The sequence below is a fragment of the Taurulus bubalis genome (assembly GCF_910589615.1).
Source record: "Taurulus bubalis genome assembly, chromosome: 11".
Taxonomy (NCBI): Eukaryota; Metazoa; Chordata; class Actinopteri; order Perciformes; family Cottidae; genus Taurulus; species Taurulus bubalis.
In genome coordinates, this window is record NC_136599.1 from 15,504,728 (window position 1) to 15,628,620 (window position 123,893).

At 40.7% G+C, this 123,893-nt stretch overlaps 13 protein-coding genes across 15 annotated transcripts; 9 read left to right on the plus strand and 4 right to left on the minus strand.

Moving 5' to 3' along the window:
- Nucleotides 1–427: 427 nt before the first annotated feature.
- On the plus strand, nt 428–10,173 carry LOC306743444 (differentially expressed in FDCP 6 homolog; the record flags this gene model as incomplete). The annotated part of the gene is made up of 11 exons (XM_079225952.1): nt 428–523; nt 2,020–2,160; nt 2,274–2,459; nt 3,439–3,666; nt 3,768–3,914; nt 5,881–5,989; nt 6,296–6,594; nt 6,688–6,854; nt 7,315–7,513; nt 8,134–8,224; nt 9,379–10,173. The coding sequence occupies 11 exons, from the start codon at nt 428–430 to the stop codon at nt 9,573–9,575; spliced, it is 1,860 nt and encodes a 619-aa protein (XP_079082078.1). The 3' UTR covers nt 9,576–10,173.
- Nucleotides 10,174–13,443: 3,270 nt separating this feature from the next.
- Nucleotides 13,444–17,931, plus strand: ppardb (peroxisome proliferator-activated receptor delta b; the record flags this gene model as incomplete). Its single annotated transcript, XM_079225813.1, has 7 exons — nt 13,444–13,765; nt 14,334–14,485; nt 14,600–14,738; nt 15,300–15,502; nt 15,744–15,950; nt 16,046–16,289; nt 16,931–17,931. 7 exons carry the CDS (start codon nt 13,444–13,446, stop codon nt 17,176–17,178), a joined length of 1,515 nt encoding a protein of 504 aa, XP_079081939.1. The 3' UTR covers nt 17,179–17,931.
- Nucleotides 17,932–20,248: 2,317 nt separating this feature from the next.
- On the plus strand, nt 20,249–22,168 carry mkrn4 (makorin, ring finger protein, 4; the record flags this gene model as incomplete). Its single annotated transcript, XM_079225814.1, has 6 exons — nt 20,249–20,327; nt 20,454–20,602; nt 20,910–21,160; nt 21,254–21,361; nt 21,853–21,952; nt 22,037–22,168. The coding sequence occupies 6 exons, from the start codon at nt 20,249–20,251 to the stop codon at nt 22,166–22,168; spliced, it is 819 nt and encodes a 272-aa protein (XP_079081940.1).
- Nucleotides 22,169–23,838: 1,670 nt separating this feature from the next.
- fance (FA complementation group E) lies at nt 23,839–26,101 on the plus strand. Its single transcript, XM_079226662.1, has 9 exons — nt 23,839–24,393; nt 24,580–24,624; nt 24,698–24,754; nt 24,850–24,993; nt 25,069–25,192; nt 25,398–25,473; nt 25,580–25,646; nt 25,744–25,869; nt 25,960–26,101. Exons 1-9 carry the CDS (start codon nt 23,968–23,970, stop codon nt 26,062–26,064), a joined length of 1,170 nt encoding a protein of 389 aa, XP_079082788.1. The 5' UTR covers nt 23,839–23,967; the 3' UTR covers nt 26,065–26,101.
- Nucleotides 26,102–28,162: 2,061 nt separating this feature from the next.
- Nucleotides 28,163–30,625, plus strand: rpl10a (ribosomal protein L10a). The gene is made up of 6 exons (XM_079226268.1): nt 28,163–28,199; nt 28,613–28,684; nt 28,777–28,857; nt 29,537–29,685; nt 29,774–29,946; nt 30,407–30,625. The coding sequence occupies exons 1-6, from the start codon at nt 28,195–28,197 to the stop codon at nt 30,575–30,577; spliced, it is 651 nt and encodes a 216-aa protein (XP_079082394.1). The 5' UTR covers nt 28,163–28,194; the 3' UTR covers nt 30,578–30,625.
- Nucleotides 30,626–35,906: 5,281 nt separating this feature from the next.
- inavaa (innate immunity activator a) lies at nt 35,907–39,273 on the minus strand (the record flags this gene model as incomplete). The annotated part of the gene is made up of 9 exons (XM_079226004.1): nt 35,907–35,999; nt 36,416–37,079; nt 37,175–37,321; nt 37,480–37,705; nt 37,877–37,930; nt 38,026–38,260; nt 38,351–38,473; nt 38,629–38,762; nt 39,210–39,273. 9 exons carry the CDS (start codon nt 39,271–39,273, stop codon nt 35,907–35,909), a joined length of 1,740 nt encoding a protein of 579 aa, XP_079082130.1.
- A 6,022-nt stretch (nt 39,274–45,295) lies between these two features.
- Nucleotides 45,296–48,074, minus strand: LOC306744196 (protein FAM107B; the record flags this gene model as incomplete). The annotated part of the gene is made up of 5 exons (XM_079226783.1): nt 45,296–45,397; nt 46,481–46,625; nt 46,727–46,877; nt 47,286–47,313; nt 48,051–48,074. The coding sequence occupies 5 exons, from the start codon at nt 48,072–48,074 to the stop codon at nt 45,296–45,298; spliced, it is 450 nt and encodes a 149-aa protein (XP_079082909.1).
- A 7,102-nt stretch (nt 48,075–55,176) lies between these two features.
- On the plus strand, nt 55,177–65,986 carry smc5 (structural maintenance of chromosomes 5; the record flags this gene model as incomplete). Its single annotated transcript, XM_079225904.1, has 24 exons — nt 55,177–55,337; nt 55,446–55,587; nt 56,076–56,128; nt 56,228–56,390; nt 56,702–56,836; nt 57,098–57,238; nt 57,364–57,525; nt 58,975–59,046; nt 59,684–59,939; nt 60,079–60,233; nt 60,809–60,922; nt 61,053–61,147; nt 61,280–61,412; nt 61,898–62,071; nt 62,223–62,392; nt 62,500–62,623; nt 62,997–63,119; nt 63,209–63,334; nt 63,520–63,615; nt 63,819–63,923; nt 64,022–64,141; nt 64,387–64,566; nt 64,864–64,959; nt 65,397–65,986. The coding sequence occupies 24 exons, from the start codon at nt 55,177–55,179 to the stop codon at nt 65,529–65,531; spliced, it is 3,231 nt and encodes a 1,076-aa protein (XP_079082030.1). The 3' UTR covers nt 65,532–65,986.
- A 149-nt stretch (nt 65,987–66,135) lies between these two features.
- On the minus strand, nt 66,136–67,118 carry cfap276 (cilia and flagella associated protein 276; the record flags this gene model as incomplete). The annotated part of the gene is made up of 4 exons (XM_079226496.1): nt 66,136–66,449; nt 66,539–66,654; nt 66,755–66,886; nt 67,044–67,118. The coding sequence occupies 4 exons, from the start codon at nt 67,116–67,118 to the stop codon at nt 66,347–66,349; spliced, it is 426 nt and encodes a 141-aa protein (XP_079082622.1). The 3' UTR covers nt 66,136–66,346.
- Nucleotides 67,119–67,617: 499 nt separating this feature from the next.
- elapor1 (endosome-lysosome associated apoptosis and autophagy regulator 1) lies at nt 67,618–77,845 on the plus strand (the record flags this gene model as incomplete). The annotated part of the gene is made up of 22 exons (XM_079225564.1): nt 67,618–67,704; nt 69,385–69,505; nt 69,692–69,872; nt 69,975–70,122; nt 70,218–70,298; nt 70,402–70,507; nt 70,601–70,750; nt 71,014–71,102; nt 71,303–71,480; nt 71,778–71,906; nt 72,326–72,416; nt 72,504–72,609; nt 72,697–72,834; nt 73,496–73,759; nt 74,189–74,365; nt 74,446–74,596; nt 74,915–75,008; nt 75,195–75,296; nt 75,492–75,618; nt 76,129–76,307; nt 76,476–76,641; nt 76,725–77,845. The coding sequence occupies 22 exons, from the start codon at nt 67,618–67,620 to the stop codon at nt 76,809–76,811; spliced, it is 2,952 nt and encodes a 983-aa protein (XP_079081690.1). The 3' UTR covers nt 76,812–77,845.
- Nucleotides 77,846–79,578: 1,733 nt separating this feature from the next.
- On the plus strand, nt 79,579–90,291 carry mapk14a (mitogen-activated protein kinase 14a). Of its 3 annotated transcripts, XM_079225752.1 has the most exons (13): nt 79,579–79,926; nt 82,798–82,927; nt 83,119–83,177; nt 85,163–85,274; nt 85,484–85,513; nt 85,767–85,814; nt 85,920–86,034; nt 86,125–86,196; nt 86,924–87,026; nt 87,429–87,516; nt 88,657–88,735; nt 88,940–89,113; nt 89,234–90,291. In XM_079225752.1, exons 1-13 carry the CDS (start codon nt 79,808–79,810, stop codon nt 89,296–89,298), a joined length of 1,194 nt encoding a protein of 397 aa, XP_079081878.1. In that variant the 5' UTR covers nt 79,579–79,807; the 3' UTR covers nt 89,299–90,291. The 3 variants fall into 3 exon arrangements, with proteins under 3 accessions (XP_079081878.1, XP_079081879.1, XP_079081880.1); XM_079225753.1 differs by lacking the exon at nt 87,429–87,516 and having other exon boundaries at nt 86,924–87,003; XM_079225754.1 differs by lacking the exon at nt 86,924–87,026 and having other exon boundaries at nt 87,437–87,516.
- An 863-nt stretch (nt 90,292–91,154) lies between these two features.
- srpk1a (SRSF protein kinase 1a) lies at nt 91,155–104,041 on the plus strand. Its single transcript, XM_079226671.1, has 16 exons — nt 91,155–91,201; nt 91,845–91,899; nt 94,548–94,675; nt 94,870–94,978; nt 95,109–95,196; nt 95,492–95,579; nt 96,029–96,135; nt 96,577–96,742; nt 96,825–96,850; nt 96,972–97,197; nt 97,288–97,650; nt 97,837–97,937; nt 98,198–98,305; nt 98,450–98,519; nt 99,563–99,655; nt 102,939–104,041. The coding sequence occupies exons 1-16, from the start codon at nt 91,189–91,191 to the stop codon at nt 103,121–103,123; spliced, it is 1,926 nt and encodes a 641-aa protein (XP_079082797.1). The 5' UTR covers nt 91,155–91,188; the 3' UTR covers nt 103,124–104,041.
- Nucleotides 104,042–105,163: 1,122 nt separating this feature from the next.
- lhfpl5b (LHFPL tetraspan subfamily member 5b) lies at nt 105,164–107,756 on the minus strand (the record flags this gene model as incomplete). The annotated part of the gene is made up of 2 exons (XM_079225815.1): nt 105,164–105,420; nt 107,348–107,756. 2 exons carry the CDS (start codon nt 107,754–107,756, stop codon nt 105,164–105,166), a joined length of 666 nt encoding a protein of 221 aa, XP_079081941.1.
- Nucleotides 107,757–123,893: the final 16,137 nt, after the last annotated feature.

Sequence of the window (123,893 nt, forward strand, 5' to 3'; positions counted from 1 at the left end):
AGACCAAAACGTAAAAGAGATAAACGTATAGCTCGTTGCCCTTGAAGGCAGCAGAGGCAATACAACAATTATAGCACATAATATATTAACATAAAGCTATAATATAAGTATCGTTTAGTTGCCTACTAAATAAACTCTTTGCCAAGGACTTTTACTTGTTTTGAAGTATTTTCATATTGCAGCATTTCTTCAGCATTACTTTCATCACTGCAGGATCAGATGATGGTGAAAACAATCAAGACCCTCCCTCTCCATCAGTGACTGTAAACGGCCTGCAGGGGTCGCTGCCAGCACCCTGGTAAAGCCCCATGCGTGCTGACAGGAGCAACACAGTGTGGGTGTTTGCCTGTCACCCAGGGGCCCTGTCAAGCAGAGGGAAGAAGAAGAGACATAGAGGAGGAAACCAGAAAGTTACTGTGCTGCCGACATGGACCTGCGGTCTGAGCTGCTCAAGTCCATTTGGTACGGTTTCACTGCCCTGGATCTGGAGAAGAGCGGTAAGGTGTCCAAGTCTCAGCTGAAGGTGAGTGGGGTGTCCTCCATCAAGAAAATAAGACCGTTTTGTCTGAAAATTCACTTACTTCTTTATTCTGCCGCCTCATTTCCTATCACAATTCATATTCCATCACGTGGGCTCGCTCTGAGAAGTAAAGATATTTGAAAAGCTCAGCAAACTAAATGTCACAAATGCATTTGTTATTTGGTCTTTGTTACATTTGATATTATGCTTCAGGAACTAAAAGTGTGTGTGCAATCTGATCATCTTCAATATTTCCTGTGCTTTTAAACGGCATGCTGTCCAACAAGGGACAAATTTGTTCTCTACATTTTGCGTAAAATGCTTTCACTCCTGAAAGAGGGCACAATATGCACCTCTGTCTGGCAAGAGCACGAGAGCAACAGTTTGCTCTCAGTCTGTATATGAATGGGAGCCCTCATCTCCAAGCTGTGCTTGCACTGGGCCTCCATGTACCAGCTTATAGTGCAAAGGACCCTCTGGCACTGGACCTGACCAGAGAATAGCAAATTGAATAGACATGACGTGTACGTCAAAAGAACATTGTTGCAGTGAGAGCGAGGAGAAAGTGGAAACATGTTTGTGATTGTTGTCTCTCGCCACAGAGCGTCAATGAAGCCACTGTATTTTTTATGATCTCATTCTTATGTCACTTCTTGGTCTTGCTTTGGATCAGACTCCATTCCCAGCCACCTCCATGCTCTCTCCTGCTGCTGCTGGCTCACAGAGTCAGCCTCATGACTAGGCTTATCCCTTCTCATGCATGCAGCCTGTGTACAGGCACCACGCTCTTTAGTTGCACAGCAGTTTGCATGCCTCGGCCTCAAAACTGACAGATGTTGTAGTGCACTGGAGACGAGAGACAGGATGCGGTTATGGCTCAACACACGGAGACCGGTTTTCTGATACCATGCAAAAGATATCTCAAGATGTTGCACACTCTCATTTGGAGAAATGTATTGCAGTAAAAAGCTAAAGTAATACTTGTAGTAGTAGTAGTACGTACACTGATTGCATTAGTTTATGTTAATTGGGACGTATTATTATTGTGCCTTTTTATTATATTTTTCTCATATTGTTTCATTTCAATCATTTTTATTCACATTTTTCAATCTTATGACTCTGAAGTTTTTAACACAAGTTTCCCATTGTTTTACTTGTAATTTTATTTTGTCAGTCAGCTCCAAAGCACTTTGAGCTGCACTAAATGTATGAAAACTGCTGCATAAAGATTTGATTTGATTGATTTTGAACTGGATAAAATCTTAAAATGTTTACCATGAAGTATGTCCTTGAAAATCACTGACTCCAGAGACATACTCTTTTTTTATTCCGGTTTCACACAAATGTATGTGCAAACAAAATTATTTTTAGATATATACGATGCGGCAGAAATTCTAAATTTTCAGTTCCCTAAAGATCAAAATAAACATTTACTCGGAATTTATTGCCCTATATTTTCCATGGGTGTCTACTAGATATACGGTATCTTGATTTTCCAGGTGCTGTCCCACAACCTGTGCACAGTCTTGAGTATCCCACATGATCCAGTTGCTTTGGAGGAGCACTTCAGAGATGACGACGATGGTCCAGTTTCTAGTCAGGGTTACATGCCTTACCTCAACAAATACATCCTGGACAAGGTGATAAAAACACAACTATATGCTCTTTTTGTTTTGTCAAAATATAATGCTGTGTAATCAAGGATGCTGTTTCAGGTTGTTTAATTATCAATCTCTGCATTTTGTTATTTAAGGTTATTGAGGGCTCTTTTATTAAGGAAAACGTAGATGAGCTCTGTTGGACACTGACGGCAAAGAAAAACTACCAAACGGACAAAACCAGTAGCACGGTTCTGCCAGAGAGGGATGCTTTTCGGCTATGGTGCCTTTTTAATTTTCTCTCTGAAGACAAGTACCCATTGGTTATGGTCCCTGACGAGGTAGGTTCAATTAGAGTACATTTAGATTTAAATGAATTTCTTCACATTCACTCATTACATGTTCTGTCATAAAACATTACTTTAAAAATATATAGATATTTTCTTGATATTCAAAACATGATTGGACTGCAAAAAGCATTTTGTATTGTTAGGTTATATAAGCAAACAAATAGATAGATAGATAGATAGATAGATAGATAGATAGATAGATAGATAGATAGATAGATAGATAGATAGATAGATAGATAGATAGATAGATAGATAATTCAACCATTCAAGTTATTGTGCTCTGTTGTTGAGGACAATTCAGAGACTGTAGTCATCTGTGACCTAAAAGTGGTGTTGGATCTGTTACAACCATTGCCTCAAACCCTGTTTCTTGCCATCATGGAACGCAGTGCACTTTTCATGCAACGGTGTGGGCTTGTTTCTCACTTGCCGACTTTGGTTTCCTGTTGTGTGTTTTTCACAGCAGCTGCCAAGAGAAAACCCTACATTTCAAGGGCAGAGTAGTTTATATCATGCTGAGTTTAAGTAAACATTATCTAGTTGTATTTAAATACTTGCTTCACATACCAAAGAAATCGGTGGTGTTATGAAAACTACAGCAAAGTAAATATTATTACTAAAGCACGTTTAATTAATAATCAACACAGCTAAAGGTTGCTCTTGAGAAAGAACATTGTGGGATGTGATCTTTATTGTGGTGTTTTATGTTGAAAAGTGGAAAGTAAAGTGCACAAATAAATAAATAAAAAGGCTATTAAATATTAATGTGAATAGCACTGCAACTCTAATGAAGTCAAAACAACCTTTAGAGTGAAATCCTTAAGATGCAACCAAAATTAAGCACAAAACACACAAAAAAAACATAACAAAAAAGTAACTTCCTCGATTGAGCATGATGCAGCAAAGACGAATAATTCAAACTAACCATACGTTTTCACTCTTAAAACCATTGGTTTCTTTTCCTCTTCAGGTGGAGTACCTCCTCAAGAAGATATGTATGGCTACGAGTATTGAGTTCAACTGTGTTGAATTAGAGGACTTCTTCTCCCAAGATTCAGTGCAGCAGAGCGGCATTACTGTTTGGGTTTTTCTGGAGATGATGAACTCGGGAAAGATGACCAGAGGAATTGATAAGAGCATAATCAGCATGGCTATAGAGGAAGTATACAGAGAGATAGTGGGTGATGTCCTCAAAGAGGTAGGAGGCCCACCTGCAACCAGAAGTCTGTGTTTTGCTTCTTGGCATGCTCTGAATTGTTTTGGTGACAGTATGCATTTGTGTCTGCCGGGTGCATGCAGGGTTATCTGTGGAAGAAAGGCCAGCTGAGGAGAAACTGGAAGGAACGCTGGTTCACCTTAAGGCCGAGCAACTTGTCCTATTACACTGGGGAGGACCGCAAAGACTGTCAGGGCAACATAGTTCTGGATGGGAACTGCTGTGTGGAGGTAAGCAGCTGGAGCTGATCATCTTTCAAAGCTCAACACTGTTAACACCGGAGAACTGTGGATTGTATTCTTTGTCAATTTATCCCAAAAGGAAATACATGGTTCTTGTTTGCTTTCTTTTGTACATTTGAGTCAGTGTTAGTGTGAGTGTTATTATTTAATCCAGTGGTTCCCTATGATGTTGCAAGATGAGGGGGAAAGTGGTCACAAGATGATTAAGAGGTGTTTTTTGACTTTCCTAATCTTTGTTATTTTTCTTGTGAATTACTTCTAAATTGTCCCACTTAATTGTTCACAACCCATAGACATGTGCAACAAGATGCAAGGCATCACAGGGGACTGTGCAAAAATGATTTGGGTGGGAGGAGAGCAGAAAATGATGTCTCACTTTTCAAAAAAGAAAAAAAAGCAAGGCCCTCCCCTGTGTAATTATGATTTGACCATTTCCTTGACTAAGGGACCTTTCACACCTTTCTTGTTTGGTCCGAACTTTAATCCAAAACAAAAATACAGATTTGATATCCCCCCCGAACCACGGTCCGCACAAAACAGCTGAACTTTGGTCCAACGAAAGGAGTTTGTCTCAGTCCAGATTAAACTTTTGGTTCGGTTCTAGTGTTCTTTGGTTGGGTCCTACTCTCGGACCAAATACAGGACGTTCTGGCTGGCTGTTGTCAGAACTAGAAAAAGGAAAAACCACAAAATGAGCTGTGGTAGCTCATGGGGAGAGGAAGAGACCAAATGTTTCACTGACATTTGGTCCAATGGAGAGTCAGTTGGAAAAAACCCACAAAAAGTCAGACACTTTTCGTTCTTACAAACCAATCAATGTTGAGTAAAGGGAGAAGCAGCTCATAATGACGACAGGACGTGTGTCATGTAAAGTTATTTAGTCTGCTCGCATAATTGCAACGTGAAACCAAAAATAGATCAAATGTATACAATGTTACCATAAAACGGATATGAACTCTTTTACGTGTCAAAATGGACAAATACATATTTTTGTTAGTTGTTGTGCTGGCAACACACGTCAGTCAAATGCGGTTGCAGCTCGATGGGAAGAGAACGAACGCGGCATGCCGGGGAGTGAGGCGGAGGGACCGTTCTTTGTGTAACCGGTCTAGCAGTAAAGCAAGGTGGAATTAGCTAGTTAGCTAGCAAGCTAGTTAGCTAGGAAGCTAACTAGTGTTCAGCTGGATTTCTTGCGAAACAAAGTTGTCACTCATCTGGCGATAACAATGTGCTTTTCTACCTTGTGACAAAAGTGAAGTTACTAATCCCTTAAGACCCTCCCTCTCCCTCCAAAAAAATTGCAGTCTCCCTTCAGCAAGGAGAAAAGTATCGAACCCTCCCCCTTTTCTGAACCTCCCTACCCCAGTAATTTTCATACAGTCCCAAAGTAGCTTCATATTCAAGTGTCATAATCCCAAAGGGTTTGACACCATCAAGTTTATAAGATAACCGTGGGTGTAAACGGAATGTTCAAATTTCCTCACAAATCTCACAGATTTCAAATGAACTGAACTCAAGATTAGTCTTTAGAGTCTAAAGACTAATCTTGAGTTCAGTTCAAGAATAATGATTGTTACCTGGGCTGTTCTGGTGGCTGTTGACATGGACACTGGCTCAATTATTAGTGTATCAATGCCACACAGTACCACACTTAGTAATGACAAACACAAATATGGTCATGTTCTGTTATTTCTTCAGCAAGGCCCCTTCACACTGCACCATGTTACTCCAAAGTAAATAAAGCAATCATTCTAAAACCATGCTTTATTATAGGACGTAGACGATCAAATATTGTTTGGTCATTCAAAATGGATCAAAAACCTCTTTAACCCTGTGAGTTCACCTTTTTTTCCCTCCTTACTAATGTTTATTTAAGACACGATCACAACAAATGTATAAGACATGTGAAGAAGGAATATTTATCCATTCAAAATAATGTGTTCCTTGTTGAAAGGTGCTACCAGACCGAGACGGGAAAAGGTGCATGTTTTGTCTGAAAACCCTCTCCAAGACTTATGAGATGAGCGCCTCAGACACCAAACAGAGACAGGAGTGGACTACAGGTCAGAGGAGCAGGATTGTCCTTGATTAGAGAAATTCTTAGTCGACTAACAATCGCACAGTTTTGTTGACAAAACAAATCATGCATAGGTTTACCAGGGATGTGCTCAATAGTTTCTTGGAAATAAGTCATTCAGCATAAACAAATCTTAAAAAACAACTAATCAACAATAGAAATGTTAGTCTACTAAGACCAATGACCAGTTGGTTGTCTAAAATCAGGCAGCCCTATAGAGGAGACTAAGTCATTGATCAATCTTAAAAGCTTCATTTTCATATCAAGACATTACATATGATCTTCTACACAGCCATTCAAACAGCTATCAGGCTACATGTGGAGGGGAAAACATCCCTCCACAAAGATCTGAAGCTGAAGCGGCGTGAACAGCGGGAGCAGCGGGAGAAGAGACAGCAGTCCAAGGAGGAGGAGCTGCAGAGGTTGCGGGCCCTGCAGGAGGAACGGGAGCGTAAGCTGGCGGAGCTGGATCTCCTGAAAGAGGCGCAAAAGCAGGCTCAGGTCCTCCTGGAGCAGGACGAGCAGAGGAGGCGGCAGCAGCACGAACAGCTCCAGCGGGCCCTGGAGGTCCAGCTGCAAGAGGCTGAGGAGGTGAGTGTGGAGGCACAGAAGGAAGAAAATATGCTGAACTCAGTAGCAACAAGTAGGGTATTAATTTGTTTGCTTCTTGCTGTACCGCTCAAGGCTCGGGTTAGTATGCAGGCAGAGATGGTTCTGAAAGAGGAGGAGGCAGAGAGGCAGAGGAAGAGGATCAAGGAGTTGGAGGAGATGCAGAAACGTTTGGAAGAGGCGCTGCAGCTGGAGATCAAAGCAAGGCTGGATGAGGAGGCCTTCCGCTATGCTCAAGCAGGGTAAAGTGTTATATGTACCCAACCATCTCGAAGACATGAATAAAGATATTTATACACCTTCAGAGCACAACAAGAAGTCATTTGTTTCGTTTGAGAGCCTCCAAACAATAATCTGTTCACTGTAAGAAGGGAGGCGCTCTCTGCAGACTGCAGATATTACGCTCAGTTGCTGAAAGGAGTTCATGTTGCGTTATGTTCCTCAGGAAGTTGAACCGCCAACAGAGGAAGTTGTTAAATGCTGCCATCAGTCAGATCTATTGTGTCACTGTTTCTCTGCTCGTTCAACCTTTTCAAGTAAAAGTTTCTGATTATTGATCATATTAATCTGCCAACAGCGTGCATTAGGTTCTGTACATCACTGCTCACTCATTATGTCAATATTTGATCCTCTCAAACAGATAATTCAGTCATACTTTTTATTAAATAAAATATTATTGTTTGTGTTCTCTGTTTTGTCCAGGTTACTGGCCGAGGAGGAGGAGAAGATGAAGGCCCTGATGTCCCTGCAGGAGGAACAGGAGGAGTACATCCTGAAGACACAGAGGGAGAAGCAGGAGCTCAAACAGGAAATGGAGGTCAAGTCACGATCCCTGGACGAGGCCCAGAGGCAGCTGGAGGAGGTCCGCGCCAATAGGCACAGGGTTGACCAGGATGTAGTGGTAAGAACTACAAAATAGAAGCCTCACATGTAAATAAGAAAATAATCAAATTCAACGTAACAGGTGTGCTAGAATACATTTAAGCCAATCGCAGCTGCTGCTTTGGCATAAATGTATTCTTGCACACCTGTTACGTTGAATTTCAAGCCAATAATGACTGGTAAGAGCCTGTTGAGATTTAGAAATGTAATTTAAAAGGATTACAGAGGCAAGAACAAGGCATCTGCATGTACCAGTTTGCAGTATAACAGACATAAATGAAACAAAATAGATATTCTTTATGGCTTTTCCTTCAAAAGAGTTAAATAAATTCAAAATCCAACCAGAATCACAGTTTTAAGGTGCAGCTTACTCTGTCCTTTGGAGACTTTGACTCATTTAATACATGTTATACCACATAATACATATATTCTTTGCTAATCTTCCTTAAGAGAGTCAGTATTTTACATTCCTCTACGTTGTAATTATCATTTTTATCCCTTAGTGACAGGACTTTGTAACTTTGCTGTGAAAAGATACTTGTTACAGATATGTATATTAGTTAGAGGGTTGTAATGTGAACAGTTGTTTATTTCTTAATGGCTCAGGTGTTTTAATGAGCTGCTCTTTTTCTTTGACAGGCTGCCCAGCGGAAACTTCGCCTGGCGAGCACCAATGTCAAACACTGGAACGTCCAGATGAACCGACTGATGCGGCCAATCGGACCAGGCGGTATGTGTCACATCTGCACGACGATCACTTGACATGACAAAACATACAGCATTTAAAGCTTGATTTTTCAGCTTTCACACAAGCAGAGGAAAGGCTTTGACATCATGCATGTTTCACAGACAACATTTTGACATGTCAAAGTAGGAAAAGCACAGCTATAAATGATAGTGAATGTATATTGGCTGTCTTCTATCTAGCTGCCTCAGTTTCAGGGTCCTGGTATTGTACGTAATGGCTCATTGTCACGCTGTCATGGCTTACTGGGACACATGAGAAAATTAAAATAGCATTCAAATACTAACTATACTAAAACCCTTTCTAACTTAGTTCTGCTTCTTTTTATCAAAGTCAACCTTTGCAGAGAGAATCACATATTCACATATTGTGCTATGGTTTGTGAGAGGTTTATACTTTACTGCTGCATCATTTCAAAGAAATAATCAACCTGAAAGTGCTTTTTTTCTAGGCGGACCTGAAACCTTTACATTTTTGCTGTGTGTCATCTTCATTTACTCTTAACCAGTAACATATAGACTGATATTTACACATCTGAACACAATCTCCCATGTGTAGTAGCCTTTTATTAAAACATCAAAATTATTAAAATAGCCCTATAGTGGTTCCAGAGATACACCCTTTTTAGTTTGTGTATGCAATTTTCGAGCAGAGGCCTAAAAATAGGTTGGTTTTTAAAAGGTTAAATTCAGCAAAAGAAAATGTTTTATTTAATAGCATTTTCTTTTACTGATTTTCTGGAAATTAAATAAAATGTCCATTGACTACCTAAATATTAGAAGTTTAGCACATCGAGAAAAACTGCTTACAGCAGCATTTTAATTTTAATTTTTTCACAGAGTGTATTGCAGGTTTCTAAATGCGCTGTGGTTGGATCGACATTCAACTTTGCTTCATGTCAAGACCGGCGTGACACAGTTTTCTTAAATCAGAGATTGTATGTGAATAAATGAATGGCTGTTATATTTCATAACCTGTTCTGTAAATATACTGACTGAAATTTCTGGGTGGGCAGGTTTGACCAGTAAATCCCGTCTCTATTTCAACATCCTCATCTTCAAACCACTTGGTGTGATTTTACTGGCCTGCTCTAAACATTCACTTTATTTTCTGAAGTATTTTCTCTGTGCTGTTTTTAGAGAAGAGACCGTCGCTAGGAAGCTCCTACTCAAGCTTCCAGATCCCGACACAGAGGGATCCTGGGCTGCGTCTCAGAAGGAGATCAGGATCAGAGGATCAGAACGAGGAGAGCAAAGAAAATGTTGACAACAGTGCTGGATGTGATTTAGAAAAACGCCACTCCCATGCCTCAAACGGAGACATGGACATCCCCTAAAAACAAGAGTCACTTTCTGACTGAAAGGGCAAAGAGATGAGAACAGTGAAACATCTACATTTAAAACTGAATTTACTACCAATAGTACTACCATTTCTATTAAATGTTGAATTACTGACCTCACTCCACAAACAGAAAGAGTTTAAAACATTTTAATGAGAAGAAGCATTTGCAGAATCAACTAATGCTTTAACTGCAGCCTGTGTGAGGCCTGTTCTGGACATCAACGATACCTCAGTGCAGAGAAGATGAGCTGTAGCAAGATCCTGAAAGTGAGATGTGTTAAAGGCTATTACTTTCATACAATGCAAGGAAGCTCATTTGTTTATCTCTGTACTATAGACACATAACAATGTTTAGTTTTTACATGTGTATTTTTTTGGGTGGCTTGACCTTTTCCCCCCTAAAAAGTTGGTTCAGTATTAGAGTTTACAGCAGTTTCATTTTAAGAGTATCTTTCCTGATAAACAGGAAAGAGAGAGAGAAACTCTCATTGGACATCCTGTTTCTATTGTCAGTTAACATAATTGTAAATAAAAAAGTGAATTGATGCCTTAACCTGATTTCTGCCTGTATCTTTCCTGTGTTAAATTATGTGCTGCATGCAATTCAAAGAAATTGTTATCCTAACTGTCAATAAAATCTCAATTTATTCTGTACACAATGAGTATCTGAAATAAATACTATTTGAATAAGTACATTTAATAAGTTATCAAAGAGGTGACATTTTAATTACAAAAAACACATAGTGGAGAAAATTCAAACCCACAGAATTTTCAAACTGCACATCTGCTTGATTATAAGAATTGAGTGCACGTCATTTGTTCAGTGTTGAAATGTGTCATCACTGACTAATTTGACAGATCTTACTCACTAAAAAGTCGGCACATATGAATTAACAGAGACATCCGCTGACACACAGAGCAAACTACATGTCTTCTGGATGGATTTTCATAATCCTTAAGTGTTTTTTTAAACTCTTGGTGTCCAAATCCTAGTTTTACCGACAATTATTCAGCGTTTTCCCCCCTTTTTAAGGGACTATTATAATACAGATTTCAGAGAGTTGCAGTAAAACCACAAAATACATAAATACAAATAATCAATATAACTTCCAGATATTTATTTTCTAAAAAGATGTGGGATTTTACCTGCCAAAACCTGTGATATTCTATTTTAAGCTATAACATGGTAACAATTACAAAACACAGCAAAGGGATTCAGACACATTTCTTGTTCTTGAGAAAGGATTTGTTCGATTTTGTAGCTCTTCTAAATCCATATAATTGTGAATACAGATTTGGAATATATATATATATATACCATGGGCCAATTTAACCTGCCAGTGGTTAAAAAACAAAAAAAATAGGCCCCCCATTTTAATACATTGTGTTTCTCATATGTGTTTTGTCATACACTCCAATTTTATTTAATGAAGTAAATGTTATTCAAACCAAAGCCCCAACTCGCCCTAAAGGGCTAGAAGGTTTCATTTCTGCAGATGATCACGGCTTTTCATGATCCGTGCAGATCCAAAATAAATGTCCATGTTACAGAAACAACACCGCATAAATATAAGAGGGACCTTGACTCCTCAGAAAGCTGTTGGCTAGATCCAGCCTGATGTGATGTGTGGGTTTACGTGCGTGCGCGCGCGGGGGGGCTCTGTGTTGTCCTGGCATGTGACGATGGAGGAGGAGGAGGAGGAGGAGGAGAGAGGGGGTGAAGCAAAGCAAAGCTAGGAACAACAAGAAGAGAGTCGGGAAGGGATTATTAGTTCACTATGCTTATCTGCATGTGATATGAGAGCGAACTAAAGTGTTCAAAGTGTTTTCCTTCCTTCTCTCTCTCGAGCTCAGCGGTTTGTCAGCGACACGAAGGCCCGAGTCTTAAGTTAACCCTCCTAGTCTGACGTTAGCTCCCGCTGCTAGCTCACTCCTGCTGCTGGGACTTCACACAACTTGTCAACAGCCGATCGATGCCGGACGGGACTGTGCTCGCTACATGTTTATTTTAGGCCCTTTCTCCTAAACGCGTCCTGAACCAGCGGCAGTATTGGGAGAGGTAAGCCAACTCGTTCAGTGTGCTCGCGTTATTTAAAGGCAACCCCGGGAATGTGGGTCAGCTAGCAGCTAACGCGAGTAGTCAAGGTTAGTAGCTAACCTAACTAGCTGCGGTCGAGACCAGTCTCCTCGACGGCCGACCGACAGGCTGCGGACACGTTTTTACACGTTTAAAATTGTGTTCACACGAGTTGAAAAGTTTGACAGTGGCCATGTTGATGACTTTGCCGACTTTTCTTGTTTCAAACGCCTGTATCCAGTTACAGTCCTGTCATTATCAGCAGCGTTGGAAGATATTTCGGAGAACTAGTGTGACAGGTTGTCTGCTGGACGACAAGCCCAAACAGCCCCAATCTGAGGGGTTTGATCCCTAAACCTCATGAAAGCAAAGTGTATACTTTCTGACGCTTTGGGCCATCATTTAATAACGATATTAATAATCAACAATGGTTAATTTGTTATAAGTACACACCGTGGATTTGTCCGGGCGCAGCTAACGTTACATTCATGCTCAGATTAATCCACTAGGGGGCCGCAGGGCAAATATTTAACCCTCACCATCAAAGCCCTCTCCCCTACTGCCCTCGACTAGCGATCAACACTGCTCAATGTGTACATAGTGCATGCACCCTGTCCCCTTAGCACCCAAGTACACTGTGCACCCTACCAGGGAAATGAGGCAAACAATAATACAGATGTCTCCTGGCGGCAATAGAGACAAAGTTTACTTTTTAAGATAGCGGAAAACAGACTGCATGTTTAGGACACACACTTGTCAGTCCAAACGTTGTGGCTAGCTGAGTACTATTGGGTGGTGGGCCGTCTATTGTCGTGGAGATGGGTACTTTTTGTAATTTTGATTTGATCCTAGAAAAATTAGTAAGAAAGGGTGGAAGACCATTGTGTGTGCATGTTTCTAACCAATGAGCCGGCCTGCTTCGTGGCTATAATAGATTTTCATGTGATCTTTAAAGTGCCTTCATCTGTTAACTATTAGATTTGCTGCATTAGCACTAAATAAACATTATTGATTGGCTATAATGATTATTTTTGCGGTTCTCAATTAATTTGACAGACAATGTATTATATCGTATTGATATATCAATAACATGTACCATACTAGAGGATTTAATAGATATCCCTCCATGCTAAGGTATTCACATTAATTTTCATTCAAAATGTGAACTTTTAGTGCATGTATGAGTCCCCTTCTTGGCTATTCATATTGCCTAGTTAGTAGGTAATCCATGCGTGCCTACACAGTGTGTGTATGACAGTGTGTGTATGTCATGTCATAAGCCTATTACCGTACTATCAAGCACACATCAGGCTGCTCAAAAACACAACCAGTAGTAATGGACGGAAAGGGAACCTCAATAAACACACTGTCAAAGAGTCACACTTATTTCAGTTATAAATGTCTAACTAACCTAAAGCTAAATAGCCAAACTAAATATGCATTTTTATTAATGTGCTTGTATGAAAAACTGACTTTAAGGGGAGCATTTCTGCACCACAACTTGTTTTGATGAGTAATGCTCAGTTTGGCTGTGAGTGGTCACTGGTCTTGGACTGTTAACCACTCACATGCTGGATGTAATAGCTAGGTAGATGACGTGGACTTGTAAGGCCAGTTTACACTGATGTGGTCATTCTTGTTTCGTATGATATCCACATATTACATTTACATTATTCATTTGATTATAATATTGCTTATTTAAAACAAAGTATTCTATTCTTCAATAGTGGAACTATGATGGCAACGTGACAGGAGGGGAGCCGCTGAGACAGCTTAAACGGCAACCATGGAAGCAGAGGGTGAAGACCAGCACGACAGGGTGAACGGCCACAGCAAGCCCAAATCCCCCCAGGACTCAGCTGATGTCAGGTGGACGCTACCCAAGGGAGAGTTTGGAGGTTCAGACAGCTGTGGGGCGACAAGTGTGTCAGAACTGACAGACCTGCAAGAGTTGAAGGCCAAGGGAAGTGAGGATGAAGAGGAGAAGGAGGTAGTTCCTCCCTCTAAAGGCCTGAAAGGGGACCAGAAGAAAAAAGAGAAAGAGAGTCTGGATAAGGAGGAAAACAATCACAGCAAGCGAAACAGCAGTGCAGGTTCCACCTACACAGGTAAAACTTGTATTTCATGACTTGCTTTGTGAAAAGTCATTGGAAATGGTGCAAGACATAATTGAATGACAGAGCAATCCTTAAAGTAGCAATCCTTAAAATAATTTAGTCCTGGTTGATTGAGAATTTCAATTTGAGTGAAAACAATGGGCTATAAGTTAATTCTTTAGGTCCCATTTTGCTAATTTAGAAAAACTAAGGATACATTTAGGTGTCTTAAAGCTTGAGGAAAGAAGCTGCTCTAAAGTCTGCTGGCATAGCAGTGGATACTTCAGTAACGCTTGCCAGATGGCAGCAGGGTGAACAGGCTGTTCAAATTCAAATTATATGCATAGTTCCATTTTTGGTGTGTTCACAATGGAGAAAAAATGTTTTACAGCGGGGGATTTTTTTCAGGAATGTCACCACAGATACCCAGTTTATGATATATATACATCTTGCAATATTTTCAACAGTGGCCAAGAGGCTCAATCACCATTGTGCTACCTCGAATGACTTCACAGTCATTTCTTCCACTGAAAATCTTCGAGATTGCCACGTCAATATTCATGCTTTTTCTTTTTTTCAGACCTGTCTCATACCTCGTCACCCTCGCTGTCAGAACAGCTGCGTCTTGGCCAGGGAGACAGCACAGGGTCTGGGATCAGCGTGGAGTGTAAGGTCTGCGGGGACAAGGCCTCTGGCTTTCACTATGGGGTGCATGCCTGTGAGGGTTGCAAGGTAATACAGTGTGCATCACAACAGAATAGCCAAGTAAGATTACAAAGCTCGATAAGAGCAGTTTTGTACCATCTCATATGAGTTGCTGAACCAGTTGCTTTGTTTCTCACTCAGGGCTTTTTCCGTCGAACCGTGCGAATGAAACTGGAATATGATCGCTGTGAGCGTTCCTGCAAGATTCAGAAGAAGAATCGTAACAAGTGCCAATATTGTCGCTTTCAGAAGTGCCTGTCTTTGGGAATGTCGCATGATGGTGAGAGCAAAAATAACCCTATCCATAATTTAAATGTTATTTAAAATGATTAAAATAACTTTACAATTCCATGACTTGAATGTCAATGTAAGTTACTGAGAATAGTTTACTTTTTAAGAATTGGATTCAATCTATAGCTGATAAGAAACCTGCTCAATTATTTCAATTCATTGCTAATCTCCTTTGGCATTTTTTCACATATTGTTTTGTTAGTTCTGTTTGGGGGGAGGTGACAGGGAACCTCAAGCTCCAGTGGATGTTAACTTGTTATTGATTGGCATTGATAAATGCTTGAAGAGTAAAATGTGTTTGTGCAAGAGAAAACAATAACCATTTTTTTCTGTAGTCTCATGCACTTTTAAAACATGTTTCTCTGGTATTATTGAGGTGATGGCGAATTAAGAATAAGGACTCAATGTTGTATTTACAAAAGTGTTTTGCTAACTAGGAACCGGTTCCAAAAAGAAAAAAGCCTTCAGAATCCATGCTTAGGGATTTACTCCTGAAATATTCGCTCAAAATAAGACCAGCATGTGTGTGTGTGTGTGTGTGTTTGCTCAGCGATCCGATATGGACGTATGCCTGAGGCGGAGAGGAAGAAGCTGGTGGCAGGCCTGCTTGCTGAAGAAATTAACCTGAGCAAACCAGGTGGCTCAGACCTGAAGACCTTGGCCAAACAAGTCAACGCAGCCTACCTGAAAAACCTCGTTATGACCAAGAAGAGGGCCCGCAGCATCCTGTCGGGAAAAACCAGCAGCACCTCGGTACGTTATATTCTTAGAACAGCTTAGTACTGGTTTTACAGATATATTAATATATGGAAATAGGGAACTGGGACTCTGACCCTTAACTCCATACTCTATTGTTTTAATCAGTCAGACGTTTTCTGGTTTTAAGCCTAGTCTGAAAATATGTAAGATAACTACAAACTAGCCGTTGATATATATAATGCATTCTTGTGTTTTATGCTAATCCGCTAGACATTGATTCTTGTCTTCTGTTTAGCCGTTTGTGATCTATGACATGGACACACTCTGGAAGGCAGAAGGTGGTTTGGTCTGGAGCCAGCTGATTCAAGGTGCGCCCCTTACCAAGGAGATTGGGGTTCATGTGTTCTACCGCTGCCAATGCACCACCGTTGAGACGGTGCGAGAGCTCACTGAGTTTGCCAAGAGCATTCCAGGGTTTGTGGACCTCTACCTTAATGACCAGGTGAATGGCCGTCTACTGTGCTCCACAGTAAGCTTATGTAGATGTGGCTGTTTATTGTAGGCACTAATGTACAATTGTCTGTGTGTTCTCTCCAGGTGACTTTGCTGAAGTATGGTGTGCATGAGGCTATTTTTGCCATGCTGCCCTCTCTCATGAACAAAGATGGACTGTTGGTGGCCAATGGTAAAGGCTTTGTGACCAGGGAGTTCCTGCGCAGCTTAAGAAAGCCCTTCAGTGAGATCATGGAGCCCAAGTTTGAGTTTGCTGTCAAGTTTAATGCTCTGGAGCTGGATGACAGTGACCTGGCCCTGTTTGTTGCTGCCATTATTCTCTGTGGAGGTGAGATTTAATTTTTCTGGTGAAGTATGAAGAATGTCATATTTGCTTTTTGTTATGTTCAAGGTATCTGCTGGTCTTGAGAAGTCTTCAAACGTATTACATTAATAGTGTCCTCAAAAAATGTCTGAAAAGGGTCTAAAACCACCTGACACTTTATTTAAAAACATCTTAAATATTTTCTCAGTCTTAACATTTTTATTTTTCCTTTGCGGGCTGTTGGAAGAAAGCACCATAAGACCTGAAGCAGACACTGTCGTTGCTAAGGCGCTGTTCGACTCAATCAATGTTAACTTTCAAGTCAAATACATCAATTTAAAGGAATTAATTTTTTTTTAATTGGTTAATCCAACAATGCATGCTGGGTCCAGGTTGCATTATTCTATGAATGATATCTTCTGAAATTATTTCTATATACTTCTACAAAAATATATGTTCTCACCCATTTTGTCCCTTTTGGTTTTCCTTCATACTTTGGTCTGTAGGGTTTTGAAACAGTTGTTAAATTGCTTTGTACGTGTCATTAGAAAGGAATAATTTTTTTTTTATGTAACTTGGTGAACCCCGCAGAAACCGTATATATGTTTGCTTTGCGTAAATTATGACTCATCATAAGGTGTCCGTCATTTCTTGTTCTTCTTCAGATCGTCCCGGCCTAATGAACGTAAGACAGGTGGAGCAGAGTCAGGACAACATCCTCCAGGCCCTGGACCTCCACCTACAAGCAAACCACTCTGACTCAGCCTACCTCTTCCCCAAGCTGCTCCAGAAGATGGCCGACCTTCGTCAGCTAGTTACTGAGAACGTTCAGCTTGTCCAAAAGATCAAAAAGACAGAGGCGGAGACTTCGCTCCACCCTCTACTACAGGAGATCTACAAAGACATGTATTAGTATTCCCCAGCACAGACTGCTTTTAGCAATACTGTTACAGACTGAATTTACATTCATGATACTACACTGCATTCAGTACAAGCACTGTTCCACGTACTGGCATGGATTTTAACGTGCAGATGAGGCAAAGTGACGTGGCAGAGCTAACACAATCAGGAAAGTCTTCTTAATGTCAGCAATACCCTCAGCACAGTTATGTGTGTGTGTGTGTGTGTGTGTGTGAGTGTGAGTGTGAGTGTGTGAGAGAGAGATGAGCATCTGGAATCATTTGCTGAAAGTCCTAGTTTCCCACAACGGTCACTTAACAGAGAGAATGATTTGTTTTCTCACCGAGGCTGCTCCTGTTACATTCTAATAGCAAAGCTGACCCCAGAGCAGATTTTAGAGAGTTGCTCCTCACTCCCCTCGGCTCTGTGTTTGTGAAGGGAAAGAATTTCAGGTTCTTACACCAATGGCATAGTTGAAATATAAAAGAGCCGTAAGGTTTGTACTGTGCAAGAGTTTCTTATGATGCCATTGTCTTTGATAGAGTGATTGTTCTCAGACTTTTGGTAAAGCTGAAGGTGCACAAATTGGTTTTTGTTTTCATCATCATCATCATCATCATCACCATCACCATCATCAATGACCGCTACTTTGCCATTTGGTTAATTGAACACGAACTGGGCTGGCTCCAGCAGTGTAGAGCTCTCTCAAAGCAGCTGTCTGTGCAATACCGTTTTAATTTTTCAATAAATATGGAGATCCAAGTTATACAGGTTTTGTCCTAAGCAATCTACCCAAGTGGTAACTAATGGACTATGCTGCACAGATTTTGTCTCTAAACTGACACTATAAACACATAACCCATTAAAGTTCAAGGGACCCCATGTTTTTTCTCTGCAAATGATCATTAATTTGCCATTTTAAGGGTAGTTTATGTAATTATGTTACTAATTATTTGTAATTGTTAATCATATTTGTAAGGGCAAAACATGAATTATCATCTTGTTTTACTTATTAAGTGTTTTTTCATATTACATGCTTGCCTGTTTAGTTTAGGTTGTTCCAAATATATTGTTGAGCATACCAACAAACGTTTCCTTGAGAAGGAATTGGGATTTCACGCCTTAGCAGGATTGACCTAAAACCAGCGAAATGTACCACATTGTCATTATTGGGAACATTGATGATAAGAAATCAGCATCCAGCACTCATGTATTTATACAAGATATAACCACAGTCCTAGATCACCACCCTCTTTGTGTACGGATTTGTCTTGTTAGGAGAGCCACAAAGTGTGTAACAGCCTTTCAGTACTGTAGCCAAGAATCATAAGTTTCCAGCTGTTTTCCTTCCCCTCAGATTCTGTAGGACTTTTCCCCCCCCCACTGTTTTCACTCAGAATGGACTTCAGCATGACAGCTCTGGTGCGCACAGGCCACCTTCAGAAATCTCCTCTTGTGCTCTTAATCTGTCTTGATCCCTCTAATGTACCTCATCTACCTCTAATGTATGATCTTTGACATTATTCCACTGTTTCATCTTATCGCTGACATTTGTTATAGTTGCCTTAATTCTTGCTATTGATACACTTGCAAATTTGATATATATTGGCTGATGTGCGGTAGCAAACGGGTGTGGATGGATAAAGCGAGAAAGTACACCAAAAAGTTGATGTAAACTACCTCTATGTCTGTCTAAGTGATTGGGATTGACATACATGTTCTCAGAATAAGACTTGAAATAATTTCGTCCTTACAGTCACGTGTAAAACATCTGCAGATCTCGTCTAGTTACATCTCACTGATAAAATTCATTAGAAATACCGCTGATGTTCTACTTATTTCTAAAGAGAGACAGATGCATGTCCAACACACGGCTGGTGTGATTAACATCACCAATTACACGTTGGGCTGGTTCCGACTAATTAAGAGGCCTTTGAACGCGTCATGTACAAACGTCAACGTCACGTTCCTATTGGCTCGTTGCTCGGCTAATTGGGACGAGGGACCGGCTGCCGGCTATTTAGACCGTGAGATGGAGAGTATTTGGCGGCATGCTGTAAGGACACGGAGGATGGACGCTGTCCCGGATGGAAGTATCTGCAGGTAAGCGGTGGTTGTTTGTTTATAATCCCATTAAAGTGAACGAAATAATGGGGAAGTGGCTGCTCTGATCTGGAGAAACGTTACTGACTTGTCTGTTATTTCCACCGAGAAGCGTAGCTACTTTCAACCGCTGTCGCACTAAAAGGTGTACGTTGTAGCGGAAAGAGGGACTGTAACCGATTGAAATAGCTTAAGCTAGTTGATGATAAAACAAGCATTAATTATTTGTTTGTGTTTGAGAGCGTTTGCGTGGAGTCATTAGAAACGACAGGTATCAAGGAAGCAGTTGAGCGTCCTTGTTGACAGTTGACGTTGTTTAACGGCAACACCACCGCTCGTTGACAGCCCCGTGCTTCAGCTGTTGCTTACATTTAACATGGACATCATTAATTAAACTCTCTGGACATGACTTACTAAATGAACGCTAACTAATTTGTGTATATATTTGTATGTAACGTTAGTGTCATTTCGTAGAACACAAGTTAACATTAGCCTAAACGTTAACCGGTGTAGTCGTTCAAACGATCGCTCAAAAGTTCTGTCTTTAGCGCCCCGGACTCCTGGATGTAATTTCTAGATCCACTAACTGGTCTTAAATGCATTTACTTGTGTCTTCATTCATTTAGGTTAGCTGTTACATGCTTTTTTTCGTGTGATGTTCGGCTTTGGTAACTGTTTCTAAATATTCGATTTTACTCACGGGAGACAACACTAAGACTTTCAAGTTAACTTTACAACTCGATGCCTTGACCAACTTGGGGCCTAAAAGCAGAGGTCTTATATTTTGACACCAGTGAGGCTAACCAACCCTCACACTTTAAAAAATGAATTATGCACATATGCATTGAATCGACCTGCAGTTATGTAAAAATATGCTGCTTTTGTTTCTAACGTTGCATGGTAGAAGTTCATTCTCCTCTTTCATTACAGGCGTTTCGCAAATGGCTTTTGCAGATTTGGTTCAAGATGTAGTTACCGACATGACTTGCCAGTTATACCACCATCCGAAATATGTAGGTACTTTCGGAAAGGTGGATGCTGGTATGGTGACAACTGCAGGTACGCTTTCTATTGGCACATCCCTCAGTTGCATGTAATTAAATGAGGGAATATGTCCTGCACACATTACTTTGGATATTTAATATTTTTCCCCTGCTAGGTATCTCCATGTCCGTCAACCTGAAGTTGACACAGCGGTTGCTGGAAGAAGAGGTTCAGTGCCTACGGTTTCCTCTAGAGTGGCTTACGGTCCACCTGGCAGAAGAGGGTCCGAGCCTGCTCTTCTGCAGGCCGAGCTTCTGTCCAGGCAGGAATGCAACAGATCACAGTTGCCGGTTATCTCAAATCCTCAACACGGCATTAGACTCCCGACTGCCGATATTGCTGAGGAACAATCCCAAGGTATTGGCTGTTTTCATAGATGACACTGATCTTGGTTGGCAGTTCTCCACACTAATTACTTTTTCTTTACAGATACTGACAGCGCTTCTTGGGAATCACTCCATAGCTCAGAAATTGCTCAAGCATGTGATGGAAGAAATGAGCAGGTTTGCCTAATTATGTGTTCTTTATACAGGCCGTATTAGTAACTCAAACAAAGTTGAACTCTACTTGTACTGACTTTCAAGTTTCTGTGTCAAGGAGACTTCCAATGAGACAATGGAGGATGGTGCAGCTGCTGCAGCCTTCAGTTCCCAAGGGAATCTCGAGAAAACGGCGGCCTTCCCCCAGATTAAAAGTGTGACCTGTGGCATCTGCATGGACATTGTATATGAAAACACGGATCCAAGGAACCCTGTTTTTGGAATCTTGCCCAACTGCAATCACGCCTTCTGTTTACAATGCATCATGACCTGGAGGAAAACAAAAGACCTCAGTCCAGAGGTAGTGAAGTAAGTTTAAGTAACATATTGTCATATTAACTGCATCTTACAACACGTGTAAAGGATTTGACTTGACATTGGTGTTTAATGATAATTCCTCAGGAGCTGCCCACATTGTCGCGTGCGGTCGGCCTTTTACATGCCAAGCGCACGCTGGGTTGAAGGACAAGCGAAGGAAAGCGTAATTGCTGCCTTCAAAGAGAAATTCCGGTATGTTGTGAGATTCAGTTTTGATTATGGCACTAAACGTACAGCTGGGTCTAACGCTACTGGCCTTTTTAAATGTCCATGTCGGACTGATTGTCACGTGTATATGACAAATCAGTCTCAATATGACACTCCGTCCATGTCCTGCTTTTATTCGCTCTTTAACTTCAGAACTCGGCAGTGTTCATGCTTTTGTGTTGAGGGACAAAACTTGGTTCTGATCTGAAACTCAGAGTATTTAATAGTTTTCAAATTCCATAAATGAAGATGGTCTAAAATAAATCTGTCTGAAGCCAGACGCGTTTCTTACTATCCATAATGAGAAGGGATCATTCTTAAGGTGTAAAGCAACGATGGTACATGTGACTCATTTCTCAGGGGCTTGCCCTGATTGGATTTCAAAGCATCAGCCAGCATTGGTCTTGCAATTTTGTTTTGAGAAATGACCACATGCAACTGAAACCTCCCTCTTCTGTCTTGTCTCGCAACTCTAGTCTGAAAAGTTGCACTTACTACACCCGGTACAGACGCTGCCCCTTCAAAACGGAGTGCCTTTATCGGCATGACAAACCTACCGCTTACGGGTCATTTCCGGTAAATATAATTGATGTTATGTTCTCCAGCTCTCACCACCGGTATGTGTTTACTCTTCCCTTACATTTGTTTCTTGCTAAACAGTATTATAAAGAAGATGAAGACTACGATGGTGTCGACCTACTTAATCTTTTCATAGCCATGACCCTTCTCGGGGACGAAGACGATGACGATGTTGGCCTCCCCTTTTATCTATCTGAAGAGTATGGTGCCTGAGCCTTTTCCGTCTTGTCGGTTCCTGAAACCACTGCATGGGGTCTTAATTATACAATTACCCCCAGAAAAATACAAGGCTGTTTGACTCTTGTCAGTATTGAATTATTCACTTGAACAAGATCCATGATGTCAACCATGCACCATTGTGTGTTGGTTTTTAATTAGTTTCACTACAGCAGGTGATTTTACAAACTAGCACTCCTTCAACCTGAGGGGGACTAACTTGTGAATTCACCTGATGCAGTTTGTTAGGTAATGAGTTTGTGTACACTTGGCTCTCTGTGGCGCATTGTTATCTGCTCCTGTTCTAGATGGAAGCAAACCAGATGTGACCCTTCTGCCTAGTGATATTGTGGCCCTTCTAGTTTGGATTTATTTTGCTCCTGTGGCCATAGTGCTTCAAACATGTTGCAAGTTGTTAATTTTCCTATAACCTCTAATAGGAGTGCTCAATTCCGACTTCTCTCCTAGAAATTTGCAACATTTTGATCTTTTTAAAGTGTGTGGATGATAGTTTTAATTGTCTTTAGATAAAAAGTATGCTGTACCCCCTTCTTGCTAATGTCCACTACTGATAAATGTCATGAGAAACCTTTTCCTAGTTTTGGCAAGAATATGAAATGTAAGTTTTTATTTCTTTTAAAAAAAGTTGTAAAAATAAAACATTGCTTCACATTTTGTCTAACTGAAAAGGTATTGTTTTTATTTACATTTCAAAGTTATAAGATTTGCTCTGAGGGGCCAGAATTTGTTGCTCCTGAGTTTCACCACTAGGTGGCGGTTTGACGCACAAACTTCGTGAAATGACATCCGCGAAGAAGACATGTCAACAAAACTTGGCGGTGCAGGCAGGTGGTGAGGCTTGTAGCGGTTCTTTAGGCCGGGATGTTTCTGAGTCGGTTTGACGGACAGGCGAAGCTGCTGGTCCGGTCGCTTCTGTGTGGACCCTCCGGTGCCCACAGGGCTCTGGACGTCTTCCACCGGCAGCAGCGAGTCAACCCGGACATGTCGCTGTCTCACTTCATGGAGACCCTGTGCCAAGACGAAGTGACCTCTCCGCAGACTGAAGCCCAGCCGCTGACTGTGCAAGTAACCGCACTAGGTTTCTGTAAAACACGTGTAAGGCCCATTTGGGAGTAAAGGTCGCTGACACCCGGTCTCTTTAGGACTGGGAACCTTATTTCTGCTAGACTGTACTTGAGCAACACTAAAGCTAATACATTGATGTTGCTATAACAACGGTTTACAAGTGCTGGAACCTTCAATGTAGAATCAGTGCACACATTTGTTAGCCCTGGTTTCATGCTGTTTCATATCTGTCAGATATTGGTACTTTATCTACTTATATTCCACTGCTTTTCAGAGGAAAAGATTTTACTTAAACAGTGTTTTTAAACTTCAGTTTGCCCTAAGTAGGGGTTTGAATGCTGGACTTCCACTGCTATATGCTGTTTAAGTGCTTAACTACTTTGACATATTTGTCCTACCACTGTGCCTGTATGCAACTAACAAGTGAATGCATTTTTGTTTGAGAAGTCATAGTTATGTCCTAAGTTAAGACCATAAGTGCTAACCTAAGACAAATTGTGGACATCAACTATTATGTCACAGCCCAATGCCTCACACCCATTTTGTCCCCTCTCACCTATTATAGTAAACCCCTGGTATGCCTGTTCCCAGCATTATTCAAACACAACCTGCTCTCCTTCATCTATCTGGTCCACTCGGTTCTTCCTCGGAACACTGTTCTTCGTCTTCTCAAATGCCTCAGCCAGGACCCTCATCCAAGCCCCTGGGTCATGGCTCTGGTTAGACAACTTGAAAGAACCATTGGGACCCACGTTGACCACCCTGTGTACACTCCACTGTGCAGCCAGAGACTCGCGGTGCTGTCAAAGCATTTGGTTGGTTCTGGTGAGACCGGAGGGTGGGCCATGTGCTTCAGCGGTCCAACAGTAGACGCTGATTCTGAACATGCATGTGGTTCATCAGAGCTGGGGACACAACGGAAAAGAAAGGGCAGCGTTGTCACTCTCGACTCTGATTGTGAGGAAACGGGACTGCAGAGTAAACGGATGAAGATGGACGTCTGTGGTAGTGAACATTGCGATGTGGAAGAACAGAGCGCCAAAGAGACTGAAAGTGAGGCTCCAGCAGGAACCCTTGGTGAAGGACTACAGGCAGCACCAGACGGTCCATGTGAAACCCTGCCTGAACATTTAAAGGTACAGACCATACTTCTACGGCAGAGACACTCAGTCTTCACTGAGATGTACATCATTTAACAACTCAATTATTTTAATATAAGTTTCAAAGTGATTAAATCTATTGTACTAATCAGACCTATTACTTTTCATACAAGTTGGGTTTAGTAACAATACCTCAACTTTTTTCTAACTTTTCTTTTTTAGGCCTCTGTTCTTCAAATAAAAGAATTACTGGAAAGTCAGACGGAGGTAAGAAATCTTTCTTCAAACCAGCACGGACTGAGTCACATTTGTTAATATAATTTATATTGTCCGTCTGCAGTGGGACCAGAGCTCAATGGATGTGTTCAAAGTGTTTTACGACTGTGACCGCGGCCAAGTATGTCCTCGAAATTCAAAAATACCATTTTGACCAATCTGATGCTTGCTGATGGGCCATAAAAAGTCTAATTTCACGTCTCACCCTCTCTTTAGGTGGAGGTGTTATGCAGCATGCTGAGTTTGCCTGACTTACCGGAGCAAACTCTGCCGAACCTGTGCAGCAGTATTTTGGCTCCTGCTCTGGACTTCAGCTACAGCACGGCAGCAACACTCATCAAGAGCCTCCTGCTGCAGAAGGTCCATCACTGGATATGCAAAAAAGAGAAAATGTGTTGCTGTGTTTGAGACTGACCGGATATAATTTTACTGCAGGTCCTATCGTTGTCAGAACCGGCCTCCAGATGTTTAGTCAATGCCGTGACGTCACTCTGTAGCCGCTATCCCAGACCAACATGCCACGCTTTGATCGGACCAGTTCTAGAGGAAAAGAACATGGGTGAGGAAAAGGTTAAGCTACGACTTGGTGCAGTTGTCAGTTATTAGCGTTGCAGGGGGCTCAGTCAGTTACAGAGCAGCTGGCATGGATCCAGTGGTTCAAGTACATAGTAACAGGACGGATGCTTTGAAGGTTTGACCTTGTTCCTCACCTCTTGGCCAGAACAGCAATTGATCCTCTATTTTGAACTTTGCGTTGTTTTCAGGCAACTCGCAGGCTGAGCTGCTAAACAGACTGATAGAAGGCTGTCTGGATTCCCATTACAGACTGCTGGTGCTTCAGTAAGATCCAACATTTAGATTATGTATTTACTGCCCAAACAAGTCAAATAAGCACAGAATGGTTATTAGTTGAGTGTTTATGCAGTGTTTTTACCACCCCCCCTAGAATGACATTCAAAATATCTTGGACTGAGGCTGTGCTCTCCATTATCCACAGCTTGCTAGACTCCAAGGTAAGAGGAAAATGTGTTTATTCATGGTGAAAGTGCTCCAAGGCCACGTTGTCCGAATATTCATTGTTATTGAGTTGCCTGTTTCTGTTTTTTTCAGCCTGACTTCAGTGAAGAACTGTTCACACAGTTCAGCGAACAGCTCCTCAGCCAGGGTCCTCAATTCACAAAGTCTGTGAAGTTTGCCAAAATGATGCTAACAGTCCTCACCAAATATAACAGTCATGTAAGTTTGTACATTAAGTCATGCACAATGGCAGAGCAGTGGATGAAATATAGTGTTCACCTTTCTGCATGTGTTTTAATGTTTTTCCAGATGACTGCTGCGCACAAACACTCCCTGCAAGGCTGCCTGATAGAAAATGAGACCTTCCTGAAAAAGTCTCTCCAAGCTGCTTTGAAAAGAATCACACACACATGAATTTTCTTCTGTCTAGTAAATGTTAATAAAACAGTTTGAATAAGTTCTCGTCCAGCTCTTGGCAATATTTACTTGACGATGAAGCACCTTATCCCACCAGGTTGACAACGAAAAAGATCACAATTCCCCCCCGAGGTGTCTATAAGAAATACATTTACTTAACTGTACTTGCATGCAATGTTACGGTCCTTGAGCTGAATACTTCATTAAGTGTTCCTTAAACCTCAACTGCACTACATTTCAATGGGAATTATTGTACCTTTTACGCTTTTTTTTTTTTTTTTTTTTGATTTAGCACACTACTACATTGCTAATTCTGTCATTTTATAATCCTCTGCTTTTAAAATACAAACTACCACACAAATAAAATCAACAGCTTTTTTTTTTTTAACCATGGAATTAAGAGATGCATAATTGTATTGTTCACAATACAATTATTTGAAAGCAATAGTAGATTCAGATTTTACTTACAAACTGATGTCTTGTAAAATATGGTGCATGGTTATGTATTATGCTGTGATTCTAATTATCTCCACCTCGACCACCAAGTAACTAAGAAGTTCATCTTAACAACGTGCCAAAGGCACACAATAAAAAGGAGTACAGAAAAACTAAACAAAGAAAAAAAACATTTGTGCAAAAGCTGTGAAACTGATTCTAGATATTACATAAAGGGACCTCAAGATTCTTCCCATTCCCGGTCATGATTTTATTTCAAGTAGGTTAAACTACTGTAATGCTCTCCACATATATTAAAAAAAATAATCCATTGATTAACTACAATCAATTCAGAACTCTGCTACCAAGTTTGTAGAACTAGAACAAAAAAGAGTGTTGCACCAGTTTGAACCTTCACTCGCTCCCAGTATCTTATTGGATTGATTTTAACATTCTTATATTTGTTTACAAGGATCCTAATGGTTTGGGACACGCCTACATTACCAATTCTGTCATTTTATAATCCCGCAGCCTCTTAGATCCTTTGCTTTTAAAATAAAAACTATCACACAAAATCAGCAGCTTTTTTTTTAAACTGTTAACCATGGAATTAAGAGACGTAGGTTGGTAATGCCTTTATTCAACATTGCCTTTAATTAAGTTTCACTCTTCCTTTGTTTTATTCTCAACTTTGATGTGTTGCAATCTTGTTTCTGTTGCCCGTTTTAATTGATTCTCTTGTTTCATCACTTTATTGTAAAGCACTGAACTACACTGCCTTCTTGAAAGGTGCCATGATATTATTGTTATCAACTCTTTTTTTGTCCATTTATTTTGTTGAGCACAGCGCACACAGGCTATATTGTCATGTCATAATGTTCATACAGCAAATATGTATTTAATAATTAAAGGAATTAGAAAGGATTAGAAATTCAAGTTAAGCAACAGAGTTAAATATTATACATAGTCATTATTTTATATTTTAGATAGATGTGTGTACTCCTGTGCCTACGCTTATATCTGTCACTTCCTCACAACTGTAAACAGCAGATGCACTTCTTGTGAAAATGGGACACTATTGAACATGCGTTAGATTGTTCTAATGTTCATTTTTAGAGGAAATATTTTCAAAAAGAGAAAAATATATCATACTCTCATGACTAAGATTGATATATCACTCACTTTTAACAATTCCCATTTCTATTCAGGTAAAACCTACATACTTAATTTGATTAATATTTTAGTTTATTCATAAAATTATATGGCTTGAATGACAACCCTCCTTTTATACTTCTGAATATTTAAAAAATACTTGACTATCCAAATATGTCAAACTTGAATACGTAGTTGACAAAAAAAAGATTATTTAGATATTTCAAATTAGCAGATCTTTAGGATTTTAGTTTTTAACTTTTTCTGAAATTATGTTATTTGCTGTACAATTTAAATTATTTTGTTCAAAATATATCTATACTATGATGATTAACTGCAACTCTTTTAATAAAAATAATAAAAACAGGAACATATATAATCCATGTATTGAACGTGTTTAATTTTCTCAATAAAGTTGGGAGAGAAAAAACAGTCCTCAGCGCTTTTTGATGACGTAATCACACGGACGCTTTTATTGCGCGTAACTTCCGGCTGCTCTCTCTTTTCAACGTAGCGAGTCGAGAGGGACGAGCCGCAAAAATGAGGTCAGGCTCAAGATAACTAATATATGTGAAACAAATAAACTTTCCACATTTATACGTACTGTAATAATCGTTTAAGACTTACGTGTTGTTATTGTTGGCTGAAGTTGTGGTATTTAGTGCAGTTATTCGTAGTTTGATGAAGCTAAACGTGACGTGACGCACCGGCTCATCTGCGGCTGTAACGTCAGGACACCAGATACAATCCACCGGCATCCACACGTTTAACGTGTGTTTTAGGAAACCATCTCGCATCCGATGTCTATATTAGCTCTCTCAGATGATATTTATTTAAACATTTTTTTTACTTCCCACCCATTTTGCGATGATGATGTTCCCACCGTAGTCCAACGGAAGTAGCGGGCTTTCGGTAGCGGTTCGACTAATAATTGCCTTAATATCCTTTTATGTTGCAGTAAGGTCTCAAGGGATACGTTGTATGAAGCAGTGAAGGAGGTCCTGCAGGGCTCTCTGACCAAATCAAGGAAGTGAGTTCACGTGTGGGAGCTGTTAAAACCTGTGACACTTGTGCCTTGAGATGAATGAATGGGAGCCGACGTGTAACTTTGTCTGTTTTTAGGTTCACAGAGTCTGTGGAGCTGCAGATCAGCTTGAAAAACTATGATCCCCAGAAGGACAAGCGTTTCTCCGGCACAGTCAGGTTCGACCTTTTTGCTGTTTCACCCGACCTTTTCCCTGTGCGCCTCCAGCCCTGTCTGATGATATAAACAGCCTGTCACGTGGCAATTAGTTGCTGACATCTTTAAAAATGAAAGACAAAAGTCCAGACAGGCCAGGGGCAGACATGGAGAAGTACTCTGGGTAGTCTGACTGAGCTGACCCAGCCTGGCTGGTGGAAGTGAAGCAGACGGACCCCTACCCTGGGTCTTAAAACATGAGGGGAGGCTTTGAGTGGCTGAGCTGCTAGGTTCATGTCCTCTAGCCGACCAATTATTATGTAACCAAAGAGGTCAGCTGGACACCGGCCACACTGGTGGTATGGGTAAGATGTCTTCTATTACATAGTAAAATGAGGGCGGGGTCATTTGGAGATGGCAGAGTATTTGAGACTTTTGAGAAGAGAAAATGTTTCCTCCTAAAATGAATTACTTCTAGTTTCCATGTGATTTACCAAATGAATTTGTAAACCAGAATGAGTATAAATTAATTGGCCTGTATGTCATGATGTATGCATTAGAGAAGAGCACATGTGAGCCACCGTAAATGCAGACTATGAGCATGTTTACGCTCAGCCATACCCTGCCTTACTGCCAACTGATGCCCTCGTGCTGGATGTGGGTTTGTGAGCCGCATCTCTTAACCGTTTTGTAAATCTGCAGGCTGAAGACTCTCCCCAGGCCCAAATTCTCCGTGTGCGTCCTGGGAGACCAGCAGCATTGTGACGAAGCCAAAGTTGCTGAGCTGCCACACATGGACATCGAGGCTCTCAAGAAGCTCAACAAGAACAAGAAGATGGTCAAGAAGCTCGGTACGAAGTGACTTCAAACGCCTGATTTGAATGAAGTCCTGCAGGTTGTTGTTTTTGTAACATTAGCGTTTCTCACTACTTCCTCCAGCCAAAAAGTACGATGCCTTCCTGGCCTCTGAGTCTCTGATCAAGCAGATCCCTCGTATCCTGGGTCCTGGACTGAACAAGGCTGGCAAGTTCCCCTCCCTGCTTACCCACAATGAGAACCTGAACACCAAGGTGGATGAGGTCAAATCCACCATCAAATTCCAGATGAAGAAGGTACGCTTGGCAATGTTTGACTATAAAAAGAAACTCTATGGCACCTCACTGGTTATTTGGGATTTATTGACACGGATACTGACTTGTATGCTGTTTACATTTTGATCAAGTTGAAAGGTTTACTTTTGAATTGTTCCTTAATTTGAAGTTACTGGTGTCACTTCATTATTTTAATAATGTACATCAATTCAGTAAAACCATCTATGTTTTTGTTATATTTTCATGTTGCCGTACACACTAAAGAAATGACCCTCACTTCCACACAGTGAGGCATACAGCTCGTGAATTTAAAAACTGGATATGTCCGGTACTCGATATCGACAGATAACCAAAGCTCAGACTGCCTGGACTACCTAATATTGGGTTGATGCCTCCATAGTTATTTTACTGTTGTGAACGTTGAAGTTGTACTTGACTGGCCGTTGGTTTCCTGACTCTAATGACCCTCACTGTGCTGTAGGTGCTGTGTCTGGCTGTTGCTGTAGGACACGTGAAGATGACGGAGGATGAGCTGGTGTACAACATCCACCTCGCCGTCAACTTCCTTGTGTCTCTGCTGAAGAAGAACTGGCAGAACGTGCGTGCCCTCTACGTCAAGAGCACCATGGGCAAACCCCAACGCCTCTACTAAAAGACAGCTTTTCTAATAATAAAAATGTGGAGACGCTCCAAAATAACAGTTGTAAGAGTTTTTCTTTTGTCAGATAAAGTTTTGTTTTTCATTGTGTAATCATCATGGATGCCTCAGTATTTTGAGTTTCAGTTCAAAACATTTCAACGGTCAGTCTATTAAGTAGTTTTCAAAGGGACCTTTCTAGTTACAGATTTTTTTGGGGCACAACGCTACTACGTCTCTGATTAGCCCGTCTAGTTAATGTGAAGATCAAACATGGCGTTTCCTCTGTGCTTTAACACTGAATTATCCCTCCAATTTAAATGTTTTAGTTAACTGTCTTGAATAATATATTTTCAGGAGAAAAATAAGTAATAATTGCTGATGTTCTGAATCGACTGTCCTTATTAGTGGGGCCCTTCAGCAGCCAAACAAAAGATGCATTAACCACTATATTAAATATATATTGTATGACTTGCAAAAAATCATTGATCATTTTAATTATGTCAAACAAATAATGGGAAATAACGAGTTGGGTCTTGTACATTATGTGTCATGTTGTCCAATTAGAATAGTTGCATACTCCTTTGGTCTGAAGTGTTTGGATTCAGTGAAGTTTATAATAGTTGGGACTTGTATTTCCTTCAAAGGCCGGGGAGACGGATGGGAAGAGATGCAACTGATTCATCACTTGGGACAACTGCATTTATTTACCAAAGATAAAAACAGCAACAGGTAAAGCCACGGCTACCCATGAGCCTCTTGGGGCAGTCGTCCTGCTCTGGTTTGACTGTGGATCTCTTAATAGGATTATCTATTCTCAGCAGAGGAGAAAGGCAACAGGAGCAACCCGGACAGAAACAAACATATTTGTGTTTCCTGCAACAATGACTCATGCAGAGTTGACTGAAGAGGATTTGAATGATTTAATCTGTTTCTAACCTGAGGAAGACAATTGGATTGTTCTTGAGAAAACAGAAGTGAAAGTAGTGATGACCGCTCAGGTGAGTCAAATAATCTCCCAGCTGTCCCACCTGATTACCACTTTAAATGTAATGATTGTATCTTTAAGTAGTAGAGATCTCTGTTTCTGACTAATTTCAGCCTGATGCAGAAGCCAACAGCCACAACCCGTCCACCATGCTGGACAGTGAGGACAGTGATGAAGGTAACGGCTGCAGAACGTTCACACAAAGTCCAGGAAGCAGCATCATGGCTGTGCATTTAAACTGGGTTGTGTCTCATCAGAAACCAGTCAAGAGGAGCTGCCAATCACAAGCTGGAACGAGCTGTCCATCATAGAGCGTGTCGGCCTCGACAGGTGACTCACCGTGATATGTATCTGCCACACAGGCTTATCGTGGTATGTGATAGCATTAATAACACAAGTTCATCTGCTTTTTCATCGCTGATTTGTGACAGTATGGAGCTGTCAGAGAAAGATTTGGAGGTAAGGTCCCCATGGTATACTTTACATGCTGTTTTTTCCTCTTTGTTTACTAGTCTACATGTGCATTTCAATGTACTTCATATATTACATGTGCTCATGTTTGTATGTTGCTTTTAAATGATAGGTTTACCATTTAGCAACAGGTTTTGCTTGTAATAATTGTTTCTATTAATAGATCTCTTAAAGCTCTTTTAATGTAAGTGAAGATGGGGGGACAACACCTACAGTCCTCCTGTGCAGCAGTGTATTAAAATGTATTTTAAAGGCCTGTATGAACAGGAGGAATGCTTACAACAACCAAGAACCTGTTTCAATGTTCATACGGGCAGCTGTGCGCCTATCCTTTAAATTTAAGTTGTAATGTTCAACTTGTCTGTCTCTGGATTTGAAAGAATTCACTTCTTGGTTTTGTGCTGAATATCTAAATGTCTCAATTAAAATGGTATTATAATTTCAACCATAAAGAATACAACTTAAAACCCAACATAACATCTGCAATGTGAGATGAATGTTCTTGGTCCCAGACGGCCTTCTCCCAGATCGCGCTGGCCTCCCGCTGTGATCAGTACACCCTGAAGCAGAGGCTGCAGGCGGAGGAGCACGCCCGCAACCTGGCGGAGGAGAACGTCCAGCTGGAGCTGACCAGAGGCCGGGAGACGCTGGAGGTGCAGTGCACTGACTGATGAGGTGAAATACGCTTTAGTGACGCTACCATCAAGCAGGTGTGTGTTTGTGTGTGTGTTTTCAGACGCTGAAGGGCCTGTGTCTGGACAGTAAGCGCAGTAACATCGTGCAGAGGCTGGAGCTGTCTCTGGACATCCTCAGTGGGACTGTGGAACGAATCTCCAACACAGCGGAGGTGCTCGGCGCTGTGCACCAGGTACTGGGAACGTGGTTTCTGACCTGTGGGGCGGAGGCCCAAAAAAGGGCCCTAGAATAGCTGTGAGGGGTCACAGAATGATTAGAGACATTTACATAAATCTCAATGGAAATATGTTAAGTTAACTTAAGTTTCTGATGAAAAAACTGAATACTTTCACCTCTTTAAGCCTCAAGAAATCCTTCAAATAAAACAGCTTCAGAGGGAAGAATCACCTGTAAAAGATTACATCTATAATATTACATATTATTCCCTAAATAATCAATCAGTTAAAGTTAAAGTTTGTGCACCGCTTCTGTTTGCCTACACGGCAACCAACATCTCACTATTTTTGCATTACAGTCTCTTAATATTGATCTGTAACACATTATAATTTTTGTACAGACAATTCATGACAGATGTTTTGGTTTCATATGATATTTTGTTTTTCTGTCTTTGATAGGAGGCGCGAGTGAGTCGAGCAGTCAAGCTCATGGTGGCTCATGTGGAGAACCTGAGGAGACAACATGACAGAAACGTGGAAGAGCTGGAGGAGGCCAAGAAGACAATCCAGCAGCAGAACTCAAGCAATAATGTCGCCGACCCCCGAGCATCGCCAGGTCTCTGAAGTTCTGTCTCGTGGTTTTTGTCTTGCTCTGTCGTCACGTGCAACATTTGACTCAATTTCTCGTTCTAGATCCGGAGGAAAGTGACAGCAGAAAGAAAAACTCTCAGCAGGTATGCAGATATTCGGCTTGTTGTACCATCTGAATATGGGAACAACTTTCCCTTTCAGGACTTTAATCTGCCTTTTATTTGTGTTCTTTCAGAACAGTGGGGGTCGTCGCAGAGTCAGCATAACACTGATTCCCAGCCAAATCCAGGTACGTTTTTTTTTTGTGAACTTCATTTACCATTGTTAATCATCCAGAAACCCAAATGAGTCGAGTGTCTTCGCCTCTCCAGGACAAGATCAAACGAGACGTGAAGAAACAAGCTCTTCCTAGAAGGTCCTTCAGCAAGGATTCCTTCCTCACCCGCTCGTCTCCCCCGCTGAACTCCAAGTCCAGCTGCTCTGCCATGACCAAGGATGACAGCTACCCTCTGGATGACAGGTCAACTAGAAACTCAGCTTTACGCTGTGTGATCAGCAAATGTGCATCGCCTGATTTTTCTTTTTCATGTTTCAGGCCGCTGGATCCAGATGAAACTCTGCCAGAAGCTCCAGCTGCTGAGCTTCTTCCACCTCCCCCCCACAGCCCCGAGTGCCTCCCATCAAAACAACTGGCCACCAGAAAGTTACGCAACAAAAAGTATGGAATCACTGTTCATGAACGAAATAGCGGAAACACCGTGCAGTGATGAAGGCTGCAAATGAATGATGGCTGGTAATTAATACCAGCCATCATTCATGTCAGTAGAAACACCTGCACTCTTCCTGCTGGGAAAATAGATGAATTGTTTCATATAATTTATTAAGGTTACGGTTTTACGAGAAGCATCATTGAGTACAAGTTACAAAGTGAACACATTTAGTTCACAATAATGCAAAATCGTGTTTCAGGAAACGACTTCAACCGCCCTGAAGGAACTGTGACTAAAAGACACTTTATACATTTAACACCAGTGTAAAATGCATCTACTTTTGCTGTTATTCCACCCACCCTTTGTCGCATTGCATTGCCACTGTACTGGGATGTAATGAAACTGTAACGTTTCCGTCTTTGTTGCAGTTTCCCTCTGGATACTCTGCGTCAGAGACACAAGAGCAAAGCTGCGTTATCAAAGAAAAAAGCAGACAAGGAGAAAAAGAGTTCACATAGTTACCACCGGCTTTCCGTGAGCACGTAAGTCAACATAAGTTTTACAAGACGAGTGTGATGATTTCTCCTCTGGACACTGACCGACTGCTCTCCTCAGGTGTGGATCTTCATGGCGGCATCGCCCTCTGGCTTACTGGTTGTATCGCTGCCGCTGGGCGCTGCTCTGCATGTACCTGTTTGTGCTTTTCGGTGTCGTGTCGTTGACGAGCTTCTTGTGGAAGCTCCATGATGAAGCACCTGAGCCCTGAATGTGTCATCAGGAGGATGTCTGTAGTCTAAACATCTGTTGTGTAGAGCAGCTGAAACATCTGAATCAGTCTTTAAATATAAAACAGTTTATGACACTTTTGTTTGTTCATGTGTTTTTAAATATGTTGTGTTCTTTTTACCTTCTAGAAAACAAAGACACAAACTTAACTTTCAGCTGTATTTTTTATTATAAATATACAAAACATATCAAAACTGATATAACCACTTTGTTAGTAAGAAAACACCATACTGTAATAAAAACATTCCTCAAACCACCGTTCAGTGATTGATTATCAGTGATTAATTATTAGGAGTTAATAGCAAACGTTAAGATTCAGCTCACTTCACATCATGGCTAGATATTCCATTTTAACACACACACACACACACACACACATATATATATATATATATATATATATATATATATATATATATATATATATATATATATATATATATGCGCTATTTTGGCAGATATATATATATGCCAAAATAGGCATTTTAAAAGGTGTATCAACATTTTAGAAATAAGTCTTTATGTTGCAATGGGGAAACTCATTAAAAGATAAATATAATATAACTTAACAAATTATATTAGGAATGGAGATACCTTTTTTGAAAACTACTGTAGATGAATTTCATGTGCAAAATGTGTGCCAGACACAAGGAATTTCAGCGTTTGTGTTTTAAATCGGTTTGCTCTGAACCTTAATTCACCTCAGGATCTATTAGAAAGAATCTATTAGAAAGCAATTTAAAATAAATAAAACTGGCATACCACCTTACATCAAATTTTAAATTAAAAGACGAGAGAAATGTGCTCATCGGAGTCCCAATAGGTCTACATTTGTCACGTCAACATACAATCTCACAGAGAGTCCACAACTGTTATAAATACAGAAATAAATAGAGAGGAATAACACACTTCCTACTGAACATACTGCGGAGGAGTAGAGGTCCCAGTTACACCTGGCTCACGATTTCAGCATCTTCTGCAATGAACCACTGAAGTGGAGTCCCGTCTGCAGCTCTCTGGAGAATCACATTACCTGAACCCTGTGAAAACATGAAACCAGTGTTCATCCTACACATTCTGGACAAACATATTTTACATCTGATGAGTTAATCAAAAGAACATAATTCTGCAACTATTTGAATAATCGATTAATTCATTTCAATCATTTTTCAAGCAAAAATTGTGATGTTTTGCTTAAATGTGAGGATTTGTTGTTTTTCACGTCTTAATCTTATTGCAAACTGAATATTTTGGTGTTTTGGACTGTTGGTCAGACAAATCAAGACATTGGAAGATGTCAAATTTGGCCCCAGGATATATTTATATCTGTTGTTTTATAGACCAAATAGTTTTGGTTTTCTTCTATTTATAAAGAAAATAATCATCAGAGTCTAACAGACACTACCACTATTGTGCTAGTGGCCTATTTTACTGTTGTGGCATGATCAGTACTAACCTGTATAAATGGAGGCAGATGAGGTAAAGGGGAGCTCTGCTGATCCTCGCAGCTCGGGTGTAACTTCTGCAGCTGATTCCTCTGATGCCATGACTTCAACTCCTCCGACACAATGTCCCTGGGCGTCAGCCTGATGGCGTGGTTTGGGTACTCGTTCAGTGAGGGCGTTCGCACCAGCCTGGTGTAAGGCGGAGGGGGCTTTGGGATTCTCCTCGCGGACGAGGCCTCGTCCTGCCACTGTCTTTGCTGAGGGCTGTGTGCCACAGGAGGAGAGGACAGGAAGCACTTCCCCATGTCCAGGTCATGAGGGGAGAGCGGGCCATCTTCTGCATTCGCTCTGACATAGCCAGGGCTGGGCTGAGACTGGTTGGTGTTCTTGTGGGAGCTGGTGATGCTGGAGAGCCCTTTCTTTTGTGCTCCAAAGTGGAATCCGTAAGGCGGCGGGCAGAGCTTTGGCATCTCAGTGGGTGCATCCCCGCCAGGAGAGCTAATATAGGAGGAGGAGGAGTGCTCCGAGCTGCTGTCCTCTGAGCTGGACTGGTAAGGGCGCAAGGGAGAGTACTCTGGAGAACGCACCATGAAGTCAGCCAGAAAGCGTGGCTGCGGCAGCCTGGCTCGCCCTCGATTGTTATCCGTGTCAGCAGGGGGCTTACTTTTGGGAAGTCTGAGGAGACATATCATGTGAAATTGTTAAGTTACAGTTTGCATGTTGTTGTGTTTTTTTGTACATTAGTGTTAGAATCTGACTTCTCTGTGTACCTGAAGGATTGGGAGCCCTGTCGGCGTACGTGCAGCTCTGGGGTGGAGGGGACGCTGGTGGAGTTGTTCTGACGCAGGGCCGTTTTCTTTAAAAACTGAGACAGAGGAATTATGCTCTCTGCAGACATCAGGGTTCCTGCTGGACTACTGGACACAACAAAAACAGAGAAGATGATGTGAGACGTGCATTACATCCTGTGAGACATATATGCTGACACTAAGCTCCCTTTTTTATTTTATTTTCTCTCTTATAGTCATGTAAAGAAAGCAGTTGTGTATTCAATGGGTAGTTAATACACTCGTACCTGGACCTGCTGGTACAAACAGACTGAGGGTTTGTGATCCTCTGGTAAGGCTGATCCAGACTAGACTCTTTCCATGGAGAGTTCTGGATGGGCGAGCGCTCATACTCCACACTGAGCTGACTTGACGACTGCTGGGACGACAGCAGGATCGTGGCTGACAGCTGGAGGGGCTCTGAATAGGAAGTGCCCAACACAGGAGGAGAGAGAGGGCTGGGCGAGTCCACGTCTGTGGATGATCACAGAGAACATCAAACAGTTGGTTTCATGCTGCTCCAAAATATATCATACATCCTTCTAATCCATACTTCTTTTCACTGCATATCTTAATGCAAGCATGTCTATCAGAGAGTGATTAAATCTTCAATATAAAATATGTATAAATGTACTCTCCACTCACCATCATCCAGGGCCACCACATCAGATAGGGAACTGTCATCAGACATGCACACATCTGCAGGTAAAAAGGGAACATTTTAAACGTGTTCGTCAAAGCCACTGACTGTGTTCCCTGACGTTTGGCCTGAAGGGGGCAGCAGTGAGACCCACCTTTGTTTTGTTTGTTTGAGATGCTGATGCAAGGTGAGTTGCACTGGCTCTTGATCCTGTGCTGGAACACGGCCTCCTGCAGATCCTTCACCTTCTTCTCCTCCCTCTTGCACTGCTGCAACCGGCTCTTCTTCTGTGGTTTGCTCAGCTTCCCCTCAAGGGAGAGTTTGCAGGCCGCCTCATAAATCTGCCGCTGAAGAGCCAAGTCAGTTTCCAGCCCTTGAAGCTCTGAATCCTACGATAAACACACATCCTGACATTTAGTTTGAGCTGATGAATTGTAATCTCTTTCCCCACAAATGTAAACTCTGATTGAGGTCCATACCTGCTTGTCCAGATGGATCAGACATTCGTCAAGCTTGAAGGAAGCTCCAATCCTCCTTCTTACCATAGGAAGCTTCTCGTCGGGCATCAAAGGATAGTCGGAGGGCAGTTTACCGGTCAGCTCCTGTGAATTCAAAATAAAAGTATTGCTCACAAAAGGGGTAAATCTGTGACCCTTAAACACATAATGCTATTATAACAACTCATTTCGAGCAATTACAAAGTCCCTAAATAAGTAATTTGTAGTCTGTGCATTATTTCAATCTAGCACTGACTCACTGCCTCCCTGATGCAGAGCTTCCTGAGCTCCAGCAGGCAGAGCTCCAGTCCCTTCTCCAGAGACTGGTGCTTCAGCTTCAGGGCTCTGGTGTGTGTGGTCGGGTCTTTCCCCGGGGACGTGGGGCTGTCTGGACCTGCATTGAACACACAGAAGATCAGATCAGGCTTTCCTCATCAGGTTCTATATCAGACATGGAAATAACTATCACTATTCTTACTGGATGTAATGTATATACTTTTCTTATGGATGACCCAGAAATGATTTCATCTCATCTGGCATCCCATTTTTAACAAATACATGAAATGCTCTTAGTGTGCTTATGCATGATAAAGTTCATCTGCAAAATCTGCAACCAAAATGATTGCAAATTGTGACAATTAGACTCTTTTATGTATTCACTATTCCCTTTTAAATGTTTTTTAATCTTATAGGTGAGGGAAGAATTACTTGTTAAAATACAAAAATATGTACAACAATGTGACATGCAACATTTTCTTTAACTTGCTGTTATCATGCAGCCCTAAGCTATAACATGACATACATGGAATTCAGATGCCGTATTTAGAGGTGATGTTCTTACCCGAGTGGACGATAATCCCACTGTCAGTGTCACTGATCTCCTCTTTACTCTCGATTGCTGTCATCTTGACTGTGGACACTTAACTTTTCTAGAGTACCTGTTGAAATAAGCAGATATTACTCAAATCAATAAAAGTCAACTGGATCCCTTGTGACCGACTCTCCTGTGGTTTTTCTACCACATGGCTTCATTCACGCTCCCTGCTGCTGCTTTACTTAACAAAAGTGAATGACTGGCGAGTGTCCTTTCACACACTTATCCATGCAGCTCTCCATCCCCTCCCTCCTCCTCCTCCTCCTCCTACACCACCTCTTTCTCCCTCCCATGCTCCATCACAAAAGAGGCAGACCCCCATTCTTGACTCGGCACATGTGCAGGGGTTAATCTGAATCGGGGTGCCATGGTGACGGGGCACGATGTGGCTGGCTAGGGGAGCGTGTCACCGTGAGGCGTGTCAGAGGGCGTTTAAAGAGCCCAGACCCCGAAAAAGAAAGCAGATGGCAGCAGGAATTACCCCACTCATGGACTGCACCTGTTCCCCCACACACCCCTCCCTCAGCTCCTATTCAACCAGTGTCCAGAAAAACCCTCTGGGGGGCTTTGAAGTGGAAGAATGTCTTAATGCTGGGCTCGTCCACGCAGCATCAGATCACAAAGTCCCTGCTGACTCCTGTGCAACACATTTCACTTTAACAAACAGGCCAACACAATTCAGGTTTACGGCCCGCTCTGCTCCATTGTTGCTGTCCACCGAACATCTGACTGACAATAAACCAAAAAACAAGACGTAGAGCGGAACGACAGAAGGAGGAGAACAACAATGACAACAACAAATTGGAGACAACATTTAGGGTTTGAGGCTTTTAAAGCGGTTTTGGTGAAATCGCCTTATGAGCGAGAGAAAACTTACTGCCGTTATTTTTCCAGTTTTTTAGGTCAATGAATGAATTCTGGAGCTCACATGCCTGCCACCACCCTAGACTTCTCCTACAGAAGGCAGGCAGAGCATTACAGGCACTAACATGATTAAAGCGTCATATTAGCCTCACTCATTGCTTCAATGCCACACATTCATAAAATGATACTTCATGAACTTGATGACTCCTCGATCAGTGTATAAATAGCATGCAAGCAAACTCATATGATAAGTATATTACGTGTTTTTAGAGGAACAAAGGGGACATGTAAACAGACACCACATGAATGAATGTGTTTCTAAGGCGGTCGTGTATAATCCTCAACTCTTGTCTCATCCTCTGTGTTTTGAGATCGGTATCAAACCTTTTCCTGTGTGGACCAGGCGGACACTGAGATAGACAGGATATTATTGTGTGTCCTATTGGCCGGACCCATTCACTACCACAACTCATGTGAACTGACTCAGCTATGAGCAGTCATGTAGTACAATGAGGCGCAGGCAGCTCGAGTCAGTAAAACAACACTGCAACAAAGGCCCTGTATGCACCAACCAGCCTTAATAATCTGCTGTGGGCGCAATATCTGCTGACAACTCTGCTTCAGTGCTGAGTAGCGTTGTCGGGCCAATATTGAGACAAGGCTGCAGTGAGAGGTGGGGAAAGGAACAGTGCAGAGTTTTTACTGTGTACGGTCGAGGCCCGCTGTACTCTCAAACACATGGCTCCATGCTGCAGCGATCTCAAACTAAAGACGTCTACAGGAATCCAGCTTGGTAATCAGAGACAGGCAGGGTAATGTGGGATTTACCCACTTACACCCAATAACTCTGAGGACTTTCACAAGAGTCTGTGGTCGGAGGGCTAGGCTGAGTGAGTGGGTGGGTGAGTTTGGGTAAAACAACAGATCTCACTAGAAGTTGCAGCTTATTGCCAAGACGTTGATGCCATTTGTCATAGCTTTCGTAAAAACCTGGAAGCCGTGGGTGTGTTGAAATCCTACCTATATGGAAAGCCAAAAAACAATACTTTTCTTGATTGAGTGAAACAGGAATAGCAGTTAATTTCCGGGAGGGATAGCCGCTGATAGCACAGTCTCCATCCGGTTTGATTGATGTAGTCATAACATCTTAATTGTGCTGCATATGATCAACTAGGAACGTGTCTTGAATCCTCACTGCTCACCCGACCATGACAGCGTAACATTTACGGAAGTGGGTGTTTATGGCAAGAGATCATGATGTGGATTCACTGTCTCCCAGACTTCCCCCACCACCCTTTCCCATGAGCCTTTGGAGCTGCGATCTCCTGGAATGCCGCCACCACCACCGCCGCGCTCATTACCACTGTGGTCGGCCCTGGAATTACCAATGGGGACCGGCCTCGCCGAGGAAACAGTGAGGGATGCCTGAAACCAGACCGAGGCCTGTTCAAACCCTGTAATTAAGACTCTCCACTGAATGCTGATACTATGGAAGAAACCAAACGACCTTACAGCATGCTTTATTTCAGAGTCGGGTGAAAAGCCAAAATCCATTCAGCAGAATAGATCCACTCTGCACACAATATGCGTGGAAGAAAAGTGCATCAATGTGGGGGAGCAGCAGGAGGAAAAAAAGAAGTGTTGTATTACAAAGCACGTCACTGAAGTCAGATCTTTGTCTTAAGAGGCAGTGCTGAGTGTGGAAACTCCACAGACTGCAGCAAAAAGCAGTCAAGAGGCTGTGATCCCATTAAAAGCCATGGTTACAAGTAGTCTGTGTCAAAGACACTGGCAGCCTATTTCCTTTGTCAGATCAACATTGTTAAGTCGTGCACAGGTCTTAGTTTTCGAGCAGAGACAATACAGGGTAATAAGCACCATATCGGCCTGCGCTCAGTCACCGGAGGCCATATGCTGGCCAGACACACCAGCTCTGTCACAGCCAAACGACAGCGTAAATACAGAGGGCAAGAAGAGATGCTCCATTGTTCTCCAGAGGCCGAAGGGCTGACCAAGGTTCATGACACCTTGTCCCTCTGAGTCATCATTTCTGAGGCCTCTGAATGGTCACTGATGGTCAGCTTGGGCTCCTGGCAGGACGTGGTTACAGCTTTTCACCGACAAGTGCCCATCGTTTACAAAAGAACTGGGGGACTGCAGAAGCGAGTCAACACAGAGGTGTTCTCTTTAGCACCACAGTAGCACAGCATGTCTGTCAACATGTGGACTGACAGAGACGGTGTTTATTCGGCTGCCTCGACCACAAACCCCACTGCCCCACATAAACCCTAAAGAGTTGTTTATCAGTGTAAGCAACCTGTTCCTATTCATGGTCAAATACATAGCTTATTAAACTGCAGAGGCCAAATCCAGTCTTCTGGATAGTAAAACTATATCAATAATCATAATTGTGTAATCGTTGTAATTCTGAGGTGATTTAACTCTCTGCATGCCCCTTTATTTTACAATTTTATAACAACAACATATTTCTTTAATGAGGAGCAGTGGTTGAAGAAGTACTCAGATCCTCACATTACTTTACAAGGCAAATATGGCACTGCCACATTATGAAAATATTCCATTTCAAATCCTGTGTGTTAGATTTTGCTTAAACAAAAGCGCAGAAGTATTATCAATAAAATACTCAGTCTCAAAATGAAATACATCTTATATACATTTCTGTAAGTTTTGCATGTAAAGTTGTATGTTGTAGTGCAAGTGACTGGTAACTATAGCCGTAAAATAATGTAGTGAAGTAAAAAGTACAATATGTCCTTTTGTATTGAAGTTGTGTAAAAGTAGAGAGTAGCAACAACAACAACAAATTAAATTAAAATGACATATACCTCATGAATGTAGTTAATTAAGTACAGCACTTGAGTACATGTACACAACGTGACTTACTTTACAACACTGGAGAAGAGCACTTCTCTTAATGACGTGTTATAAATAAATATCAATATCAGTTTAGCTAATTGCTCTGTGCCGGGTTTCTAAAGTCTATAACATCATCCCCTCGCCTCACATATCATCCAACTTAATGCTGGTTGAGCTAAAGTTACTGCTGCTTCCCTGTCCGGTGCTTTCCCTTCACATATTATGTTGCGGACCGGTATAAAGTATTGTGTACTCACCTTGTAGAGTGATATCTGCTCCTCTACAGCATCCTCTCGGAGACAGCAGGAGGTGTTCAGACTTTCTCTGGTCAGATGTGAACGCAACACTTGGGACATCCGTTTCAGTCTGTTCCACTGTCTCGGGGACGGGGGTAACGCAACATTTGTTTTTTGCTAACGTATTTCTTTGCAAACTAATTTAGATCTTGTATTACCTTCAGTGTATTGTTATATCTTACCATACTCGCTAAAACACATGTATCTTTACTAAAGTAAGTATTAAATCGGAAATAGTACATTTAATGATGCCCGCGATCTCCCCAGATTATTTCAAATGGTTTGATCCGGCGCTGCTGACGCTCCAGACACGCTCTGTGTATTTACCCAGCACGCGACTCACTGAGGAGGCTTTTAATTTGAAAAGAGCCACAAAAGAAGAATGGCCGGAGGGAGAGACAAGTTGTGATAAAACCCAGGACAGCTGGTGAGCAGTGGTGGTGGTGAACACGAACACACTCACATCTTCATTCCGCCATGACGATGAAAACACGAGCAAAGTGTGGTGTTTGGGCCATTATAATGGGGAGTAGGTTGAACTTTTGATTACTGGCTTGCTAACTTTGTACTAAGCTATATTTGGCATTCTGGCCTTTGGAGAATATTTCATGCATAATTTAATATTTTATATTGTACAAATGAACGTATTTATTATGGTTTTGCTTATTCTCTAATACATCATCTGCAGTGGTTAATAGTATATGTCTAACTAGTTTATTGTTATGATGCTGTGTTCAAGTTCAAATGTTATATACTATATATTTGATGCTACTCAGAGGAAAATGTACTTTTTAAAATGTATTTGACAGCCATTGTATGTAGTTAAATTACAGATTCAATTTTCAAAGTCTTAAGATATACAGTATGATGTGCTGTTTCAGCTGCTTAACGTAAACAGTTGTTAGAATTAGCTCCACCTCAGACTACAACATTAAAATGCTGCTTACATGTTAATGTATCACCAATAATCCAATAATATGATATACGGTACATAATCATACAGAAATCTTAATTATTTCATATTTTTGCTTTTAATATTTAAGAAGTCCATGTAGCTGATTATACTTAGACATTCTGATTACTTCTTTCACCACAGATAATGTGTTGCAGTTTGTGTTTCATTTGTTTATGAGATGTGCTACTTAAATAATCTAAATGTAATTCTGGAATAGCAAACAGGCTGTTTTTATTTGTCTTCAGGTCGGGGCTTCCCTGACTATCCCAAATTTCTCCGGTGCTTTAACCAGGCCCTTGGGTATTCCTTGCCTATCCTTAAAAGCCTCCTCCAGATGGCCTGTGCTTTCTCCTCTCGTCCCGTGATGGAATGAAAAGATCAGCTAATTAAACAAAGTCCCATGTCCATGTGAAAGAAGCATTGGAGTCCACAGGGAGAAGAGCTGCATGCAAATCAAATCCCAGTGCTTTGAATTGTGTCCAACAAAACAACACATCTCTGCAAACCATAAAGCCTTTATTTCCACAACGCACAGACACACAAACATTCTAAAGTCATGACAGAAACAGAGACATAAACATGCACATGTGTGGGGGAGTTCTATTAATACAAAAGAGTTATGTATATAAATATGAATAATCACATTGATGTCTTATAAAGTAAACCATTATGTGGCCCTTCCGCTAAGCAAAAAACAAAACATGTTCATGCTCCTTTAATCCAGGGGGAAGCATGATACATTGAAAAATTGTATGACCATAAAAAACTTACAAAATATCCATCCTCTTGTGTTGATTCACATAGTTATGAATAAAAAACAAGTGCTCCACTCCTTCATCAGAACTGTTTCAAAGTTTTAAGACTTCTCTAAATATGTGTTTCTTGGTATGCATAATTTTTAAACAAATTCTGATATTTCAAAATGTAATGTTACATTCACTAAGAGATGTGTAGTGGGCTGCTGCCTCTAATGTTTTTGTCGCCACATTCAGCAGACAGTGAACATGAAGATAGGGCCTCAATGGTGAGATGCAGTGGGGGCCGATGGGAGCCTCGGGGCCTTACTGCTCAGACATTTGTGTCCGCCTCAGGTTGTCCTTCACACGGACAAACTCTGGGATCTTCTGCTGGTTCTCCCGCTGTCTGATCTCCTCCTGCTCATACTGGTAATCAGACATGAGACAAGTCACCATCCAGTTAGTCCAGACCAACAGCAGTTTACCGTCACAAAACGTAAATCACCACGATTTGAACAGTATTTGGGCGTAAACAGTCAGATTTATCGATATAGTTGATATGTACTATTATATACAGTTAGTTGTTGGTTTCCAGAGAGGTCGTAACCTTTGAAAAGGGGTCACAAAAACCTCTCTGGAGTCTTCATGATCCAAGCGGTAAGAGAGAAAAATAAAAAACGTTCTGCTACACACATTGGTTTAATTTTTTTTTCAAATGATTTGAAATATCAGATAATTTGACCTCTTAGGGTGTAGAACTGTTATTTAAATTAAATCATCTGAAAGGTTTTCTAGACATCTAAAAACTTAAAATGGGGCTAAACTAGATGCTATTCAGTACCTCAAAACTGTACTGAAGAGCAGTACTTGAGTACATGTACCTACCTGTGCTAGTTACCTTTCACTACTGAGCCTTAAAATGTGTGTTTGGGCCAAAGTGAATTTATTTGTATTTAATAAATCCTTAATTAACCGCTACAGGAAAACATTCCTGCCGACTGCAATACGGCTTTACAACAAGTCACCGCTTGCTAGTTCCTCTGTGAATTAAACACTTGTAAACACTGTACATGTTCATAGTTACCTACGCGTAACATATCATATTATATACATTTATTGCATTTTTGCACTCTCCTATTGTTTGTTGTTGTTGTTATTTTTATTTTATTTTTATTTACACCTTAATATGCATATACATACTTGCACTCTTGCACTTCTACTGTTTAAGTTTAAGTTAATTTAATTTAATTCCTAAATTAATACTCTGGTATTCTTTCTTTCATACAGCTATTTTATTGTTGTTGTTATTTTTATCTTTATTCTATTAGTATTATTATTGTATATATCTCTCATCCCTGTTTTTATATCTTATCTTATCTTATTTTCTGTGTGTAAATGGCTGCTACGCGACACTAAATTTCCCCTTGGGGATTAATAAAGTATATATTCATTCATTCATTCATTCAATTAATCGATGAATGTCTCTCGGCTGTTTGTGCTTCTTCTGACCTCTTGCATCTTCTGCTGCCTCTTGCGAAGCTCCGTCTCCAGATCTGAGGGCCGCCGCTGTGCCAACTCCTCCTCTCTGTGCAGCTCCAGTCGGCGCTGCTCCAACACTCGTTTCAGCTCCGGTTTCTCCTCAAGCAGCAGACCCCTGCATGGTCAGTCATAGTCACACTTACACAAACAGTCCACCCAGCTTTCTATCTTTCTATGAAATGTAGACCACATTGAGATCAGAGACTGGTCCTGTACCGTTTATGGCTGAGCAGCAGCTCACGGTGCAGGTTCTGGCAGGTCGGTGTCTCCACTGAGGAGCCGTTCAGTTTCCTGGGCTTAACGCCTTCGTCATCGCTGCAGTCCACAGTGGGCTGACGGGACATCCGCGAGCGGCCAACAGAGGTTTCTGAGAAACCCAAAACAACTCATATCTAGCTGTTGACTTGACTTTTAAGTCTATGGATCTGAACTCTAATTCTATTAAAATCCTAAAATAGATAAATAGAAACATATTTCAGTCAGGGAATTTATCTAAAGAGAGAAAAAACACTTGGATAACAATTTGAACAATTTGTCAGTGAAGTAAAAATAATCCTATCAAACAAAGCTTATTTATTTTATTCATCAAATTGACAAATGGATTAGTTGAGTAACCAATATATCATAAAAATACAAAGATTCATCTATTTGATTCATCATATAGATAAAGCAATCAAATATTTGATTGTTTTGACAATCAATCTCAATCAATTAAATACACTAATCATCAATATCATCAACTATTAAAGTTTAGAACATGTGTGTGTTAATATACCTTTTTTGTGATGTCCATATCCTGGTATCTATTGGTTAAAAAGAATAAAGAAGAGACACCCTGTAATTGATCAAGTAAATTATGTCACAGCCACTAGCTCAGCCAGACTTTTTAACATTGATGTCTCCAAAGATCTTTTTACATTGATCCCAACCTGACTGAACCGTGGGTATAATTAGAGACTGTGAGAGCAGGAAGGGACAGCCTGCTGTGCTGCCTAAGCAGGTGAGCTGTGTTTACTTGTAGCACAAAGGTGACGTAACCGCTCTATCAGGGATGTAGGTGGCAAAACATGCCCAAAGTTCCACCATTAATAAAGAAGAAAAATAATGTAAATATCTGTATTTATTACACACTTAACGTAACAACAAGAGATACACACTTGGTTTGACAGCGTACTGTAACACAATCACACAGATACCTCTGCCACACCCACTGAAACCAGATAATCAAGGGTAAAGGATCCCATTGAGCAAGTAACAGATGGTAGATGGTTCATACTGTAACTGATGTAATTGGGATTGGGCCTTTTGCTGTCCAGATCCGGTCCCTCCTCGCTCGGGCCTGCAGGGCTCGACTGGATTCCAGCAAAATCAATAATCTATTAATAATAACTCCTCTTTCCCAGACGCTCTGAATTGTATTATCACCAGCTGACTCTCAGTCAGTCAACTCCCTCTCTGACAGATGGCCACCAGACCAGACGTTGACCTCTCACTCACTAAAAAGCAATGCCAAAAGTAAAGGTGAAAGAAAACAACTCACTTTTCTGGCAGTTGTCCCCTCCATGACAGGATGGTGGAGGTCCACGGTGTCTGTTCTGTAACAGTGTTCCTGTTTTAGTCCATTGTTCTAAGAATCACACCTCCTCACATGGTCGGTCTGTTATCTGTTTCTTTGCTGCATCCAAGTCCAACATGTTGATGTTGATGACGGATCCTCAGACTCAAGGTGCCACCTAGCAGTAGTCAATAGTGGTAGTAGACACTGAAATCTTATTACGCTATTCGAGATTAGCTCACAACCCCCACAGGGAATAGGATGCTAGATTAGGTAATTGCTGCGGACACAAACGCAGCTTAAAACCGGCCTAACACAACGCTATTACAAGTTGACTCCAACAACAAAGGCTTTCAGGCAAACCAACATACTGTTAGTATGGAATCAGTCTTATTATTCACTTTATGTTCTTATTGCTTGGAGACATAAAGTACAAGTATAACAGTTAGTTGCAATGTATACTGTTGTGTTTGCTATAATGATAACACTTTGTAATAATTTACATTGAGATGGAAGTAATCTAAATGTCATACGTCTGGGCTTAAATGGTTTTATGCTGTACAATAACTTATTATTTAGTTTGTCTTACTGAGCCTAGAGCCTCTGTTTCAGGTATTTTGAATTGATTATAAACGTCATGTAGAATCCATAACATGAACTATGATGGCAGCAGAAAAGTGCAAACAATACAAATATAACTGAATTGTAATGTCATGTTTTGTTGTTGTTTTTTACTACATTACGTATTATTTCATATAGGCCCACTTATTTATTTATTTTGAACTTTTTATTTTGCATTTTCAACATAACATAAATAAAATTGTAATGTAAATGAATTAACCTTATCAATCTTCTTTAGAGAAAACAAATGAAATGTGAAACACAATGTCTTTAAGCATCTATTAAACAGAAACTTTGAATAATTCAATTGAATGGGCAGAGCTCGTCACCACAGATGGTTAGGAGGTCTGACCCCAAAAAAATAGTTCAACACGAGTTTTATACATCAACAATTATTATTGAAATGTTTGCCCTCCCCCTGCTCCTCCTCGGAGTGTCCTCCTTCCGACCAGACAAGCCTTGATGCCTGTCTGGAAGGTGTTGTTTGGCTGCGGCCTTGAGACTCAAGAGTGAGAGGAAAACAAACGAAAAGAATCCCAAACAATCCAGAGATCAACCTGTTCCAGTCGGATGGCGCCGATTAGACTGGGTCAAGATGAACTGAACTCTGCTTTCAGAGTTCAGCACTATTCACATTTAAGAATAAAGCACTTATGATACATTTCCATCACAAAAATAAATAGTAAATAATCAAAATAGTAGTATTAGTATAGTATCAATAGTTTAGCATATAGCGAGTATAAATGCTATCCTTTACATACATGAACATCTACACCAACAAATGCTTATACATATACACAACCATCCACATCCACATACATACCCATATGTACCTTCCCACATACTTTTACACATACACTCCACAAGGAGGGTTCAATGAGGAGGGAGGGGAGGACTGAATAGCTAAATTAAGTACTATTGATACTAGTACTAGTACGAATGATATCTGCAGTAAATTTATAAAATGAACTAAAATAACTAAGGTAAAATACAAGACACTGAAATGAAAGGGAGCTGACATTTATATGAGCGCAGGATTTACAAGTTAGCTTAGCAGTGGTATTCTAGTGGTACAGCTCGGTTTTGTTTCCACAACCCCTCTCAGTTGTTCAAGCATAGGTATAATGTAACACAAGTCCATCTTCTTGTGAAGGTATCTATTGTCGTTTGTAACTTTGCAGACATTTTTTCCATTGTATGAACCTGTTTTAGTCTCTGTCTCCACTGAGTTATGGTTGGTGATTTTGCAGCCTCCAGTTCACAGTTATCATTTTCCTGGCAATCATTAAAAGTATACGCAAAGTATACCTCAGATTTTTAATTTACAGTGAAATTCTTTCCACAATTGGCTATTGATTCCTTTATGACATGTGTTGCACAGATCTCCCCACGTTTTATCTTCAATTATAACATTTAATTCCAATTCCCACTTTTTCTCGATGTTCAATGTATTTTGCGTTTTGGCAGCTGTAAGCCTTCTATATATGTGAGAGACGTGGTTTTTAGTTGGAAAACATTTTCTGCTATACTAATAAAATAGTCTTCCATTACAGTAGGGTTTTTTTCTGACTGTCTGTCTTTATGGTCTGTAATATAGTGTCTCAAGTTATCTATAAACGTTCTTTGATGTAAGTGTATATTGCTCTTGCAGCTGAGAGAAGGATTTGAGTTCTGTTCTGTCAAATAATTGATTGATGGGTTTAAGACCTTTATCAGCCCATCTTCTAAATCCACTATCCCATATAGAGGGAGGGAATTATATATTGCCTACAAGTGGCATAGCCCTTGAGAGTGAGCTTGTTCCTTCAAGTGTTTTTTTTATTATTGCCTAAAACTTCAGTGTGTTTTTTATCCATTCGTTTTCAATTTTGGATTTTAGGTCAATAAAGGGCAATGTTGATATAGATATACCCTTAGCTGTGCTTTGTTTTATTTTTTTAGTCTGTTTTTACTATTGTATTATTAATTGCATAATAAATTCTGCATGTATTCTATGTTCATATACTTAACTGTACAACTGTAATTTATTTTTTTAAATACAAGAACTATCCAGTCAAAATGGGAACGAAGGAGCGGTCTTTTCCATTGATGGCCACATGAGGGCGGTATAACAAACCCTGCCCTGCTTTCAATGTCCCATGATTCCATGCGGTTTTTTACTTTAAAGCCGACCCGGAAGTAACTCGTGCTTCATAGTCTGGATGTGTTGTGAGTGGCGTGTGCTTGTGTGAGCGTTTGGTTGAATGAATGTGGAGAGTTTGTGTGCATTTATGTAAAAAAAAAAAAACTACACAGTGATCTTATTTGATCTGGTCAGAGTTTAGCTCCGCTCCGATCGGAAATGATAGAAAACAGCTCGCGAGCCTCAGTGGCGATGAGCAGCGAGAGAGACGTTAACCTCGGAGCGGCCACGCTTCATGTTGTGGTCAGAGGTGATGAATTGATCAGATATACTAGTTCTGCGTGTGTTTGGGTTCATCCCAAGCGTCATTATGGACGATGAGTATAGAGGCGATTCTGATCTAACCACAACTGAGCAGCTGCGCGAGGCGACTTGAACGATTGAACTTTTAATTAAGGCCTGCGTTCTGCTCACGAGACGCTCGTCGTGTATGACGACACGCGGCTTGTTTTCATTGTTCCAAAACAATGTCGGCGGTTCATCCTTTCCGCGGGAATTGTCCAAACGTGTACTAGCACGCGACGGAGGAAAATGTATTTCAAGTAAAAGTTAAGAACGGCCACCTGAGACTCGTCATCATACTTTTAATGACGAGAATCATAGCCTACAGTACAGACTTCCTCTTCGTGGTCACCTACTGGTCGTTGCTGCCTTGTGTCCATGTTAAAAGGGCAGCCTCACGTTTAGTCAAGTCTTGTTAAAAACAATAAATCACGTACCCATCTCCATTTTAAGTATTACTGGGTGCCGCATTGTTCCTCCTGTTGATACTTGCTGTAAAGACACCCTTCAGCAATTTCCATGGAGTTGAGTCAAAGCTAGGCCTGTTGCAGTCTGAGTCAAACAATGTGTAACTTAGTTTTTAAAGTACAAATGCACTCTTTGTGCATCATGCTACTACATCTCTGCAACACATCAGCTAAGTGGAGCACAATGCTAGTACTGCATTTGAACGGGCATTTTTTTCCTCATTGTGCAAGCTCTGTTATCTTGCTCCCTTTCTTTTCTCAAATAATGGGAACACACATGGCTGCCAATTCAGTCTTAATACATTCAACACCCTGCAATACATCCTATCTTGTTGACCTGTTTCTAATATTTTATCCAGCCTGTTAACCCTTTATAGGGCACTCATTGAAATACTTTGAGGAAAATTACCATACATGGCTACTTGCAGTTTGTCTTTAACTGAAGGAAGACTAAACAACAAAAACACCTCTCTGTATAATGCAATTGAATTCAACAGACAAACAAATCATCACCTCTAAAATATTTGTTTAAAAAACAACGTATGTACACGCATCACATTGGGCCTAACTAACTGGGATACAACAGGGGAAAGTAATAAGTAAGTGGATGCAACTAATTCATATAATACAACAAACTAAAATGAGTTTGGCTCTTTATTCAAGTAGTTCTTTGATAAAGCTATCCAAAGTTATATGAGCGTCGGTTTCTTTTTATTTATCTTGTCTGAAGAAGAACTAGACGGTCAAAGCGTCACCGGTGTTAATCAAACATCCAGAATCAGAACCATTTATTGCCAAGTAAGTTTACACATACAAAGAATTTGTCCTGGCGGGAGGTGCAAAACATTTAACAAAGAACATTTAATGATAAACATGAAACAGAGTGCAATAAAAAGGGAGCATGGATATTTACAGTTGGGTCTACAGAGAATACAAATTAAAGTTAAAATTAAAATAAGTAAAGTGCATGGAATGAAGTGATTGATTGTGTGAAAGTGTAAAGTGGCAAGTGTGTTTAAATATAAGGTGTGGAGGGATGTGCAGGGGAGTGAACGGTAGGGAATATTCCTGGGGGTGACAGTCAGTTATTGGGGGACCCGGGCTCTATTTGATGAGACCGACTGCCGATGGGAAAAAACTGTTTGTGTGGTGGGAGGTCTTGGTCCTGATGGACCTCAGCCTCCTGCCAGAGGGAAGGGACTCGAACAGTTTGTGTCCAGGGTGAGAGGGGTCAGCGACAATCTTCCTAGCCCGCTTCAGAGTCCTAGAAGCGAACAAGTCCTGGAGGGACGGCAGATTACAGCCAATCACCCTCTCAGCAGAGCGGATGATGCGCTGGGTTAGGATGGAGCCCAGGAAATGAAAGGACTCCACAGCATCGACGGGGGAGTCACACAGGGTGAGAGGGGCGGGTGGGGCTGTGTTTTTTCTGAAGTCCACAACCACCTCCACTGTCTTCAGAGCGTTGAGCTCCAGGTTGTTTTGCCTGCACCAGGTCACCAGGTGGTCAGTCTCCCACCTGTAGGCGGACTGGTCCCCACCAGTGGAGCATTAAGAAAAACAATTGCACAATGAAAATACATTGTGCATACATGTGTCTTTATATTGTGCCTGTTTCATTTATGCAGTCTTTCTTTCTTCTCACAAGGTCCATCCAGAATGTATTTGTGTATATATAATAAATATAATAAAAACACCAGATGACGTTTCTTTTGACTACAGATCTCACACCAATATACAATGTTCTAAATTCTGATCAAAACCTCCCAAACCCATGTTCTACAGAATGTATGTGGTGCAGAATTCCAAAAGAAAGCTCATATACACTCACCTAAAGGATTATTAGGAACACCATACTAATACTGGGTTTGACCCCTTTCGCCTTCAGAACTGCCTTAATTCTACGTGGCATTGATTCAACAAGGTGCTGAAAGCAATCTTTCGAAATGTTGGCCCATATTGATAGGATAGCATCTTGCAGTTGATGGAGATTTGTGGGATGCACATCCAGGGCACGAAGCTCCCGTTCCACCACATGCCAAAGATGCTCTATTGGGTTGAGATCTGGTGACTGTGGGGGCAATTTTAGTACAGTGAACTCATTGTCATGTTCAAGAAACCAATTAGAAATGATTTGAGCTTTGTGACATGGTGCATTATCCTGCTGGAAGTAGCCATCAGATGATGGGTACATTGTGGCCATAAAGGGATGGACATGGTCAGAAACAATGCTCAGGTAGGCCGTGGCATTTAAACGATGCCCTAATGGCACTAAGGGGCCTAAAGTGTGCCAAGAAAACATCCCCCACACCATTACACCACCACCACCAGCCTGCACAGTGGTAACAAGGCATGATGGATCCATGTTCTCATTCTGTTTACGCCAAATTCTGACTCTACCATCTGAATATCTCAACAGAAATCGAGACTCATCAGACCAGGCAACATTTTTCCAGTCTTCAACTGTCCAATTTTGGTGAGCTCTTGCAAATTGTAGCCTCTTTTTCCTATTTGTAGTGGAGATGAGTGGTACCCGGTGGGGTCTTCTGCTGTTGTAGCCCATCCCCATTCTCCTCTGACCTCTAGCATCAACAAGGCATTTTCGCCCACAGGACTGCCGCATACTGGATGTTTTTCCCTTTTCACACCATTCTTTGTAAACCCTAGAAATGGTTGTGCGTGAAAATCCCAGTAACTGAGCAGATTGTGAAATACTCAGACTGGCCCGTCTGGCACCAACAACCATGCCACGCTCAAAATGACTTAAATCACCTTTCTTTCCCATTCTGACATTCAGTTTGGAGTTCAGGAGATTGTCTTGACCAGGACCACACCCCTAAATGCATTGAAGCAACTGCCATGTGATTGGTTGATTAGATAATTGCATTAATGAGAAATTGAATAGGTGTTCCTAATAATCCTTTAGGTGAGTGTATATTCTAAATCCCAGTAACTGAGCAGATTGTGAAATACTCAGACCGGCCCGTCTGGCACCAACAACCATGCCACGCTTAAAATGACTTAAATCACCTTTCTTTCCCATTCTGACATTCAGTTTGGAGTTCAGGAGATTGTCTTGACCAGGACCACACCCCTAAATGCATTGAAGCAACTGCCATGTGATTGGTTGATTAGATAATTGCATTAATGAGAAATTGAATAGGTGTTCCTAATAATCCTTTAGGTGAGTGTATATTCTAGTACCAAAACAATACGGACTTCCTACAAACCAATATCTGTCATATAGTAAATTTGAATGTACCATCGTTTTGTTAACATCCGTATAATTGTTTTAGACAAGCCTACCGTAAATTCTTTGATAATATAACAAACAAATATCACAACAGTTGGTTGATAAACGTTGTATTCATAAAGGATATGTTTTACGTCTCGGTCTGTTAATTATATCTCGCGATAGTTCTAATGATGACGCCAGTCTTTGTGGATACACGTGATCTCTTTTAACCAACCGCCTCTCAGTGAACACTCGGCGAAGCGCGCGACGCGAGGGCGAACGGAAAGCGGTTGCTTCCCTCGGAAAGCTCGTCTTTTGCTCACCATGGCTACTTCCAGCAAAAAACGGCGACAAAGTCACGTCAACATCGCCTCGCAGACGTCCAGCAGCGCAGCGACCATGTTCTCCCGCGGCCAGGCGGACGAACTCGTAGTCGAGGGTTTTGTGGAGGGATCCATACTTCGCCTCACCATGAAAAACTTCCTGTAAGTCACTGCTACTGAGCTGTCAAGTAGCAACGGCACAACGTCTAACACAGCCCCGATGATAACACTGTTGGTAACACTGTTGTATGCCCACCGTGTATCTCACAGGACCTACGACTACTCGGTGCTGTATCCGGGACCCAATCTGAACATGATTGTCGGAGCCAATGGAACTGGCAAGTCGAGCATCGTGTGCGCCATCTGTCTGGGTCTGGCTGGGAAGACAGCTATCCTGGGCAGAGGCGACAAGGTAGTACCACAAACCCATGCTCTGTACTCTGAACTCGAAGCCTTGATTTAGTTTCAAAAGACCAGTGAGTAAATAAAAAGGCACGATTTAGTCAGTAAGACTCCTATGTCTGACTGCTGCTAAAATACAGAATGATAGTTTTTCTTAATATATATGCTGTCTCAATGTTTTTTAAAATCTATTTGCACTTTATTATTATCTCTGTTCACTTTATATGGTATATGACAGGAGAGAAACGTTTTTCAACTCCTCTGTATGTTTGGTACATGTTGAGGAATTGACAATAAAGCTGACTTTGATTAAAAATGTCATATATTCTAGGTTTTTAGCTGATAGCATTTCATAATCCCTTCACACTGCATGTGATGTTAGTCTCAGATCCTTGAACCAATGTTAATCAATCAAATTCATATCTATATATTTTAACTGACAAATTAAGTACAATTCTGATGACGAAAACCAAATGTTTATTTATTTTTCCTCTGCAGGTTGGGCTCTATGTCAAACGTGGGTGCAATAAAGGAGTTATTGAGATTGAACTGTAAGTTATGTGAAAGAGTTTGCAGACACGCAATGTTACTTGTTTGTTCTTTCCAAGATGCATCTGATTGTCGAACCGAACTCTTTGTTGTTACTCCAGGTTCAAGACTGGTGGTAATGTAGTGATTAACAGAGAGATCCATGTGGAGAACAATCAGTCTTTGTGGATGCTGAATGGAAGACACTGCAACCAGAAATCAGTGGAAGAAGAAGTCAAGGGTCTGCAGATCCAAGTCGGCAACCTCTGCCAGTTTCTGCCTCAGGTGTGTTTGTGTCAAATAGACTAATGGCTGTTGAAATTTTCCATCGAGGACGGCCTGTTTAACTAGTACTGTCACATTGTATGATGTTTGCACTGTGCAGGCGTCATGTGTGAATGCTTTATTGCACACCTGGTTTGTAAACTCAAAATGTCTTAATGATGGCTGATCATTATTCAATCAATGTGTTAGTGTTATTTTATTCATACAAATCCTTCCTACAATGATTCTAGATTGCCTTACATGTTACATCCAATTACACGTTCCTCACTGTTTTCCTGTTTCCTGTTGATGTGGTTGGTTTGTCATGACAGGAAAAAGTGGGAGAGTTTGCCAAGATGTCCAAAATTGAGTTGCTAGAGGCAACTGAGAAGTCAGTGGGGCCACCAGAGATGTATGAGTACCATTGTGAGCTAAAAAACTTTCGCAGCAAAGAACGAGAACTGGAGGTAAACATAATTGTCAAAAAGTAAATGCATTTCAAAAAGTGTCAAATGTTTTTGGATTTTGTCCCTCATTAAACGCCAACGTGGAATTCTCCTTTCTTCTGTTTAACTGAATCCACACAGACGTTTTTTAACCAAACAATGTCACAGTTGCTCCAACCATTATCTTACCGTTTACCCATCTTTAAAAGATGTCAAGGCCTCATTGCAATCCGTAGGCTCTTTGAGGGTTTTCACCGTTGTTGGTGTTTGGTTTCCCTTTAGAACTTTGTGAAGGAGAAGGCCAGTTTCCTGGAAAAGGCCAGGCAGAGGAACGAGAGGAACAAACATGATGTGAACCGTTACTACGAAAAGAAGAGACATCTGGACGTTATTGAGTTGCTTGAGAAGAAGAAGCCGTGGGTGGTGAGTGATGGAAATTAAACACTGTACGGGAGAGAGAGACAAATAAACACAGAGGGAAATCCTTTTTTGTTTTAAATTGTGTTTTGCTAACTGCGTTACCTGTGATTCTTTCCCTCTGATATTAGGAGTACGAGACCACCCGTAAGGATTGTGAGGGCGCGAAGAAGGAGCGAGACGACGCCAAAAAGCAGCTTTCTGCCCTGAAGCAGGCCCAGGCGCCCATGCTGAGGAAGATCCAGCTGATTGATAACCAGTTGAAGCCCACAGAGGCACAAATAAAGGCCAAGGTGAAAAAACTAACGTTATTACTCTCTGATAGGTGTACAGCAGGCAACCCTTTTGATATTAATGCCATTTTTTAAAATGTTCTTGTTAATCAGTTTGCCTTATCAACATAGAGATTAACATTACGTGTAATTATGACACTTCATTAACATTTTAATCGCCACCTTGTTTATCATTTACTTGCATAGCAACATAAAAAAAAAATATATATGAATACATATACTGTATATACATCTGAGCTGAAACATTTACCCAATCAACCTTCCACCAATCTTGTTCATCACCAATAAACGTACAAATTCAGTGAAAAAGGCAACGAGTACTATCCAATCAGAGACAGAGTCGGGCAAAAAAGCAGGTGAGGGGGAAAAACACAATTAAGATATCATAAATTATAAGCTGCGCAACTGCCAATGGCTGTGAAAAAGGCAGTTTCTCTTTTCCAAAAAAAACTCTGGCACACACATTGCAAGTGTGCTGTTGGTTAAACTTCTGCATGCTAATTGTAGCATGTGTGCCTTAGGTTGCCTTAGGTCTACAGTACGAGAGCCGCATCTAAAAGTATGATTATGGTTAATGATTTGTTATCTTTTGTAGATTACTTTGAATTAGTACTTATGATCTGTGCGTATCTTTGTACCTCAGAGGTCTAGCCATTAGCTCTCACTGATCCATCTAGTGCACTTGAATGGTTTTATGGAGAGCCTCTTTGGGCAGTAATGAGGATTTCACATGAATTGTAAGTACATTATAAATGAATCGGAGCATAATACTGCTCACAGCCATTTTTGCGAGGCACACTTGAGAATCCCGCCAGCTATTTGGGTTTATTTCTTAAATACGACTCTGCTGAATGTGAAGCAGGAGTAATTAAGATGTATTAAAAACATTTTAAAAGCAGGCTTAATAATGTTGTCATTAAAATGAGAGTCTAGGGTTGTTGATGTTTTTCTACAGTACAATGAATACTGTAATGTAATGTTTGTGATTTTATCATGACTATAACTTCAAAGATAATTTATTGTCATTATCCAACACCGGGATAAACAACGAAATGCAGTTATAGCTCATTTACAGAAAAATATGACAAAACACAGTCTTGCATCCATATAGTGTAATTTATTAATTTGCACCAGAATGTAAACCGTGGAAGGAAAACCATTTACTGGGCAGATGACATGGCTGGCATCTTTACGTTACCCGTGTCAAGCTTGATGCCACAATGGAGCAATGTCTCTTTTAAAGACCAACACAAAACGCTAACATGAAAAGACAGCTAAGTAAACCAAAAATGTAGTGAATCATGGGAGCAACCGGCCGCTGCATCTACATGCGCCGCTGTTGGCCATAGCTCGTGCCTTCATCATTTCAGATTGTAAATAAGAAATGTGACTCTTGTGGGAAATGGACTCCAGTGTTTGAAGTAACTTTGAGTGTGTTTTTTATTTCAGACTGTGTCCATCAAAGAAGCCTCTCTGAAGTGTAAACAGAAACAAGAACAGTTGGATAGAAATCATAAAGAGGTGAGACTCGGAAAGAGGAGGAAAACTTACAGCCCTCAAAGCTAAATATGTAATCTATGTTGAACCCTCAAGGTGGACATTTACTACGTATGGAAACTAGTTGCTTTTATCTTGGTTAGAAATCCTGCAATTAAAGTGAATTTTTCCTTTGTGACAACTATTGATTTACAATATGGATTTATTATAATTGTATTCAGAGCTTAGTAGTTGTAAGTAAACAGAACATTACATCTAATCCATTTTCTAACAATGTGGAGCATAAAATAAACATGCCAATATACACTAAATTGACTTATATCTGGGATTCTGCCCCTAAGAATGTCCTCCTTTCGTGTTTTTTCATGATTTGTTTCAATTTGTTATGTGCTTTGGACAGTTAGAGAAAAATATTTATAGAAAAAAAATATATATAATCCTTGTTTTGTCATCAAGTAGTGACGATAGAAGAAATTACCATTGAGAGGTATAATAATACAAGTATTTTTTTATATTTATGATCCATTCCTACTTCATATCGTCTATGTTGCTGACTTTTCCTGTTCAGTGGGCCGTTGTCACCGAATAAAGGAGACTTTATCTGTAGTGCAGCTGTGTGCTGTTCATAATGAATGATAACTCTCCCTGTTCTTCTCTACAGATAGAAGATATTAAACAGACGCAAAAGCTAAAGCAGATGGAAGAGGAAGACCACCAGAAGCGAATCAGCAACACCAGGCGGACCATTGAGGACTTGAAGGCAGAGCTTGCTAAAGTTGGCGACCAACCTGATGTGACTCCACGAATCAATGCTGTGAATATCGAGTTGAGGACCATCCGAGAGGAGAGAGCCAAGATCGAAGGAGAGAAGGCCGACCTACGCAGGGAGAAAGACAACCTCCATGCTGAGTCCACAAGTGAGAGTTAAACACAAACTATGCAGCGTCCTCTGAACCAGTTTACATAATATTACATAATATAATTATTTTACATAAGATGCTGCAAGCATGGGTACCAGTGTAATAGACTGTTATGTTTATTTATTTTAATTGCCAGTGTTGGTGAGAAAGCTCAGTGACATGAACAACCTGATGAATGCCAAAGAGCTGAAGCTGCGAGGACGCCACAGGGACACGCACGCTGCCCTCCAGTGGCTCCGACAGAACAGACAACTCTTTGATGGAAATGTCCATGAGCCCATGATGCTGGTGGTGAGTCCCAGTGAACCATGTGCTCACACTTAATTTTAACCCCACCCCATTTAGCATTTATCAAGGATATAAGCATTTAATACATTGATTATACGACATTGTATTGTAGATGAACTGTAAGTTGTTTATTAATGTATTTGTAAAAAACCAAGACTGCTGTATAAACACATAATTAATGACAATATATTGAAACACAGTTAGAATTATTAAATAGTTCACACCGTACATCACTTAGAACACTAAGACATGTCCTCATATCGGCGTAGAACTACAGTGTATTATAAACCATGTATTAAATGTTTGTATTGTGCTTATCAATGCTAAATGGGGGGTTAAAGTAAAGTATTAGCACAACGGGTACATAGAGCAAGATGACAGAATTAAATAAGTGTGTTCAATGATAACGGTTGGGATTTACATTCTTTATTCTTTTTAATTGGGCAGAGTTCTTCTCTTCGCAGTGATTCTTCGCAAAACATTTGAACATTCAAGGATTCTATAGCAGTAATTATTGTGATTGTGGTGCTCTTTGAATCTGCTGCAGCCCACATGGTAATCCTTTCCTCATTCCTCAGATCAATGTGAAAGATCATCGCTTTGCTAAGTTCGTGGAGAACCACATCTCTTTCCACGACCTGAGGGCGTTTGTCTTCCAGAAAAAAGATGACATGGAGAAGTTCATGATAGAGGTCAGGTTGGATTATGGTTTCCATGTTTATTCTGGTGTGCAAAGTGTCAGACAAATCCTGACTTTGTGTGTGACATGTAGGTTTTGCCATCCCAAATAAATAAAATGATTTTATCTGTCCTGAATCTCAGGTCCGTGACAAGATGAACTTAAAAGTGAACTCCATCTCTGCTCCAGAGGATTCCTGCTCTCGGCGACAGCCATCCCGAAATATTGAGTCCCTGAGGTGAGAGAAAATGAATTGTACTTGAGGCATAATGACTTATATAATCAGCATCAACATGTGTCATTTTGTCTGTTAACATTACTTTCAAAGTTTTTATACATACATTGTTATGTTTTATTTTCTTATTTCTAGGCGTTTTGGGTTCTTCACATACCTACGCGAGATGTTCGACGCCCCTGATGAGGTGATGAGTTACCTCTGCCACCAGTACAAAGTGCATGACGTTCCTGTGGGAAATGACCAAACTAAAGCCATGATTAAAACGGTACGTTCATCTCCCCACGTCATTCCTCACATGACCGCAGAGTGTTAGTGACGTGAATCTAATTTAGAATTAAACCTCTTTGGTGAACTAAAAGGTTGGCTTTCAAGATGAATGGTGTAGTTTGAGGCCTTATATGCCAGTGAGGAACCATCCATTGAAATCATATGATCACCACACTAGATTATTTGTTTTATAAACTAGAGCCTTTTCAGAGCTGTCAGAAAGTTGCATTTTTCAATTTGATGTCCAATAAATTAGTTATTATATTAGAAAATGTAATCTTATTTAATTTTACTGTATTTTGCATTGGGAAACTTAAAATCTGACAGTCATACATTCTTTTTAGGGAAGTATTTCCCAGCTTGACCACTGAAGTTCAGGGAACCTGCTTGGATTTTGTAGTGTTTAACTTCATATTTTATTCTTTTATTAAAAAGGCATCTCTGCTGATCTCAATCTTTATTGTATCATTTTCTTTCTCACAGGTGATTGAGGAGCCCTACCTCAGGGTGTTGTACACAACAGAGGAGAGGTACACATTGAAGAGGTCCCATTACTCCAACAAGATCAGCACCAGTAACTCTGCAGTGCACCCTTCCCAGTACCTCACCATCACTGTGGATGCTGAAGAGAAGCGGCTGCTGGAGCAGCAGATGAAGGTAAGAGAGAGGCACAGGAACATAGCCCTGAGCTTTTTTTTTTTTTTTTACTCCAACATTTCAGAAATCTGGTATCTGGTATACTCTGAGAAATATACCTGAAGACCTCTCAATATGTTAGAGATGAACTGTTAACCCCCACTGTGACTAGGCCTGCGAGGTGAAGTTACGAGACATCGATGTGCGGATAAAGGTCCTGCAGGCGGAAGCCGCTACACTGGATCGCCGTGACAACGAACTGTTGGCAGAGAAGAAGCACCTTTCTGAAGTAAAGGGCAAAAAGAGGCAACTGGAGCAGAAGATCAGCACTAAGAAGGACAGGCAAGTCTGTCTTGAACAGTTTCAAACAGGCGCAGAACGTTTTCCTCTGTAACTTGATTAGTACATTATCGCAAATTAGTCTGAACTGGCTCCTTCCTTTTGTTTAGTCTGGCGCAGATGGAGCACAGCGTCATTGACCTGCAGAAGATTGAAGAGGAAACCAAAAGGAAAATTGCCGTTGTCAATTCCCACAAAGTGTCCATAGTCACAGTGTTCATGGCCCAAATGACGGTATGGATCAATGCCCTTAGAACTAAAGAGCTGTGTACGACTGTTTGGCACTTGATAGCTGTGGTTGCATAACATTTAGATTTTACTTTACTGTAACACAATACTTTTCTCTGTCCCTGCATTTACTGTACCTCTGCGTTTTCATGCTTCTGTCTTGTTGACATTATGTCACATGTTTTATTGTTTAATTAATTAAACAGTGAGAGGGACCATTTCTGGTATTGTGATAGATTTTTCGGGGTCTATCCTTTTTCGTGTTTTGTTTATTCTTTAGCTTTAAAAGTCCACATGATCTTTCTCTGCCCATTTTCTGTCTTCAAATGTCTGACTCAGCTCGTGCCCTCCATTGTTCTTGTCTCTCCATCGTCTGTAGCTGAGATCCAAGCTGACCATGGAGAAGGTGTACCTGGCTTTGGAGACGGTGGGTCTGATGGCTGAGAAGACCAAGCTGGAGAACGATTGTAGAGACGGCGCCTCTGAACTCAAGACTACTGAGGCTAGTGTTTCACTCACACTTTCATACACATCTGCCCTGCCGTAGTGTCCATGATATTAACTTCTGTAATTAATGGTGTTTTCTTGCAGCAAAAATGTAGCTGTCTGGAGCAGAGGAAGGTGCAACTGATGGAACAATGCAAAGGCCTGTTGAAGAGAGCAATGTCCATTTGCAAGATGAAACCTGATGAGTCATTACCTGATGACCTTCGTAATGTAAGCGTCTATCAGTGTTAAATTCTACATTCAGTATTATATCCGTGAATAAAACAAGCCTCAGCACTTCCTGTGGAATATTATCCTTATCATGTGGTCCTGTCACTCCTGTGGAAGCCCTTTGAATGCAAAGTATGATTAATATTAGTTTGTAAAATATGTATGGTTCTTGTTTTTTAATGCAGGCTTTCAGCAAGCTGCCTGACACACTAGACGAGATCGACGCCATGCTGAATGAGGAGCGGTCCAGAGCTGAGTGCTTCACTGGCCTCAGTGAAAATGTAAGCTGAAGCTGAATTGATTTAATCTCTACAGGAGACTGTGATCGGGCCATATATAATGCTGTTTTTTTTTTTTTTACTTAATTCACAGCAATTTATTCATAGTTGTCTTTCTTGCCTTTTTGGGCAGAAGTTGTGAGTCTGAATACATCGTGGCATTACCCTCAGAGTGTGAATGTTTCTCATGTTGATTCTCTTGGAAGGTTGTTGACGAGTACAACAAGAGAGAGCAGGAGACCAAAAATCTGGAGAAAGAGCTGGAAGACAAGAGCAACGCTCTGAACGCCTACCGACAGAACATATCAGAGGTATGTGATGCAGGAATTCCTCTGGGATTTCTTCTAGGACGGCCGGGTCATCCTTTGTTTGAATGTGTGAATAGTGGTTTCTGTATTTGTCTTCGCAGGCTAAGGAACGCTGGCTGAACCCGCTGAAGCAGCTGGTGGAACAGATTAATGACAAGTTCAGTGATTTCTTCCGGTCCATGCAGTGTGCAGGAGAGGTTGATCTGCACTCAGAGAATGAGGTAAATGCTGACTCCCACGGAACAACACGCACACTGACATCTCAAGGTCAAAGAGCGATTCCAATGGTTGTTTCCATGAATTAATGTACGCTTATGAGGATTGTTTTTAATTCATTATACAAATAATATGTTGTCGGTATTTGTAACGGTTTAGGTAATAAACGCTCTAATATAAAAAAAAAAAAATTAAAATTTTGTATTCAAGTTTTAATTATTATCCTGTTAAATGCTGTCTTTCATTGCAGGAGGAGTATGACAAGTATGGGATCCGAATTCGGGTGAAGTTCCACAGCAGCACTCAGCTCCACGAGCTGACAGCCTACCATCAGAGTGGAGGAGAGCGCAGCGTCTCCACAATGCTCTACCTCATGGCCCTGCAGGAGCTCAACCGCTGCCCCTTCAGAGTGGTGGACGAGATCAACCAGGTCTCTCTCTCTCTCTCTCTCTCACTCTCTCACTCACTCACTCACTCACTCACTCACTCACTCTCACTCTCACACACACAACACAGCTTTTCTTTTCTGAGAATCTGAACATAACAAAAGAGGCAAGACCTGCCTTGACTCCAGGAATAGAATGCTGCTTGTCCCACATTGTGGGATTCATGAGTCAAAATGTGCCATGTAGTGGTGCTCTAGGGTCCAAACTGCCACACAAATGAATCCCTGGTTCCTCTGCCTCAGGCTTGGATGCAACTGATACTATTTATCTCTTTTCCGCAGGGAATGGATCCTGTAAATGAGAGAAGAGTCTTCGACATTGTGGTCCGCACAGCCTGCAAAGAGACAACATCCCAGTACTTCTTCATAACACCCAAAGTGAGCGTTTGTACCTTCTCATGAGTTCGTTCAGAGCGTAACAAGAGATTCCTAACACGTGTGTGTGTGTGTGTGTGTGTGTTAGTAAGAGGCTATAATCAATATTTTGATATTGTTAATCGATTACATGCCTACTTGTATATGAAATGTTGCTTATTGTGATGAGAAAGAGACAGACGGAGACTTATCATCCAACTCTACAGTTCACCTTAGCTTCACAGAACATTTTAACATCTTTCAGCTCATGGTTTGGGTTTTCAGGTTGCAACTTTACTGTTTTAAAAACCCACTGTTTACTACCTACTCCACACGAAACGGTACAATACAAGTTATTGAAACTGTAAAATGTTTTGTGTGAATCTGTATATCTGCTTTATTATATGACCCATGCACTCTTCATTTTCCTGAACTTTTGCTCCTGCGTTGTTTGTCTCCAGTTGCTGCAGAATCTCCAGTACGCTGATGAGATGACTGTCCTTTGTGTCCACAACGGCAGCCAAATGCTTCCCCCCAACCAATGGGACGAGAAGGCGTTCATCCGACGATGTCTCCAAAGAAAAGCAAAAGCATGAACCCACCATTTGACCATTCCTTGTTAAATTTAACTGATGTTATAAATAATTTCTGTTGAGCTGTTTTATTTCAGATAGAATTGACTATGTGAACCGTGGTTCTGTTCTGTGGAAGGGTTTTGCACTTTATGGTCCAAATAGGATGGACATTTCTAAAACAGATGGAGAAGAAATTGAAATATGCATTAAGCATATTGTTTTTACAGAAGTGAAATCTATAAACACCAGAACTATTGTTCATAAAATGCTAAATCATTTAAAAATAAACCTTATTTTGTATCTTCATGAAGCAAACACTTTTTACAATTTAATTTAAACACCTCAGCAATAAGTGAGCTCAGTGTTCATGGTGTAGTTTTTCTTCTTTTTTTTTCGGTGTAAAGGCATCTCTTTTGATCAGTTTTTGCCGTGAATACACTTTCAGTTTTCTGTGGATGAAAAATGTAAATGCAAGCATTACATAAATTCTGTGAAATGACCCTTTATTTACAGAGCGCTCATGTTGGTTGCAGTCAAAGATGGTAGTTCTGGAAGCGTTACATTGAATATGAGCTGCCTTCCTTCTGCCGCGTGTAACACTTGTTAGATAATGCCTGTGGAGAGGAAAAGGGTATTGTATTGGTATTTCAGACACCCGCCCGCCGCTCTAAATGAAGTCAGATTATCCCCGGAGTCAATGGGTTTAGTTTGAGTCAGATTCTATGAGTCTGGGATTTGAATCAAACGTTTGAGGTTTCTTTATTTTAACTAATCCCCACGGACACCAGCTGCAATAACTGGATAACTGCATAACACGACTAAACTTCACCTGAGTTTCACTTGATGCTGTAAATGGAGCGCCTCCGTGGATCGACCCACACTCGGATGTCTTTCGCTTGTTCCTTTTTCAGCATGTCCTGCTTTAGGTTTTCCTGCTTCCTGTAAATTGACATAAAACAAATGATGAATCAACACAGTTGAATGAGACTCCTGAAATGCCACCGCCAAAACAGTGAGGTTGCACTGACCTGTGGTCCTCAGAGACGGTCTCCTTCTGGTACAACATCTGGTTCCTGAACCAGAAGAAGTCCTTGTGGTGATCGTACACAGACTTTAGTTGGAAGTCGAGGCTGTCCTTTGGAGCCTGAGGTTGAGACAAAAGTGGTGCATTCCAATTCCTTGCCTTGACATATTTTTCATTATTATTATTATTATTATTATTATTATTATTAATAAATATTCATCATCCTGGAGGTTACCTGATGCTCACAATGCACAACACTGTGCCGAGTGCTGGCCAAAGTGGCTGTATCATGGAGACGACTCCAGGGTTCCTCTGTTTGGGCGATATGTGCAGGCTTATCAAAGGTGGTTCTCTGTGCATGGGGAAAGGAAAACAACATTTTAAAAAAATGGGCCCAAATGGGCTTTTTATCTCCTATTAGAACAATAGCCAGAATCAAATGTGTATTTTGAAACACATCTCTGCAAGTTAGCTAACGTTATCCAATCACACATTAAGCTTTAACCTACCTGCTGCGGCCGGAAGCCGCTGAGAGTGAAGCCGTTTTCAAACTTTGGAGAGGGGTAAGGATCCCGGCCAGACATATTTAATGGTAGCCTCACGAGGAACCCTAAGATAATGTTTACAACCTGGTTCCTTAGCAACCACACACTTCCGGTTAAACCCTTTACAAATAAAACGATTGTTGACGAACTTGATATTAAACCAGAAGTTTTACCACATAACTGCTATGCCTTTTTGAAGAAAAAAAGGACAAAATGGCCACTCGCTAAATGTCTAAATGTACTTTTTTTTAAAACCCACCACTTTAGAAGTGTGATGCCGTGCTAAGAAGCCAAATATGTTATTCTTTGAGGATTAGTAGTAGGCCACCGATAACGCTGGCAAACTACAAGTCAGCCTATTGCGTTTCAACAGGCAGCCATTAAAAGATGATTCAGAGTAAGAACAGGCCAATAACCGAGCAGTATTTGTTCACCGTTCAGAGTAAAGCCCCGCCTCCAGCCTGCAGTACCTGAGGGTGCAGGTCAACCCTCGGCTCCTTCGTCTCCATCATCACTTCAGCACTGACAGGAGGCGGCGATGCAGCGAGGCCCGGTACACCTGCGCCACCTTTTACTGTGGGTGCTTTTTGCACAGACCCGTGCAGAGTTGCCCATGTGCAAAGAGGTGAGGATATTCATATTGTTTTATTGTTAGATAGATGAATACTTTATTAATCCTGCAAGGTGGAAAAAAGAAGAAGAAGGGATAGCCATTTCTACATTATGAATAACAACCCATACAATGCTAAAATGACTCATAGGGGTCAGTTGTTCCCATTTTAGTCATGTCATGTGTTTATTAAGGTTAGATCAGGTACATTGCATATGGATGAGAGCAGTTGAAATGTAATTTAAATTCAGCAAGATAGGAAACAATGCAGAAAATGTTGAAAGAGGGCTGACCTTAAGCCTCTCAAACTGCTTCACCGCTTCACTGCTAAAGGCCTGTTTAAAAGCTATGTTTGTCTTTAGGTTTTAAAGATGAACACAGCTAAAGAAAAGTGTACATTTACATTGGCACAATCCCACAGTGTTGATTTTAGCAGGACTAAAAGCCTCCTAATATTGTGAGTGGGAAATGAACATATGTTAGCAAGTGTTTGAATTACATTACATTGGTCACTTCAGTTCGTCTTGCTTCAGTGTTATTATGGTTTCTTATAATGCATTTGTTTTACGAGAGTTTCCATATGTTACGTCCTCTGCCTTGCTCTTATTGCCCTTCTGTATCTGTTTTCAATTTGCATACATTTGATACTAAGCAAAGCATTTCTTTTTTATCAGCAAACTCTAAGTGTGAAATTAAGATATGCGAGCTGTAACTGAAAAAGTAGCACAAGAAGCGTGTTGTATTGAAATTTTAGTCTTACAGGTGATGATGATTTGGGGAGGAGGTGAGTTTGTTTCCATGCAAGTCCACTGACCATGAGGCAAAGCGGTCATTATGTCCTGTTGCCTTGGTTTCCTCATGTTGGTTTAAGGGAGGCGATTAGGCTTCAGCACATCCCCAGTTCAATGCATTTTTACATCAGATCCTCCCACCCAAACACACATTCATCTGATACCCCAAACACAGCTAATGTAGCAGCTCTAATCAAAAACACAGACCCAGAGGAGTGCTGCTGCTGCTCTGTTTCTGTTAACTATTAATCCCGCAAGGCTGTGTGGCCTTGGATAAGTCTGACTTTCCTTGGAACATTAAAGCCTGCTTTTGACTACACTGGGTGCCTGCTCAGTACTCATGACTTGCTTCAGAAGGTATCAGATCAGACATGATAGCCTTAATGTTATGTCCCATTTTACATTACATAATTACGGGTGGGACAGTGTTTTTCAGTCACCTACTGTCAGTCTCTAAAAGGCGTCGAAGCACCATAGACAAATACAGCATACGCTTTGTACCTGAGCTCCTGCTGTCTCCAGAAGTCATGAAACAACACTGAAAATTCCATGTTTACAAAAGGATTGGACTAATCAGCATTTCTACCCCCTTGGCTAAGTAAATAAACCCTGAGGGAGTTTTACTGGTGCAGAGTTGCAGCACATCCTTGATGCGTGAGATTAAGCCAACAGTTGGGACGGCATCCTTTGCAAATATTAGCCGTGACTTTTATTTAGAAAAGAGGCTTGTCTGGTTTTGGAGAATACATTCCAGCGGTAAAAAACAATCTGGTGACCTCTTTTAATATTAGCCCCATTTGCTGTTCACATGCATGCCAACTTGCAGCTTTATGCATCATTAAAAGTTATTTTATGTACTTTTTCCCCAGCTGTGTGAAACTAACACCTGTGTTTGTCCCTGCAGTCAGATTATCACTTTGAGTACACAGAGTGTGACGTACTCGGGTCACGATGGAGAGTGGCAGTTCCCAACAAAGCCGACATATGCACAGGCCTCCCAGATCCAGTTAAAGGCACTCAGTGCAGTGAGTGTACTACTCTTGAATCTAATTTCATTCATTTCATGCACTTCCCCAATCTGTGTCACAGCTTTAATTTGTAAATATTTAATTGTTACCACTTTTAATCCTCTTGAGCTGGTCCTTGTCACGTTTTCCACGTCTCCATGATACATTTCCAATGGGGCCTCTTTCTCTCTTTTCCTCTTCCAGCCTTCTCCTGTAGTGAGGGGGAGTTCCTCGACATGCAGTCGCAGCAATGCCAGCAGTGTGCTTTGGGTACCTACTCTGTGGGCACCGGTGTGGCCTTTGATGAGTGGGACAGCATGCCGCCTGGTTTTGTCACCCATGGAGTCACCACAAACGGCGGGGATGCCCACACAGACTGCTCCAAGTCAGTATATGCCTCACTTGTATTGTTATTTAAATTGTTTTCTCACTGTTACTTAGTTTCAAGAAGCTCATCAAACAGTTTCTGCTACTGATGTTTCTTCAGCTCAACCTGGACACCAAAGGGTGATTACGTAACGTCAAACACAGATGAGTGCACTGCAACGCTGTCCTATGCTGTAAGCCTGAAGAACCCTGGGACTGTGTCCTTTGAATATTTATACCCTGATGACAGCCTGTACTTTGAGTTCTTTGTAAGTGTTTTAAAATTACTCTTGATGTTGACAAAGATGGGTGATTTTCAGCGATATATTTGGTCATCTGTGGCTCATTTCTCACCCTGCTGTAGATTCAGAATGACCAGTGTCAGTCTACGGACTCAAAGAGCCGGTGGATGAAGACCTCTGAGAGAAACTTTAACAAATACAAGGTTTGTCCGAGTGTAGCACTTGCTGTCATTTGCAGGAGAATTTAGATTAGAAGAGCTCTCAGGTTTTCTCTTTTGCTCCTTTCTCATGTTTCACTCTGTGCAGGTTGAGCTTAACAGCGGCAACAATGTGCTGTATTGGAGAACCACTGCGTATACTCTGCTGGGCAGTGCTGTCAAACCTGTGCTGTTAAGAAACATTGCCATCTCAGGTAGATTATCCCGATAGTGTGTTGTGTGCAGCAGTTTTAAACACGCCTCTTTTTCCTGGTTATGACATTGATTGATGGATGGTTCTCTTCCAGGGGTGGCCTACACATCAGAGTGTTTCCATTGTAAACCTGGCACCCACAGTGCAAAACAGGGATCTGCCCGCTGCCTCCCTTGTCCTGCTGAAACCTTCTCTAACAAGGGTGCTGCTGTTTGCCATCAGTGTGAGCAAGGCACATATGCAGGTATACATGTTTGTATTCGTAACGTACTGTCCTCAAACACCAGTCGTGTCACTGATCCGCATGCTCTTTCACTCGTAGATATGTCTAAACTTAGAATCGTTCCGTATTTGCATCTCGTCACACACATGCAAGGTAGTCTACATGCAAATACTGTATTTACCGCTTAAGTGTGTGAGGTTTGTCTGATCTCTTATCTTAATGTGAGCTGTATGTTTTCCCTGGTCCCCGCCTGTTTCCCTCTGGCTCGGTTTCTATTTTTCCAGAGGCTGGTTCAGGGAGCTGCAAACCGAGACCTGCATGTACATACAGTGATTACTTCTACACTCACACTCCCTGTGACTCTGAAGGAAAGGTAATGTAGAAAATTACATTAAGCGTGTGGAGTTTCAGTAGTGGTGAACACAGAGAGGTTTCACCTTGAAATAATCCAGCAGCCATCTGGTGTAACTATTAGGTTTCTTTAAATATGAATTGTCTCGGCTGATTGTGTGCGGTACACAGCATATGGTGGCTTCTTTCATATATTCATGGCTAACCTGTTGTGCGTCTCAGACTCAGCTCATGTATAAGTGGATCGAGCCAAAGATCTGCAATGAAACTGTTGAAGGAGCCGTGAAGCTGCCCGCATCAGGGGAGAAGCAAACCTGTCCCCCATGTAACCCAGGTTTCTTTGTCACCAACTCTTCTTCCTGTGAACCTTGCAACAACGATTTCTACTCCAACGGAACAGGTGCAGAATGATTACACAACTATTATTCTATCTTACACGCAAGTAGACTGAGGGGCTTATTTTGTACTGACACACACATGTACTTACCAAAGATGTTGATCATTTTACACCAGATAACAGATAATCTAATATAAATTAATATTAAAAAAACCTTTGTGCCAAAAAGACTCCCAGATTAGCGAAACTGTCGCTACTGTCGCAAATTCACAACATTTCTTAGAGATCTTGACTGTCTAAAAGTGTCCTGTTGTATTTTCCGTGTGTACCCTGACATAATTACACAGTATTTACTCACAGTCTGTACCAAGTGCCCTGTTGGCACGGAGCCAGTGATGGGTTATGAGTACAAATGGTGGAACACAATGCCGAGCAACATGAAGAGCACCATCTTCCGTCGAGAGTTCGGCGACTCTGAACACGACACAGGTGAGAAACTCAATATTAGGCAAGACAGTGCAGATGGAGAGGATAAACTCTACAGCAGTTGAAAGATAGTCATCACAGTTAGAAAAAACTGAACATCCAAAAAGCAATTACACGAAACAGGATGTGTAAAATAAGGACAAAGAGAGATAGAGAGTAAAATACATGATGTATCTCATACAATCACCAACAAAACAGTCTCAGTGTTCGAAAAACTGTGAAGTTATTTTGTCAAACTAGTATTTCCAAGTTAAAAATTAATCTATATATTTAGACTCTATGGTAGCTTGTGCTCTGAGCTTAATTTAAAGTACAAGTATGTTAAAAGAGTTATTTGTCAGCCTGAATTACTGTGTGTGTCACTGCATTGCTTGAGGGATGGCATCAGTTTTTTTTTTTTTAATATCTATTTGTAATGCCAGCATGGGAGGTGGCTGGAGAGTATATCTACACCACCCCTGGGGATCAGGACACAGACTACCTGATGCTCATACTCAGTGTCCCTGGATACAGGTGAAGTCAGACGTGTTTCTTAAAGGACATCTATATACACAATATCCTAGTTGGAAACGTTGATTGACTTGTCCTTTGTTTCCACAGGCTGCCTCAGTCCATGGTCAAAGACAGTGAAAGGAGTGAAGTTTCTCGCATCACGTTTGTCTTTGAGACCACGTGTGCTGCTGACTGCAAGTTTTACTTCCAGGCGGTGAGGGGAAATGTTCCTACATATAAAGAAGTAGAGCTAGCCATCATAATGATGATGTATATATGAGGTGACTGTGTTTCTCTGCAGGGTTATAACCAGTGGAGTAATGATGTGGTGGAGCACTGGAAAGGCAGCAACAGTAAACAGTCATACTCCTACCTGATCCAGAGCAACAGCACCACCAGCTTCACGTGGACATTTCAACGAGCAGAGGAAGCTAACACGGTGAGACACAATCAAACATCCCCAGTATCACTCTTGATCTCTGACCTTCTCTGATCTCTGACCTTAAACATCTAATTAATAAAGTAAAGTGCTATTTGATTTAGCTCTCTTCATCCAAAAGCTTTATATTTAGTAAGTGCACTTTAGTTCATATACGTATGTATATTCTTCATACATACAGTATATATTGTCATTCTGTTGTCTCTGTCATTGTTTCCCTTGGTTCCAGACTTTGTAGCTTATATTTTTAAAGTCTCAGTGACAGTCAGACAACGTAAAAACAACATTCTATGAAGAATTATGGGTAAGATAAAGTCTGACACATCCGTTAGATTTGCAAGAGGGAAAGAAGAAGAAGCACCAACATTAGCAATACATACTGTGAATATATTTACAAATTATGGATGGAAATTCTTTTTTTAAATTCTCACTAGATTATGTTATAACATACCTTTTGCTTTTGCTGATTTGTCCAGTCATTTTGCACTGAACTCTAGAGTCTAGAGGACAGTCTGGAGCAATGTGGCCACTTTCAAACAGAGCACATAAACTACATGAGAACTGAGTAGAATACAGGTGTACAGGTGCTAAAACTGTTTCAACAGCAGACCAGACCACTATATTGTCTGCAGCGACTAAGCTTTTGTTTCTCTTCCCTCAGGAGAGAAAATACAGTGCTGATGCTGCAAAGATCTTCTCCATCCACATCACCAATGTAATTGGAGGTGTGGCCTCTCAGTGTCGCCGCTGTGCCCTGAGCTCCACTACGGCCGGCTCCGCCTGTGTTCCCTGCCCACTGGGTCACTACATGGTCAATGGGACTGGAGTCTGTAAGAGCTGCCCGCCGAACACCTTCATCAGGGCCGATCAGCCTGTCGGAGAGGCCGCTTGTATCGAGTGTGGACCAAACACACAGAGAAACAAGGTAATAAGATGCCGCATACAAATAGAAGGTATTTATACAGGGCTGTCAAGGACACACAGGGAATGTCCTTAGAGTTCATTGTGGGGCCCAAATACTAAAAATACTTGGGGGGGTTAAAGGCAGATTTGGTATTTTTTTTAGACTCTTTCTCTCCACATTTAACTATAATAAAATAGCAGAGGGTGTCCATGTTGGTTTAAAAACAATCACTGAGATAATGAATAAAGAAAACGTGAAAAAAGCATAAAGTTGTACAAACTTTTTGGTGGCTTGTTAAAATTGTGGGTGCATTGGGACTCATGATGTGATTTTATAACGCAATAACGCAATGCATTTCCCAGTTGTCTTATTTGGGTTTCCCTCAGCTGGTACTTGAGATGAGATTATTTCGCTCACCGTTAACAAAAAACGTATCTCTCCATCCTTCAGGCCCACACAGCTTGTCTCAACGACTGTGCGTTGGACGTGCAGACAAGTCGAGGCGTGCTGCTGCACTATGACTTCTCTACTTTGTCCAACGTCACCGGCTTCCACAGCAGCCCCAGTTTCACCAGCAAAGGCCTGAGATATTTCCATCGCTTTAATTTGGGTCTGTGTGGAAAAGAGGTGAGAAGCTGCGGTCCGAATGGCATTTAGTTTTAGTCAAATTTAGTTTGATGTTAAAACCTGCTGTGTTTCACTTACAGGGCAGAGTACCGGCTACCTGTGTGGAAAATGTCACAGAGAGTGGGAGAGAGGTCAAAGGTTACGTCTGTCAGTCCACTGCGGTTCCCTCTGACATCAGGAGTCAGAGCATGGTGTCCACCCAGCCTTTCATCATTGGTGACACACTCATTGGTATGGATTGAATACTGCAACCGTCATAGCTTATGACCATAGAATGTAGTTTATGGCCAAAAATCTACATTACACTACACCTACATTTAGCTCAAAGCCCCACTATACCACAGTACAGCCTCGCAGAGTTGCTATCATGGCTGTATACTCATTACTTTCAGTTAATTTGCAAAAAAAGTCTAAAAGGGGGCTACTCTTTGAATTGATTACATGGCACACATCTCACAGAGATATATTCTGCTTTGTTGGGTTACTTACATTTAATTGCATTTCAAAAATCAGATAAATATGCTGATATATGTCCTTTTTATTCTGAAGGTGTGACCACCGACACCAGCCTCAACAGCATCTCATCTCCAAAATGGCTGTTTCCCTCTGCGCCCGGTCCGCCAGATGTCATCTTCTATTACAAGTTAATAAGATCACAACTTATCATTTGTTTTGTTGCATTCATCCATTGTGGTACTTTCAAATACATATTTGTTTAATGGTAATAGTAGTTATATAATGTATGTGATTTTATTATTGATAGTTAAATGTGATCAGAAACAGTCTAAAATATATCACAGAGTAGAAGTAAAGGCTTTTATGTTTCCAGGTCCAGTGAGACGACTCAGGCTTGTAAACAAGGCCGGTCAGCCACCATCAGACTGAGATGCAGCCAATCAGTGACCGATAAAGACTATATCACGCTGCCAAGGTATCTTTCACTGGGACCAAGTTCAACTTCTGACCTTACAAAACCTCCCTGGAAAATATTTGATTCCACACACATACTGTATTACAACACATGCATAGCCTGTCATATACTTAACTCTGAGAATCTGAACTTGTAAATATTTTTTCATTACCTGAAGATTGTAATAATCTTTCTTATCTGTGTTTTCCTCCACAGTAACTGTTCAGAAGGGACGTGTGATGGGTGTACTTTCCACTTTCTGTGGCAGAGCCAGCATGCATGTCCACTCTGCACCAAAAACAACTACAGAGAGATTGTTAGCGCTTGCATCCAGGGAATACAGGTAGGGTTGCACAGGCATGGACATATTGAGTTCCATCACGAAGTTGTGTCTTGTGTGGGGCGAAATACTTAAATGTTCTAAAAAATAAATAATAATAATGTCAGACTACATTACAGGAAAACAAAATTATAAATATTAGAAGAAGAAGAAGAAGAAGAAGAAGAAGCACTGGAACACAGATACATAATATTTATGTACTTTATGGGGATATTTCAAGGAATAGTTTGACGTTATGAGAAATATGCTTATTTGCTTTCGGTTGGAGAGTTAGATGAGATGATTAATACACTCTCAAATATGAAGCTACAGTCAGCAGCCAGTTAGCTTAGCACAAATAATGGAAACAGTGGGGGAAAGCCTGGCTCTGTCGAATGTTACAACATCTGCATCACCTCCAAAGCTCATTATTCCTGTAAGAAAAATACTGAAAACCTTAGGATTCAAGTAGTTAACTGATGTGTGTGTGATATGTGACCAATGGAAATGTAATTATGTTTGTGTGTGTTTCAGAAAACCACCTACGTGTGGCAGCAGCCATTGCAATGTTACGGCGGAGAGTCACTTCCAGCACAAAAGGTCAGTGCTTGTGTGACTCTGGATTTCTGGCTCAAGTTTGGTGTTTCCACGGGATTGATCGCTGCTGTGCTGCTCATCTCTATCAGCTGCTATTTCTGGAAAAAGACACGCAAGTGAGACTGCTGAGCTTCATATTTCTTATGATGTTTGTTGAAGCACTGAAATGTCACATAGTAAAAAAAGATTAACGTTAAAACCTGAGTTAATAGTTTGCAAACCACAAAGAAGAAACTGTAATTCATGTTGACAGAATGTTATTTCCTATCATGCTCTGTCTGCAGGTTGCAGTATAAGTACTCCAAGCTGATGATAAGCTCTGAGGGCAATGAGTGTGAGCTGCCCACTGCAGACAGCTGTGCAATAATGGAGGGAGAGGACGCAGAGGACGACCTCATGGACCGCACCAAGAAATCCTTCTTCACCAAAATGAGGTCCTTCTCCCGAGAGGTCAGTAACCCGATCATTCACACAGTCTGAGCTACTTATAAAGCAACTTCTCATGCTTTGTGTTATTATCAATGTGTTTTCAGAGGACATCAGATGGATTTGACTCAGTTCCACTGAAATCATCATCATTACACTATTATAGAGAGGAGGAAGACTCTGATGATGATTAATTCATAGGATGAACAGATGCTTCTACCAGAGTGCAAAGGAAGTGCTAAACAGCTCTGGACACAGAAAACATGCAGACAGGTGTTTGTTGAATGCATTTCATTTATTACAAAAGATACAGGCTTACTGCGAGAGTTTTAAAACGATAATGTTAAGATCATACTTTTTTTTTTTTTTTTACTATTTGTCATACGTTAGGTTGCCTGACCTGTAATAGAAAGTCTCCATATTGGGGATATTCTGTATTTTCAAAGCCCTGATGGCGTATTTCAAAAATGATTTGAGAACCAAACTGTGTATTAAGTTACAATTGTTGTAGATGTGTAAGACTGTCTACATTTTACATAACTGTGAATGTATATTTCATGTCTTTTGTATTTGCTTTTGTTATTTTTATTAGGCTATTCTGTTTATTTTTTAGACCAGTCATCCAGTTCAGTCTTAAAATGTTATTTGGCAATATTATACGTATTATATTTTCTACCACCTTTGATAACCTGCTGCACGTAAGCTTATGATACAATCTTGCTTTATTGTGAAGTAAAGACATTTCCTACAATAAACAAACAACAATTGTGCATTTCTATAAATTAAGAGTAACCTTGAATGCTGTCTACAGGTGCTCTTCCTAAACCATATTATCACTTCACATTGCATATATTATATAATACTTTAATGTTACTACTTTAAATGTGTTTATGTGTTTTAATGTGCCTTATAGAAGAAGAACATTTGCCGTTGTTTAAGTCAAGAAAAATACAAGCATTGCCTTTTACATCATGTGCACATGTTATAGATGTTTTTCATATTTAACTGCAGATTGTTGAATCTACATGTCATGAAACCCAAGTCAAACAGGGCAAAAGAGGAGCATGTGATATTATTAAAATGTTTCTCTTTTCTGCAATTTTACATGGAAGAATGAAAGTACTTTTCCCCAAAACACATCTTAAATATGATATCATAATAAGCAGTGGTGGAATATAGCTGAACATTTACTCAAGTACTACTTTCATTCACATACTTTATACCTCTACTTCACTACAATTCAGAATGAAATATTGTCCTTTTTCTCCTTTGACATTCAACTTTGCAGATTCTTCTTAAACACACAACACATGTAATCATCTTGTACAAATAAAATGTAGTGTATAACAGTGTATAGAAGTTAATTCTACCTTGGACATCTACAACATTTAAATGATGTTTACACATTGCATTATAGTATTAGTAATAATAATCGAATAATATAAATAATGTAATACTGCAGGGCTATTCTGCTGCAATAATATTATACTTTTACATTAGTAAAGTTTTGAATGCCACACTTTTACTTGTAATAGAGAATTCTACAAGTTGTTCTGCCACTTGAACTCAAGTAAAGGATCTTAATAATAATTTCACCCCTGACTGTCGTTAAATAACTGGGGCATTTCGTCAGAAATCAATCACTTTCTAAGGTCACCCCTTTCGATTTGAAAGGTGGCAATAACGATTTGTACCAAACGTCTTTGCTAAGGACAATTTCCCCACTGTTGAAGTGGAATACTTGACAAGATCCCAATGGCTTGCTGAGAATTCCTTTCTGAAGCTGCTTTTCAGTTGGGCAAGAACTTTACTAGTAACTAGAAATCTTCAATACTTTGAACCTATTTCCAGGACGAAGGTCGTGGCACGGCAGTTCTTATGCAACAACTGAAATAGAAGGACGAGTCAGTTGAAGCCGCTTTGTCATGACCTTTGATGAAATCAAAGACTATGTCACAGTCCAGTATGCCAGAGACTGGTTGCTCGGTATGGTGCTTTCTGTTTTGTTCATGTAGATTTATATTTATATATATATATATATATATATATATATATATATATATATATATATATATAAAAAAAAAAATATGAGAGGGATGCCCTTTTTTTTCACCTTACACCCTAAGATGTCTGTGCACGGCCCTGTAAGACGCCTGATTGATTTGGGCGATGTGTTCCCATTAGTGATCCACAGCAACAGTCAACATACTTTTGCTTCCAAATAAAAAGTTATGTTTTTCACATTTCTGGTGGTCCTTATGATGTAAATTCATTTTCATTTCCTGTTTTTTTTGTCATGTGATAATATACAAATCTGAAAACTGAAGTAATATTTCAGATTAAACTAAAATTCACAGCCAAAATTAAGGATTGTCAGAATGATTTACCCACCATATAGTTCTACTCAAAAGTATTTTATTGCTCAACCGATAGCAGACACATCATTCAAGAGATGAAAAGAAGTCTCTACCTAAAATTTAAAAAAGTCGGAGTTTGTGTGTTTTTAGTTTTAGTGACAACAATAAAAATCACACAATATACATATTTAATTATTTTAGACGAGAAATATTGAATTTGTGGATGACCTTGTTTGCTAGCTCTTTGATGATAAAAAACAACATTGTTATGTTTATTTTTATGTTTATTTTTGTCGACGATATGAGTCTCCTTTGATTTGGTCCTTCTAACACTTGCTCATAAATATTACACGCAGGGAAAAACAACTCAAATCCAAAAGGGTGAGTTCAGAACGTGATTATTTTTTGTAGCTTTGCCTTTTTAGGATTTTGACTATCTGTTTAGGAGGTAGCTCTCTTTTCTATGTATTGCCCTGAATGCCGCACGGGTTTCAGTTTCTGTCGTTTCGTGAGGTCCCGTTGTTTACTCTCGCGAGACGTTGAGAGGCGTTGCAAGCGGGGTGAAATCTCGGGAGCTGTCTAAAGGCAAGCGGAGAAGGGAACAAACAGCGTGAAGATTTACAAACGTACGTTTAGCAGGCGGTGACTCAGACGGTGCAACATTACGCAAATAGACAGCACCGTAACTTTTGATCAGTTAAAGTTCCCTCACGACGAGAAACGTTTAATTTCGCGTCACTTCTCGTAAGTTGGGTGAAGTTTCGCTGCACGACTCGGAGTGCCCACCTCGAAGCAAGAAAGTCGAGTCGGTGGTCTCAGTTGGTTCTGCAGGAATGTCGCAGAAAGAAAGACCCAAGTTTTATCGGGAGGAGGTCAACAAGACGATATGGGAAGTCCCGGAGCGCTACCGGAACCTGTCCCCGGTGGGCTCCGGCGCCTACGGGTCCGTGTGGTAAGTCCCTTCATGCGCTAGTTTGTGAACGTTTGCAGTCTGCTAAACTTACCCTCCTCCATTCATTTAGACGAGGCCTGTGCTACGGATGCTAAAGTTGGGTTAGCTCAACCCGAGCTAGCAAGGTGGAGCCACGATGTTCCCTTCAACGAGAAAAACTTGTTGACTTGCTATTTGCCTCTTGTAAAACTGGTATTTAACCCATGTAACTAGTTCTATAGTGACACGAGCCTCATTGCAGGAAGCTGCTCGCGAACAATAACGATAAACGGACGCGAGCCTTTATCTGATCGGTGTGCATGTTAACATAAAACAAGTAACGAATCAACCACTTTTATAAGTAAGCTACATAATGCAACTGCAGATTCTGGTCCCACAGGCGACATTACTGATATGTGGGTTTGGAAAAATAGATTTAATTTACATTATTAGTTTGTGAGGTTGCACCAACAGGTGATGTAACCCGAGTGAAGTTGAGTTGAGGTTAACAGATAATGTCATTGTTGGTTGGTGCGAAAATGTTTGGGGAAGATCTCGAGAACAAATAGTACACATATTTGTGGCCAAAAAGAGATGCATATCCTTTCATGGAAAGTCGTTTTACAAATTTAGAGTTGTGCTGAAATGATAGTCAACCACCAAACATCCATCAACTTCTTTGATTTTTTGTTTTTTTTTGTTGATTTGTTATCTAGTAAAGAAAAAAAATCCTCATTTTCAGTCTCTTAAAAGAAAGGATTTCATTTAATTGAAAAAGTCTTTTTTAATGATATTTTATTGACCACATTATGGTAATTCGGTTATTTGTTTACAAAAAAGAAAGAAGAAGTAACCGATAATGAAAATGAATTGTTAGTTGCAGCCCTATTGTAGACAGCCGTATAATTTTTTTATCTTTAATCCAATAAAACCAGGTAACTTTCCTGGTCATACAAGTAGTCTCATCTAAATATCAATGTTTCCAGCTTTAATGAAAACACCTATTTTTTTTAGGCAGCTCTAAAGTGAATGTTTTCACTAAGGATGAACGAATTTGCAGCACAGAATAATTTGCATTTACAGAAGATTGATTTTATTGTTTAGAAGACCTTGTAGCTGGTGAGGTGGATTCCCTTAATGCTGCTTCGTGGCAAAAGTGTAAGCTTATAGGACGGACCCTTTGCATTGGTCTGGTGATTAAATACATTGTGCTGATACTATCTAGGACACAACATGGTGAGCAGTACACTTAATTTAGTCGGCAGATGTTTGTTTTGCAAATGGAAGCAGACAGCTGTGCTGTTGCTGGGCAATAGGATAATCTGTTTCTGGTTAGATAGATTACTGTTTGCTCACCAGTGCATTGACTCCAGTTTATTGATACGGAAACTGCACAGCTTTTGCTGTTGAGACGACACATGCATACCAAAAACATTCACAGTATTATAGAAAACTAATAATTACACCGTTGACTGTATCTGAAAGTGACTCATACATCAGCATTATTTGTATATGTTTTGCATTTATACAGTGCTTTCATCCAAAGAACGTCACAGTTTGTCTTCACACACACTGGAGCTACCATTTAAGGCACTGGCCTGACCATTGGGAGCAATTTGGGGTTCAGTGTTGACATGTGGACAGAATGAGAACCGCTAACCCTGTGATTAATCCTGCTGTATCTACTGAGCCACAATATTAGTCATATTTAGTTGGTTATCAAAGTAGAAGTTGGGGTACCATCAAAGCAGTCAATGTCTGTGCAGCTTCAATTTTTAAAAAAATATAATTTCTGACATGTTTTTGCCCACATTTGTACTAGGATTAAGACATTGGTGTTGATAAGGATGGAATATATTATTTATCTCAGCTTCAACAATGTGTGATATTGGTGAATCCCTGGTCACACCGGTTTCTAGATCCCAGCAGTAGTTAACAGTGGCTGTCGATTGTCTGAGGCTACATCAACACTACTACGTCTTGATTTTAAAATGAAAGCGCTCTTCGTCCAGATGACCGTTTTTCACGCAATTTCAGAAATAACTGCGCCTGCAAATGCATATCACATGTCCATTTACATACACCGGGCATGTGCATGCTGGTTGCAAAGGGCTCCAATAATGGCTGGCCTCCTCTGCATGTATGCAGTAGGAGCATTATAGTATGCATAATTGAACTGCACAATAGCTGCTAGCATAGACCACAAGGACAGCAACGCCTGTAATTATCCATGTTGAAAGCCATCTCTGGTAGTCAAACCTGATGTTTGTTTTCTTTCGCGATAGGATTACATGATAGGGGCGTGTCGTACCAGGGAAGGACAAGTTGTGACTGATGAACATGGGTGCCTGCGTCAATGTTTCACATGTCAACCTCTCTGTTTTAGTGGTTCTAAAACACAGCAGTAGTGTGGACGCAAAGTAGATGACAGCAAAAGTTATGCCTTGTTTTTGTTTTGTTTTACGAAAACGTATTTGTGTGGATGTAGCCTGAGACTATGGTTAGGTGAGCAGGAGGAAGTCTTGGGTTTGGCTTAGAGACAGTCAGCCTTTAAGAGTGCAGGACAGACTGCAGGCAGGCCTGCCCCCAATCTGCTGAGAGATGACATTTTCTGCTGATGCCGCCCTTTTCCACAACCTTCGGCAGCTCTTAATGCACCTAATTTGGTTTAAAGAGCAAACGGTTCTTTTCCTCTGCCTAAAAAAAACTAGCTTGCTTTTTATTTTAAGCTAATTCCTGGTGTGTAGATTTTCATACCATGTAGATTCTATTCTTGATATAAATTCATGCAGACAACAAATGTTGTATGTGGGTAAGGTTACAGTGACCAGTGTATTATTACTGATGAGATTTCAGCTCTCATGTTTGTCCCCTCCCCGTCCCCCCCTACAGTTCTGCATACGACATGAAGATTGGTATGGAGGTAGCTGTAAAGAAGCTCTCCCGGCCATTTCAGTCCATCATCCATGCCAAGAGAACATACAGAGAGCTGCGGTTGCTGAAGCACATGAAACATGAAAATGTGAGTCGACTTGTTTCTCTTCCCTTTTATTGTCTCAGATGCTGAACAGTCATAAAAACAAAGATGTTTTATTTGCTTATGCAATGCCTATATAATGTGTTTGCTTGTTATCTTTCCTATTTACTTAGGTTTTTAGTTGCTTCCCATTGTTGTGTGTTTTGTTAACTCCAGTGGTTATCATATTTTTGCAGGTGATTGGCCTCCTAGATGTCTTCAGTCCCGCTACTAGCCTGAAAGAATTCAGTGATGTGTAAGTTGAATGTGTTTGTTTCGAATAACAACCAAATCCCATGCAAATGGTGTTCAACAAACTGCAGCCTTTAGTTTTACAGCAGCAGACAATCCTAGCTGTAGCTGGGAAGCACCTGGAGACAGGCCAGCTGACTAAACACACTGGAACATTGCTTAGACTGTACACTCTGTTAGTTATTCACTCGCTAGCTGCTACTAGAGTTATTTCACCACCAGCTTCCTTCTCTTTGTTTCCTGCCCGCTGGCTTTGTGAAACACATTGCTGGCAAACAGGTAGATATTGTTTATTGATGTTACAGTTTGTTAGAAATGGGAAGTGGACAGCTAGACGGTGACTAAATCCTCAAAAGAGCGTGCTGCCTCCCCCGACGTGTGGAATTTCTCTACACACTGAGTGACTTGTTTCAAGATCAAATTGTGACGGATTTCAGTCGACACCCGACATAGGAATGTATCTCAACAAAATACAATTCAGATCTCTCTTCTCAACTCATTTATGATTTCATACTTTTTACATTCCTGGATGAAAAATTATCCCTCAAGATTGGGCTCCAATTATTTTGCAGGACTTTGGGAGAGGGCGGTGTAGCACTCGCTTCAAGTCGGAGGCCTCTTGCTCAACAGCATGGACGTGTTTATTTCTAATGCCTAACATGCATGTCATTTTGTGTCTGAGGAAACCCACGAGGTAGCTGTTTGTTATGTTGTCTCGAGTAAGGACTCCAAATGTTTTATTGAATTATTCCTGACCACCTTAGATGACGTACATGTGCGATGAAAGTCCAAGTAATGCAGTGTCTCCTTTTTTTTTTTTCTTTCTTTATAAAAGACCACAACTGCTATAAAACACTGCAAGAAACCCAGAACACATTTGTGGTCTCAAGCCTCCTTGATGGCTCAGAATGTGTTGTTGTTCAGATTCATTCATACCTATATTTAGAGCTAGCCACTGTCGGATCACCCAAGATGCATTTTAGTACAGAATGTAAAAAAAAGGCTACAGAAATTGACAGCTGGGGCTGATGCAGAGAAGTGAACTGTGCTCTACTCATGTTCCCAAATAGCCTCTCTCCCATGCAGCTTGTCTACATGATCTTTTCATATTTTTCATGACAATGTCATCATGAAAGTGATGTACTATGGATAAATATCTTTGTGAATTCCACCAATTTTACTCTTCAAAGTCTGTGTACCGGTCATAGGGAGTCCTACTGCATAGTCTGTCGTGAGGAAATATTGATCTCTTTATCTGTACATCGGCTGGAAAGTTGGAAATGTTCTGAATGCAGTATGATGTCCAGGAAAATCTCAGATATTCAGGTACTTTAAGTATGGTTCCCCTTGGCTCTAAAAATAGTCACAATGCTGTAGTAAGGCTCCTCAGAGCTCCTGTTTCTATATGAGAGGAAAACAGAGGTCACTATTTATATCCCCGTTTTTTCCAAGGCGGGTGAACTTTGGAGAGTGTCTGTGTCCCTGTTTGCTGCTGAGAACAAGTTTGAGTGTAACCATGTGCTATTTTAAGGCCTCGCTCTCTGTGCTGTGTGAGAATAGAAGAGTATTCATGAAGTAGGTATTTGTTGAGCAGCAGACTGACGAAGCAGCACATGGCTTTGTGTCCTTTGGCTGCAGCATCCTGTTCTTGCCTTCCTTCACAAGTACTGTTTGGGCACTTTAAACAACTCTGGGATTATATTTGAATTATCCACTGATGCAGCTCCATTAAGCCCATTTATGTGGGTGTGTTAAATGGCGTTTCATTTGTGCAGGGCTCCGCCTTTCAGTGGCTCTGAAAAGAAGTGAGTGAAAAGAAGTAGCAGCTAAACTGGTTTAAGCTCACATAGATATATGGGAAATAAGATTGGGATTGTAAACAAACTCTGAGAAAAACATTTGAAAATATATGTTAATTTATTTTTATGAATTGTGAAAACATTGACATGCCTTCTGATATTTGTCTATTTCAACTTTTGTGATTGGCAGGTATCTTGTGACTCATTTAATGGGGGCAGATCTCAACAACATAGTGAAATGTCAGAAACTCACAGATGACCATGTGCAGTTCCTCATATACCAGATCCTCAGAGGGTTAAAGGTGAGGTTTTGGAGAAAAGGCTGTTTGTTTTCTTGCCAATAGTTAGAGTAGATTGATACCACACCCATGGATGAGAGGAGTATCAATTATGTCATCTAACTCTCAGCAAGAAAGCAAATGAGCCTGTTTCTTAAATTGTTTGTATCAATGGTTCCTACATACTGATAATGTTTAATTTAATGCACATGTTCTCTTCCATCTCTATACAGTACATCCACTCGGCAGATATCATTCACAGAGTAAGTGGCATGTTTGTTTGATGTCACTATGTCTCTGACCTTGATTAAATATGAAAGTGTGTCAGGGTTTATGACATCTTCCGCTTGGCAGAGTTTGGGCCGTGCCTTGTATAAACACTGAAGGAAAGGGAAGTCATAAACAGGACCTTTACTTGTACATGGTGTTAATTATGTAATGCTTTCATTCCTAGAAGAGATAAAGATTTCCGATGTTAGAATTACACTAAATTACATTTTGGCTTTTGTTTTTCAGGATTTGAAACCGAGTAATCTGGCAGTGAATGAAGACTGTGAGCTGAAGGTCAGTGAACAGCTGCTCGCTTGTAAAACATAATAAAAACATGTCAATGTGAGTCCCCAAATGTGAATATTTTTACAATATCTTTTGCACTTCAATTGCTCTCAGATTTTGGACTTTGGCTTAGCGCGGCACACTGATGATGAGATGACCGGCTACGTGGCCACTCGTTGGTACCGCGCCCCAGAGATCATGTTGAACTGGATGCATTACAACATGACAGGTAGATGGCGTTGACATGAACTTCCCCGAGGACGTTTTGCACCCATATGTCATAATCGTAATGCTTGTGTCCTGCTTTTCTGTGTTTCAGTTGATATTTGGTCAGTGGGCTGTATAATGGCAGAACTTCTCACTGGAAAAACTCTGTTTCCTGGAACTGACCGTATCCTTTTCATTTGAGAGTGCAGTATGTTAAGAACTCATATAGCTGGAAATACTCTGACGTGCCGTTTGCATAACAAATCAAATGGGTTAAATGCACATTTCCATAGTTGTAAACTAAAGTGTGATGTTGTTTTGCCAGCACAGTAGCAGAGACTGATTTGCAATGCTTTTCCATATCCTCTCATGAAAACCTGCTTTTCTGTTGACACATGATCCTGCCTGAGGCGTTTTTAAATGTAACACAGATAGTACCTGTTTTCACACTTCCCTCTGGCTTGACACATGCCCTTTACTGCAATGTTTCCACTGGCGTGCTTTAACTCTTCTTACACCGTCAGTATGCATCAATGACTCCGATCCACTCTCTGCCTGCACCCCTGCCAGTCTTTGCACTTTCAATCTGTGTTCAAGATTTAGTTTATCTTTCTCTTCCCCCAGTTGTAAATTAAGTGTACAAAAGGGCTGTCCACTGCTGCCACCTTTTTTGTTTTTTTTGGAGCTGTCCACAGGTTACATTTCAAATACTTTGTCCTGTGCAAACTTGCCTGCAGGTTTTTTCTTTTGCCTCGTCTCATGTGTGAAATATAAAGTAAATGTAGTGCCATTTTATATCAAAGATGTTTTTTGAAGTGGCATAAGTTTTACAAGGAGGATGAAGACTAACGGGTCAGATTACAAATTCTCCCTTGTCCAGTATCTGGTCTTCCTTTACCGTGTGCCGATAGACATTGATCAGTTGAAGCTAATCATGCTGCTCGTCGGAACACCAGGGCCCGAGCTCTTGATGAAAATATCTTCAGAGTCTGTGAGTTCAAAAAGACATCCAAGGTTTTTCTCTAACCAGTTTCTGCTCCAAACGTGCCACTCTTTTGTGCAATAACTTGGCGTATCTGTTACCTAACTGACAGCATGTTTTCTAGCCTTCAGCTTTGTGGGTTCGAGACTTGCTTTCTGCCTCTTTTTAAATTGGGTGAATTCAGTTTGTTTGTCATGATATGATTATGATACAGGAGATTGAGCTCTGGCTTTCACTGATTGACTGTAATGCAAAGTATTGTGTTGTGTCTTTCCTCTAAATCTTAACTTTTATTGTCACATTTTGCTTCAAAGCTTGAAGTTTGCTTTTCAACATAACATTGTAGTGCATCTAGAGTTTCGTCGCACAGTGTTAGATTGAGAAGCAGCTTCTTAACTTACTCTGCTCTGTCGCTATACTCCCCTTGACACAAGCTTCATAGATATAAACCAGCTTCAGCAGATAATGCGTCTAACAGGAACGCCCCCAGCATCTCTAATAAACAGGATGCCCAGCCATGAGGTGAGCCGGATCCACCGTTACTTTCTTTAAGACAGTAGGCCGGGGTGGGAGGACAGTCGGACATGCTGAAGTAACTTTCTTTTTGCTTTTAAAGCAACACAGCTGTTGGCTTAATATCCTATATTTATCCAGAGTGTTACACCAAAATGGTACCACACACACACACACCGTAATATTTGGTGCCAAGATTGAACTATGTTAATCTTTATTTAACTAATTTTAATAGTCTTAAGTAATAAGGCAATGCAGGTGGCCACATTGATGAAAGCATCACTCAGTTGATTCAGATAACTTTGGTCAAGTGGGGTGTAAGGAGCCGCACGGCCACCAGGGTTCACTACCAGGGATTTAGGATTTTAGTTTAATCCTGGTAATTGTGTGTCTGATACGCTTGCTGCATGGGATTGTGATTACCAGAGGTGGCGCTGAACCTGTGTGGTAAAGGCATTTGTGTGCTTGCCGTTTCACCCTGGTAGTAACAAATTGTCTCTTGAAAATTAAACGTGCACACTGTGCAATAGCTAGACTTTCTGTTGGTGATACAGGAGCTACTAACAGCACTTTCTGTATGAAAGTTGCTTTGTTCTGTGGGTTTCTTTCTTTTTTGTTGCACATTTCTTAAAACTTGCTGTCTTGCTTCTCTCAATATGTTTTTGTGTAATTTACATGTGGTTTTCCCATTTCAAATGATAGAATAATTTGCCTTTTTATTTTTTTTACAGGATATTTGGGGCTAATTATTGGTTTAATAAATAAAACAATATTTGTTTATTAAGTAGTTTTGTTATTGGAACTGTGTAGGAATAGAATTGACAAAATCATGATAACTTGGATATTTGAAAAAATTATTGCGTTTACACTAACCGTTAAAACCAGACAAGAAGACAAAGAGTCACACCACAATGTTTTTTGTTGACACCTTGCTGGTGTGAGGCTATTAGGTTTATTTCATACAGTTTAGTTATAAATAGAGAGAAATGTAAGAATTGAGCAGTAATTATTTGATGCAGGTGGATACATTGAGCAGAATTCATAGCATTAGAAAATATGTAAGCATTACGAAAGAGGCGGTACTGAATGTCGCCAACATGTTGCTGCTGGTAGGAGCTGACATTTGCTTTCCTTTATGCATTTTTGCAGGCCAGAAACTACATCAGTTCCTTGACACACATGCCCAAGAGGAACTTTGCTGATGTGTTCATTGGTGCCAACCCACAAGGTAGTACAATAAATCTGCTGTATTGGCTTGTATGAAAACTGCAGTTATTATTTATAAATTCCAATAAATAGTTTGGGCTTTTGTTTTCGAATAATATTAGTTTAAACTAAACTTTGGTCAAAACTCTCAAACTACATGACCGGATATATCATAGACTGTTTGTTTGAGATTTATCTCTCTTCCCATGTTGACATGTTTTTAAAGCTGTGGACCTTCTGGAGAAAATGCTGGTTCTGGATACAGACAAGCGGATAACGGCATCCGAGGCTCTGGCTCACCCCTACTTCGCTCAGTACCACGACCCAGACGACGAGCCCGAGGCGGAGCCGTATGACCAGAGCTTTGAGAGCCGAGAGCTGGAGATTGAAGAGTGGAAACGTACGTCATTATTCTGCACAAAAAGTCTAATGCTGTATAAAAACATCAAGACAGAAGCTTTTTCAGGTATTGATAGTATGGAATCCCTGATATATATTTTGATCTCTTTAATTCTTGCAGGATTAACCTACGAGGCGTTGTGTAGTTTTGAGCCGCCGGCCTTTGACGAGGACGAGATGGAGTAACGCGACCCACATCGAGTCCAGCCTCCGACAATTTGTAACAATCCCGAACATGTTTATTAGTGCAGTTATTATTCTTATTTATGAACCACTAATGTTGATGGACTGTTGCTGGGAAATGGCACTTCTTGCCATTAGTTGAAATCATTTTATATTCTTCAGATTTTTTTTTTTTTTTAAACATAGACTTTGATGACTTGTCACTGTGACACTGAGATGCTGAAACACCTGGACCTTTAGCTGTGCTACTTTGTGTTTTATGTACTATTGAATAACTTATATAAGCTTCTGTGTCCATCAATTAAAGGTAATATGCTAGTTTGCCAGTCGCCCTGCCAAGCTGTCACAAACGGCACGGAGTCACATGAATTTGTAAAATGATTCAGTTATCATAATTGCGCCTATATTTAAAAAGATATAACTGAAGAGTTTAATATTTGACAGAAGTAGATTTTATGTTTTTAGGTGTTTGATAATTTGACAACGTGCCTGCTCGGTGTAGTCACTGACCTTCAGTGCGCACCAACGGAATTTCACACATTTTAATGTTTATTTTGATAGTTTAGATGCTCTGTGAGACTCTTATACATATTTTGGCTACACAGGAAAATCTGAGCCTCGACTGTTTAAGGACAGTGCTATTCAACAACAAACAAATGCTCTATTCAAAACTATGTAAATATATGTGCGTTATTTTTTAAATCTCCGACTTATCTGAGTTTGTTATAAAGCAATCACTTTTATGTACATCAGTTAAAATCGTTGCCTGCGTTTGCGAGAGTGTGTTTTTGGTTTACAGGAAGTGTAAGTGTCATGTAAACCCTCTAATAGAAATACTGCTTCAATGTTTAAATGAGGGATGTCCGATGTATTTATACTTTGTAGAGGTGGTATTTATGAACAATCGAAAGATCCCGTAAACTATTTTCAGTCCAGCAGATTAACTTTTATCTTCAGTCCTTTGTTTAACAAAATAAAGACTTATTTTTAAGAGACCACTTTTCTTTTTTCTTTCCTATTTTCGTCACCAGTGCCAATCAGTCATTGATTTGATGTGAATGGACCTTTTTATTTAGCAATTTTAATGTATATTTTGGTTTCTCAACCACCTACGATGATGATGACTTGGGTTCATCTGTCCTGTTCATTAGCAAAAAATAACTGCAAAATACTGATACAATTCATGAACCTTAGATTGGCTGTTAAATTGCAAACATGACAAAACAACTTTGGTCTTTGCTTTTTGACTCCGGTGTGACTCAGGAGGGATGGCTGCTGCATTCTTTCTGTGGTTGAGCAGCACTTTTTACAAATGGAAATCAATTACTACATCAGCGGTATGTCTCTTAAGAGTCAGATGCCTATTAAGCCACAATTGCACAACACAATTAAAATGCTGACACAAAAGTATATTAAAATTAAAACATTTTTTCAACACATTTTGGACAAAGTACCAATACATTACAGTGCAGAAAGGCCAAAGTTATGTCTTTACAGTCATTTAAACGGTCCAGATTACGGTTTGTGTCTTTAAAATGTCCTTATTTGTATATATTTTAATCATTGTTAACCAAATATAAAGTATAAAGGACAATCTGCTCCTGCCTATCATTTCTCTGCACTCTACTGACAATTGTAGTGTTTTTTTTGTTTGTTATTTTGTACAACAACCTGGCAGCTTGTGTGCGATACAAATGTAATGTATCAGTAAATATAAAAACGTATAACTGGCCATAACGGCTTCAGTGTTTCATTACAAAAATAAAATGTTTCGGTGCTCAGGTGGAGACATCACTTGGGAAGCTCCCCCTTGAGCACCCGAGCCAGTGCGCAGGCGCGGAACATTCGATCGTTGGTGCTGTAGCTAAGGGCTAAGCTACGGATCCAGCCAACATGGAGAGAAAAGGTAAATCTTTACACCAGCGCGCACCGTGTGAGGGATGTTATCCCGTGTGTGAGTGTTGACACCGCGGTGGATATTCCTCCGGGGTCGCACATGTAAAGTGTAGCCGAGCTGCATACATTCAGAGGGCGGTTTAATTGAACGCGTCTGTCACGCACTGCTGAGCTACGTTAGCTCTCTGGACATTAGCTTCACTGGGACATGCCAGGATTATGTCGCTGCGTTTAGCTTTTCTAGCTCTGTCCGCTCCACGCACAGCCTAAAGCACTCACACCGGCAACCGGCCGTGTGTGTTCACCGACCAGACGGCGTAGTGGCTTCATGTCACGCTGCCGCTGGTCCGTGAGCAGAAGTAGCCGAGTGATGCCCGTCTGCTAGCTCAACGGCAGACCGCTCATCTAGCCGTGGGGACCGACACATGCACCTGAAATGTAATTTAGCTCGATTGTGGTTGTTGCAAATACGATATACTACGGTGCATGATGACCGCGTTCATGAGCTGCAGGGTGGGATGACGCTAGTGTGTCCTCCGCCTCAGACAGCGTTAATCTGTTTTGTGTGTGTGTGTGTCTGAGTGTCAAGGAGACAACAAACGGCAAGCAGACAATGGCGAGATAATTGGTTCCTGGTTTTTTTTTTTTGACAGTTCTGGCACTCCAGGCGAGGAAGAAGAGGGGGAAAGCAAAGAAGACCAGCAAAAAGTAAGTGTTTTTTATATACCCCGTTTTAAGCTCTTTAACTGGTACATGACACCATCAAGCATGCGTTTTTAGTTCAGTCAGAGGTGGTTGTTTGTTGCATTTTGAACGTGCAGTTCATGGTCCAAAGGTTTAGATTTAACCTGACACGAGGTCCTTCACGGCATGCTTGCACTTTATTTTGGTCTGTGCAATCCAAAAATAAAATAGTGTAAGACTAATTAACATATTGGATCATGAGGTTGAGCACTCTGGGTTGGTTTAACTAGCTTTCCATATTTGCATGGGGTTCAGGTGAGGGCATTAGCATCTTTCACTGTTTTAATGAGATATAAGTTGTAAGATATCCGTATAGAATGTCCTGTATGTAGTGCTCGAAATAAGCCACCCGAAGGCCATGTCCTACTACAAAAATAGTTTATGAATGATTGTATTAAGATAATGTAAAAATCAGGGCTCAAAATATACTACTCAAGTGTTGATCTGATTGTTTTGATGCACCTCACAATTTACTAATCATGCCATCAGTGGCAGCCTCCGTAGTGTTGCATAACCGCCTGTGCTATATTTAAAACCAGAGAATGAAGAAGCCCACATCAGCCCACCGAAGCATGGTGTTTAACTGAAAACGGCACTATTGCACACACTAAACCCCCGACAGTGTTATCTTCGTGGCTGAAACGGTGATGTCCATCAGGCAGAGGAATCATATATTACTAAAAAGCTAAATTGAACTTAAAACGGTGTCGTTGCATGCCATGGTTATGCTTGCATGCTGAGCGCAATGTCTATAGAGGGCCACCAACCCTTCAGTCAAAGACATGGCGCACTGTAGAACCTTTAGTTCTGAATCAGTGGTCAAATATTAGTTTAATTTAAGCCTCTTAGGGAAATCAGAGCAACTTGAATATTTAATGCATAGTTTCCTTCTCAACAAAATTGATGAGCACCAGCAAAAAGTAAGAGCATCCACCCAATATGAGAGCAGCCATGTATTTCCTTTTCATGAAAAATGTAGTAATGGGTGGTTGGTCTGGCTTCACAATTAAATAACAATATTCCTTTTAATTTCTCCCTTTATTCATTCTTCAATAGTCAGTGAGGAGCTGTGGATGAGTATGATAATTGAGATTCATTGTTACCAATTCAATCAATTTCAAATGGAGAAAAACAGCACTAAAGATTGAGATTTCAGTTAAAGATAATTTAGTAATTAACAGCAGCTGTTTGTTATTTCATTGGTGCACAAGCATGCCTTTAAACCTCTCTGCTTCAAATAACCTTGTCATGCACAAATAAGTAGGTTGCAGATTATGTGAAAAGCAGCAGCTCATTTGTGGGACATTACAGAGACACTGCAGACGAGTTTGGGAATTTACTTGAATTTGATCTCAGCTCTCTTGTCTCCCATGGTGATGAACAGCCTTAATCTGCTGTGAGGAGTAAGTCACATCAGGCTGTCTGGCTTTCAAGTTAATGTCAGGAACTGAACTGTTGTTTAACACAGATTATAGGATGTTACACACAAATACACAGGCAAAGTGCTCACATGCCAGATAGATTTTTATTACAATATCAAATTACTGAATATTTCTCATTTCAAGAGTTGTATGACTAAATTAATAACACATTAAATGATGAGTTAAACTCATTAAAATGTAATATATCCTGTTCTGGAGATCATTATATATTAAAATTATACACATTTACCACCTGTCGTTCAGTGACTCCAACTTTGATAAATTGTGAACTGCAATCATGGTCAAAACACCCGTAACTACAGATTTTGAAAGAATCAAAATATATATATACCTACCTAATTGCTTCCTTATTAATGATGAATATATATTTTCTTTTTCAACCCAGCTGCAGTTATTTTACCTAGTCATTTGTTATAGTATTTGTTTCCAGCAGGTACGGTCTGTTCAAATTGTTGTCACCTCCAAATCTGGCAGATTTAGCTCTGAGCATTGCTTGCTTTAAAAAAAAAAAAAAAATGCCGTTAAAGTTTGCAGTCATTTTAATAATACATTATTTATAATGGTGTTAAACATTCATTTAGATTAATATTGTAGATGTATTCAGATGGTTAGACATTGACAGATACAGCTTTACTAACAGCTGCTCTATTGTTATTGTTATGTTTTGGAAACGGTTACCTGTAATGCATTAAGCAGGATTGGGGTGGTTAAGGTTACAAGGTGGAGGCAAATAAAAGATAACTGTTATCTCTTTAAAAGAGAGAATTTACCACTATTAAGAATTTATGTTTATTCCCCCTACCACTGACAGTGAGAGTAACTACACAAACACTGTCGATGCAGCTTATGACATACGCCCTTTCCTCCCTTCTGGCTGGTTGACGTAGAACACATCACCCGTGCGCCAGCGCTGGAAAGATGCCACAGACTCCAGAACAAAGACTCCAGAACACTGGAAAATGCAGATGGCATTCCCTGTCAGCAATAGGGTTAATTAGCATTGTGTGAACTCGTTTGGCAAGGTCTTTACTTAAACAGACTTTCAATAATAAGTAAAAGTCCTGCTCTACAGCTTTAAAATACTTCTGTGCCCAGGCAGAACATAATATGTACGGTACTCTGTTCCTAATGAAGTCTAAGATAGTTGGTTTGCATGTGTTTGCCCATCAGGCAGCCTGTAAATTCCAGGGCTCGACAGCATCGCCAGCAGGAAGCCTCGCCTCAGGAACCCGAGGAACCTGAGGAGATCCTCGGCTCTGATGATGAGGAGCAGGAGGACCCCAACGACTACTGCAAAGGCGAGTCCCGTCTTATTCAGCATGCTTACCTCTGCAAAAGTTTTTGCGCTTTTTAAATTGAACAAACTTACCCAATAACTGAGTTATGCCAGTGTATTGCTTTCATTTATCGAGTATTGCTGTTATTAGTTCACTGACTGACTGACTGACTGTCTGTCTGAACTGTATTCAACATGCATTTCCAACTCTTCTAGGTGGCTACCACCATGTGAAAGTAGGAGACCTTTACAATGGAAAATACCACGTAATCCGGAAACTGGGCTGGGGACACTTCTCCACCGTGTGGCTCGCCTGGGATATCCAGTACGAGAACAACTTTACTGCATGTTCTTAGTGCACTGTTTTGTTTTTGAGGCCTGAAGTTGGATACAGATTCACTTGCAGCTGACTCAGTGCTTCCTGTTAGCGAACGTTACTTGCTCTGTGGTTGCAGGGTGAAGCGGTTCATTGCAATGAAGGTGGTGAAGAGTGCGGAGCATTACACGGAGACGGCTGTGGATGAGATCAAGCTCCTCAGATCCGTGAGTGGAAAGTTTTTAGTTCAAATTGGAAAGCAGAGTAAATGTACTGATCAATGCTGACACTGTGATCACAGTTCATGATAACACACATAACACAAGGACAACCGGGTCTTTCTTGCAGTAAACACATTGGACTTACAATACTGTGTCACAATACTCAGTGTGTATGTTTAAGTAGTATTACATGACTACAGATAAAGAGACATGCATGCCGACCCTGTATCGGTCCAGTCTAACATTAGTAAGTGTGAATTCTGATTGTTTGGATTGCGTTGTTTTGTTTATTTGTTGTCAGGTGAGAAACTCAGACCCCGATGATCCCAACCGGGAGATGGTGGTCCAAATGGTAGATGACTTCAAGATCTCTGGTATCAATGGAACCCGTATCCTTTCAATCCAGATATTTGAAATGCTTCCAGGTCTCTTTTTTAATGCTTCAGATTTGAATTTGATTCCTTTTTAATTTCTTCCTGCTGGAAAGAATAAAGCCTGTTAATTCTTAGAAAAATTCTCTGACGGGTCGGATCATTCTGTCCCTGTGTGTCAAATTTAGCTGTGAAAGCGGTATGCAAGTAGCAAAGTAAACAACAGGTGAGGGTTTTACTGAAAAGAGTAAGCTAAGTAAGATCTCCTGATTGCCACATGGAGCGCTGCAGCTGAAATATGACACTTCCAAACAACACACCCTAGTGTTTGCATTCTGTCTAAAAAATGCTAATGATAATCATGTAGGTGAATAACCACAAGGCCTCAGCATGTTTCAGTAATTGTTTTCTTCTAATGGGTTTTCATTTTGGATTACTTGTTTTATCTTAACTGCTCTGATCTTCAGATGTCTGCATGGTGTTTGAGGTGTTGGGACATCACTTATTAAAGTGGATAATAAAGTCTAATTATCAAGGGCTGCCCCTGCCGTGTGTGAAGAGCATCATAAGACAGGTAACATTACACCCACAGTATCACACACACTCTGTATGGCTGGCTGGCTGACTGACTCCTGATGCAGGTTCAGTCGTAGCTTCCAATCATTTACATAAGCCAGGTAGCCTCCAGGGTGTGACAGGTGGAAACCTGTCAGGGTGGAGTATTAAGTGGTTGCATCATTTCTTTTTTCAGCCAAGGAGCTTTTGTTGTAACTTATTCAACAATGTTGATGTAGACTTTGCCACTATGTATTGCTCTTATTTATGCTTTTGATAATTGTTTTAATCAAGTCTCTCATTTCATTTGTTTGTCAAGATTTGTGTTCCCATAAGGCACACGTGTGTATCAGCTTTTTAGTCTATATGTTTCATGCATACGTTTTTATATTTGATCAGTTCATAAATACAGTGAAGCTTTTACAATCTGTCAATTATTTACCATTCATTACTTTTTCAGGTACTCCAAGGCCTGGATTACCTGCATACAAAGTGTCAGATCATCCACACAGACATCAAGCCAGAGAATATCCTGATGAGTGTTGATGAGCCTTATGTCCGGAAGCTCGCAGCTGAAGCCACAGAGTGGCAGAGGGCTGGGGCCCCGCCTCCCTCTGGTTCAGCAAGTATGAGACAAACACTTGTTCATATGTACATTCATGAGCTGCTGTGGTTACAGTTTGTACTCATCTGATATTCTCTTTCCAGTAAGCACAGCACCTGCTCCAAAACAGGTACAGCCCTTTTTATTATTTACTGTTTGCGTAGAATGTCAGCCTCCCACATTTAAAGAAGTCCCACAACTATGTATTTATCCATGAGCGCCATCTTGTTTCTTATATTTATCTCTGACAGACAGTAAAAATGTCCAAGAACAAGAAGAAGAAGTTAAAAAAGAAGCAGAAGCGTCAGGCAGAGCTGCTGGAAAAGTGCATCCTGGACCTCGAGGAAATGGAAAAGACCACAGAAACACGAGAGGATGAAGAAGATGAAGATGAGGATCCAGAGTCTCCAAAGGGACGAGCCTGCGCTCCACTCAGACAGGTGTCTATTCTGGAGCTCGAAGATGAGGAAACAGAGGGTAAGGAGTTACGATTGTGAATCCGTAATACAATCCTTGGTATGAGTCATTTGCAAAGAAATGTCACCGTTTTTTTCTTGACACTTTCAGAGAGCAGTGTGAATGCAGATTTCATGAGGGTGGGACCAGAGGGGCTGTTGGAGTTTATCTGTAATGGCCATGTGGAGGCGGACCAGAGACAGTCCCAGTGGAGGGACGAAGACCAACACAATGGCAACACAGAGCCCACAGAGAAATGTGCCATTCAGGAGCAACAGACAGAGTCCCCAGTTCGCCTCATCTGCAACGGCGTGGACTCAGCAGATCTCAAGGAGCTGGACACTGACACTGAAGGCGATGGTGCTCACAACAGTGGAGTAATGGAGAGACACCTTCCTGTTGGGCTTGAGGAGGGAGAGCTGGAGCAAAGCATTTTGCAGGGGGAGGACGAAGACGGACCCGACAGCCTGGACGGTCAGTCAGCCAAAATCAGTACATCTCATAACTGCAAAGAGTTTTTTTGGTAGCTGTTTGCTCTGGATAGGCTGCTTTGAAAATGTATTAAAGGCGCATCCATGTGAACATTAATTGTTAAGCTCTTCTTTTATTAGATGTTTTTTCCATTCTTGTCTCTTTCTCTCTCTCTCTGCTATGTTATAGGCAAGCTGACAGCAGGATCCCTGCTAGTTAACCCCCTTGAGCCACTCAATTCGGACAAGATCAAGGTCAAGATTGCAGACTTGGGAAATGCTTGCTGGGTGGTGAGTAGCCTGCTAATGACCTGAGGGATTTCCTGATTAGGCATGAAGCCTCCAGCTAGGGACACATGCAGTGTCATCTCTCTACCAAAATAGACATACTTAAATCTTCCATCCCATTGTTTAATTTGTTGTATTGATTTAAGTTTTGAAATTGTATTGTAGATTAAGTTTGATACAGTCGTCCTCGGCTTGGTCACTGTCGTATATTTTTTAATCTATTTGAGGATTTGTTTCTCCCCCTCTGTCTCTGCTTCTCTCAGAACAAGCACTTTACAGAAGACATCCAGACACGGCAGTACCGGTCCTTAGAGGTGCTCATCGGTGCTGGATACAGCACACCGGCCGACGTCTGGAGCACAGCCTGCATGGTGAGAGATTGCATCAAAACCAAAGAAAAGAAAACATCCAATTTACCTTGAGCTGTTATGAGTGTGCAGCAGGTGGAGCTCGGGAGTAAATCTCATCAAATGGTTTCCTTTTCTGTGTTTATATTGATTTTGTTGTCTCCTCAGGCCTTTGAGCTCGCCACAGGGGACTACTTGTTTGAACCACATTCTGGGGAAGATTATTCCAGGGATGAAGGTATTGCTGGGACTTCCTCTTCCTCTCTTTCTCCACTTGCATCTGCACAGAATCATCCTTATTACTCATGTAATAGTATTTTTGAAATATATGCTTCACTGTTAAGAGATTTAGCATTGGTGGCAACTTTTAACAGTTATTGCTACTGTGAAAAGCTTCATGAAATTCGCCCTCATTGTTTTTTATTGCCTTTATGAATTATTTAAAGAGTTTTGAGTTAGCGTAAAACATTTCAGTGCACATTGTTTAATTCTCCACAATGCTAACACTTAAATGAGGTACTCTATTACAAATGACTCTATTTCAAATGGTCACACATTTAGAACATATGTAGATGTTAATGATGTAATGATGAGTACCAACATTCCTGTGTTTATTTCCTCTAACACCTCGAACCACTTTTGCTACACTGGAGACGGGGCCATCTCTGATTTACTTGCGCATCTTTTCTTCATCTCACTCTCTCGCAAAGTGTCATTGTTCTCGTCCTCATGCTTTATGTAAATGTTGGCCTGCTGCTTAGCTTGAGGTTTTTGTACCGACTCAATACTGTTACAGCATGTCAGGTATGTGCTCAGGTTCAACCCTCCGTTTATTGCTACATGCCCAGCAGCTGTGAATCGGCTTCTCCACCTACAGTACACAAACTCATGAGGCTATTGCCCAATTCTTCCACAGCTTGCTCTGTTGTGTGACAGTTAAAAGAAAAAAACTAATCACTCATCCTGTATCAGAATCTGCTGTACAAGTTTGTGTGTATGCCTTTGATGGCTGTGCTTTAAGTCTTATAATCAGTCTGATTCAATCTTTGCAGTTGTTTTTTTTTTTTTTCGTATGTGAAAGTGAATGGCTTCATGTATTCACATGTTTGAAGCGTTTCATGTGAAAAATAATATAAACTTCCCATTCTTATGCTTCTTGTTATACAAGGCTGTGATCATCCATTGTTCCTAATACCTTGTTCCACATGACTGTTTGCCATCCCTTCTCCAAACTGTTGCCCTCTGACTTTCTATCTCTCCTATGATGTGCCTCATTTCCAGACCATCTCGCTCTCATGATTGAGTTGCTCGGTAAAATCCCTCGTCACTATGCTCTGAGTGGGAAATACTCACAGGAATACTTCACCAAGAGAGGTATGCAACCTCTCTGTCTGTGGCTCGCACTGGGAACGGTGGATGGGCAGGGAGGAGGAAGGTTCCTGCACATACAGAGCTACCAAAGTTGTTGGTGTATGTAGGCCAGTGGGAAAAATAATGAACACAGACCAATTAATTTGAACAGTGCCATCAGACATTGATTCATGTGTCAGAAGTTCTGTCTGCTTGCAGAGGTACACTCAGCGCCTCCTTTTTTGTAGCCAGATGACTTGGCTGGATACTTGATACTGTATTGATGACTGTAGGGAGAATAATGTCGGGATTGTTTCCGCCATCGGTTGGTCAAATGTTTTTCTTACTAATAGCCTGGAAGAGTATATGATATACAGTAGTACCTCATCCCTGGCTTAAAATACTTTGAGAACATTTGGGCTCCAGAGAGCTCCTCTGTCAGACAGTTGGTTGTGTTCAAGAGCTTCTGCAGGGCAGAGGATGCCTGTTTAAAGGCTTAGACCTGAGTCCTAGTCTGGATGCTTGGAAAACCTCCCTGCTGCTTTCACTAAGGCACAGAGTCTTGATACGGTAACATTTGTACTGATTTAGTGCACCGATTGATTTAAAACAATTTATTTGTTGATATGATGAGGTCTTTAGAGTGCGAGGAAAATGTCAAGACCTACATGTTAATCCACAAAAATGAGGATACAGCTCCAACGGGTGTATAAACAACAACATGTTTACAAACACGATTAAAACACTGACATAGCTTGAATATGAGCAACTGCAGGTGTATTCTTTGCGCTTGAAGGACAGGCTTAACGGTTAGAGTATGATTACAGATTTTAGAACGAGTATTGATTCCACCCTAGTTGTATGAATTTGTCATTGACAATATGATTATTTTGTTAATAACCATCCAGTGTCTGACTGCCGTGACAAAACTGAAGCTATTGATTCTTGACACATGGAGCTGGAAGAAATTTAAGAACCATCAAGCTCTTGTAATGTCTGGTGGCCATTTTCGATAGACTGATTTGAAGCTGCAGGTGTGTGCTCCCCAACCTCTGCAATGGTCTGACCTTGCTCCTCCTCAGCCCTCCACCCACAGCCCCAGAGTGGGCCTCTGCCCACTGCGGGACACTGTCTGACGAATCTGTTGTTTGTCTTGTCTGTCTTGTCCCTCTCCTCTTGCAAACGTCTGCCGTGTAGACCATATAGCGCTGATAATTGAGCTGCTGGGGAGTCTCCCACGCAAACTCATAATGACTGGCAAATATTCCAAGGATTTTTTCACCAAGAAAGGTAAAACAAAGAGTGTCGATTAGAAGAGGTTTTCTTCCTGTCGTTTAAATCATGCCTTAGAGCTTCTGCTAAGGTTTTCACATGGCTGTTTTATGAAATTTAAACTTTTATTGTTAAAACGTTTCCAATGTTAGGTTTTACTATTCAACTATTTTCTGTTTTGGAAATCCATTGACAGTTGTTGAAGTAAAAATATTGAATGTATCTCATATTTCAAGGTTTGAATATGTTTTCACAGACTTCTCGTTGGTAGTGAATTCACCAGAGGTGTCAAATGTATTCACATTCATTACTCAAGTAGAAGTATAGATACTAGGGTTTGAAAATACTTCTGTAAAAGTTGAAGTATCAACTCAAGCTTTTTACTTAAGTAAAAGTGTAAAAGTACTGGTTTCAAAACTACTTAAAAGTATAAAAGTAATGTAAGGGGAATGTTTTTTCCATTAAGGACAAACTCTTAAGCCACGTCTCAGGGGCCTATAGTGCACTACCCCACCTCCCCCCCAAAACAATCATTTTTCTAAGGGCCATAATGACTATAATGTTTTAAAGTGTTATGTTGAAAAATGTGGGATGCACTAGGCTACCCGTTTCAGCTGCATATATGCCCATTTAAAACTATCATATTTTATTACAATGCAAATACATTAAAGTACCATATGTGTACTACTGAGCATTAACATGCGTTTCATGGAGCGGAAGACATGATAACTAGTTTCCTATAATTATTGTAATAGTGCAAAATAGGCGGCGGCTCCGACAAACACTTAAAGCTGTGGTTCTCAAACTTTTTCTGTAAATAACATAATTGTGTGACTCATCTGTGCTTTTATAAATAACACAATAAAGAAAAGTAAATCAGATTGCCCCATCAGACAATGTTTTGTGTAAGTTCTATCTGTGCAAAAAATAACTCGTATTTAGTTACTACTAAATAGCTCATTGTGGAAAACAAGAAGCTTTTAATTTTTTTTGCCAAACAGAATGAGTGCAGATATGTGAGCCATCAGGTTGTATCAGTATTAGTGGCTGCAGTGAGCTGCTTTCCTCTACACACGTTATAAACGGGGTTGTAGATGTGATACGGCCTCTCTCAATTCATGCTTCATATTAGCTTAGATCTGTTTTTTTATTTTCAGAAACGCAACAGCAGGAAAAGACGAGCTCACGGAGCTCACGGCGTTGCGTCAAATCGCGCAAGCGTAACCTGTTAACGGCGTACCGTAACCATTTACCCGAAAGTACAGGCATTTGTCCATGTATTTATTAATGACTTCGTTTTATATCCGTGTACTTTGTACTTTTGTAATATGTGAAGCCAGCAGCTCATTGTTGGTAGAAGACACGAGCACTTTGGCTCGTTTCACCCGGAGCAGGAGAGCTGCTCCGGGTTCAGAGAGCTGCTCCGGGTTCAGAGAGCTGCTCCGGGTTCAGAGAGCTGCTCCGGGTTCAGAGAGCTGCTCCGGGTTCAGAGAGCCGCTCCGGGTTCAGAGAGCCGCTCCGGTGCGAGGAGAACTCCGGTGCGAGGAGAACTCCGGTTGCTCCTCACAGGAGAGCTGCTGTTGCATCTTCACCCTGGAAGCGTTTAAAACGCTATATAGCGGTCTACTTTTCACGCGACATATTTTTCAACGCTCTCTGTCCGCTGGTGTGTGCTCAGTGCTCACCTGTGTGCGCACGCATGTATCTGTGGGCAACGGGGCGGAGAGGTTTTTTGTGTGTGTTTTTGAACGATGACAAGCCGGAGTGAAAACAAACCAAAATGAAATAGTAACGAGGCTATTTTTAAAATGTAGGGAGTAGAAAGTACAGATATTTGCGTGAAAATGTAAGGAGTAGAAGTAAAAAGTCGTCTGAAAAATAAATACTTCAGTAAAGTATAGATACCCAAAATGTCTACTTAAGTAAGGTAACGAAGTATTTGTACTTCGTTACTTGACACCTCTGGAATTCACAGATGGGGATATTTGTGCTGTATTCCTGCACGGCTCGTTGATGCAGTGCTGTCTGTCTGCAGGTGATTTGAAACACATCACCAAGCTGAAGCCGTGGGGCCTGCTGGAGGTGCTGGTGGACAAGTACGAGTGGCCCCGTGAAGAAGCCGAGTGCTTCACGGACTTCCTGCTTCCCATGCTGGATCTGATCCCGGAGAAGAGAGCGACTGCCGCAGAGTGCTTGCGTCACCCCTGGCTCACCCTCTAGTGGAGACCTCCAGCCATGGCACCTTCCTTCCCTCCCACTCTCTCCAGAGACTGCAACAGATCACTTTCCAATTTGGGCATATCAGATGAATATTTATTTATCTTTTTTTTTGGTTTCGTTGATTTGGATTTCTTATGTTCTTGTTATTGAACTGATGCTTCTCTGTATGTTTGCTTTGTATTTGTTGGTTCTTCTCTCAGTGTGATGCCGTCAGGAATCCAGTGGTTTATATTACTGTGTGGTCATGTTGGCTCCAATCTGCTGTGCTCCGTTCACCCAACCAACTAAGCAAACCTGTTATTGTACTGCTAGTGATTCATCCTTGTTTGTTACACTCCTGCACTAAACAAATTAAGGATATGTAGCCTTCCTTGGTCATTCTGTCCCCTTTAAAAGGATCCGCTATTACTTCTTTTCTCGTGCAGTGTTTTTTTTAATAATACTTTTATCTTCTATTAAACATGTAAGGTAAACATTTCGTATTTGTAAAGTAGGCTTAGCAAGTTGCACACTGGGCTGACATGTACACTGACTGTGGTAATATTCACAGCATTTCTCCAGATAGTTTCTTATAGACATCAACTGTCTGATATTGTAGGTCATATTATTTAGCCATAACAAATCTGTTGTCATCTGGTACTTAGTGTGGTTAGTTAATTATAATAAATGAGCTCTTTCATTCTCATGGGAGGCTGGTATTCTAATACAAATCAGGAATCTGTTTGGAAGGTTTCAACAAGACATGTTAAGAAGCCGTAGTCAAAGAAAGAAAAAAAAGTGAAAATAAACTGTATATATCTGTACCAAAGAGTTTGCCTTTATGTATATTACAGTTATGTACAGTTTTTAACAAATCTTATATCTTAGCTAAAGTTATTTAGCTGGGTAGCTGTGTTTTAATAAAGTGTATGAAGATGTGTTGGAGCTCGGTTGTTTGTATGGCCAACTGTTCAATCTGATGTTAAGTAATGGTGTCCCAAATTGATCATATCAAAATCACCTATGTATCTGTTGAGCCTAGGTAACAACAAAATGTACATCAGTGTCAGATTCAAGAACATGAACTTTGTGTAAGCTGTCAATTTACAAAAACACACCATACAATAAAAACAGATGTACATACAATGCAAAGCGGCGGTGTCAAGCTTGTTTCTGAGTTTATTAAGTCTTTGACATTTATTACAGAATTACAACTCTACTGTTATTGGTAGGGTTGTGAAGCAGGAAGGGACTGCTACCTTTCAATTCACCAAAGGCCACAACTACTAGTCAGGTGAGCGGTTTGACCTGAACTACATTATGACAGTCAGGATGCTTGTTCATTGCATCTTAATCACTCCTGAAGGTCCATGTTCATCAGGGGTTTTCTGTAAAAGAGGGAAAACGTTCTTTTGGATATCTTTATTTCATGGATTTAAGACACTGGGCCTTTGTTTCCTCCTCGATGGGTTGCAACTTGCATGACTTTCCATGCCAATTTGCTAATATTGACAACGTAAGATTTGTATTTTTTTTTTAACCAATATTTAAGATAAATGTGTGCAATTGTTGTAATATATTGAAAATGTGTGTCAAATGGGATACAGGAAGTAAGAAATATACAGTAAATCATCCTTGTTTAGCATTTCATAATGTTTTATGGTTGTGAATTTATATACTTTTAATTAAACTAATCAGGAAAGAAATGGAAATTAAGTATTTACTTGTATTTGTATATCCTTCCCTGTGATATTTGTGAAAATACAAGATTCTCTCCAGGAGGGAAAAGGAAAGTGTAAGCTTCTCACGCCACAGTAAGAAAAGCACAGGTAATAATAAAATGAGTGATGGCTGAATTCCAGTAACATGTAGCTGCATCAGTTTTAGGGTCCTGGCATTGTGGACGCCGGCTCATTGTCCGAACATTACGGCTTGACAAACACTAATTATTTTCCTTCCATGACAAGTCAAAATGTCCTCTATGAAAAAGGCCTATAACCACAAACCAAGCCCAAGAGCAGAAGTGGTTATACCTCCTGCTTTGCTCCATGCCCACCACCTTCAACCGTTCTCATTACCTGCACCTCCCTCCACCTCGAAGTCTTCCGACAGCAGTTTGTCCTGACGGTTGCCGAGAGTGAAGGACAGAAATGCCAGGATGAGGGCGTCCAGGATGCTGATGATGGCCAGGATGTAGGCCCAGCGCACCGTGCAGTTCCCCAGGCTGTACTTATCCGTCCTCTGGCCACACATCCTCTTCACCTCCGGAGAGTCCCAGCCGTCCGGGTAGATCATGCAGCCCATCACCATCAACACCGCTGGGGGGGAAGACGGACACTGAAATGCTCGAGCCTTGGAATAATTACCCTTGTGTGCTGTTACTTTGCTGAGTAATTATAAGGGAGGTTCTCCTGAGCCACTGATGCAGGATATGGCATGATGTAACCCCATGAAGTGCCCAAGGTTTAATTTATTAATGGTGCAGCAGCAAAGGGTGCTCAGTGGGGCTGTTTGCATGATGTACTGCGATGAAAGTTCTTAAATGTTAAATGCTCTTCATCTGGTAAAGAGTCCTCTGGGTTTTTGCCACAGTTCCTGTGCAATTATAGATTAAAATCAGAATTTTGCAGATATGCACATTCCAAAATTGTCAAGTTAAATACTGTGGTGGGGTAACAAAGTAGATTTACTCTTTGAGGTTTGAGGTATTGCTATTTCCACTTCATTGTATATGCCACTACATTTTAGAGGGAAATATTGTAGAGTTTACTTGTTCCTACTCATTTTTACATTAAAACATATTCAGAAGTCTATGACTTGTTAGCAGTTAAATCAGAGACATTTCTCCTCTTAACTTATCAGGTGGTTTCATTAAATACCTGCTAGTAAAAATGACGTTAGTTGTCAAGAAAAGCAAAGATTAGAGAATCTCATGACCTCTGAGATATGTCTGGTGACCCTTTGGAGGGGCCTGACCCCTAGGTTGGAAACCATTAGAAAAAGCTACCTGACTATCTAAATGCTGCTTACACATTGTGGCACCAGCATTAACACGTTAATATGTTAATAATATATATTAGTCACAGGGGACACATTTACTGCAGAACAAGTACTTTTACATTCAATTCTGTAAGTACATTTAGTTGATACTATTTCTGATAATACTTCATTGTTTCTTTTGGTGTGTTTCAGGTGGGAGTTTTGATCAGTTAACACAGCAACACCTGATCTTGTTACATGTAACCAATCCACCATCAGAGGTGTCAGAGTCTGGGCTGAAATTGGATCCTTTCTTGGCTTCCTCAGTGAAGAACAACACATCCAGTACAAACACACACCTCGCATGAAACCCGAGAGGTGAGAAGATGAGTTTATCACACTCTCACACAGTTTAGAAGGAACCGTTCAGAAGACTCATCCTTCACTGCTTTCATATTCAGGTGATGCACTTTGGTAAAGATGTGAAAGGTGTCTGTTGAATGTGTACTTTCATGACCAAAAACCAAAATGCAGTCTTTATTTGGATGTTTAGAAGTACAAACTAAAACAACTATAACATTTTAAGATTAAGTCGTGGAGCTCCGCTGTGTGACACAACTTTAACTCAGAATATGAAAAGCAATAAACTCATTTGTTTTTTAATCTTCATCTTAAACCAGGTAAACTTGTTGGTGACATAGTAACTGCACTACCACAGTAATTTTTACACAATGCCTCAATGTCAATAATCTCATGATATTTTATGGGTTACTTCTGGTTTAATCAGTATATCCAGCCTCATACTCAATAATTCATATTGATTTATGTTTCAGCTTTATTCAAATGTAAGTTCAGTATCAGTTCTGTACTACAAAATAAATTGTGATAAACATGTACCCTACAAAATAATCCAACCATTTTGGATTCTTGTTCATTTTGTTACCACCAATGCTTGGTATAGAAGTAGAAATGCTTACATTTAAAACATACTACTTTAGTATACATTCTTCATTAAAAAAATACTCACAGTAAGTATTACTATCCAAATCTATTTTTAACTGCCAAAAGTGTAAAAGTGAGTTGAAGCTATAACTGCTTAAAATATTGTTGCACACTTTCATCAACAACGTCATCTATATTTGACATAATGATCATATATGTATTATGTGATATCTTAATCTGAACAGTAACTATAACTGTCAAACGAATTACGTGGACTTAAAAGTACAACCTTAGCCTAGAAGCATAACGACCACTCCTCCTCACCCGAGGCCAGCTGCATCCACGCACAGATCTTGTAGACGTTCCCGGCGTTGCAGAAGAAAAACAAGCTGAAGCAGACCATCGTGGCCACAATCAGCAGCATGGAGGTCCCCACGAAGAACATGGCGGTCCTGAAGGCCGCTGAGGGGATGGAGGCGAAGTCCAGCACGCTGCCCTTGCAGGTGAGCTCCGAGGTGAGCGCGTTGCCGATGCAGTAGTGGAAGAGGCCGAAGTAGCCGGCCTGCGGGGTGTTGACGCTGTCCCCGATCCAGTAGGGCTGGATGAAGACCACCATGGTGATGATGACGAAGCAGATGGTGAACACGGCCCACATGACGCCGACGGCTCGAGAGTTCCTCACATAGTTGGTGTGATAGATTTTAGCAGCCTCTCTGGCTGGAAGCAGATCCATGTTAGCGAGTTTTTCTTGTCTTAAATGTTCCCTGTCTTAATTAAGTAAATCCAAATAAACTAAGTCACGTTTTAAACTCAACCCACGTGTCCCGATGAGTCTTTAAAAACTCGCCACAACACACGAAACACGCGCTCGTTACTGCTGTGGCTGCTTTGCATTGAAAGACCTGGCTCAGGATTCAGCACCCCGGACAGCACCCCCACCTCTCTAATTAACGACGGGGCGCTGACGTCAGAGATTGACAGAAGGAGTAATACGATCACCATTGAAATACTTTTACAATATTCAAAACTATAGGACGTACAAAGAAGCATGTGTACAATCAAAGCACTACAGCTGTGTTCAGGCCTGGACTGCGACACAAATTCGGCCCTGGACTTTTTGGTCCAGACTGACCCACCACAATCCGCGCGCAGATACTGTGCCAACTCGGTCCGTTGATGTACTGTACATATAATCACACAAGCCCTTAATAACACTACTATACTGAAATGGGTCATCATTGTATCCTTGTCTCTTATTTGATGTAATTTAAGTGTTCAAAAAAAAGAAAATCATGGACAATAAACCATAAACACTGACAGAAAAAAAATAGGTAAAGCATATTTGAACAAATTGGGGCTTAAAAAAAGTATATTGATACTTAAAACACTTTAACTCTGGTGACCTGATTTGTAATTATAAAAAATGTGAAAAAGCAGATCTGCATGCTCAAACCACAGCACCATAAAATAGTGGTTAATTAATCAGGATAGTATATCATTTTCCAACACTTTAGAACTAGATTTATTCAAGTAAAGTTCATTGACAACGTTTCTGAACATTTAGTGAATGAGTGTTTATCCACAACATCAACATGTTAGCGAGCACACTCACCTGCTATCACCACCACTAATCTCCTCCTCCCCTTCCTGTATGTTGTAACTTGTTTTATTACATTATTTACTCTTAATGTGAAGGGCATGGAAACAGGAAGTGCTTTTACTTTGAAGGCAGGAAGTACAATGATGCGTGCTTGTTGACGCTAACTAATATTGAACGTTACGTGTGGAAAATATATACATGTCGGGTGTAAGAGCGCGTTCTCAATGCTTTAATAGTTGTAATACTGCAGTTCACCAGTAAAGTGAGTCGTTCATACCAGACTTGTCTTGGTCCTCATTAGAAGCTCCACTTCATGACACTGTGCCACCATGGCAGCGGGAGCCTCACTTTCACTGTCTGAAGACACCTGAGAGGACCCGCCATGCCCGGCGCAGCATTACGTTTGATCAGAAACATATCTCCTCCCTGATTATGTTTGTGTTTGACGTATTACACATACGTTGATTATACACATGTTTTTGTTTTATTGTTTTTATGGTTGACGTATTACAAATACGTTTAGAATTGTGTGTTTGTGTTATTGTTTTCTTGCTTTATTTAAGCATATTTTAATTTTTAAACTCTGCGGAGAAAAAAGAAAAGAAGGGCGGGGTGAGGCCAGTGACAGCCGGCCAGTGAGAGCCGGCCGGCCCGGGCCGGGCGCCGGCCGCACCGGGAGCCCGAGAGTCGGCCGCACCGGGAGGCGAAGACCGTTTGCCCGCCGTTGTTAGGCCAGTCTTCAGACTGCCAGTCTTCAGACTTCAAAATACTAACTGATTTGAATGTGTTCAGAACATTTCTGACCACATCCAAACATGTTAACTGTACTGGTCTTACAGAAATATTGTAATATGTCAAACACAACGTACTGTTACAGTTAAGATGTTTGGATGTGGTCAGAAATGTTCTGAACACATTCATTTCAGTTAGTATTTTGGAAACCGGATGTTGGGTCCCGTGACTCCTTCCGCCCGTTTGAATATTTTTCACGTCAGATTCTGCACTTGATGTGACCACATAGATCCGAGTGTCTGCTGATGATCAGGGAGGAGATATGTTTCTGATCAAACGTAATTGGGAATGCTATTAGTTCTGGGGGAATGTAATTTTTAGGAGACAGGGTTGCTCACAGATTGCTAATGATGTGTCTGGAAAATGCGTGGGCGGGACTACTGGGTCTATCATAGGGCCACTGGGCCTCTTATGCGTCTTTACATGAAAAACTCCACTGCCACTGCCGGCCCATTAATGACCGGCCCACCGGGAAAACTCCCGGTACTCCCTATGGCCAATCCACCACTGGCTGTGTTATACAATTAAATGTAACGTACAATTTTGTAAAAGTACATATGTTTTCTTCGAAAGCCAAAGCTGGAACCATGTTTCCTTCAAAAAGAAAATACAAATGTTACTTTTGATTCATATGAACAGATCTTCAACACAACTATATACATGCAATATGTTTAGGGGTTATCTTGCTTTCCTCACTGTAGCATTACAGTATTGTTCAGTTGTTATAATAAAACTCACTTGATTCCAATGTTTGTGAATGTCATAATGTTATATTCAGGAAAAAAGTAGTTTGCACAGGAAAAATAAATAAAAAAAGGTTAGCATATTCCAACTTTTATTCATTTATTTCAAATTCAATATCGCTCCAACTGAATCTTTTGTATTGTCATGCTGCTTATCTGGAACGTACTGCCAGTGACAGGAACACAATAAGGATTTTATTTTGATGCATTTCTGAGTCGGTAGAGGCCTAGAAATGGCACAGATGTGAAATCCAGACATGTGGGCAGCTTTAAATCACACAGCACAAATGTGTTTGCCAAAAACAGCTGGTCTGTGATGATTCATACCAAAGCAGAGATTTATCTCTCTTAGTCTGTTCAGGAGACATTTTTTTCATTTTAATTGCCCTTCTGTTGGCTGATTAGAAACTGTATTCAACACCAGATATATATTTTGAGCTGATCTGATTGCTGCAGCCCCACTTTCTAATTTCTATTTCTTAATTACTGGTGTTAAGAAAAGAGAAAGTATGTTAGATATCAAATTAAATATAAAAACCAGGGCTACATAATATATAATCCCCATGTACAACCTCTAAACACAACTCAAACAATAAATAGGATTAAGGGTCAGGGTTTAGGGTTAGGGCTTAAAGGGCTACAGCAGCAACACATATGGTGTCACTCCTTGTATGTTTTCTTTTGTTGTGCCATATTCAGTTAAGGATGACGACCCTGGCTCGAGGCTGACAGAGGGCAGCCGGACCGAGCAAGCCACCATCTGTACCCTTCACCTTCCAGTCAGTGTCCATAACATGGAGCATGAAGGAGTCCTACGACACTCTGCCATGTGTTGAGAAAAGTATTCAGGGGGGAGTGGTTGACCCGCGTCGCCACAGACTTCCTGACAGCTTCCTGACGGCTCCCTGCAGCTCAGGAGGGACAATCAGCTGCCGGTGGGGGGTAGCAGAGAGGGAAATACAAGCTCTGCCTCCTGAAAGACAGACACAGAGAGAAAGAGAGAGAGAGAGAGAGAGAGAGAGAGAGAGAGAGAGAGAGAGAGAGAGAGAGAGAGACAGAGAGAGAGATAGAGAGAGAGAGAGAGAGAGAGAGGGATGAGTTGGAGAGGAGACATCACAGCATAGATAAAAAGACTAATCAAACTCAGTCGAGGAGAAATGTGGGGGAGATGCTTTTGAGTGCTGCTCTAATGAGACGTAATCCCTGATACATGTGACAGCCTCTGACGGTCTCGTCAAGATTTCCGCCGAGCCTGCTGTTCCTTTGAAGAAGTGATATGGTTGTGGATGTGGTGAACACACATAGCCAGACAGATATACTCTCCACTTTTGGGAGGATTAACCTTGTTGTTTGTTTTTATTTGTTTTCTGACAAAAAAAACCTTGTTCCAGGCTTATTCTAAAGTCAAAAATAATGAAAGCCTGTAGTGATATGAGGGAATTAGTGAAATCCAAAGATCCACTTATGCTGCACTCAGAGCTCATGGTTATGAATTAAAGATAAATCCATGTCCATCTGTTTTTGACCAAGAGCAGCGCTGCTGTGTTATAGCTCCCAAATGAAAGTTCAATCTGATGTCTAGATTTTACAGCCTTTTTTCCCATCACACAGGGTCTGGCATTAGTAGGAGAATAGAGGTGTTTAACTGTGTTAACATTTCCTCACCTTATTGCTCATAAGGTTTGATTTAAGGGATGCCACCGTCTCCTAAATATAAACTAAAGTAAGATTCATCTTTCAGTTTCTGAGGAAAATTAAACTTAGTTTGCTTTGGCTTTTGCAGTCATTCTACCGTCTGTCACTCCATAACTTTCTCATGCTTATTTTAACATTGTAGACAGCAGAATTTCTTTTTGAGTCTTCAAATGAATTTGTCTTTGTGCCAATCCAGCATATTTCAGACAAACTCAAATTGATGGTAGGTATAAAAAAAGACTGCAAATGGCCAATCCTATCCAATCAGCAGCCACCATATGGAAGCAGAAGTTGATCCCAACTTCGTCAAATGCTAATTTAAGTTTCCTTGATGGTAATTTTGACATTTTCTTTTTTTTGTCTCCTAATTAATGAGCACTGGGTTTGTGCATGGTGCATGTGCTGCTCCTCAAATGCCATAATCTATCAGTCATGGCGACTGGATTAACAGGCTGGGGGCCACAAAATGAGATGAAGGCCTCTATTAACCTCTTTCCTTGTCAAGTCGATTTTACTCAAATACTGTACTTATGTACAGATGTAAGGTTCTTGTACTTTCATGACACTTTATACTTATAATTCAGAGGAACATATTGTACATTTATTTGACAGCTTTCGTTTGAAACTTTAAGAGTGAAGATTTTACACACAAAACACATCAGTATATTACATGTTATGCTTAATGCATCAGCAATAATGATAATAATTTAATGTTATAATGTTGCATTATTAAAGTAAGAAGGGGCATTTTGCTGAGGAATGAGTACTGTGTGTATATTTTACTCTTTATTGAACAGTCAATAGTAGAAATGTGACAGGAAAGAGAGGTGATGGCAAAAGTTGACCAGCTGGTCACTATCTTAAAGACCCCTAAGCCACCAGGACGCCCAAACAATGTATTTGTTTAATGGTAATTAGGTACTTTTATGTCTGGAGAGTGAACATGAAATAATGACTTGATGTTAGAAAGAGACGTCTTTAATTGTTGCATCAATCCACAAGGATCTACTTACTAAACACAGACCTATCTAAAGATTTCTTACCTCTAATGAGTGAATATATCAGCAAACAGCTGAGCTCTTCTGCCTTCTTGTAGACTACCATGGGGAGTCAGGTTAGTTTATCCGGCTGTTCAATTATTTCTGTTCCTCACTGCAGTTCAGAGACGCTGTTTAAACGATCTGCCAATCTGACTTCCTGAGATTCACAAGAAAGAGAAAAGTGAAGAGTGGTACAGGAAAGTGAACACTTTTCTTCTGGCTCTCTGCAAGCAGAATATCACAAATAAAGTGATGTTTTATATAATTGTAAAGTGAATATCTTTGAGATTTGGGACTTAAAAAAAGAATTGCAGTGGTGTGTTCGTCAAGGGGTAATTTTCACATTTGATGTATATAAAACAAAGATGGATGATTCTAAACACCCTTGCAAGGTTAAACCTCTGGTGCACGGCATCCATATCTTAATGGAGTTTGTTGTGCATAAACCTGGTCAGGTGATCCTGGATCCAGGTTAATAATTCTCAATATTACGTCTGGTGAGTAAGATTCTTTTTTGTTGTTGTTGCAATCATTAGCTTTCTTGATTTGTATTCATGATTGTGGTTGAGGAGATATTCCATTGTTGTTTTTATGGACATTTTGGTTCGTCTGAGTTGGTGAAACAGTTGGTGGACATTCAAGGGAACATTGCAGTTATTTTCTGGTGAGCTTATTTGCAAAAGAAACTCAGTACATTTATTTCTTGTTGGTTGTCAGAGGGGTTTGAGGCACTGATATTCTTGGAATACCAGACACTAGAATCACAGTTGCTTTAAGTTACACTTGTTAACTGCTGGATGTAACAGCAGTTACTTTGATCAAAGCTATAGTGGAGTGTATATGTTTTACAAAGGCAACTCATAGCTGATATGAACACACAGTTTAACTGCCGCAATTAAAAGGATGCCTTCAAGTTGCCACCAACTGAGAAAAACCTCTGCAGATTGTCATTGCTGTAGATATTAATGTTTATGAATGGATTCGGTCACAAGCCATTAAACCTCCCTAGGTCCCCTGTAAATGGGTAAGTCATACCTCCTTGGTTCATCATATTTCTTTCCATAATCCAATACGAGGTGTGTGAGCTGTTGTAAAATGGCCTGTGGCACTTCTAATAACCTTGGCAGCTTTATTACATTTATGGCCAACTTTCATCAAATGAGCGACATGCTTATTCCGTGATGTGATTAAGGTTTTCTGCTGAGACGGAGGGCGAAGTACATCATAATGTTTTTCTGGAAATGTGACAGATATTCCATCATCGTCATATTTTCTTTTAGCTATATAATTGCTTTATGTTATGTGACTCACCTTCCTTCCCACTAAAGTGTTGCCGTCTTTGTAAAAGATTCATAACACACAAGCCCTCCAATTAGATACCATCGCCAATAAGAGATGGCGAGGCATTTCATCTAAATATTAACTGTCTTTTAAACCCAGGCACAGATTTATTTTATGATTGGCCCAAACAAGGGTGCTGCCCATTGGTGCTGGTTTGAGGAGAATAATATGATTTAGTTAGTTTTCTCTACACCACTCCAATCAGTATGCAGGAGCATTGTTGCAGGAGGGAAAACTGTCTTGTCTGTCCTATTCCTTCATTTTTATATATCTCACTGGCTTTGTGCATCCTGGAAAAGCCTTCTAAACACCCCCTTGTGTTGCATCAATAACCTTCAACTTGCGCTGTGGCGTTGTTTCTCTTCAGCTGCAATGTTTGAAGATAATGAGCTCTGTGAGTTCAGTGCAGGTATTCTAATGGCTGCACCGGCTCTGCCCAGGAAAAGAGATGAGCATCCACATTTCTGTGTTCCTCTCATAGCAACAACCCAAATGTTATCCTCCACTCCCTGATCCCTGACCCTGCACCAATGTCGCCCCCTCAACCCCCTTCATTACAGCACGGCAGCTTCATAGATGCTTGTCCAGCCGGCTCTGAGGCTCTGAGGCTTCTTTCATGCCATTTCTGTTGGAGTCGGTGTCGTTCCACAGCAGAAAGCAGAGCTCAGCCAGACACATCTTGTTATTTTCAGAGAGAGAAAAGAACACCCTCAGCGACCCAGCAGTATTAGGGATAACTGAGGCATCTGCAATAGTTACAACCTTTGGAACGTGGGTTTGGTGTCACACTAATGAGATTACCTTTCCACCACAGATGCTCTGCTTTTGTGACAAAAAGAAGAATAAAAGAAAGAATAAAAGAAAACAGAGAAAATGCCTCAAAATGCCTTTTCTCTCTATAATAAATACATATAAAAAAACACATTTTATTAGCCAAGATTGTCCAAGAGGGGGCAGTATGCCATTGAGTGTATTGAGTCGGGCCATTTATTAGCATGTATGCACAGAGGATGGATTAAGAGTGTGCTCCTTCCATACTTCCACTAAAACAGCCGGACAAGGGACAGACTGTCCTCGCTCTTCATTCGTGTGTATTTACAAACTGTGTTTACACTTGAATGAGACCGGAAGATTTCCAAATCAATATTAAACATACCTTTTGAGAGTCCTGTGTGTTGTTGTTACACCTATGTTATCTTTTAATGTGGGAAAAGACCCTGAGTGTATTTCACATAAATCCCTTCTGGTGTGATGTTCTTTGAAGAGGCTTCTGCATCCTCCACACGGATCGTGTTAACACACAAAACCTTTAATCACATTGATTTTCATATTCAAACACCTACTTTGAAAGTAATTTTCTTTTCTGTCTTTCTTCCTCATTTGGATTTGTGAATTATATGTTTTTTCCGTAGGTGTCCTGCTGATTCTAGGATCTAAGCCCTGTGTGTGTGTGTGTGTGTGTGTGTGTGTGTGTGTGTGTGTGTGTGTGTGTGTGAACATGATATCAAAGTGTGAGCTGGGCTCATCATTCAGATCTCCTGACAGACTGAATCCCTGTGAAAACACTGCGGCTCTTACCAACACAGCTGCTATCGGTGCAACGACACCAGCTTCATCTCCGAGCTGTACACACGCTGCATGAGAAATCAGGTGGGGCAAGGACACGCATGGCAAGGAGGCACATTCCTTCCAGGTGGTGAATCTCATCGTTATTCTTAGATTCTAAGACCTGAGCCTCTGAACTTTGATTGCGTGTGTATATCATATGTATAATATAAGCCCCCCCCCCCAAATAATAAAGAAAACAAACTAGAATTTCAATCACGATGTGTAGTGAGCCCAGACACACAACAACCATTTTTGTGCTGTTTTTCATGTGTTCATTTTTAGACTGTCACTGCATGTGAGAGTGTCTGTTTCCTGTCAGTGCATGTGTAAGTGATGCTCCAGCAGTTATATAACCTTGTAGCAGAAGTGATAGGAAGGAGGATTTCCGCCCCTCAACACTAAAATTTGTTGAGGCGGTGCTGTATGTGAGAGCTGTGCGATTTCTTTTCTTCTGTTAATTGGACTGTGAAGGATTTCTACTGCAGATCAGACCTCTCTTCATTTCCCTCTTGCTCTACAAGTTTACACCACAGATTGTAAAAGGGTATTAGTTTAGAGCATGTTCTCTATTTCTCTGTGTGTGTATGTTCTAATTCCATACTATACCTGTTTTCAGCATGTATGACAAAATATTCGTAATATTCAAGATGTGCTGTTACCATACAAGAAATTCGTAGGTAGTTGTAAATGTCATGCTCCAATTTCTTGCACTGTGTTTATTGTTTATTCTTTAATTAATTCACCACCTGCCAAGACAAATTCCTTGTAGGTGAAAACATACGTGGCAATCAATTATTCTGATTCTGAGGTAATGTTATAGTTTCGATCAAATCTGGCATCACTGTCCCCTGCTTCCAGTCTTTAAACTAACCAACTGCTGGTTCCAGCTTCATATCTACTGTACAGACTCAAGAACTATATTAATATTTTCATCGATAACTCGCAACCAAAAATTTGTATTAGCCTATTTCTCAAAATGTTTAAAAGTTTAAATGTTTTTCTTTAGATTTAATGCTTATTTTTTCTGTTGAGTTGCTCCTCGACCTCCTGAGCACTGCCCTGGGTGATAGAAGTGCCCATCAGCAGCACACTCATAAGTGAGGAGAATGTAGAGAGCGTACTGATATATGTAATCTTCCAGTGTGAACACACGTGTACTCAACACACTGTTGGCTTTAATGGTGCAACGTCTCTGTGTCTTGCTCCCTTTTCTTCACACAGTTTTTGAAGAAAGCTGTTCAGAAGAACAGAATCCAAACAAACACTGTTTGCATCAACTGATGAAACAGCGACTGTTGATGATGCCAGTTCATGTAAACTGACTGTAAACTGGGATGGAGGGGACTGGATCGAGCTTCAAAGGTTGTTGATGGGTATGCAAAAACATTTCTATTCTATTCCCTCAGCATTTCAGCTTGAATACAATTTGGTATCGCGATATTTTTCTTTGTGCATTTTGTCTCCGTACCCTGGAAAACAGTTTGTATTCATTTTTTTAGTTGATTTAAAAAACATCTTAGTTTTAAATCCCTTTACACCGCCGAGCGTTTAGCCATTAACTGTATCTCTGTGGCTAAATACTGGACAGCATGAATGGGGATTTAATAACTTTATTAGACACTTGGTGACCCAGTACAAGCCTTCAATGGTCAGCTGTCTTTGTCATTTTTCAATCACTGACAGGCAATCTTTTGGTATCTAAATGTGTGCATCCAGTTTGCCTCTCCTTTTGTCATCTGTTCTTCAAGTTTCTCAAAGAAACACATACAGAAGATATGTCTCTTTTTCACATGTACCATACAAAGGTAATGTAAAGCTATTGAGAATAAGCTGTAAACAATGTGTGATCCACAAAATGTAAGAGTCCCTTCACTTCATCACCTGTCGGCTGGTTTGATTGTGAAGTATAATGGAGATGTCATTTCTATGGAAATTGTCAAGTTGCAGCTACTGGTAGTGAGCTGGTCAGGAATAGCTCGAGGGGTTAAAGACTGCTGGCGTTCACAACACCACAGCAGGCCTGTACAGCTACCCGCACTCGCACTGATGAGTTTTTTTCCCAGACAACGATGGCATCCCCGGGCCCTCGTGAGCGTGTGAAGCCCATCAACTCCTAAAATCACACTGCTCCTGTAATGAGGAAAACTATAATGGCAAATCCTGCTCGCAGCATCCTCTGGCTGTGATGGCTGCACCGAAGGGCATGTGCATAGAGAGGAGGTGCTTCAGCTGGCGAGGAGCCTTTCCTCATTATCTAGATGTGAGCGCCATGAGGGTTGAATAATGCAGAGGGTGTGTCGTCGCATTAATCATACTGTCACATATGTACAGGTCCACTCTAGAGACAGGAGTTCACGCCCCGGGATGCTAGTGCTCTGAGGATGACAACAACTAGTGTCCTCTCTCACTCAACCACAGTGCAATTCAAGCACATGCCACAGGATTATGGCACTCTATTGTTTTTGATTTTGCTGACAGATCCCTTTTGATATTATTTGGGGATTTGTGCTGTAATGGTCGTCCTCCTTTGCAGCTCCGGCTCAGCGGTGCTCCTCTACACCTGCATCTGATCTCTGTGTGGGAGGAATCCTGCTATGTCTCCTCAGAGAGCCATTGCTGGTGTGCTATGCCTGCTGTGAATCTTATCTTTCAGTCTTCACATATCACTGGCGGTGTATTCATTCCCACTCATACTGCATACAGTTCACAAGAGATAAATGCAATGATTTGCATGGATATAGCTTTGAGAAAACACTGATGAAAGGTTCTCCCGCCCACACTGGAAAGCAAACTTTGATCAGGGGTAGGAGCGAAATGTTTCCATGCCTCAAGGCATCATAGGGGCAGGAGGCTGCAGCATTTCAGATTAGACCCACTGCTTGTTGAACAAATAGATGAGGTCAAAATCCTTTGGGAAGGGCTTGCTTCTTCTGTCGTCCCTAAAAGTAGTCTCTCCCCTGGTTATGATGCAACTCACTAAAGCAGTGTTTTCAGCATCTATATCACTCTTGTTTCATTTAAGATCAGCTGCGGAGCTGCTGAGTTTCATTCAACACAAACTAAACTGCTTCAGTTAGCATCTTGAGGATGAATGATTAGTGGGCGTGTTGCTGCATGAAGAAGCTGAAATGGAAAATGTTGATAAAGCTGTGGCCTGGGATTCAGTGGATGAACAGGTAATACATTCTCTTCAGACAGCCTCACTCTGAAGGTAATTCAATTCACTTTCTTTCATTGATTGACACTGGACACCTTGACGTTTGTTCATGCAAGCATGCAGCAGTCATTTTTTGCAATTTGGCTCCTAAAATGAAATTGTAACTCTGCGGAAGCTGCCAAGAAGTCACAAGTGTGTATGTGTTTTAATGCTTGTATATCTTTGTGAAAACCATTTTAAAGAGGTAGGATATTTGAAAATACAAGATTGTAATTGGTGCTCATTATTGCATGTTTGAGGTGTAGTAGATCACGTGGTGTAGATGGTGTTCCATTTAATTTGTCATTGTTAGAGGCAGTTTTGGGCCATTGTTATAGGCCACTGTAATAGGCAAAACAATATTGTCACCTAATGGTATCCTCTGTAGGCCAAAGAATAAAAAAATTATAGGACTACACACCCCAGCCAGTTAATTGGAGTTGGTTGTAAGCAATTTGAAGCTGAAGATGAAGATGAGAAAAAGTTCTCAACCATTTTAAAATAAACCTCTAGAAAATGTAAGTTTGCTTATAATTTTATCTGAGTTTAGCCTCTTTGATTTCGTTTTGGTTTTGATTGTGGTAATGGCCTATTTTCTTTGAACAACCTTGATTTACTTTTGATTAACCGCATGAGCAACATTCAACATCAAGCCAGTCTGACAAGTCACCACAACAACAAAGCCAAATCATTTGAAATATAACTTGTGGGAAATGGCTATCTACTACAAGGCGTCTTTTAGAAGGCGAGGAGAAGAAAACTGAAACAATAATTTAACTCCACAGAGTTGCACAATAAAATGCGGTTGTATTCCCTTCATGCTACATAAGAAAACAAAACTTTTTATTTATTCATGGTGGAGGATGAGGTTGAGTCTCACAGCCTGAGGAAAGAAGCTGCTCTGGTGGTTCGGCAGCTGATAGTTCTGTTCCTCTTTCCAGATGGCAGCAAGCTGAACAAGCTGGAGCTGGGGTGGGTTTTGTCTTTTAATATCCCTGTAGCTCTTCGCTGGCACCTCTACTCATCAATATTGTTTATTCTCTGTAGATTTTGCCTTATTATGTTTCCTTTAGAAATACAGCCTTGCAAAAAGCTTTTTTCACCAGGATGGAGATGTGTGATGACCATTTCAGATTGTTTGTGATTTTGATTCACAAGAACTTCAAACTGTTCACTTGTTCTACCTCAGCGCCAATGATGTAGACAGCGGTGTGTGTCTTCACCTCCTTTTTTCTAAAAGTAACAATCAACTCCTTGGTTTTACTGACGTTGAGCAGTATGTTGTTCTCTGAGCATTACTCTGCAAAGTTGTTGATTTCCTCCCTATATGAATCATTGTTTGTAATCCGGCGTGGGGCTCTGGTGTTCAACCTGAGAGAGGGAGGTGTGGCTGCCAATCCGAACTGTCTGGGGTCTGTTGACGACGTCTAATAACCAGTTGCAGAGTGAGGTACTCAAGCCCAGAGTGCAACGTTTACCAATCATTTTTATGGAGGAAAATTGTGTTGAATGCTGAGCTGAAATCAACAAACAACATTGGGATGTATATGTCGTTACAGTAAAAGCAAAACCATGAGGCGAAAGACTATACAGCTCCATGGAGCTGAAGGGAACTGAAGTGTCGAGGGATAATTCTATTTGGGTTCATCTCTAGGAGAGAATGAGTGTCCTCATAAGTATAGAAGTACAAAATAGTGTGTGTTTATTAATTTATTATTAATTTATTTTTGAATTCTTCCTGGAGAACAAAGGAGGAACCTGTCAACTTTGCGTGGCTTTTGTTTGCCTGCGAACTTTTTTACTTTTTTCAGCCTTTGAAGATATTGGGACTTTTTTTTTCATGAAACCATCCAAAACGTCTGTTTCTGTCAAACTTAACACTGGAAGAAGCTCTCTTTTATTTTGCATCTAATTTTGCAGGAGAAAGTGTGGCTGATTGTTTCTGAGTGTTTGACAGTTGTACATAATCATATTTTAAGGGACTGAGGTGCTTGGGCTTCATAACTTGAAGCCTAAGAACTTGAAGTTCATTATCTTTATGGAAGGTTAATACTAAATACTGAACTGGAGAACTCTTTTAATTTAGACCGATGAAATGCAGTGTTTGTTCGAACTGTTCTTGTGTGTTCTTTCATGATCATTTTGTTTGTTGCAGAGTCAAATATATTAGTACACCCCAACATCACAAAGAGTTAATGGGCTCACAAACAGAAATCTGATGCAATTCACTGTATCTGCTGGTTTTACTTGATATGGGCTACCAATGTGATCAGCCTATAATCACAACTGACACTGCAGTCAGTAATTGTGTGAACAATAGAAAGAGAATGTGCCTGTTATGAATTTCGGTGTTGTCTTAGTGTCATTTTTTATTGCAGGAAACATTTTGAATGAAAAACCAAGAAGTCTCTTGAGGATAACAGTAACACAAAGAAGGTAAGCCTGCTTTTGATTTATTTCAGCAGCTGTAAACTTCAGTCTGTCATGATCATGTGTTATGGGCTCTGAACTTCTAAGCAGGCAGCTTCAAGCACACATAAAGTTTATTGGGCCAAACTTATTGTATCAGAATGAGAGTCTCATAAAACTCATAACCTTCATTTGACAAGTGACCACAGGTATGGCAGATGACAGCTAACCTTGAATCTGCATGAAAACGACTGCCGCAACACACAGAAACATAGCAGGCAAGACAAAGGCAGCCCAATGAGCTGCCAATGGATGATAGCAACTAATTAGAGAGTTTTTTCTTCTGCTCAAGGGGTTGTCTTATGATTAAGAGAGCCCAATGAATATGTATACAATGTGAACACAGGGATGGCTGGATCTAGGTCAGGCAACTGGTGGATGATGAGTTGCACGTGAAGTGAAGCAAGAAGACATGTGGCAACACCACGCTATTCAGAGACACCCACAAGAAGCACGCAGATGTGAGGGACCTTAACTTTTACAGATTATACCTATAACAAATTTATGGGCACTTGGCATTCAGAGGGAGGCGGTCTCATCCAGCTGAGAAGCCCTAAATGACTTCTCTAGGGATCATTTCTATCTATTACAGCTTGGCATTTAAATAGAGGCACTGGATGCATTGATTGGTCCATCTATTCACACGGCAAACAGAATGTGAAATTGATATTTCTACAAAGATGGTTAAGTGATGTCATACAGTATGTTGCTGGAGCTCAGAGATAGTCTTCTTTTGTTGTAGAGTATAAAGAGTTTGTAAAGAGAATACATGAAAAACCTTCAGAGTCTGTGAACACAAATGAGGAAGAAACAGTCCGAAATAAAATGGTGACAATTCAACCGTCTTGGATTAGGTTTCTCAGCAATCCTTCCATGGTCTCTAAGACAAAGCGAGAATTGTTAATGATGTTTTAAATTGTTCTGCGTTCATTTCTCTCTCCATGATCGTTACAACAACTGACATATTCCACAGCTCGTAATTGTTCCCCCAACAAATTACTTTGGCTCACATTATCGGCATACATAATGCAAATAACCCAACAAGCTGAGCTCATGGTTAAAGTTTGTTTGGATATAGGTGGAAAAGAAAACACCTGTCTGTTGCAGCCTAGGCCGCAACACAGCTGTCACATATGCCTAACCAACAGATATGTCGGAGGATATGAGAAAAGCCCCCGAGTATTATTTTCTTTTATTAAATTGTGCAAGCTTTTTTCAAAGATTTGCAATCACAGTTGGGAATCATGAGAGGTTATATGACTAGCATTCATGACAGCTCTCCATAAATGCAATGATATCTTTTTTCTTTTCTTTTTCAGGAAAAATTATTTGAATGAATTACCCATGTATGTGCAGCATTTCAAAAGTTGAAACCACAGATAGTCAAATCTGTGAGTTTTTTTTTAGAGCATATAGAACTGCAACTTTATCTTCTCAACGTATTATCAGAGATTCTCACCACAAAAAAATATTGTATGTGTGAATTCTGTAGCAGGTTTTAGCTAGAGCATACAAATATGAAATATCTCCACTGTACCCCATAACAATAAATGCCTTCACTTTACTGGGTCGTGAATCTCTTTCTCAACTTAATGAACTCCTGACAGGGAAGTGGCAGAGCCTCGCCACAGTAAAACACGACCGTTTCCTGTCACCACCAATGAAAACAGACACGCTCCAGTGTTTTAGTGATGGCGGCGGAGCGGCTGCTGACATTACATTTCCTGCTCAATCAGTGTAACGAATGAGTCTCTGCAACAGACCCAACGCACACGCATGTATGCGTACCGACCTGTCATGCATATACACACATTCCCACATAAAGACACTGTCCCGTCATGCCCTCACACATCACCATGTTACAGTCACATTGAAGATGAACAAGTAAACAACCCCTCCCACCCCTCTGCATGCTTGATGAAGTTCCATCCACCTCACATCAGTGCAGCTCAATTGGACAGTACAATGGAGCACAGTTGGACTAATCCCCACTTCTCTGTTGAGTTCAATTATTTTCTGTACTTTCATGTATCACTGCTCTCCTCATTATCACTTGGACATCATCGCGTCACAGGGATTTAATGCTCCCTGCGGTTTCCTTCTACAAAGTGATTTAAATCACATAGTAGTATATACCGTAGTCACACACTTGATTTGAAACAGAACACTAACAACTGCGGTCTCCTGGATGAAAGTCCTATGCTCCTTCCATCCGCTCCTTCCATCCGCTCCTCCCTCCTTGCGTTGCTCCCGTCATAATGCATACGACCATTAAAGGCTTGTGTTAAAGGTGCAACATTTGAAATGGAGTGCGGAGCCACCAGCAAGCAGCTAACGGTGCTAACAGCAGACAGTGCAAATGACAACAGGACTGACAGAGCTAACA

Coding starts and splice junctions, on each gene's coding strand:
- fance (XM_079226662.1), top strand. CDS start 23,968: ATGGCTCTGGTTAGACAACTTGAAAGAACCATTGGGACCCACGTTGAC. Junction 24,994..25,068: donor AGAGCCTCCTGCTGCAGAAG/GTCCATCACTGG, acceptor ATTTTACTGCAG/GTCCTATCGTTGTCAGAACC. Junction 25,193..25,397: donor TCTAGAGGAAAAGAACATGG/GTGAGGAAAAGG, acceptor CGTTGTTTTCAG/GCAACTCGCAGGCTGAGCTG.
- rpl10a (XM_079226268.1), top strand. Junction 28,685..28,776: donor TCTCTGACCAAATCAAGGAA/GTGAGTTCACGT, acceptor GTCTGTTTTTAG/GTTCACAGAGTCTGTGGAGC. Junction 29,686..29,773: donor GAAGATGGTCAAGAAGCTCG/GTACGAAGTGAC, acceptor TACTTCCTCCAG/CCAAAAAGTACGATGCCTTC.
- mapk14a (XM_079225752.1), top strand. CDS start 79,808: ATGTCGCAGAAAGAAAGACCCAAGTTTTATCGGGAGGAGGTCAACAAG. Junction 83,178..85,162: donor CTGAAAGAATTCAGTGATGT/GTAAGTTGAATG, acceptor TGTGATTGGCAG/GTATCTTGTGACTCATTTAA. Junction 85,815..85,919: donor ATGAAGACTGTGAGCTGAAG/GTCAGTGAACAG, acceptor AATTGCTCTCAG/ATTTTGGACTTTGGCTTAGC.
- srpk1a (XM_079226671.1), top strand. Junction 94,676..94,869: donor CCCCAACGACTACTGCAAAG/GCGAGTCCCGTC, acceptor CAACTCTTCTAG/GTGGCTACCACCATGTGAAA. Junction 96,743..96,824: donor GCCTCCCTCTGGTTCAGCAA/GTATGAGACAAA, acceptor TTCTCTTTCCAG/TAAGCACAGCACCTGCTCCA.